This window comes from Trachemys scripta, chromosome 5 (genome assembly GCF_013100865.1).
Source record: "Trachemys scripta elegans isolate TJP31775 chromosome 5, CAS_Tse_1.0, whole genome shotgun sequence".
Lineage (NCBI taxonomy): Eukaryota > Metazoa > Chordata > Testudines > Emydidae > Trachemys > Trachemys scripta.
The window spans coordinates 28,397,633-28,541,811 of record NC_048302.1 but is presented as its reverse complement, the minus strand read 5'-3'; the positions used below and the strand labels follow the sequence as shown (position 1 = coordinate 28,541,811).

The window sequence follows — 144,179 nt, the reverse complement described above, 5'->3', positions numbered from 1 at the left end:
AAACAAATTAGGGCTTTAAATTTGCTGTCAGAGAAACCACTGAATAAAATAGGAGGTGAAGAAATAAGGCCAAGAGGTTGAAAAATCTTGAAACAGTGAGAATAATACATTCAAATATAATTCACTATTAGCTTGGCTAATTAAATGCCTTTAATTTTTCTTTCATTTAATTTTCCAAAAGCTCAAGAGTTGTGAGTAATATGGATATCAGTTCATAAGTTATTTACTATGTAAAAGAATTATACAGGTGCTACTAGGTAGAAGAAATGTGCTATTAACCTTTTACATAGTTTAACTGAAGAAAACATTCCTGAAGCTTCAGTTTATTACCCCGGACATGTAAAATATATTCAGACAGCACCTGTACGTGGGATGCTGACCTAGTCATCTTCTCAACAATACAACAGAGAATACCAGAAAACATTTCATTAAATTATATCAATAATATTGAATTCTAACATGTAATGTTTTTAAATCTTTGAATCTTGCATTGTATATTTCAGGAAAAACTGAGATCCTCCTGCAAAATGCTGAATACCTTTTTAATATGAAGTTAAAATAAATGGAAGTTAAAGGCACTCTCAACAATCAGGCAATGCTCAGCATCTTGCCGGGTCACCATCTAAGGTGCCACCTGAAATGTTGGAGGCTAGAAAAAGAGAGAGCTTTAGAAGTTTCAAAGTTTGATCAGAAATAGTATTTTAAGCATGTGAAGTCAGTCCTGTATATAATCCCTCTGAAATGGGAAGAAAAATCCAAAGTGAAAAAGAACCATGTACCGATGATATTGTATGGTCTTTAATTTATCTAAGAGAAATCATGATCACTAGCATACACTGACTAAGGATAGGTTCAGTAATCAAGCAAAGCCTGAGAGCCTGAATGATTGCTAGTCCCACTGTGCTCAATCTTTGGGTTGCACATGCACACTGACTTTAAAATGAGACCGCTATAGACTTAAATTCCTCCTAGAAGAAAGATAAATTAGAAGCATATTATTTAGTATCACAGAAATGCTGTACATTGGTCTCCAAGGCAAATTCTTGCTATCAGAGCCTACATTTATGTTTCCCTAATTTCAACAGAGAAGTTTCATGAAACAATATAATCATCCTTTCCCTACTACAAGGAGTGCTGGAAGTGGAGGAGTAATTTCTACCCATTAAATCTGATATAGCTTCAATCAATGGTCAAATTCTCTTTCCCCATCCTTTGCACAACTCAAGTGGTGCAAAGGACTTGGAATCTTGTCATAATTGGCCACCTGGGGAGGAAGTGGTGGATATTTCTCAGATGGTTTAAAGTCAGAATATCCAGCTCCTGTTGCAACTGCTGCACCCCCTTGCCCTTTAGGAGTGGGCAGGAACAAAGCACAGCCATGCTTTGCCAATTCTTATCTGGCATCTAATCCTTGAGGGACAATCACCAGTTGATGTAAATTAGAATAGCCTTTAGGCTTCTTTAATTTCTGCCAGACCAAGGGCCAGCACAGAAGGGCCCACAGAACTGAGGAACCCTAACTGTCTCCTGTGTGCTTCCCCCATCCCCTCCCATTAATCTCCATACAGAAAAGAACTCTTTTATATTTACAAATAAATTTATTAATACATTTAGCAAAATCACACTCACTCTAACTCAGTAAGGTAGATAGAGATAATACAGAAAGTACATTTGAACATACATACTCATACCATCCCCTGCAAGACAACCTGAAATGTTAGCCATTATCTTCCTCATCACCATCACCTTCCTCATCTTCACCAGTGGCCATCATTCTTGTCTTTCCCAAGGGCTATGTCTCTCTCTCTTCCTGCCCACAGGCTGGGATGCCACTTTTATAATATGTTATGCTGAAGTTACCATGTCTTATGCATATTCAGTAGGGGTTTCTCCCCTCTCCTTTATTTGTATTTCCTCCCCTTATCAATGTTAAGGTGTCCTTCTTCTATAGGTTAGTGTATTTATGATTTCACCCCATTATCCTATACGTCAGTCCGTTGCCATGGCACTCTTGCAGTTGGATGTTTCATCCAGAACCTTCCAGAAACTGGTTAGTTCATGTTTCTGTGGTTGGCTGATGTCATTATGGACAAAATTCCCAGTTCCTCAAAACTTATGGATTACCTAAATTTATCTAGACCAAAGTTTGTAGGCCTCAAACCTCATGCTAACTGCTAAAGCCAATATCTTACAGGATACAAGCCTGTAGGTTCCTTGCATTACTGCTGAATATAATAAAGCAGAATATAATACAAAGCAGATAATTTAAAAGAGGTAAGCTGGGCTACTGGGCTACAAAGGAACTGCTTCAAGACAAATTGGAATGGAGAAGAAAGAGTGATCCCATATAGGTGGGACTAAGGTTGGAAGAAGGAGGAGGAGGAAGAGACTCCATTCAGTGGTGACCCTGCTCTGCATCTAAAGTGTATTCTCCCTTGGACTATTCATACAATGTACTGTGCCTGTAGTTTCCTCTCATTTCTAACACATAAACAGCAAAAATGGCTTGACTTCCCTCAAGTGTTAATCAGACTCTGTCAGGTTAGCAGATGGCCCAACACCAGTTGACATTTTTGGAACCTTTTCTGCTCATCTCAGAATGTTCTTGTTTCCCCAGTTTGAAATCACAAGAAAAAACAAAGAGGAGTGAGGAAGAGGAAGAAAACAGAATAAAGCCTCACTGCTCTTGGGGAGTGAGTAGTGTGAGGTATAAGATAATGAGCCAGTTTCTCAAATGGCATAAATTTGTACAACTCCATTAATTTTCATGGTGTATGCTGATTTATACTAGCTAAGAATCTGGCCTTATAATTAAAAAGAAGATTGTCTCCATTTGTACAAGGGCAGCATTATGAATTTTCCATGAAATGAAGCTTTTCTCCCCATATAAAACCTGCCAATAGTATCTAAATAATGGGTTTGGATTAAATGTGGATCTCTCAGGTAGCAATCCTATTGCTCAAAGTGGTACTATTTCTGTGACACAAGCAAGGTAGCAACTTCAGTTTCAATTCTGCTTTAATTCAGGTTGAACTAGCAGAAGAATTTCATTGTTAACATTAGAACACAATGTTCAGTGTTTAAACAGTAAAGTTCTGGGGTTTTATTTTTATTACATCATAAACCAAGACAGAAATTGGTTTGTGATCTGACTAGAGTTTCATGTGGCTACCATGCTGAAAAGGTATTTTTTTCAGGAATATAATTCCTGCCTACTGGAGACTCAGATGTTCATTTGAAACAAAAGTTTGTGTAAAATATACTTTACAGTTCATAGATACCAAGAAATGTAACCTTTAGACTACCACTCAGAGAAAATAACGTGCAGACGTCATTAAAGGCAAAAAAAATAATAGCCTAAGGCCAATTCTGTCCTCATGTGTTCTGATGTCACATAAGAAGCATTTCTTGGTATCTGTGAGCTGTGCAATATATTTGAAATGTAAGCCTATGTTTAAAGTGATCATTTGTCTGAACTTTCTCTAAGTGAGAGCCACATTTCAGAAGAGTAAGGTCACTTGTGGTGTCACAGCACTCTGAAAACCCAGTCTGATTTCTTAAATGTCATTTACAAATTTAGATTTGATTCACTAAGACCATATTTAGAAACAGAACCTAAAAAAATAGCACTGAGTAAAGAATTCACAAACTTTTTCTACCAGGATTTTATTTCTAGCATAGAAGGGCTTGGTTCAAATTACAGAAGAAGGAAGTAGGAGGGAGAAAGGGGAAGATCTTTTTAAGCCTAATTCAGACCTCTTCTAAGCAGCCCCAGCTCCACTGAAGTAAGGTATATAAACATCAGTAGAGTTAATGTAGTCCTCTTCAACCAGGAGTCCACACTCCATACTTTCCCCCATCACCTCTGTGCAAGGCATTTCCCGCTCAAGTCACCACTCCCCACTCAAAACCCACCATGACCAGGCCTACCACGGCCTATCTACCTTCGGACAGGTGTCTAACCACTGTTGTGCATGTCCTCATAGGTGACAAAGGATATCCCCACCAGCCATGGCTCCTCACACCCATCAAGAATCCCTCAACCCAGACAGAAGAGCACTGCAACTGTGTATATGCCGCCAAACAATCAGTGATAGAGAGAACCTTTGGAATCTTAAAGATATGGTGCAGGTGTCTCCATGCCGCTGGTGGCACACTACAGTAGAGCCCCAGAAAGGTGTGTAAGATTCCTGATGTGCTGCATTTAGTATAATATTGCTATTCCCATGGGAATCCTTTTCCTTGGCGCTACACACAGAGCGGGGGAGGGGGAGGAGGAAGTAGAGAAGGAAGAGGAGGAGCATCAGCAGGCTGTGGCTGCAGAGGAGGGGTGACACAGGCATCCACAATGGGCATGTGCACGGAGCCAATTGTCCTTTGTCAACATAGGAAGGAGAATCCAGGAGCAACTCCTGCAAGAGGTGGTCTAGACCATCACCCGGTACCTGTACATTTATAACAAATCTTAGCAAAAAGGAGAGACAAACTCCAAGGTGTGTGCCACAATGTGCTTCTGATGAATGCAATGCAATTTTGTTTTTTGTTTTTATGTGTGTGCATGTTACAGAATTACAAAAGGTACATAAAAATCAACAAAGCAGGGTCACAACAATAAACATAATACATACAACAATATAAAAGAGAATTCAAACAATACCAGGTTACAAAAAGCTCTGCATTAGAATGCCAAATGGTCACATAGTCTGAGTAAAAAGCATAATGCTCCCAAATTAAAAAGGTAAAAGTTGTTTGCATGCTGCAGTTGATGCTGTTGGATAAAATGGCATAGATTCTCCACTCAGAGGCTAATTGAAAACGATAAAAAAGGGCTCAGATAAAACAGTAAAACAAGGCTTTAATGGTAACTATAAAATAATTCTCATAAAGTTAAAATAATGCTAAGAATAATGGTGAAAGAAAACTCAGAAAAAGAGTAAAAGTGGAACAATGTTAATGGTGCACGTTTTAAAAATGTTGTACAAATAGATATAGCGGACAAAGCTATCATAGTGTAACGCTGTGGGAAGTGGAGCTATCAGTGAAGGAGGAGTTAAAACCAGAAACCCACCTGTCAGGGTTCCCTCCCCACTCTGAAATCTGGGTACAGATGTGGGGACCCGCATGAAAGACCCCTAAGCTTATTTCTACCAGCTTAGGTTAAAAACTTCCCCAAGGCACAAATCTTTTCCTTGTCCTTAGACAGTATTGCTGCCACCACCAAGTGATTTAGACAAAGATTCAGGAAAAGGACCACTTGGAGTTCCTAATTCCCCAAAATATCCCCCCAAACCCCTTCACCCCCTTTCCTGGGGAGGCTTGAGAAGGAGAGGTGGGATGGATGGTGTAGGAGGAGAGTGGAAAGTAGGTGTGCAGGGGCTAATGGGAAATGGAATGATAATGCTGCTTTGTGGCAGTGGTCCCTCTCTGGACAGTGGGACAAATGACACCATATTGCATCACTTACATAATATGTCACACACATTCTAGATGTTCTGATTAATGTCTCATGGCTCTTACATAATTTTGCTGAATAATGAACCCCATTTTACAAGACATACCTATTTCACAGTTCAGGCCACAACACTGCAGAAGCTTTAACAAGAACTTTCCCAATATCTCTATTAAGCATGACGACTCTTCTTCCATTAATAGTTTTTTCCCATTTTTATCATATTCAATACTAGACATCAAATAGGTGAAGACAGACCCAATGGCGGTCAGTAGATTCATTACTGGCTTTGCCTGTTCAAGGCTAGTGCTTGGATCACAAAATTACTAACTATACTGATAGGGTTAAAATCTGGCTAAATGTACAAAGCAATAGGAATTAAATTCATTCCTGTAGAGAGGGGCAGCACAAGGCCTGTGCACCACCAAAGTCTCTCTTGAGTCCTATATTTTGGGTTTAAGTGGAATTTGAGTGGTGCATAGACCTTGTGCTGGCCCTCTGGACCAGGCTGAATTTCATCCTGTTTGTCTAATGGACACAGGACTTACAAAGTCAGTGGATGCTAATAAAAGTTCCAGGAAGCTTAACATAAAATAGATGTTAACATCACTATAGAAAGATGAATGTTAACAGGATGTTATCTCTTGGGAGTGAGGGGGAAGAAATATGGCTGATCTCCCAAATGGTGTATAAGTTAAACCAGATAATTAGCTGGAGATTCCACAGCCAGGGAAACCTTTTAAATACCAATTACATGAATGAATTAAATCATTACACTAATGTTTTCTCTACTCCTTCCTAAACAGCAGCCATTGCAGCATCACACAGCAATCTTGAGTTGAATGATTTAATATGCTTCCAGTGTCATCCCTCATGATCTATAGAAGCTACTGTTAGTTGCAGGGTTGGGAGATTAGTAATGGTATATAGTTTGGGCATGCTAAGCATGCTGACATCTTTTCCTATTCATGTAGTTAAGTTTCAACCTATAAACATCCTATTTTGGTGGCAATAGATTTTAAGGCATAAGCCCAGATTCTCTATTGCTTTGCATCTTGTGTAATTATTTATACCTGTGCAATTGAGCATTGGCCTGCTAAACCCAGGGTTGTGAGTTCAATCCTTGAGGGAGCCATTTAGGGATCTAGGGCAAAAATCTGTCTGGGGAATTAGTCCTGCTTTGAGCAGGGGGTTGGACTAGATGACCTCCTGAGGTCCCTTCTGACCCTGATATTCTATTCTATTCAAAGTGGATATGAAACTACCATTCTGGTTTTTGATAGTTACACCCATGTATGGTATATAACTAATATGAGATTGTTTCATGCTGACTGATAAGAACTAAGAATTCTGAGCTAAATCCTCAACTACTCTAAGTTATTGATGCATCATTGACTCCTGCAGAACTTCACTGATTAACATCAGATAAGGAAATGTCAATCAGGAGAAGGCTATGTTAACTTGGTGAGGCATAATGCAATATGCAATATCTGATCAACTGAAGATACATTGTTTGGACTGAGATTCTTCAAAGATAAATCTCAAAGACATCATCAAATATTAAGGCATTTTGGCTTTTTCCCTCTTAGTGTGCTTCCAGCAATAATTTTGTGTTACAGGTGAGTGATGGCTTTAACTGATTATCTTCATTAGTGCACTGATGCTTAAGAAAGATTGCTTGCACCAACATTCCAGGATCGTCCATCTTCTCACTTATTATTGCTGAAGCTATATCTGAGAAACTGAATTTTGAAATAGGTGTCTCCTATTAATTTGAAAAAACAAATCATGTCATGGGCTAAGCAGTTTAAGAGGGATAGCATTTAATAGATGAGAACCATTGATATATGATATAGCTCTTATGTATTTGTTTCTGGACAAATCAACTGTACTATTAGAACTATAGTCAATGGGTTCCTACATCTGAGTTGTACCATTGTATTCAGTCTGTTAAAAGATGGGAGAGGGGGTCCAATTCTCCATTACACTGTTTCTATTTTTGATGCAGAAATGGGAGTAGAGAATTGGTCAGGAACACCTGTAAAGCACCTTCTTGACTGACCATATGTTTTTGCTTTTATGGAAAACATAAGAAACTGTTGATAAAGATGGAACTATACAAACACAGAGCTCAGACTAAATTAAGGTATGAACAGGGCTTCTATTTAAAAAAAAATTAAAAGAAAACTTTGGTATAGATTGAAGAAATGTGAGTGCTCTTTTCCAGAAGGAAGTTGCTTATTGGAGGCCTAGTCTATACATAGAATGGCTTTATATCCATTGGAAGTAAAGACATGAGACATTAAGGAGGAAGATTTTTAAAGGCACCTATGGGAGTTGGGAACCTTGCTGACTTTCACAGAAATGTAGGGCTAGAAAGGACCTTGAGAGGTCAACTCCAGCCCCCCGTGCCAAGGCAGGACCAAGTATACCAGACTGTCCCTGACATGTGTTTGTCTAACCTATTCGTCAAAACCTCCACTGATGGGGATTTCATAACCTTCCTCGGAAGCCTGTTCCAGCATTTAACTATCCTTATATTTAGAAACATTTTCCTAATATCTAACCTAGGTCTCCCTTGCTACAAATTAAGTAATTACTTCTTGTCCCACCTTTGGTGGACCTGGCGCATAATTGTTCACCCCCCCCCAATAGCAGCCTTTAACATATTTGAAGACTTAGATGGTCTCCACTCCCCCTCCATATTTTTTTAATCAAGACTACAAGTGCCTACTTTAAAAAAAATCTTTCCCCATAAGTCAGGTTTTCTAAACCTTTTATCATTTGTTACTCTCCTCTGGACTCTTTCTAACTTGTCCATATTTTTCCTAAAGTGTTGCACCCAGAACTGGATATAGTACTCCAGGCCTCACGAGTGCTGAGTAGAGCAGGACAGTTACCTCCAATGACTTACATATGACACTTCTGTTAATATTGCCCAGAATATCAGCCTTTTTTGCAACTGCATCACATTGTCGTCTCTCATTCTATTGTGATCCACTTTAACCCCAGATCCTTTTCAGCAGTACTACGGCCTAGCCACTTTTCCCCCCATTTTGTAATTGTGCATTTCATTTTTCCTTCCTGAGTATAGTACTTTGCACTTATCTTTATTTAATTTCATCTTGTCGATTTCAGACCAAGTCTCCAATTTGTCAGGATCATTTTTGAATTCTAATCCTGTCCATTTGCTGGATCAGGAAGAAAGCCCTGCATCTGTTTAAAATGCAGGCTTTTATCCAAAGTCCTCTCTTTGTCTGTTGGTCTCTAGAGAATCCAGTTTGAACTAGTATTTGCATCTCTCTCCAGGGGCTTCAAAGGCTGATGACAAAGGAAGTATATTAGCATCCCACCTCCCTACTAGAAAATGTACATACAATGTCACAACACCACATACATAATTGCATTTTTAATACAATGTACCCCCAATGTATTAACCCCAATTCAATAAGAGTAAACTTAATTCCATAAGGTTTGCTCAGGATATTATGAATCAGTCACAGCATCCTCCCAGTTTGACAGCAAACTATTGATAACTACTCTGTAAGTATGGTCTTTCAACCAATTGTGCATCCACCTTATAGTAATTTAATCTAGACCACATTTTCCTAATTTGCTTATGAGAATGCCATGTGTGACTGTGTCAAAAGCCTTACTAAAATGAAGATATTCTAAGTCTACATCTTCCCTCTCCCCATCCACTAGCCAATATCCCTGTCAAAGAAGGAAATTAGGTTGGTTGGCATTTGTTCTTGACAAATTCATGTTCGCTATTCCTTATAACCCTATTTGTCAGGCTCTGGGTTCTAGGCAGTCATCCCTGGTGGTTGGAGCAAGCCGTAGAGTCAGGACCAGGCCGAGGGCAGCACTGAATCCAGGGAACAGGCTTTGGGTCAGGACAGAGGTCAGAGTCCATAGACAAGCCAAATCAGGGATCCTAGTTGGAATCTGGATGCAGGCTGAAAGTCTAAGCTGGGTGGGAGTCAGTCCGTGGGTCAGCAGGCAGATGCAGGGCTGGAGCAAAGTCAGAGTAGGACTCGCACAAGGCTGAAGTGGGCTGGAACAAGGCTCAGTCAAGGCTGGGGCAGGAACCAGATCAAGGGCAAGCTGGAAACCTAGGGAGTCTATAACACTGCAAGACATCAGGAGGGTTCCTGGCCCATTAGTGCTGTTGCACAGACTAACTTGCAGCTCTGGTGTGGGCCAGTGAAATACCTGTGCCTGGGGGTCCTCTAACATAGGCCCTGCCCAGGGATAGGTGCTGCAGCACCTCTGAGGGCTGAATAGGGTGACCATGTTCCCATTTTATAGGGACAGTCCCAATATTCAGGGCTTTTTTTTATATAGGCGCCTATTACCCCCCAACCCATGTCCCAATTTTTCACACTTTCTATCTGGTCACCCTACGGCTGAGTCAATACAGGCTGTGTTGGAGGGATGAGTCATGGCAATTGAGTGAGCAGCCACAGTCTGGCTCTGGGTATGCCTTGCACTATTATCCTCTAGCTGCTTACAAATTGTTTATTAATTTGTTCCAGTATCTTTCCAGGTATCAGACTGACTGATTTTATAATTCCATAACTTCTCTCTGTTTCCCATTTTAAAGATAGGTACTATGTTTGTCCTTTTCCAATCCTCTGGGACCTCACCCATCCTCCAGGAGTTCTCAAAGATCATAACTAATGGTTCCAAGATTGCTTGAGGTAGCTTCCTAAGTACCTTAGGATGTATTTCATCAAGCCTTGCTGACATGAATATATCTAACTTATCTAAATATTCTTTAACCTGTTCTTTCCCTATTTTGGCTTGCACTTCTTCCTCCACAATATTGACTGTGTTTAATTATCTGGTCAATATCAACCTTTTTAGTGAAGACTGAAGCAAAATAAGCATTGAACACCTCAGCTTTCTTGACGTCATCAGTTATTAGCTCTCCTTCCCTGCTAAGCAAAAGACCTACACTTTCCTTCATCTTTCTCTTGCTCCTAAGGTATTTAAAGAACCTCTTTTTATTGCCTTTTAGGTCCCTTTCTATATGTAACTCATTTTGTGCCTTAGCCTTTCTGATTTTGTCCCTATGTGTTTGTGCTATCCTTTTGTGCAGATCCTTAGCAATTTGTTCATGTTTCCACTTTTTGTAGGATTCCTTTTTTAATATCAGTGGGAGTTGGATGCCTGCCTTTTGCCTTTGAAAATCTTCCCCTCAGAAAATGGTTGAACCCCCAAATGCTTCATAAACTAATGGAGATAAAGCTAGATTTCTCTTCTATTTATTGTTTCCCACTCACACCGTGAGATTCATAAAATGGCTGCTATTCCCATTATGTCCTTCGGTGATTATCTCATAAACATTGTGCAATTAAATTATAAATTCTGTAGATGACTCTAGACAGAATATAAATGTGCTGCACGCAGAGGCACTTCAAATTCTCACAATAAACAAGGCAACTACTACAAAACAATGATGACATCTTCTTCATATTGTAACATAATGGAAATTATATATGTGCCTGGATTTGCCATTTTGATCTCCTAATTACTTTGACAGTGTCTTTCACAGTTAAGGACACATATCACCATCAGTATCTTGTGTTTCTGTACAAAAATCATTGTACACTCTTTCAACTCTAAATTCCTATACCTAATTTTTTTTTTTTTTTTTTTTTGGAAAAAAGTAAACAATGTTTGAAGTAAATTTTCTCATGTATGTTGTTGGCATGAAGGTGAATGTGTATGGAAAGCAAGAAGAAAATTTTGCCATTTTGGAGATATCTAAGCATGAGAAGCAATACTTTTCAACTGTTCAGAAATGTTTCAAAACTCTGTGCTCAGCAAGTGCTTCATCCAAATCCCACTGAAGTCAACAGAAAGAGTCACATTGACTACAATGGATTTTAGACAAGAGCCATAATGCAAAAACGGTACTTTAAAGAAAAATTTATACTTGACGTGATTTTGGACCTAATCTTTCAACCCCTCCGTGCATAAAAGCCTGGAGTCATCATGGACCTAATTTAATCATGTGAGTAGGCCCAGTGAAGTCAAAGAGACTATTCACTTGCTTTAAATTGGCATGTTCTTATGTACATTGATGAATTAGTGCCAAAACTCCTAATAATTTCAATAGTTCTCAGTGAGAACAAATACAGTCTACACGTCTAAAGGAATTTCATTTTGGAATAAGTTACAACGTCTTGTGCCTGCCCATTAGGATTTTTTCTTGTAATTTTAAATCATAAATATGTTGGGTTTGATTCTTCACTCCTTACATAGATACTTACCACACTGAAAAGTGGGTGTAAAACACTACCCTCTCAAATGGTAGCATTGCACCCCCGTTTTACACAGGTGTAATTGACTACCTGAGATGCATGGGAGTGGAGAATCAGGCTCATTTTGTCTACAGAGAAGTCTTCAAACAATAAAGACATCTTGAGGATAACAAAAATTGATTGAAATTTATAATAATTTCAAATAGTTGAATTTGCTCAATATGTATATATAGTGGGGTTGAGATAATTGCCTGCGCCCTATTATAAAGAATCTATTCAATCAGTGTCAGAACTACTCTCAAAAGACTCATCTTTCTCATCCTTTAATTTTGGAAGCTGAAATGTTTCCCTCCACCTCATTTTTTTTTAAAAAAAAACAACAACTTGTATTAATCTAAGTTTATCTGAAGAGAACAGAAGCAAACAACCAAGAGCAGAAACACTTCTTTACATTAATCATCTGTAATTTTAGATATACAGAAAGACAATAAACATATATTAAGAGATTAAAAGATAACACCACCCAATCAAGGGAGAGGGGAGTTCATGCCTTGGTTCTCTAGCACCACTTTTAGTTGGGATCTAGGGAGTGTTTAATGAGGAAGAGCCCAGAATCCAGCAGCCATTTCTTTTAAATTAACAATGTGTGGAAATCCAATGCTCTGTATATACTTATGTCACAGATATGACTATCTAGAGCATCACACACTGAAATACAAAGTAAACTGGTTCAGTTGGGAAAAGCTATACACAATTAGTCTGTTTCATACAAACACCTCCAGCCATCAATCCTTGATAATCCCTGAGCCTCTTTGTCATGCACATTTCCTTGACATACTTATTTGGACGTTCAGTCATTAGACCACACATGCACTTCAAATTCTCACACTCTAGATCTGTGCACTGCAGAAGGTACTGCTCACTGCACATCATGCAAAATTTGAAAGTGCTCGGATCTAGCAGAAGGACTAGCAGACAATACACTTTCCAATGCTATTAAAAGTAATGGGTAGATGAGATTTTTATAATGACATGGGACAGCCCCAGACTATATGAAATTTGAATTGCATGTGTGTTTTGAATTATGTACAATTGCAGAATCAACTTATGCCATGACCTTTTTTTATTTTTTCATGTTCTCTTTAAAAACAACAAAACACCACCAGCAGCAAAAGGCAAGAAAATTATATAGAAAAACGTGTTAGTGGAAAATTATAGTATTTCATACATACTAAAATTAGAAAACTTTAAGTCATGCTGTCCACAGCAATTATAAGTTAAACACATTATGCACATAATGGCAGAAAACATATAAACTACCTGCAGTAATACAAATGCTGTATACTCAATAACCAAGTTCTGGTTGCTATAGGAATAATGAATGTAATGTCCTTCATTTTGTGTGAAATGTCAACCATAGTATGGTAATACTTTGTTTTAACATACAATTTGAACCAGACCTTTGCACACAATTTAGGTTTTGCCTACATTGTTCTTAAACACAAAAATGATGCAATATTTTTACCAATTAAAATGAAATTGGCCCTGAAGATTTGCCAGTCTATATCAAGTCTCTGTGACAGCACATCTATATTTATTTATCCTGACTGTTTCTCCACGACACGCAATGACTCTTCTCTATCATGATGCAGCTGGATGCAAATTAAGTTTTTATATACACATTTAAACAGAAAGTGATGTTCACCTTAACTATAGCAGAACTGGCACTCCACTTTAATACAGTGCTACATTTGCTTTGTTGCCTAACCTGATATATGGGGGAAACACTGGTGAAATGGTAAAGAGCCTGATACTACTACCACTGAAACATGTGGCAAAACTTCCATTGACTTCAATAAGAACAAAAGCCAGTGTTAGCTCTCTAAAATGTGATTATTAATCTCTTCTCAGCAGCAGATGTGCTTCCTATTAGCCCCCTAAAAAGGGAGAGCTCCTCCCAGCTTTCTAATAACACTACTTCATAGGAATGAGGTTTTTGACTGCTAGCAGCAATCTATCTTCCTAAGGCCACTGGAGGACTACCATTTGCCTCAGTCATTTGAGTTAAGTTCATGTAACCTAAAATAGAGAAGAAAGTCAATCCATTTGAAAAGAAGAAGAAATACTGGAACAGTGACACTGATGAGTTGTTAATACCTTTCTGACTAGCTGTGATTAACAAAACAAAACAAAAAAAGTCATGCCATGTTTTAAACTGCTCTTGCTCCAGTATCTTCTCTTTATATGATGTACATCTAACATTCACAGAGAAATATTTGCTTCTGTATATACAGCTACTGACTTAGACATGTGAAAGGAAAACAATAAGAATTATAATCAGAGAAGAATTTGAGTCACAGGAAAATCATCCCTCAAAATGACAATGAAACACATTTTGATGCACCGGGCAACATTTTTGAAAAGATGTTACTGGTAAAAATCACAGCCGTGCACATAATTGGGCATAGAACTTATATGTACCTGTTAAAGTTTTCATTGGATGACCCTTAATGAAGGCCAGAAGAAAGAAATCTTACCTGTTTCTGGACAAGGAGAAGAAAGTGAAAAACTAGGTTTCTGTGTACAGCATTCACATTGATTTTGGAAGGTTAGAAAGTGGTAAATGAAAAGAGAGCCTGCATTTCTAAAGCAGCTTTCACCCCAAAGTGCTTTACCAACAGATAGATCAATATCTGTGTACAGAGACATGTACTATAAAGGGATTACTTTACCCAGCTCTGAAATACAGCCTTCTCTGGAGTGAAACACAGCAACTATTTTAACAGAGTACAACACCACGACACAGCAGCTTAAAGTTAGACATTAAGAATATTTTTTTTTGGTTGAAACTACAGAATAATATAGCTATGCAGAATATAGTTAACATAGTAGCTGGCCAGAACTTTAGGGTTAACACCCCCACTCTTACAATGTGTGTCATGGATAAGAACAGATTTAAAAATTTTATTAAGATGATGATAAAAAAAATAGTGAACAGAGTTTGAGCATAGAAGTTTCTGGTTATCAGGGAATAACATACAGATTATCAAGGGTGCAAAGTTTGGTTTAAAATCAGGTGGCATGAGGAATACATAATCTGCAATATCCCCGATTGGGGGTAAAAGGTTGATGGGTCAAAGTACAGACATTGAGATATGAGGGTATGAAGTTCATAGAGTGGTTGTGTTCGGGTGTGGAGTATAATGAGTGGATATGATGATGAGGATGGATTGACCCTCATTTGGTGAGATTTAATGTTTAGGGAGTTTATGGTTCCAGTTCATATGATCCAATGGAGAAGATCACTTGGTCCCTTTCTCGTAGTGGGAGAACGATGTCACTGTGGCTCATGCCTCCTGGTACTGTCGGTGGCCGGTGATGTGCTCGATGTAGATGTCCCTGGACCATCGGATGGCGTCTGAGACCATGAGGCGCCGCATGAGACGTGCGTAGCATCGACCGATCCGGCAGGTCCGCAGCACATGCTCGTTGCAGGGGTCCCAGGCGCCCAGGGCTCTGACAATCAGGGCGTTCATCTGCACCTCATAGCCCTTCGCTCTCAGGGTGTCAGCCAGGGGGGTGTACTTTTCCAGCTTACGAGCTCGGGCTTTGCAAAATGCTGGAGTCCTGTTCTCAAAGGAGATCGTGACGTCGACGAGGATGATCTTTTTCTGGGCCTCGTCGGTGACAACGTCAGGTCGTAGCTGGCTGTCGGAACCGGCGATGGTGCAGTTCACGGAGATCTCCCCCAGGCGTGGCACGATGGCTTTCACCAGGCGGTTCTGGATGGCATTGTGGCGCAGCTGCCAGGCTCTGGAGTGGGGTTTGCAGCTGCACAGGACATGGAGCAGGGTCTCGTTGGGGTAGCCAAACTTCCTGCAACGCTTGTCTCGGTTCCCGTGGCGGATGGCTCCGTTGAGCGGGATGCAGTTAAGCCGGGCATGGTGGATGAACTGCCAGTCAGTGAAATGGGTGAAGCCATCCCTGGCGAGGAAGTGGTTGCTGGCGTCCCACTTGCTGGTCAACTCAAAGGCTTTACCCTGGTCCGGTTTACGCTTTAGGGTTTCCACATACAGCGAGCGGATGGCGGCCTTCAGAGTCCTCTCCAGCAAGCCCCTGGCCGTCGGAGTGACGATGGTGTTGTCGTCGGACCTGATCTGCAGCACCCGGATTCCCAGCTCCTGGCGCTCCTCGCACCACTCCCAGCGGCAGCCGATGCGCTTCCCCAGGCGACGCATGGCATTGCGAGTGCGGGACCACAGTGAAGCGATGTCGTGCCCGTCCCGTCCAAATTCCCCATCCAGGGAGCCGCTCAGGAAGGTGGCGATGTCTTGGTTCAAGGGGGCTCTGCCGATCCGCTTCTCTGTCGCATCACGCAGGGCGTTCGCCGCAATGTTCCTCATCGTGGCATCGGGACATGTTATAATGAGAACCGCTTGTCAAGACCTTAGTTTTACATTATCCAAAACATAGAGAGTAAGATTTTCTAAGGCACATAAACGACATAGGAGCCTAAGTTCCATTTTCAAAAGTGACTTAAGATATGTCCACACTGGAGATGGATGTGTAATTTCCAGCTGGTGTAGACATACCCATGCTAGCTCTGATCAAGCTAATACTAAAAATAGAAGTGTAGCTATGGCAGCATGAGTAGCTGGGAGGACCAGCCACCCCATTTGAACCCTAGATACATACCCTGAGCAGCTAGTCTATCCTTCTAGCCCGCAATTCTAGTTCTAGTGCACTAGCTCAACCAGAGCTAGGGCCTATATGTCTACCCAAGCTGGATATTATACCTCCATATCCAGTGTAGATATACCCTTATGCATTTAAACCCACATCCATGCTTTCTGGAATGGCTGACGACTGAGAGTGCCAACCTCAGGGTCAAGAAGCAGGGCAAAAACCCTAAACTGGTTGTATGTCTATAATTAGATTTCACCAACCAGTAAAAAGTGTGAACTCCTAAAGCATTATAACAGTCTTACTGAGTCACAGACAATCCCCTTGGCATTCCAGTCCATCTTGCCACCCAGGCAAGCTGGATTTTGTGAGAGATCACAACAATATTCAGGGTACTCCCAGACCCAAAGGACCAATCACTTAGTGTAGGTCAATTATATTCAGATCTCAACCAAAGATAACACTTGTAGCCAATCCTGTAGCAAACTAACTAAAGGTTTATTAACTAGGAAAAAGGAATTGGGTTATTTACAAGGTTAAAGCAGGTAAATATACACAGACAAATGAGGTACAGTCTTAAGTTTTAAAAGATGACAGGTAGCTGCTATAATATGTATGCTTTATAAGTCCCTCACTTATGCTTAGAAATCCTCACCCCTCAGAGTTCAAGCAGCAGAGGAATAAAGTTTCTTCCGGTCCAGCATTTTTATTCCCTTCCTCCAGAGTGAAAACTGATAGAACAAACGTTGATGCCTGACTCCTCTTCATGTGAGCAGTGACGGCAATCAACCAAGTTTTTGTCCTTTGATGTTACACAATGGCTTCCTTGGTTTCAGTGGACCCTCTTGTCTGCAGGCCCAGCGCTTTACACTAATTAATGGTTCTTTCCTCTTTGTTGAGTTACACAATTATAGAGGTTTACAATAGAAATATTTGTTATCATTCTGTGATATGGGGTACAGATAAGTAAGAGTAAGGGCAAGTCTACACTTAAAAAAATAGTTCCACCAGCATACAGCCACTGCAGTAATTAAATTGTGTTTGCATGTCCACACTATGCTCCTTGTTTGGGAAGTATGCATCCTCACTAGCAGCGCTTGCATTGATGCAGAGAGCAATGTACCATGGGTAGCTATGCCACTATCTAGTGCAGGGTGTTCTGGGGAAGGTTTTGCAATGCCTCATGAGGCCAAAATGAGTCCTGCAGGGGTGACTGGGAACATGATTTCAGTGTCCCATAATGCAGAGTTCTGCATCCCATAATTTAATCAGTATCCCATAATGTTTTGCGCCTCTTCTCAAAATTCCTGTGAACCCACACGTCCCTCCTCACTCTCTGCCATCTGTGTCAGAAGGATGGCTCCTACACAGCTCTGCACTATTGTGATGAGTGTTGAGAGCACAGGGCACCTGATCCTGTAGTATTTTCAGAGCTGCCAAAGGAGCTGTGGGGAACATGCCAGGTCCTTGGAGGCTAGGTTGCAGTGGAACATAGAAACAATTCAAAGTTGTTGGCAACATTCACGGAGCAGCTGCAGATGGTGGAGCACTGGTTCTGGGCCTGAGAAATTAGTACTGACTGGTGGGATTGCATTGTCATACAGGTTTGGGATTGTAAGGGGTCGGACTCACCCCTGCGGCGCCTCCTGCTGGTCGGCTGGGGAATCAGCTCAATCCAGCCCGGAGCACCCTCTGCAGGCCGGTGATCTGCCTTGTCCTCTGCTGGCTCCCGTGTCCCTCCCAGGACCCCGGTGCCCCTTGCTCTGGGTGCTACCCCCTGGCAGTACCCACACACGCTGGGTCTCCCCTCCCAGGGGAACCCCCACCCTCTAACCCCATCTCACCTCAGAATAAGACTACTGCCAGTCACCATCTAGCCCCACTCCCTGGGGCAGACTGTAGTATCAGCCACTCATCACTGGCAGGGTTGGGTTTGGACCTGCTGCCTTGGCCTACACCTGGGTTGCCCTCTGCAACGCCCAGGACCCCTTAGCCTAATGCTAGGCCACAGCCTGGGGCTTTCTAGGCAGGAGCGCCCCAGCCTTTCCCCAGCCCTGCTTCACTCAGGTACCCTGTCTCTGCTTCCCTGCAGCCAGGCCCTTCTCTCTCAGAGTGCAGAGAGAGACTTTGAGCTCCTGGCTCCCAGCCTCTTTATACAGGCCAGCTGGGCTCTGACTGGGGCGTGGCCCAGCTGCAGCTACTTCCCCAATCAGCCCAGTAGCTGCTTCTCCCTGCAACAGCCTTCTCCCAGGGCTGTTCCAAACCCCTCAGGGCAGGAGCCGGTATCCACCCCGCTACAGGGATGATGGGGGGGGGGATCCTTTAGCAGTGGGCGGGCTTACGCCCGCCCACTTCCCAGAACCCAATATGTACAGGGATGATGAGCAGTGGGCTGGGTGCTGAGCTTTCAGATACACAAGGCCACATTCTTGGATCTGCGTGCAGAGCTTGCTCCAGCCCTTCAGTATAGTGAGACCAAAATGAGATCTGCACTAACAGTGGAGAAGTGGGTGGTGATTGCTCCAGGGAAACTTGCAACACCGGATTGCTTACCAATCAATCGGGAATCAATTTGGAGTTGGGAAATCCACCGTAGGGGCTGTTATGATGCAAGTGTCCAGGATTATTAGTCACATCCTGCGACAAAGGACTGTGACTCTGGGCAACATGCAGGAGATCCTGGATGGTTTTGCAGCAATGGGATTCCCTAACTGTGGTGCAGCAAGAGATGTAACGTACATACCTATTTTTGCAACAGACTGCCTTGCCACAGAGTATATCAACAGAAAAGGCTACTTTTTTATACAATACAAACACTGGTGGATCACTGGGGATGCTTTACTGACATCAACGTGGGCTGGTATGGGAAGGTGTAGGATGCGTGCATCTTTAATAACACAGGACTGTTCAAAAAGTTGCAAGAAGGGACTTTCTTTCCACACTGGCGGATTACTATTCGGGATGCTGAAAAGCCAATAGTGATCCTGGGAGACCCAGCTTACCTTTTACTCCCATGGCTCATGAAGCCATATTCAGGTGACCTTGACAGCACCAAGGAGCACTTCAGCTACAGGCTCAGCAGATGCAGAATGATCGTTGAATGTGCCTTTGGTCATTTGAAAGGTCACTGCCTCTGTCCGCTCTTGAGTTTGGACCTCAGTGGAAAAAAAATCCCAATAGTTACAGCTGCCTGCTGTGTCCTGCGTATCTGTGAGGCAAAGGGGGAGAAAGTTTCTGCCAGGCTGTCTGCTGATTTTGAACAGCCAGATACCAAGTCTATAAGAAGAGCTCAATGTGGAGCCCATTTGGCTCAGGGAGACTTTGAAAGACCATTTCAATTGTGAGCCATAGCAATATATGTAGTATGCTCTACCTGGCATAGCTCTAAGTGTAGACACTTACATAGGTTGACGTAAACTGGCTTGCGTTGATCTAACTCTGCAATGCAGAACAGGCCTTAAAAGACGTGGAAACGGGAAAATTGAAATGGAGGTTGTAGGGTACACATCTTAATTGGATTAAGATGTACTGATCAGCAGTAGTAAACATCATGAAGTAAGACTTCTCTCTTTACTGTTCCCTCTGCGCTCTCTCTCATGGACTATTCCATGTATTTCAATAAGATCAGTTACATGTATTATGTTAAGTTTCCATACGCTTGAACATATTCAAATGAGATTACTCACTGGGATATGTTTAGTCACAAATTTTCATGTCATCTCCATGAGACAAAGATTCTAAAACATTCAAAAAACAACACTGAGGTACAGCTCTGGAGGGGTGATGGAAGTGTGAATATCCCACCAACAGAACTGCATCTATGTGACATTGTCATTTTCATGACTGACATGCAAATTTGCATGAGTTTCACAATGAATTGAGAAACTTTGGGTCAAATTCTGACACCAGTTTTACACCAGTATAACCAAGAGCAGAAGTTGGCTTTGAATATGTGCTACCTCGATAATATTTAAAACCATTTCCATCCATAGATTTTACAACCCTTGCTCACATGGAGTAGTGCTCAATTGTGTGAGTGGTCCTAATGAAGCTAGCATGAGATTGGAGTCCATCTTTACATGGTAACTGACTAAATAGGGAAAGAGTCATAGAACTTTGAAATGGGACAAATCTGTTAAAGTGACTAGTTCATGCCCCTGTCAATGCAGACTTGTTCAAAACTCAGTGATAAAACAGTAGGAAGACCCTGTGGACTTCTGGTTCCAGCCTGTAACATTTCATATCATCCACAGCTGTAAACTGGAAAATAGTAATAAACCAGATTTCAGTGAGAGATCAGCTTGGGTCTAGTGCCAAAGATTAGAGATAGTTACAATCTACTAACACAGAAATCATCAAAATAATTTATGGATCTCAACCTAGTGGGTATAGCCAGAAGATGTTTTTTAGAAAGGTGGCTCCTCTGGGATGGGAAATGATAACAAAGATTATATTTACTGATCCACTAACTGACATGTAATATTGTTGAACAGTGTTCATTAGAGCCAGGTCCCTGCAGCAACAACTGTAGAGGTTTCCTCAACTCATCTGTACCAGCAAATGAAGCCACTCTAAGTGACCTACATAATTAAAAAGTCAGAAGTGTGAGAAATTTGTAATAATAATATCATGATGAAAATGTATTAAATGACACTAGTTTTCTCTTGCTTTCTTGAACATGATTGAAAAAGTTAAAACAATTGCCCCTCCTTGAACAGCTGCTTCACAGAAAGTAACAAATGGATACAGATAACTAAATTTCATAATTTTTTATAAGTGAAAATGAATTATAAAACAAAAAATCAAGTTTTTTCCATCATTTAAGAAACATGGGTATCAAGTGAAAACTTAGCCTACAACAACTCAAAAGTATCACAGTGCCCTCTGCCATTGCTGTATAAATCCTGCAAATATGTCTTTTGCAAAGTAATGACTGCACATTACGCTACGCAATGCTTTTTTCCTTGCTATTCACCATATGTGAATGAGATGCAGGTTCAGCGTCAATACTAAAACTCCGTAAGGTGAAACTCAGTTTTAAAAAAACAACTCTGAAGAAAATAGGATTCAAGAAAATATTTATTGAAAATTGAATGAAATGGACCATGAAAGATTCTACGTTCATCAAAGCAGAAAAGTTTTTTTGTGATACAGTAAAATCTGTAGGGATAATGTGAACATGAAGCCAGCATTAAATGTTTAAAATTCTTGTTATAACTGCTTTGGCTAATAAAGGATATGGAAATAGATTATCTTTGTTTCAGTCACAGTGCCTCCCTTCACTCAATGAGTAATTCTCTCATTATAATTTTAAAATATTACAGCACTTTATAATGCCTAACCTGGGAATGATTTTTAAGTATTTTTTGAAGAATATCCATAAAATAATCTACACTCAATAAAAGTTTCATTCATTCATCCATAGATGATTGAAAAGTTTAATTCCTTATTTTAAAATTCTGGGGTGTGGTTTATTTTTTTATTTATTGAATGTAGTAGACTTACCAGGGCATTCTGCAGGCAGACTTCTCCATATATGTACTACGGTTCTTCTCTCCTGAGTGACCTGTGACTTTCATTGATGGTAAGAGTAATGGATCAACTAAAATCCCTAGTGAACCACTTTAAAGAGTTATCGCCAAAGCTTGTTCTAGGGATATTCCAAAACTGCAGTTGCTCCCATGGCACTTTTTTGCCTATGTCACCCTTAGCAGTTAAGGAGATGGGGTTGTTTTCCCTCACCCCGTCCACTTGCTTGTTACACCCACTTACTGTGGCTGTCTTTAGGCCCAAATCCTGCAAATATTAGGCAAACATAACTTTACTTACATGAGTAGTCCTATTGACATTAATAAGACTACTCACATGAGTAAAGTTATGCACATGCTTAAATGTCCACAAGGTCAGGGCCTTGGATCGTAAAATCACTGGAGCAAGGATAATTTCTTCCGTATGTTTTATGGTACCTAGAACAATGGCCTCTGTCTACTTGGGATTTCTGGATACTACTGTAATATTAATAATACATATAAAATAATGAAAAGGCTATAATTAATTTACAGTACTTTCATTATATGCTATGTCACCTGGTCCCTATTCACTAAATCATTTCAATGCATGCTTAAAGTCAAGCACGTGTTTATGTCCCATTGACATTAGTGGGATTTGAAAACGTGTTAAGTTCTTTGTTGAAATGGGCTCATAATCGGTAAGAGTTTGATCCTGCACCTATGGAAGTCTAAACAAAGCTTTTATTGACTTCCATGGTACAGGATCAAACACTACACAGTCCACACAGTCCACAACATATGTAATCACATAAGTCATATGTATCTTACCATCTTTAAGTAAATTTTTCATATTTTATAGTTGTAGGAGGGAAAAGAGCATGGCTAAAAAGAAAGTTGTATATCTTGTCTAGACCCTTTTAGACCATTATCATGACTGACTCTGACTCAGATTCTGTAATGAGGAACTAGCTCATTTTTGCATTATAGTGACATTTACTTGGTACAGAAGAAATTATTTCTGTGACATGAACTCTGCATGCAGTTAGCACTGTATCACACAACACACTAGAGAGCTTCAAAAGCATATTGCACTTATTATTTTCCTATAATAAAAATGATTTTGATTATTAGATTTGCAGAACTAAACAGTCTCTCCCTCTCTATTGTGACAGCATTAGCCTTTTGCCCCTCTGCAGGGAAAGTCTAAAGCTAAGATGCAATTGCTCACACTAAGACATAATAATAACAGCATGTTGGACTCATATAAACAAGTCATTTGCATGGGTACACCCCCAATCTGGTATAATGTAGATCAGTTTTTAATTCAGGATCATATAAAGTTTTTACAGCCAGCTGATTCTCAGAAAACAATCTTTTCCTCCTCCAAAAAGAACACACTCAGTTGATGTCTGATAGCAAGAGTATGATAAATTACCAGTGAAGGATGATTGAATCTGCTTGGAAGATTAAACTGCATTTTCTGCTGTACCTACTGAGAACAATGAGGGAAAATTAATGTCACACATTCCTTATTAAATCAAAGTCAAGCAGTTGATGATTTATTCTTGTGATGTCTTCATCAGAGAGCTAAAATATATTTGTATCATAAACGTTCAAGACACAAAATGTTTTAACATGGTCACCGGCATTATGGATCATGATTGATAGGCGATATATAGTGCTTGAAGACCTCACCAGAAAACCAAACAAGTAAGTGAGAACTCTGTTCCTTGGGCAGCTAAACAAAAACAGGTATTCCAGTTAGGTATGTAGCACAGGGTTTTCATACTATCAAATATGTTAACATTTTCACACATCCAAAAGTGAAAAATATGTGAAGTGCCTATATGTGGCAGATATTACTGTGGACCAATATACACAAATAATAGCCCAATTTTCAACCATAAATAATGTCCAAACTGCACATCTAGATGCTCATAACAGCTCCTAAATCATAAATTCCCCTTCTTACTCAACTAAGTGCCCATTCAGCTTGAAAAGGGACAATTTGGGTGTCTTACTACTTGTCCATGTTTAGAAATTCAGCACAGAGTTTTAGAGATACAGTAGCATTTCTAGACTACAGGCTTTGTCTATGATAGGTTTCTTTGCACTACTATAAATCCCTACTGTAAACACTCTCTATTGGAGTAAAAAATAACTTACACCAGTATATCTTACTCCAGTTTGAGTTACTCCAATGTAAATGTGGAGAGAATCAGGCCTAATGGCATTACTTCCTAATTTAAATCAGTGTGACTGAGAACAGAATTTGGCCACATAAATGGCAGTGATTCCAATATGAAAAATTTTACTTGTACTTAGGTATTTATCACAGAACTTTGAACATTTCATCTGCGTTCTGCCCATTAATCCATATCCAGCTGAACTATTTCTAATGTACCAAATCTCTCAACCCCCTCATATCGCTATCTTTGTAAAAAGCAATAAATAAATGAATAAATAAAATCACCTTGCCAGAAAAAATCACCTTCTTTACCTGCAAAATGTTGAATTCCTCCATCACTAATGTGTAAGTCCCTTTGTTTTCAGTTTAAACCGATTTTTATGGAAAAAATCCTGGGTTTTACAAAAAATATTATTCATTTTTTTCCGATTTTCACCCTATTTTTGTCTCATTCAAATATATAAAAAAAGTACTTACTTTATTAGGAAAATACAATATGTTGCATGAGATATATGTATTATGATAATATATTAGTCTGCATGTATACGCAAAGCTGCCTGTTGAAATAAGGCTATATGTATTAGTCTAGAAAATACACACAACAAACAAACAGGCATGCACACAAACTCTGGGAAGTGCATGCACATCTGAATGTACTGATGAATCTCACACCCACCACATACACATTTCAAGCTGTTAGCAGACAACGCTTTAAAGATCTGACATGCTAAAATGGGAAGAAAATAAACATCTGTATCAAAATGTTTCAGAACACAAAGAAGTATTTGAAAGTTTAAAAAAAACAGGAGAAAAGGATGAAGTTGATTGTATGTGCTGCAAATGGTGTGGCCCAATAATTAAATGTAAAAATTTATAGGCTAATAGTTCTAAGTCTAAACAGTAAACTGTTTATTCAAATGAAAAGTTTTATTTGGTGATTAGCGATATATATTTTAATTAAACTCAGAGATGGCGTGTTTTGAGTTCAGTTTTAGTTTTGCAGCAAACCACATTGAATTCCATTCATCAAAGCATTAATCTACTGAATACTTTTTCCCCATCCTTCCATCCACCAAAATAACCCCCAATATTTACCCAGAAAAATATTAATAGTTTTTCCACCAATTTTCACCCGTTTTTGTTGTAGAAATAAACACTGATAAATTACTTATCTTACTTACTTAAATTAAATAAAATAAAAACCAAAACCAAAGGGCCGCTATCCTGGATCAGTAACAAGTATAAGATCAGATAAATCACAATCCCTTCAGGGCTAAATTATTGGAGTAGATCCCCTTAATAAAACATAACATTTTATAATCTCCTACTAATCAGTTAAATATTGTTATTTATTATCATTATTTTAATTTCAGTAAGCCCAGAGTCTCCATCCCAGGTCAGGCCTCATTATGCTAGACACTGTACAAAGAAGGTCCCTGCCCCCAAAGAGTTTACTTTTGAATATTTGTTTCTAAATGTTTTGAAGTCCATGTTGGCTTTGGATGGATGGGGTAAGAACAAGTGATGGAAGATTACCTGATAGTGGGAAACTAGCTGGATCCCTTAACTACTCATTTCCAAACATTGCAATACTCAGGCTTTTTAAAAAGGTGTATGCTTTTAAAAAGGAAAGTTTCATATTCCTTTTTGGGTATTAGCTGGACTCAACTGAAAAAGAAATGGTGGGTTTTACTGGAGAGGCAGATCTTTCTTTTTGGTATTACAAATTTCCCGGGGATTTCTTTTAAGTGAACACCCAAATTTGAAATTGGGTTTGTATATAAGGTGTGTTGGACAGCTCTGCTCTGCCAGATCTTACAAGGCCCTCCCAAGCAAGGCTCTCCTCCTACAGATAATAACATCTGTATGTGGTATGTGTAGTGGGAATTTTTACCTGAGTGTGCTTTGGGGTAGTAGTGGACAATGAAAGGCAAAGGAAAAGGACACCTGTTCATATATAGCAGGGGTGGGCAAACTATGGCCCACGGGCCACATCCGGCCCACTGGACCGTCCTGCCCGGCCCCCGAGCTCCTGGCCCAGGAGGCTCGCCCCTGGCCCCTCCCCTGCTGTTTTCCCTCCCCCACCACAGCCTCAGCTCGCTTGCTCCGCTGCAAGCACAATGCTCTGGGTGGCGGGGCTGTGAGGTCCTGGGGCAGTGCAGCTGCAGAGCCCGGCCTGACCCAGTGCTCTGTGCTGTGTGGTGGCGGCAGCAGTGTGGCCTGGCTGCAGCCAGGTGCCGCAGCTATAGCGCCGGGCTCTCCTGGCAGTGTGGGTAAGGGGGCACGGAGTAGGGGGAGTTTGGGGTGGTGGTCGGGGGCAGGGGTGTGGTTAGGGGTTGGGGAGGGGATAGGGGCAGGGGTCCTGGGGGGGCAGTCAGGAAGGAAGGGGAGGTTGGATGCGGCGGCAGGGGGCAGTCACCCCGATATATAGTAAACTGGCAAAGTGTTCCTAGTGTGGACACAATACTGGCAAAACTGTATAATTTATTTCCCTCCCACCCCCATTAGCAAAATAAGTTATACCCAGCAAACATGTAGTTTTGCCAGTATAACTACATCTGCACTAGGTGTGTGAGGCAGGGATCAACCCTCTTCACACCTCTTCACAAGTTTGTAATATAGACCTGGTCTGCCTCTTTAACCATTCGGGAGCATTTGCTTGAAACACCCTCCCTGCCACCTCTTTGGGAAATGCTGGTGTAGAGCTTCAAAATATTATTCTTCCCGTCCTTTGTACATACATTGATGAGCAGTGAAATAGTTAACAATGTTGACATTTAATGTATCATATTGGTATCTTCATTAGCACTATTAACATGAATGGTGCAGTTTAAGTCTCTGCTAGATTTTCAGGGCTTTTTACATGAGAATCTTGTACTAGTTTAATTTAAGGTGTGCTTTTAAATCAGTTTACTTACACTGGTGCAGATCCCCTTTGGACACACTTATTTTGGTTTAAACAAGTCTTTTTTCCCTCGGTTTATCTTAAATTCAATTAGGGGTCAATTTAAGATAAACCTAAATAAGCCACTTCAAAAATGAAATATCTACACAGGCATTTGCATCAGTATAAATCAATTTAAAACTCAATTTAAGTAAAACTTGTGCAACTTTGTCATGTAGCCCAGGCCTTTTTTTTTAAATGAAATTTGAGGCTCTGAGGACAAACTGAGAGGTCGTTTCATGTCCTGAGGCTAGTCCTTTGTAACCCTCAGGAGGGCACAACCCACACTTTGGGAACCACTGTGCTAGGCAACTTGACAGGGATCAAGTGTGGAAGGGGTACAGCACAAGAGCAGAGAAGTGGAGTGATCAAAGTGTTGCTTGGCCATAGCTCCACAAACTCAGATTGTATGCACATGTCCCTATATACGCATTATTAGGCTGTAAACTTTTCAGGGCTAGCCATCCCCTTATTTTTGCCTTGTATTATCAAGACCGCCCCTCCCCAAAGATGCTCAGTTCATCTTGAAAAACAAACTAGAAACACAAGATCACACCCCCTAGCGAGCCCAGCGTGGGTGAAACCCGCAAAGAAGCGTGGGGGACTCGATTTAGCGCTGGGATTCCCCGCACCTGTCATTACGCTCTCGCTGACAGCCAGCCTACCAGGCTCGCTCTGGAGCCCGGTCTTGTGCCTAGTAGGGTCACGTGCTGCACGTGCGCCCAATCAAGTCAGCCTGGCAACTGAGTCGAGTTTACCTTGGCAACGCCCCGCCCGCGCCTCCTCTCTGGGGCTGGAAGCTGTTGCTTGGAGACAGGAGAAGCCGGGAGTCTAAGCGGCGGCGGCGGCGGCGGCGGCGGCGGGGCTCGGCGGGACCCTGGTGCTGAGGGACCGATAGCCCCAACCGGCAGCCAGTGCCATGGCGGATCCTTCCGGAGAACCCCCGCCCGAGGCTCAGGCGTCCCCCCTGTCAGGGCAAAGCTCCGAGCAGCTAGACCTGGGGCCCGGCCAGGAGTCCCCACCTGTCCAGGGGCCGTACCAGCCCACTCAGCCCGGCCAGGGGACCCCACCTGCCCAGGGGCCGTACCAGCCCACNTCTGGTTGGGAGGCCACCGATGACCAGGGATAGTGAGGCTGCATTTCCTCATGTGCACGACAGGTGCATTTTGGAAGAACAGAATAATCGTTTTACATACTTAGCTAATTTGGTTGGATTTCAAGAACCTGAAAGAACCAGAGAAATTCCATATATAGCCAGCAATCCCTCCCAAATATTAGTCACTCTTTTGGCTACCTGGATATAGAGATATTCTAAGCATGCATTATTTAAGCTTGACTATATTACATGTGAAAAGCAACAGAGGGTCCTGTGGCACCTTTAAGACTAACAGAAGTATTGGGAGCATAAGCTTTCATGGGTAAGAACCTCACTTCTTGCATCTGAAGAAGTGAGGTTCTTACCCACGAAAGCTTATGCTCCCAATACTTCTGTTAGTCTTAAAGGTGCCACAGGACCCTCTGTTGCTTTTCACATGTAATATAGTCAAGCTTAAATAATGCATGCTTAGAATATCTCTATATCCAGGTAGCCAAAAGAGTGACTAATATTTGGGAGGGATTGCTGGCTATATATGGAATTTCTCTGGTTCTTTCAGGTTCTTGAAATCCAACCAAATTAGCTAAGTATGTAAAACGATTATTCTGTTCTTCCAAAATGCACCTGTCGTGCACATGAGGAAATGCAGCCTCACTATCCCTGGTCATCGGTGGCCTCCCAACCAGATAGTGGCATTGATAGTATATGTGGGCCAGCACTGAGATCCCTTATATAGATTGCTCATACTGTCCACCTGTAACTAGTCTGACCCTGAATGTTTTGAAGTAGTTATGAGAGCACTGGGAGTTTGGAATCTTGGATTCTTTTCCAGACTCTGCTACCTGAAAGCTGCATATTGTTTAAAGCTTTCTGCCTCGATTTCTCCTTCTGTAAAATGGTATATTATTACCTTCCTCAGGGGATGTTGTGAGGCTTAGTTAATTAATGTTTATAAAGCACTTTGAAAGGATAAAAGACAATATATAAATGCTAAGTATTATTTTTAGTGTGTAATATACTTAACCTTTTAAAAATATTTTTTATTTATACCTCAGCTTTAACTTCGGCAATTTCTTCCCTAGACAGATAGCCCTCTACCCAATGTGATGGAGACAGCCTTCTATTTTGAACAGGCTGGAGTCGGCTTGAGCATGGATGAAAACTACCACATATTCCTTGCCCTCAAGCAGCTCGTCAGCATGCAGCCAATTCAGACATGTCGCTTCTGGGGCAAGATCTTGGGCTTGGAGATGAACTATATTGTGGCTGAAGTGGAGTACCGTGAGGGGGAAGAGGAGGAGGAGACAGAGGAGGAAGAAGTAATTGAGGAGGGGGGGAAAGAGGGGAGTGAGGACAAAGATGAAGAAGAAGATGAGGAGAAAGAAGATGAGCCACCAAAGTCCACCTATAAGTCCCCACCAGTGGTCCCAAAAGAAGAAAACCGGACTGGCACCAATAAGTTTATCTATTTTGTCTGTAATGAGCCAGGCAAACCCTGGGTGAAGTTACCTCCAGTGACACCAGTGCAAATTGTGGCTGCCAGGAAAATCAAGAAGTTCTTCACTGGAAGGCTGGATGCTCCTATTGTGAGCTATCCACCTTTCCCAGGGAATGAGGCCAATTACCTGCGTGCTCAGATTGCCCGGATCTCAGCAGGGACCCAGATCAGCCCACTGGGGTTCTACCAGTTTGGAGAGGAGGAAGGAGATGAAGAGGAGGAGGGGGGAGCAGGAAGAGACACATATGAAGAAAATCCTGACTTTGAGACCATTAGTGTGATGGAACTTGTGGATTCCCTTTCCAACTGGGTGCATCATGTACAGAATATTCTAATGCAGGTAATGCTCTATGTAATCAGTATTGATCTTGGATACCAATTACATGGTTACCAATGGTGTCTCAGAAAGTAAATGAAAATCTTCTTCTGCATAGGGTGAACTGTTCACCTCATTTGGGGCTGAGCTAGAATTGTCTGCTATGGCATATTGGCAGCAACTTTCTAGGTTGTTGTTTTTTTTGGCGGGGGGGGGGGGGAAAGCGGGGCGCGGCAGTTGCATGCCTTCCTCAGGATAAATGTGCAGGAATAACCTGTTGGGATAAGGGAGTATGTCCCTCAATAATCAATTTCCTGTAATTGTATGGGGTTGAGCATTGGTGGACTTTGATCCTTTCTGGCTGGTTTTTGTTTCTCCAAAGGCCAGAGACAGTTTCTTTCCTGACTTGGCAATGACTAGGTATGTTTGACTAGCTAGAGTGCTAATACCAATGTAGGCTGTTCATAACTTTACATAAAGGGCACACTTTCCAATATTTTCTCCAGTTGAATTTTTGTTGTTTACACTGTAAGTAATGCCATTACAGAAGCTTGACAATAACACTTAACTCTGTTATTGTGGTCCCTTTGTTTCTTCTGAAGGAAAAGCTGTGTGTGATATGGCATTTATTTCTTTGTTAAAAGTTAGCAGCATTGATGATGTCAACACAGGTCTGGGAAGAGTATTTGTTAACTTGATCTTTCTTTGCTGGGTGACTGACTGCCCTCTAGCAGCACAACAGTAATATTGTAGAGTCACACATTGAGTATTGGGGAATATTTTGTTTTTTTATTTCTTAGCAACAGCATGATGGCTTTAAATATAAAATCAATAGATATTTAGAATCTAAGGACATTTTGAATTGTTCCTTCTAGCTGTTGGCCAGACATAACAAGTAACCTATACAAAATGATGGACAGATTCATATTTTCCAAGGCCAGAAGGGACTGTTCTGATCATCTAGTCAGACCCCCTGTATCACACAGATCATAGAACTTCCCCAAGTAATTCTTAGAGCATACCTTTTAGAAAAACATCCAATCTTGATTTTAAAAAAATTCCCCATGATAGAGAATCCACCATGACCTTTGGTAAATTTTTCCAATGGATAATTACCTTCACTGATAACAATTTACACCTTATTTCCAGTCTGAAGTAGTCTAGCTTCAACTTTCAGCCACTGCATTGTGTGATACCATTGCTATATTGAAGAACCCATTATCAAATATTTGTTGCCCATGTAGTACTTATAGACTGATAAAGTCACCCCTTAACTTTCTATTTGTTCAGCTAAATTGAGCTCCTTAAGTCTACCACTATAAGGCATGTTTTCTAATCCTTAATCATTCTTGTGGTTCTTCTTTGAACCCGCTCCAATTTATCAACATCATTCTTGAACTGTGGACACCAGAACTAGACACAGTGTTTAAGCAGCGGTCACACCAGTGTCAAATACAGAGATAAAACAACCTCTCTACTTTTGCTTGAGATTTCTCTGTTTATGCATCCAAGGTTTACATTATCCCTTTTGGTGACAGTGTCACACTGGGAGCTTTTCTTCATCTGATTATCCACCATGACCCCCAAATCTTTTTCAGAGTCACTGCTTCCAAGGATAGTTTTTTCATCCTGTAAGTATATATTCCTTTTTCCTAGATGTATACATTTACATTTAGTCATATTAAAATGGATATTGTTTGCTTGCTCCAAGCTCACCAAGCAATCTGGATTGCTCTTATCAGTGACCTGTCCTCTTCATTATTTGCCATTCCCCCAATTTTTGTTTCACATGCAAACTTTATCTATGATGATTTTATATTTTCTTCCAGGTCATTGATAAAAATGTTAAATGGTGTAGGGCCAAGAACCAATCCCTGCAGGCCCCTGCTTGGTGATGATTCCCTGTTTACAATTACATTTTGTGACCTGTCAGTAAGCCAAATTTTAATCCATTTAATGTGTGCCATACAACTTTTTTAATCAAAATGGCATGCGGTACCAAGCCAAACTCCTTACATTAATGTATTACATCAACACTATTACCTTTATTAACCAAACTTGTAATCTTTTCAAAAAACATATCTAGTTAGTTTGACAGGATCTATTTTTCATAATCCTATGTTGATTGGCATTAATTACATTACCCTCTTGAATTCTTTATTAATCAAGTTCCACTTTATTAATCAATTCTGCCACTTGTATTCACAGTGGAATAGTACCATCACAGTTGTCAGTATCAGCAACAAGGCCAAGGATTCAATGGACCCAGGACAGAACCATCCTCTCATCCATAGAAAGTGATCCCTTCTGGTCAGGACTGAGGCACTCTGGCAAAACAGTATGGAGATACAGACATCATTGCTGCCTATGCTGTCTCTGCTCTGTGAGGCCTGGATTGTAATTTGGACTATGTGCCTGCACAGGGGAGGATGGAGAAGTAAGACTTCTCTTTACACACTTGTGCAGGCTACCTGGACCTTAGGTCTAGAAATACAGGAGTAAGTGGGTGCTATGTGCCTGCTTATTTCTTGCCCCTATACAGGGAGGGATGGGTAATACAGCACAGAGGTATAGGCCAGCAGCAAATTATTACCCCTTCACTGGCGGAAGAAGCAGGGGGTGAATTGTGCCTCAGAGGTGTGTCTTTGAGGCACGGTGCCTCCTAAAGAAGCCCCTGGGGTGATGAAGCCCTTGCTGGGCTCTGCCTACCAACACCATCTAGCTATGAATTAATATAGGAATTTAGTCTTTTGGTTTAAGTCCAAAATCTTTCACAAACACTAAGTGCATCTTTTTAAAAAATTGAGAACTCTAAAGCAGATTGAAATCTGATAACTGAGGTATAAGGCAATGAATTCTGAAGCAGCTATTTGAATAAGGGATGCCTGGAGAACTCTGCCAAGTATAATTGTATATCATCTATTTATCTATTTTATATGCCACCCATCACCATGGTGTTTAGGCACCTTAGTTCTTCTGAACTGAATGTTTTAACTCACATCACAGTATTTCAAAGATTGCTGCACCTGCTTTATAACTCTTGGTACGTCGGTTGTAGGGCCGCTGTTCCTGGATTAACCCCTCTCAAAAGTCAGAGGAAGAAGAAGAAGAAGGTGAGGAGGAAGAAAAAGCAGAAGAGCCAGATGAACCACAGCCAGAAGTGGGACCCCCTCTTCTGACTCCACTCTCTGAAGATGCAGGTACAGGCCACTCAGACTTCTTTGAATAATTGATCTTTTTTTACAGTGAACATCCATCTGGAGTTTTTAGCAGCTATCGAATAAACATTCTAGAGTTTTGGGTCCCCAAGGCAGCATGGGGGGTAGCTTGGGATTGTGAGATAATCACATTAACTGTATGTTTCTGCTAACATGATCAACAGGGAAATAGTTAACAATGTTGACATTTAAACTGTCATCTTTAGGTTTCAGAGTTAACAACTCCACTAGAGTCATAGAGTTTAAGGCCAGAAGGGATCACTAGCCTTCCCTCCTTTATATCACAGGGCACCAACCCCACATACTAAACCCAACATCTGAAATGCGACCAACGTATTATAACCTACAGGAGACTAGACTATTATGTGCCACAGGCAGACACTAGGAGGGATCAATGGCAGGAAAATGATTAAGTGAGATATATCCAGATAATCCTGACAAGTGACCCACACACACATGCTGGCAAAAAACTCCCAAGGTCATGGTCAATCTGATCTGGTAGAAAATTTGTTCCTGACCCACATATGGCAATCAGCCGGACCCTGAACATGTGAGCAAGAGCCAGCCAGCCCAGCACTTGAGAGAGAGAATGCTCAGTGCCACCCTACCCAATGTCACATCTCCAGCTGTGGCCATCCCTGATAGTTCAAAGAAAGGAGATAAAAAACCCTCTCAAAATACACTGGGCGGGAGAATCCCTTTTGACTAGGTCTGTTGAGCAATTAAAAAATTAATTGGGATTAATTGCACTGTTAAACATAATAGAATACCATTTATTTAAATATTTTTTGATATTTCCTACATTTTCAAATATATTGATTTCAATTACAACACAATGCAAAGTGTACAGTGCTCATATTATTTTATTTTGATTACAAATATTTGCACTGTAAAAATACAAAAGAAATTGTATTTTTCAATTCACCTAATACAAGTACTGCAGTACAATCTCTTTATCATGAAAGTTGAACTTACCAATGTAGAATTATGTAAAAAAATACTGGATTCAAAAATAAAACAATGTAAAATTTTAGAGCCTGCAAGTCCACTTAGTTCTACTTCTTGTTCAGCCAATCGCTCAGACAAACAAGTTTGTTTACATTTCCAGGACATAATGCTGCCCGCTTCATGTTTACAATATCACCTGAAAGTGAGAACAGACTTTTGCATGGCACTGTTGTAGCCGGCGTCACAAGATATTTACATGCCAGATGCGATAAAGATTAATATGTCCCTTCATGCTTCAGCCACCATTCCAGAGGGCATGTGTCCTTGCTGATGATGGGTTCTGCTCGATAACAATCCAAAGCAGTGCAAACTGACGCATATTCATTTTTATTATCTGAGTCAGATGCCACCAGCAAAAGATTGATTTTCTTTTTTGGTAGTTCGGGTTCGTAGTTTCCGCATTGGAGTGTTGCTCTTTTAAGACTTCGGAAAGCATGCTCCACACCTCGTCCCTCTCAGATTTTGGAAGGCACTTTAGATTCTTAAACCTTGGGTTGAGTGCTGTAGCTGTCAAATCTCACATTGGTACCTTCTTTGCATTTTGTGAAATCTGCAGTGAAAGTGTTCATTTTAAGAAATGAACAAGAAATGAAATGTTCATTTTAAGAAATGAATAACATGTGCTCGGATATCATACAAGACTTCTATAACATTAAATATATGGCAGAGTGCAGGTAAAACAGTGCAGGATACATACAATTATCTCCCAAGGAGTTCAGACACAAATTTAATTAATGCATTATTTTTTTAACAAGCATAATCAGCGTGGAAGCATGTCCTCTGGAATGGTGGCCGAAGCATAAAGGGGCATACGAATGTTTAGCATATCTGGCACGTAAATTACCTTGCAATGCCAGCTACAAAAGTGCCATGCAAATGCCTCACTTTCTGGTGACATTGTAAATAAGAGGGCAGCACTATCTCCTGTAACTTGTTTGTCTTAGCGATTGGATGAACAAGAAGTAGGACTGAGTGGACTTGTAGGCTCTGAAATTTTACATGGTTTTGTTTTTGAGTGCAGTTATGTAACAAAAATAATCTACATTTGTAAATTGCACTTCCACGACAAAGAGATTGCACTACAGTACTTGTATGAGGTGAACTGAAAAATACTATTTCTTTTGTTTATCATTTTTACAGTGCAAATATTTGTATTAAAAAACAATATAACTTTGATTTCAACTACAAAAGAGAATACAATATATGAAAATGTAGAAAAACATCCAAAATATTTAATAAATTTTAATTGGTATTCTGTTGTTTAACAGTGTGATTTAAAATTGCAATTAATCGCAATTTTTAAAATTCTGATTAATTTTTTGAGTTAATCATGTGAGTTAACTGCAATTAATTGACAACCCTACTTTTGACCTTTAGCACCACCTCCTAGTGTGCTCTTTTCAGGGGTCTCTTCTGCTTCTGACTGGCCCACCTTAGTTTGCCCCCAGTCAGGGCAGTTCTTGGACCCTCACCTCTAAGTGAGTCTAGCAGTCTGCTTCAGTCTCTTGGCTGTGTTTGTGGAGGCAGCCTGGTGCAGGGGCATTACCCCTCTGGTGTCCCAGGGCCCTTTTCCTCCTCTTCCTTCTCTGTACTCTCCCCTTTATAGCCATCCTTGTTTCTTCTATGGGCTGCAGCTGTGGGTGCCTGCCTCCATGATTGGCAGCCCTGGCAAATGCATGGGGTGTGGTCAAGCTGCTTGCCTGTAAACCTGAGAGGCTCTCCTCCCCCTTCTGTCTATGCTTAGTGTGGGGTTCGTATATCCCATTTCACTCCTGCTTTAGGAACAAAAGACATAAACTGAAAGTGAGTCCCAGGGCTCTGAGCCCTACTCCCTACCATTACATGCAACCCTGTCATACAACTGCATTCATAAATTTGTCCAGCCCTCTCTTAAAGCTAATTAAATTGTTTGCCCCCCACAACTCATATTCGGAAGTTGTTCCAGAATCTCACACCTCTGATGGCTAGAAATCTTATAATTTCCTGCCTGAATTTGTCGATGGCTAGTTTATATCCATTTGTTCTTGTGCCAGCATTGTCCTTTAGCTTAAATGGATCTTGACCCTTCCTGGTATTTACCCCCCCTAATTTATTTGCAGAGAGCAATCATTATCCCCTCTCAGCCTTCTTTAACCTAGACTTAAAATCCAAGCTCTTCCAGTCTCATAAAATAGGCCCTCAATTCCCCTGATCATTCTAGTAGCGCTTCTCTGCAGTTGTTCCAGTTTACATTCAGCTTTCTTGAACATGGGTCATCAGAACTGTAAACAGTTTTCCAAGTGAGGTCTTACCATTGCCTTGTACAATGCCATTAATACTTTTTTATCTCTACAGGAAATATCTTGCCTAGTATATTCTAGGATCGCATTTGTGTTTCTCACAGCCACATTAACTCATAGTCATCCTGTGAATGGCCCCCACACCTAGGTCTCTCTTCTCCTCTGAGCCCTCAGCTTATAGCAGAAATCCTTATTATTAGACCATATGTGCATGATCTTACACTTATATTATTGAATTTCATCCCATTTCTGTTACACTAGTCTTTAAGGTCATCCAGATCTTCCTGTATAATATTCTGATCCTCCTCTGTATTGACAATGCTTCCCAACTCTGTATCATGAGCAAATTTCATTAGCACACTCTTACTTTTTGTGCCAAGATCATTAATAAAAATATTGAATAAGATTGGTCCAAAGACCAATCCTTGAGGAACTCTGCTAGTAACCTCCCTCCAATCCAGTGATTCACTTTGCATCACAATGCGTTGCCTTCTTCCCTTTAGCTAATTCCTTATCCAATTTACAATGCTTTACTGATCCCCCTCTTCCCTAATTTAACCAATAATTTCCTATACGGTACTGTGTCAAATGTTTTACTGAAGTCCAAGTATATTAGATCTACTGCACTTCCCTTATCTAAAAAAATGTTTTTTGTTGTTTTCTGAAAGAAGGAAATCAAGATAGTCTGGAATGATCGACCCTTGGTAAACCCATTGTGACAGGATCCCCGGGGTGCAGCCTGGGACTATAGGACCACTGTACCCCCTTAGCTCTCCAGCCTGTGGTGCCTCTCACAGTGCTTTGCTAGTGACAAACAGCAAACCCCTCCAGGAACTGTTATCACTTAGCACAACCGCATGTGGAGCCCGACACCCAGCTAGATTGCATGAATGCTCCCAGAGCCACCCATGAATCACACAGCGAAAGGCACCAGCCAAATCCCCCCAACTTCCAGCCTTGTACCTCAGGAATATACCAACTTGCACTGCTCAAGATCCTTTCTTGAGCAATGCAAGTTTATTAATTGGCTCACCACTTCATCAATGGAAAATGGATATACGCCAGACTTTGTAAACCTGAGCAAAATTACCAAATACTTCAGGCAAACTCACTGGTAAGGATAAACAGTAAAAAAAAGTTTATTGATTACAAAAGATAGATTTTAAGTTATTATAAGTGATTGGCAAAAAGTCAGAGTTAGTTACCAAAAGAAAAGAAAATATAAGCATGTAGTCTAAACTCTCAACCCTATTAGACTGGGCAACACCCATATTAAGCAGTTTTTCTCACCTCACTGGATATTTCAGTACATCGTACACAGGTTTTACCCTTGAAACCTGGGCCAATCTCCTTTGTTTGAGTTTTCAGTCTTCTGAGCATCCTTGTTGCTTGCAGCACAGGTCGGGGAAGGAGAAAAGGCCAAACATGGAGCCCCTGTGTTCTGTTTTAGACCCTTAATCCATGTGCTTGGAGAAACAAGTCCGGGCATGTCTGGTGGGCATTGCTGAGTCACCAGGCAAGGTTGAGCAATTCCCCTGGTATGGCCTTAAGCAGGAGAGTCTTTGAATTGTAGCTCCCTTGCTGGACAATGGCTGTTGATGGTTGTTTGACACCCGGGCATTGGTTATCCCCCTGGTTATTGCCTTTGGGGAGCTAGTATCTGGACGCTTCCCAACTTACAGCATGTTTTAGTGACAACCTTACAACACAATCTCATAACTTCATATGCACTAATGATATACATATTTACTTAGAACAATGACTTTCGGCAGATCATAGCCTTTCCTCACTTGGCCTGCTTTATATGCAATATCACAATTATATACAAATGATGAATATGGGGTTTATCATGTACATCTGTGAATTTAATTATTCTTTCATTCACAAATTTATACTAAAACCTTGCTTACTATTGAGGTTAGACTAACAAGTCTGTAATTTCACGGATCACTTTTTTTCCCCCTTCTTAAATATAGATATGTTGTTAGCTGTTCTCCAGTCATGTGGTACTGCCCCCGAATATATAGATATTTTAAAAGACCTTCCCTTCCAGAGTAGCAATCTCATGTGTCAGTTCTTTCAGTATTCTAGGATGGACATTTTCCTGTCACTTCAATTTGAGTGCACTTAGAACTTTAAGTTTTTCTTCCACCTCAGATGTGGTAATTTCCATTTCGAGACAGTCCTTTCCATCAGCCTTACTGCCTTCATGCACACATTCTATGTTATTATTGTTACTGAAAGCTGAGGCAAAGTATTCATTTAGTTTTTGGGCCATACCTGGACTGTCTTTAATCTCCTTTCCATCCATACGGCATAGCGGCCAAACCTCATCCTTCCTTATTCTCTTTTTATTTATATAACTAAAAAACCTCTTATTATTTGTTTTAATTTCAGTGGAAAGAGCTAATTCAGCTTGACTTTTAGAAATTCTCACTTTATTCCTACATTTCTAACCTCCATGATGTAGCTTCCATGCATATCAAGCCCTTTTTCCATTCTCTATAGACTCCCTACTTACTCCTAATAACCTTTTTGAGGTGGTTCTTCGTCAAGTTGACTCTGAAGCCTTTCCCTACAAGTTTTTCCCCTTGCTCGGGGTGCAAACTTCAGATAGTTTTTGTAAAGTTAATTTGAAGAAATTCCAAGCTTCCTCCACATTGAGGAAAGAGGGAATTTCACCTCTCAGAGCTACTGTCTCAGGTTCTCTGCAGGTTCAGGAAGACAACACTGTATCAGTTACATTGAGTTGATGTTTTCGTCATTATCTTATGCTCGAAAAAAATTACATAAAAGTTTAGATCCTAGAGCACAATACTGCAGCAAGTCATGGACAATGGTACAATCACTCCATTCTTAGATTAAGGTCATATCTTTGTATTATTGGGATCTGGGTCTCCCAAATTTATCAGTATGTGGTCCAGTGTTCTTTGCCTGGGGAACTGGTATTTAATTAAGTACCACTGAATTTCAGGAGCTGTGTGTGTAACCTTCTTTTCTCCTGTTCTTCTTACTACACCCTTGAATTAATAACTCTGTGACTATCAACCAGTGACTCCACACCAGACTTTAGATTACAAGGCTTACACAATATTTAAAGTTCTTGCTCCTTGTCTATCAACTCCTTTAACATCCATTTTAAAATCCCTTTTTAGGATACATCAATTGCTTGGGTTTTGAGAACAACTGTATAGAGACAAAATCCTGTCCTGTACCTAACTACCAAATATTTCATAGATGTTCATAAGTCAGATCATTCACGTGTGTGTTGTTGGGTTTTTTTGGCAGAAATTCAGAACATCCCTCCTTGGACATCTCAGTTATCCACAAACCTGGTTCCTCAATATGCCATTGCAGTCCTTCAGTCCAACCTGTGGCCTGGAGCATACTCCTATGCTATTGGCAAGTAGGTAGCTCTTACTTATATAGCTAGCCTGGTTAACCTTGGTATCTCAAAGTATTCACTCCTATTCCATCTTAAACTGGTTAATCACAGAAACCTATTTAATTCATTCAATTGAAATGTTTTGTTTTGGTGATTTTTAATCCACTGACTTCACCCACTACTAAAATGTAGTCACCTCGGGAGTTGATCATGGAGGCCATTTAACAGTGCACAGCAATAATAACAATAATTTAGGGCAAGAAGTGAACAATACCATCTTCACTGACACTGTAGTGGAAATCAGATTTACAGAATGTAATTATCCAATTAGTATTTGGCCAAGACTTCAGGCTTAGCACCCCTATTCTTGCAAAAAAGTGCCATGGGATCTTTAATAGCCACATGACACATTCATCATTATTTACACTAGTTAAGTGCAAATGCCATTATTGAATATGCTAGCTATAGAAAATATGTCCCATATTGGGTTTTGTTCAGTGAAGTGGGGAAGCCTAAGAATAGGCAGAACCCTAAGGGTTTTTTTTGCCAGGAAGTTGTGTGATCTTGCTTTTTTCCCTCAGGAAATTTGATAATATCTATCTGGGGTGGGGTCACAAATACAGTCCAGATAACTACACACCCTCGATGCCCCCACCAGTGCAGACAGAGTACCCTAGTGGGCCAGAAATCACTGAAATGAATGACCCTACTGTGGAAGAGGAGCAGGCACTCAAGGCTGCACAGGAAGAAGCTTTGGCTGCAGCTGAGGAAATGGATGAGATGGAGGAAGAAGAAGATGAAGATGAGGATGATTAAAATGCTACAAGAATCAGATTTGTATAAAAGTTTTTCTAAAAAATAATAAATAGTTTTAATACATTTAGTATAGTAACCAAGCCAATCTAAAAATAAATGTTTATTTAAAATAGATGCCTTTGTTTTTTCTGCTCTTGTAGACTCTCCTATTTTGAATAAATATGTTGACGTTAGAAAAATGTCTTCACTAATGATATTAAGGCTGGCAGCATGGACTCTGTGGCAGAGCATATAGTTGAGGATTCAATGGGATTAAATTGCTGCCTTGTTAATAATCTCATGTTTAAAGTGGTAGTGGAAACCTTTGCCATTTTCTGTTAGAAAGCTCTCACCTAGATTAGTATTTTCAATCCACTTCCTAATAGACAATTCTTATCCTCATATTCTACCACCCTGCCAGTCCTGGTAACAGTCCCATCAGAGGGACTATGGACTGAATGGGCATGGGGATGGAACTGCCCTCACAGGAAGGCAAAGTGCCTCCAGGTCAGAATTAAAGTACTCCTTTTCTAGTACACTAAGCAAACTCAGTCTCCTTCATGTGTCTCCAAGCTAGCCTTCCATCACTACCATCTACCCTGCTCTCATGCCTCTCCTTATAGACTTTGATGTAGCCTGCACTTAAATACCAATATAAATTATAATATCAAAGTAAAGAAGGGAACCCCCCCACAAAAAATGGAACTAATAAGGCGGGTGCAAACTCAAAAAGCAATCATCCTGGTTTTGGTGCTACATCTAGTTCTTCTCTTGTACTTTTATCTAAGTTAGTTTGTAAGCCATTTGGGACAAGTATCTTGTGATATTACATGTGTGAAAAGTACCAGGTACACTAATGACATTCTATAAATAACAGCTATTAATATAAAATGGGGGTGGGTTTGGGGGGGAAACCATATAGTTTCCTAGAATAATTAATATAGCAAAGTCTCCGCTTTTTTGAGAAATTTAGAAATGTCATTGTGAGCTTCTTGCATCCCCATAACTCCCAATGAAAAAATCATAGATCTGTCCCTGTAAAAAATGTGTTGAGTGACAAAGGAGCAAAGGACCTCCCGCCGAATTGCCGCTGCAGATCGCGATCGCAGCTTTTTTTTTTTTTTTTTGGCTGCTTGGGGCGGACAAAACCCTGGAGCCGGCCCTGCATTCCTGACAGGTGTTTGTCTAACCTGCTCTTAAAAATCGCCAGTGATGGAGATTCCACAACCTTCCTATGCAATTTACTCCAGTGTTTAATCACTCTGATAGTTAGGAAGTTTTTCCTAATGTCCAACCTAAACCTCTCTTGCTGCAATTTAAGCCGATTGCTTCTTGTCCTATCCTCAGAGGTTAAGAAAAACAATTTTTCTCCCTCCTTGTAACAATCTTTTATATACTTGAAAAATGTTATCATGTTCTCTCTCGGTCTTCTCTTTTCCAGACTAAACAAACCCAATTTTTTCAATCTTCCCTCAGAGGTCATGTTTTCTAGACCTTTAATCATTTTTGACAGGTTTCAGAGGGGTAGCCGTGTTAGGCTGTATCAGCAAAAACAATGAGGAGTCCTTGTGGCACCTTAGAGACTAACACATTTATTTGGGCATAAGCTTTCGTGGGTTTTAGCCCACAAAAGCTTATGCCCAAATAAATGTATTAGTCTCTAAGGTGCCACAAGAACTCCTCATTGTTTTTAATCATTTTTGTCACTCTTTTCTGGACTCTCTCCAATTTGTCCACATCTTTCCTGAAATGTGGCATCCAGAACTGGACACAATAGTCCAGTTGAGGCCTAATCAGCGCGGAGTTGAGCGGAAGAATTACTTCTTGTGTCTTGCTTACAATACTCCTGCTAATACATCCCCGAATGACATTCGCTTTTTTTGCAACAGTGTTACACCGTCGACTCATATTTAGTTTATGATCAACTATGACCCCCAGATACCTTTCCACAGTACTCCTTCCTAGGCAGTCATTTCCCATTTTGTAAGTGTGCAACTGATTGTTCCTTCCTAAGTGGAGTATTTTGCATTTGTCCTTATTGAATTTCATCCTATTTACTTCAGACCATTTCTCCAGTTTGTCCAGATCATTCCAAAGCACTTGCAACTTCTCCCAGCTTGGCATCGTCTGCAAACTTTATAAGTGTACTTTCTATACCATTATCTAAATCACTGATGAAGATATTGAATAGAACTGGACCTAGAACTGATCCCTGCGGATTGGGTGTCAATCGCTACACAAGGTGCAGGCTCACAAAGAGTCCATCTGCTCTTGTTCCTAGAGTGCTGAAAACGAAAAAAAAGGTTGTGAAATACTGACTTTGTAAAAACTTTACATTTACTTGGTATTCCCAGATATGTGGGACAGACGGATTGTTGAAAGTCAGCACTGAGAGAAAGAACTCTTTGTTGTTCTTTTCAGTTGGTGGCTGGCATGGGAATTTTGTCACTGACTTCAGTGGGGAGCAGGATTGGACTTTTGGAGCCAAATATTTCAAGGGGCTGAGCACTCACTGATGGTGTGTTCAGCAACCCAGTGCTTGCTCCACATTTGTAATAGCTATTTATCTTGATCTATGCATATACTTACAACAGTTTCAGAAAAGCTCTAATTATTATTATTAACATGTTTCTTTATGAAAAATGGATCATAGAAGCTGATTAGGGTCTCATGTCAAACTCCGGAGAACACTATTCAGAGACAATTTTGCTGATGTATTATGTTTTCTGTTTTTTCACACCACATTTTCATTAGGGACAATATTCTGAAAAATCTTTGTTGTGTGAGATGTACTGGCATTTTCTTGCAGTTTATTCCTCTGTTAAAGGGAACACTGTCAACCTGAATTTTCAAAAGTGACTATGTTCAAAAAAAGCAGTTTTAGGGCTGCACCTACATTAGGACCAGTAATTCACTAGCAGATCATCTACATCTGTATTGTACATATGCCATTGAAAGGATACACTTAGAGGCCTGTCCTGCATTAGGACCTGTAAACCAGTAGCAGCAAAAGTATTCTGGTGTTTGTATACCAGTATCATCTAGTACTGGAGGTTATAAAAATACCTGAGCTCTGTTGACCTGAATGGCTTTCAGGATCAAATATTAAATCTGTAACATCATAATAACTGGACAGTTAATTACTAAAGGCTTACTGTCTATCACAAAATTACTGCAAAAGAATTTAGGGCTCAATTCTGCTCTTAGTGCAATCAATGGCAAAACTCACATCAAATAAATGTTTAGGGCCCTACCAAATTTGTGGTCCATTTTGGTCAATTTCATGGCCATAGGATTTTTAAAATAGTAAATTTCATGATTTCAGCTATTTAAATCTGAAATTTCATGGTGTTGTAATTGTAGAGGTCCTGACCCAAAAAGGAGTTTGCAGGCGGGGAGGGTTCAGAAGGTTATTGTAGGGTCGGTTACAGTACTGCTACCCTTACTTCTGTGCTGCTGCTGGCAGCAGGCTGCCTTCAGAGCTGGCAGCTGGAGAGTGGTGGCTGCTAACTGGGAGCCCAACTCTAAAGGCAGAGCCACCGCCAGCACCAGCACAGAGTAAGCATGGCATGGTATGGTATGGTATTGCTACCCCTACTTCTGTGCTGCTGCTGGCGAGGTGCTGCCTTCAGAGCTGGGCACCTAGCCAACAGCCACCACTCTTCAGCCATCCAGTTCTGAAGGCGGCACAGAAGTGGCAATACCACAACCCCCCCATGTGGATTCCTCCCTCTCCCCCTCCCCCTGAGCAACTCCCTTTTGGGTCAGGACCCCCAATTTGAGAAACACTGGTCTCCCCCATTAAATCTGTATAGTATAGGGTAAAAGCACACAAAAGACCAAATTTCATAGGGGGAGACCAGATTTCACAGTCAGTAGTGCATTTTTCATGGCCATGAATTTGGTAGGGCCCTATAAATGATGTAGGGTCAGTGCCAGGTTTACAATGGCGCCATGGAGCCGGGCCCATGCTCAGAAGGGGCCCCAGCCTGCTCTGCTTGCACTGCCCCCTGATACCCCACCAGCCTGCTGGCTCCCCCCACCCTGTCCACCACTTGCTCCTCTTGCCCTGCCCGCCAAGGGCTCCTCTTCACCCCCTGGCCCCACCCACTGGCTTCTCTCTGCCCCTGGCCAGACCCCAGTGAACTTCTGGCTCCGGGCAGTCTCTGCTTCCCACTACCTGTGGGGCTCCACCTGTCTCCCTGGAGCTGAGCCATCTGGGACTGGTGCAGAATCCTGGCCAGTCTCAGCCAGTCAGGGGGAACAGTATGGGAGGCTTGGCTGGGCCCCTCCAGGCAAGTGGGTCCTGAGGGAGGCTGGCTGGGGCAGGCCCTGGCCTGGCTGATAGCACTACTCCTGAGGGGCCAGAGGGATTCCCTGCCTCAGGACCTGCACTGGCAGCTCAGCCCAGCAGACACGCCTCCCAGCAGGGCCAGTGAATGCTGCAGGGAGGCAGGGCATGGAGGAGGGTGTGTCTGGAGGGCCTGGGATGGGGGTACTGGGCCTTGGGGGGGGGGATCTGTGTGTGCTGGGGTACTAAGGAGTGGGGGGTTCTGTGTGGGGTGCTGTGCAGTTGTGGTGGGGCTGTGGGGCGCTGGGCAGGGATGTTGTTGTGCAGGGCGCTCTGTATTTGTGGCAGGGTCGGGGGGAAGGGGCGCAGGGTATAGGGGGTCCAGGAGAGCTCTGGCCATAGGGAATCGGAGGGCTGTTCCAGTGTTGGGTGGGGGAGGGAGGGCTCTGTGGCGTGGCATGGGCCCACCCCCGAGGGGAAGGGGCATGCTGGCAGCACAGGACTGGGCAGGCCGCTGTGTGTCTGGCTACTGCCGGTTTGTAAATAGTGCCCTGGCACTGGGCACTATGCTATGCCCCTGGTCAGCCGCTCACTCCAGGGACTGACCCCCCTGCACCATGCTCCACTGCCCCCGGGAAGGGGCCCACACAAGGTTAATCTGGCTCTGGGGAGCAGATCTTCCATAACCTCAGGCGAACCTGTGCTGGTGCCCATGCAGATGGAAGTGCTGCAGGTGTGTGGTGTCCATGAGATAACAAAGTCTAGGCAAGACTATTATTTCACTAACTTGAGCTAACAGTGAAATGCAGAGAAACGTCATAAAACACACGCCGCGAGCAGACCCCTATGCAGGCACCGAGTACAATTCCCAGCGTGCAGTAAGTCCCGGCTGTGGGAGGGTGGGGAGAAAGGATGCGGCTTTGCACGTTGAGAAACTGGAGTTTCTCGAGCTACAGCCGTTTCCTGGGCTGTAAGAACATCGCTGTTTCACCCCCATGGAACGTTCCTGCCCTTTAAACCCCACAAAGGGACTGTCTAAACGGGGCTTGTACCAGCCGCCTCCCCGTGAGCTCACTTGACAGTGGTACAGTCCGGATTCCGGAAGTGCCTGTCAGGGAAGGACCAATAGGAAACTAGCCCGAGAGGAATTCAAATCCTGGCGGCAGTTGGAGACGCAGGAGGTAGCTGGTGGGCACGGTTGGGCTTGTGGGGCCTAGGAGGGCAGCAGTTTGTTCTAACAGCTCTCCACGGCGTGACGCACAGCGGGGCCATGGCGGAGGAGGGAGCCGTGACGGTCTGCGTGCGGATGCGGCCGCTCATCGCCAGGTGACTGCGAGGACCCGGAGCCCTTTCCCCGTCCCCCCGGGCTCAGTCCTGCCCCGGGACCCCGCCTTGCCCCGCTCTGCAGCTGCCCGGCGCCCGCCCCTCTGGGGCCCTTCGATCCCCTGGGAAGGGGTGTCCGGCCCGGCCCAGGACTGCCCCCAGCGGGGCCCTCCCGGCCCCAGCCTCCGCTCGCCGCAGCGGCGGAGAAGCTGCGCTCAGGATCGGGGCAGGGGGGTCGTGCGCCCGTGTCAAGAGCTCAGTGCCGTGGCAGAGCCGGTGTTCGCGCTGTGGCGTTGAGCAAAAGCTCCCGCAAACGAAGGGGGCCGGGGGGAGTGACAGCTGGGGACGGGGTCTGCTGTTCGGGCCTCTCGGCAGATTCAGGCCGCTGCCACTTTGCTGACCTCTGGCTCACATTTTGAAGAGTAGCTTTTGCAACGAGAAGGGGGGAAGACTTGTCAGCTGAGCTGCTACGAGCCAGACCTTTCCTAGCAGTTTGCCTGCTGGTTTAATTGGCACCTCACTTGGGCATTGCCCCGGATAATAGGGAGCCCTCATTTTAGTTTCGCTCACTGAGAGTCTGGTATACTCTTCAAGCCTTCTGTAAAAAGGAGGTGTGAATAGATCTGGGGCCTCTTATGTGTTGGGGGAAGAAAATGATGAGATAAGGCAGGATTTGGAGACTCACTATGATGCTTGGAGGAGAAGTGGGAGAGACAAAACCTAGGTAAAGAGGCAAAGAAAGCAATGTGCCATAAAGCTGGAAAAGGATGCCCGAGTCGGTAGGGAGAGGAGAAAATGAGGAAGCAGACGCTGACCGCAAAGCAGGAAGAAGAGATGAAAAGAGGGTAAAGTAGAATAAAGAAGATGAGACCCAAAGTATGGCAGGCATAATAAAACTTCTAACAAAGGTATGAAATAGAAAGTTGACATGGTGAATTACAGAGCATGGCTGTCTTAGTCCTTAAATGGTTGGAACTATTTTTGGCTAGTGGACTGATTTTTGGGCTAGTAGATATTGGATAAACTTCACTTTGCTTCACCTCTGAGTTTGGTCTTTTGTTTCATTTATTGAGAGAAGAGTCTGAATTGCAGCAACTTATTCATGGTATAAGCTTGGGTGCTGGAAAACAGGCTCATAGATGCACAATGAGTCAAATGTGGAACTTGTGTGTTCTTGATTGGATGAAGTAGGTAGGTGGCAATGATTTATTCCTCTAATCTTCTATTGATGAAAATCTGTTCAGTTAAGCTGAATATTACTTACCTAGCACTAAGGGAATATCTTCTTTACAAGAAAAATATATATGTACAAAATGAAGTTAACATTATTTCTGTTCTGATCTCTAATAAGATTAATAAAACATCTTTTTCCTTTTTAGAGAAAATGAATCATCTGGAGATAAAGTACAGCTTCATTGGAAAAGTGAAAATTGTACAATTTTACAAGTGGATGGTACAAGAACTTTTAACTATGGTAAGACCTTAAGGAACATCTATCTATTTAGGCGCATATATGGCCCCCATCAACTGTAGTATCTGAGCTCCTCACAATCATTAATTTAATTTTGTCCTCAACACTCCTGTGACTGACTGGACAGGATATGCAGTATAGCATGCTTCTCAAGGTTGCTTGAAGATAGCAAACCATAGAGGAAGATTGCTGGCCAATGACTCTCATGTGTTGTATTTACTGTTCATTATGATGTGACTTTTCTTGACGATGCTCTGTTCTATGAGAATAGTAAAACCCCTGTGTTGGAAAGTATAATTGCCATGTTAGAGATGGAGAACTGTGGCATGGGCTAGAGTAATGCCTGGTCTACTCTATAGAGTCTTGCCAGCATATCTGTGTCTGCTAGCAATGTGTGTTAGGAGGAATCGCACCCCTTAGAGCTGACATAGCTGTTCCTGTTGATGCGGCTATACTGACAAGAGTGCTTCTGTCAGCTTAGCTAATGTCATTCAGGCAGGTGGTGTGGCTGTGCCCTAAGATTTGCCCAAGGAAGTCTGGCATAACCAAGAGCTGTATCAGATCTTTAAGTCTGACTTAAATGACTTCCCTTCCTTCCTTGCTTGCTTCAGATCACAGTAGATTGTGACGGGTTGAATCACAGAAACCTCTCTAATGTGCCAAGACTACTTCTATCCCTGTTTTCCTTGCCAGCTCAGGACTCCAGCACCCTGTCTTGCTGAGCCAGACACTCCAGTCTGCTCCAATGAAGACCCAGGGTCTGAATTACTTGCCCCAAAGCTGCAGGTTTGCCTGAAAACAGCTCACAGAAGTGTGCTTGTCTTTAGCACTCAGATGCCCAACTTTCAATGGGGTCTAAACCCAAATAAATCCATTTTACCCTATATAAAGCTTATGCAGGGTAAAGTCATAAATTGTTCGCCCTCTATAACACTGCTAGAGAGATGCACAGTTGTTTGCTCCCCCAGGTATTAATACATACTCTGAGTTAATTAATAAGTAAAAAGTGATTTTATTAAATACAGAAAGTAGGATTTAAGTGGTTCCAAGTAGGAACAGACAGAACAAAGTAAGTCACGAAGCAAAATAAAATAAAATGCACAAATCTATGTCCAATCAAACTAAATACAGATAAGATCCTCACCGGTTCCAGAATGCTTCCTTTTACAGGCTAATCTCTTTTTAGCCTGGGTCCAGCAATCACTCACACCCCCTGTAGTTACTGTCCTTTGTTCCAGTTTCCTTCAAGTATCCCAGGGGGTGGAGAGGCGGCTCCTTTAGCCAGCTGAAGACAAAATGGAGAGGTCTCTCTTGGGTTTAAATAGACTTTCTCTTTGGGTGGAGACCCCTGCTCCTCACTCCTATGCAAATTCAGCTCCCAGATGGAGTTCTGGAGTCACCTGGGCAAGTCACATGTCCATGCATGACTCAGGCCTGGTCTACACTAGGCGTTTATGTCGAAGTTAGCGCCGTTACATCGAATTAACCCTGCACCCGTCCACACCGCGAAGGTATTTAGTTCGACATAGAGGTCTCTTTAATTCGACTTCTGTACTCCTCCCCGACGAGGGGAGTAGCGCTAAATTCGACATGGCCATGTCGAATTAGGCTAGGTGTGGATGGAAATCGACGCTAATAGCTCCAGGAGCTATCCCACAGTGCACCACTCTGTTGACGCTCTGGACAGCAGTAAGAGCTCGGATGTTCTGAACTGCCACACAGGAAAAGCCCCGGGAAAATTTGAATTTGAATTCCTTTTCCTGTCTGGCCAGTTTGAATCTCATTTCCTGTCTGGACATCGTGGCGAGCTCAGCAGCACTGGCAACGATGCAGAGCTCTCCAGCACTGATGGCAGTGCAATCTCAGAATAGAAAGAGGGCCCCAGCATGGACTGATCGGGAAGTCTTGGATCTCATCGCTGTGTGGGGCGATGAGTCCGTGCTTTCCGAGCTGCGATCCAAAAGACGGAATGCAAAGATCTATGAGAAGATCTCTAAAGACATGGCAGAGAGAGGATACAGCCGGGATGTAACGCAGTGCCGCGTGAAAATCAAGGAGCTGAGACAAGGCTACCAGAAGACCAAAGAGGCAAACGGACGCTCCGGATCCCATCCCCAGACATCCCGTTTCTACGAGGCACTGCATTCCATCCTCGGTGCGGCCGCCACCACTACCCCACCACTGACTGTGGACTCTGAGGATGGGATAGTGTCCACGGCCGGATCCTCGGACATGTTAGCGGACGGGGAAGATGAGGAAGGAGATGAGGAGGACGAGGCAGTCGACAGCGCTCACAACGCTGATTTCCCCGACAGCCAGGATCTCTTCATCACCCTTACAGAGATCCCCTACCAACCCTCCCCAGCCGTTACCCCGGACACAGAATCTGGTGAAGGATCATCCAGTAAGTGTTGTAAACATCTAAACATTTATTTGTAACAGAACATGATTATTAACAATTTAAAAAATGGGTTTCTCATGATTAGTTTGATTAACTTAACGGTTCAGTCATGGGCAGTGCAACTATTTGAAAAAAATCTAGCAATGTCCGGTTTTGCATGATTGTCCTGCCCAAGCCGCTCTACTGTTTAGTCCCTGCTACTGCAGCTACAGTAAGATGCGGTCTATATGTCCGGGGATGGAGCAGAAATCCTCCTGGGACATCTCAAGGAAGCTCTCCTGCAGGTAATTTGAAATCCGCTGCATTAGGTTCTTGGGGAGAGCGGCCTTATTGGGTCCTCCGTAGTAGGACACGTTGCCGCGCCACGAGACTAGCAAGTACTCCGGAATCATTGCTTGGCACAGCATGGCGGCATACGGCCCTGGTCTTTGAAGGCTTTCCCGGAGCATTCTCTGTCTGTCGCTCTCAGAGATCCTCATGAGGGTGATGTCGCTCATGATGACCTGCTTTGAATGAGGTAGGGGAATGTTAGTGTTGGGACTGCTTTACCGTTCCTTTACAGAACTGTAACCGCTGGTTTGCAGCCACGCGGTGGAGGCGGGAGAGGGTCAGCCGAAAGGGATCGTTCCCGGGGACAGCCGCGAGGGTGTGGGACAGGAGCAGACTTCCTGCTTGCCGGATTGCTGGCAGCAGGGACCGACATTGATTTCAATGTGAAATGAGGCCATTGCTAATATTAAAGTTTTAAGCTGCCACGAATCTACGGCTTACCATGTCTGCGTGCAAGAGCAATTCCGTTGTCCTGACAGGGTTCTCAAAAGTGCTCTGCAAAACCCCAGACACTGAATGCGAAGGCCGAGAATTCGACCTTGTGCTGAGTGCGCATGTGATAGGTGCTGTGCATGGTCCTGTTCACAGAGAAAGACTATGTTCTTTGTTCACAACTACATTTATCTTTCTGAGGAATTCACTCCCTTTTTCCCATTCCCACAGCCCCATCTGCGACTGTCTCACAACCTAGCCTGTCATCACACTCCCAGAGGCTAGGGAGGATTAGGCATAAGAAGAAGAGGACACGGGAGGACATGTTCTCAGAGCTTATAGCCTGCTCCCGAGCCCAGGCAGCACAGCAGACCCAGTGGCGGGAGAACTTGTCCCAAATGCACCAAGCCAACATGGATCGGGAGGAGAGGTGGCGTCAGGAAGACCAGCAGGCGACTCAAACCCTGCTTGGACTACTGAGGGAGCAAACGGACACGCTCCGGCGCCTTGTGGATGTTCTGCAGGAACGGAGGCAGGAGGACAGAGCCCCGCTGCAGTCCATCTCTAACCGCCCTCCCCCGCCACCAAGTCCCATACTCCCTTCACCCAAAGTGCACAGAAGGAGAGGCGGCAGAGTCCCTGCTAACTCTCACTCCACCCCTGCAGAGAGCTCGAGCAGCAGAAGGCTCTCATTCCCCAAAGTTTGACAAGTTCTTTCCTTCCCGCCTGACACAAGCCCCCGTCCAAGTTTCACTTCCCAGTCCCATGTGTAGTTGATAATAAAAAATATGTTTCTGTTAACTACTGTTTCCATCATGTTCTTTTGGAGGAGGGGGGGGAAAGGGGGTTGGTAATTGGACAGGACAGTCACCTTTGGCAGGGTACATAGTAGGGGGCAGGCACAGCAGCAGGGCACATACATAGTGCAGTGATGCAGTGACTACTTACCCTGGTTAGTCTGGGAGGTTCTTTTCATGTTATGTGGTGGGGGGTGGGTTGCTCTGTGACTTTGTGTCAGGGGAGGGCAGTTAGAGATCTTAAGCGGCGGTCCTTAGGCAGGATCACAGAGCCACACAGCAGGGGATCTGTAACCGTCCCACCCCTGCCACAAACTCACATAGACCCCCCATACACACAGTCCGTATCAGGAGGGGTGACAGGCTCCGTTGAAAGAACCATCCCACCGCAGCGGAGCCTGTCAGTCCTTGAGTTTAGAAGCTGCATTCGCGCGACTACACTACACCCGCTCCGCACCACAGTCTGCGTCCCAGTTTTAAAAAATTCCCGCGAAAACAGTATTAAAGAAAACTGTGTGCTTTAACAAAGTAGAACTATTTTTATTTTGAAACGTGTGTTGGAAGTGGGGTGAAGGCTTCTCTGTACACAAAATTAGAAAGTCACAGGTTACCCTGCTCACTCAGGAACTTTGCTTTCAAAGCCTCCCGGATGCACAGCGCTTCCCGCTGGTCTCTTCTAATCGCCCGGCTGTCTGGCTGTGAGTAATCAGCAGCCAGGCTAATTTCCTCAACCTCCCACCCCGCCATAAAGGTCTCCCCCTTGCTCTCACAGAGATTGTGGAGCACACAGCAAGCTGCTATAACAATGGGGATATTGGTTTCACTGAGATCACAGCGAGTCAGTAAGCTTCTCCATCTCCCCTTGAGATGGCCAAAAGCACACTCCACCACCATTCTGCACCTGCTCAGCCGGTAGTTGAAGAGTTCTTTTTCAGTGTCCAGGGCACCTGTATAGGGCTTCATGAGCCAGGGCATTAGCGGGTAGGCTGGGTCCCCGAGGATGACTATAGGCATCTCCACATCCCCAACAGTTATTTTGTGGTCCGGGAAGTAAATACCTTGCTGCAGCCGTCTAAACAGACCAGAGTTCCTGAAAACACGAGCGTCATGAACCTTGCCCGGCCATCCCACGTAGATGTTGGTAAAACGTCCCCTGTGGTCCACCAGTGCTTGCAGCACCATGGAAAAGTAGCCCTTTCTGTTAATGTACTGGCTGGCCTGGTGGTCCGGTGCCAGGATAGGGATGTGAGTTCCATCTATGGCCCCACCGCAGTTTGGGAATCCCATCGCTGCGAAGCCATCTATGATCGCCTCCAAGTTTCCCAGGGTCACTACCTTTGGCAGCAGTACATCAACGATTGCCTTGGCTACTTGCATCACAACAACCCCCACGGTAGATTTGCCCACCCCAAACTGGCTCGCGACTGACCGGTAGCTGTCAGGCGTTGCAAGCTTCCAGAGGGCTATGGCCACTCGCTTCTGGACAGTCAGGGCTGGTCGCATCCGGGTGTCATTGCGCTTCAGGGCAGGGGACAGCAACTCACAAAGTTCAAGGAAAGTTCCCTTCCGCATGCGGAAGTTTCGCAGCCACTGTGATTCATCCCAGACCTGCAGCACTATGCGGTCCCACCACTCAGTGCTTGTTTCCCGTGCCCAGAATCGCCGTTTCACAGCATCAACATGACCCATTGCCACCGTGATGTCCTCGGCGCTGGGTCCCCTGCTTTCTGAGAGGTCTGTGCTACTCTCAGACTTCAGGCCATCACCGCGTTGACGTAGCCTCCTCGCCTGACTTTTCTGCATCTGCCTCAGGGCAACCTGTATGATAAGCTGCGAGGCGTTGAGAGCGGCCACAACTGCAGCGATGGTTGCAGTGGGCTCCATGCTCACAGTGCTGTGGCGTCCGCGCTGTCAATGACTTGAAAAGTGCGCGAAATGATTTCCCGCCGGCGCTTTCAGGGAGGGAGGGAGGGCGGGAGTGATGGACGGATGACGACAGTTACCCAAAAGCACCCTGGCCCCTTTTTTTTTTACCCAGAAGGCATTTGCGGCTCCACCCAGAATTCCAATGGGCGGCGGGGACTCCGGGAACTGTGGGATAGCTGCCCTCAGTGCACCGCTTCCAATGTCGACGCTTTCCCCGTTAGTGTGGACTCACAAAGTCGAATTACTGTCCTTAGTGTGGACACACACGTTCGACTTTGCAATATCGATTCCAAATATTCGATTTAAGTAAAATCGAACTACTCTCGTAGTGTAGACAAGGCCTTAGTCTTTACAGGCAGAAACCATTGTCCACATGGTATCTTGTATGTCTCCAGGAAGACTTCTTATGTGGATTGGAGCATTCCAAGATGCATTGTTCCCCAAGTGCTTCCTGATTAGGTACTTAACCTTGCAAATTCCTTCCTAAAGAAACTGACCAAATGCCTCACAGAGCTTACTTAGAAATCAAGCAAGTATACAGCCAATATTCTTAACCTCAAGTATATATCATTTTGTATGTACAAATAGGATGAATAGATACGGTAGACCATAACCTTTACAAAGATCTGTTACATGGCACAGGCAGCACAAAACATATTCCAGTTATGCCATATTCTCATAAAACCTTATGAGCGGTACCTCCCATAGATAACCTAGTAATTCTCATGGTTATACTATTTAACTGTTTATAGCATATTTTCAACTCTATATCCAAGTTTCCTGCACTTTACCTATTACATTGTTATATTCTCTTTTGCTTCAGTTTGGTTTTAGGCAATCAGTTAATCTTGCATAAAATATTTTGGCATCATCCTGCAAAAGAGTTGGTTTTGGGGCATCAAGGTCTCAGTCCTATTGGATGAAAAGCTGCCAAAATTGAGTGTGAGGAAAGTTCACTTTTTATCAAGTCATTGTGCAGCTTTTAAAAAGAAATTTCTTTTTAAGATTGCGTCTTTCATTCGAATGACAGCACCCAACAAGTATATGAACGTGTAGCTGTTCCAATTATAAAGTCTGCTGTCCAAGGATATAATGGTAAGTTTCATATTGGTTTTTACACTTATATTTGTAGAATGTTTTGGGTAGTGGTCAGTTAATATTTGTTCCTCTTTTTAGGCACTGTTTTTGCCTATGGGCAGACTGCCTCAGGAAAAACATATACAATGATGGGGAATGACAAGTCTATGGGCATTATACCTAAAGCAGTTCAGGATGTCTTCAAAATTATTTGTGCAGTAAGTAATACAGCTAAATTATTGTCACTTGGATCCTATACAAAAATATTAGGAAGGGGACTTGGTAACAGGGGACTTCAAACGGAAACAAGTTACATGTGATGGCATGTGTGACAGTACTTTGCTGTGATACATATCCTTGCATGAAATTTGGGAAAGCCCTCCCCTGGCACTAGTAGCAGGGATGTGATCCATGCAGATCCCTAAGCCAGCTCTCTATTTCAATATCTATTTCCCATTGAACCTTGATTAAAACCTTAGATAAAATATCAAGTTCAGTATCTGGTTGTTACGAAGACTGGGTCTCATATGCATTGGATTAGTACACTCTAAACACACCTCTCTAAAGAAACTTTTTTCTAAAAGATGAAAAATGAACAGTGGAAGAAATACTTAGCGGAATCACAAACTACGGAGCTTTGCATAAGAAGTTCAGAGACTCATAGATTTGAAGTCATTAGTGTCGTCTGGTCTGACTTGCAGAATACAGGCCACAAGTGTGTTGGAGAGAGGGTTTGTGAGGAGGTGCAATGATTAAATAGTGAAAGCTGGAGGTGTACTTCCTGTGCAGTACAGCAGCAATTAGAATACCTTAGGGTGGGCGTGCATTGGAAAAGCATGCCAAGAAAAAAAAAAAAAACTTACCACACCGCTTAAAAGTGCCATGTATGTTTCATGCCCTCAAGCTCATGAGGGATGGCCATGGTTATCTCTAACTCAGATGTGCAACACTGGCAGCCCTCCTTGCACTCAAGAAGCAGTACTGTTTGCTTCATAGGCATGTGCATCCAGACCTAAAGCCTGCAGGCCGACAACTGCACCTGTGTGGAGCCCCATTGAAGTCAGTAAGCCTGGGCACAACAAGCTGTATGAATTGGGCCTCAGTGTAATGCAAGATATTCCCAGTGCCATTTATGGATTGTGGGAGGGGGCATTAATAAATTTTAGTCTATGAATTTGACAGCATAAGAGCACCCACATTATGAGAAGTTAGAGGAAGATATAAACTAAAAAATTAGTTCCCAAAACATGATGCTTGCTTGTGGTCTGAAAAGCTAGTAGGTTACATGGTACAGGATGCTACTTCCTCTCTCATTGCAAAGAGCCTTAGGGCCTGGAAAAGATAAAACTGGTCATGGGTACCAGAGGCACCAGTGGGACTTAAGCTGTTAGCCATCAGCTGGAGATGAATGTCTGGACGGGAAAAGGGAAGATGGCTGCTGGAAAGTACATTCAGTCAAACAGAGGAAGAAGAGGACCAGATGGCTGGAGAGAAGGCAATCAAATAACAGGGAAGTAGATGTGGAGAAGAGAGCCACTCAACAGGGGATTAGGTTTAGAAGAAAGAGCAGGAGAAGGTAGTCTAGCAGCAGGGAAACATGTGCAGAGGGGAGAACTAATACCCAGCTCTTAAATAGTGTTTTTCATCAGTAGGTCTCTAAGCACTTTACAAAGAAGGCTAGTATCATTATTCCCATCTTACAGATAATGAAAGGCAAAAATAGAGTACCAGATCTTTTTTTCAAAAAGGGGTGAAATACCCATTGCATTAAAGATAGGTAAAACTATACATTTCTCTAACTACTTTTCCTTGCAAGTAATTATGGGACTATGTTCCAGAAGGGAGCTGGTGTGCATTTGCAAAGAGGAAAGTTATGTAAAGATGTAGTCCAAGACTATGGAAAAAGCTGAGCATCCTTTCATTAAAGCACTTTTTTGTTCTCCCCTCCAACTTCTGATCTGATGACACTTCTCTTTAATCTTTAGAATCCAGATAGGGAGTTTCTGTTGAGAGTTTCCTATATGGAAATATACAATGAAACCATAACAGACTTACTCTGCGACAGCAGGAAAAACAAACCTCTAGGAATTCGAGAGGATGTTAATGTAAGTAAATCAAGGTGACATAAGATACTTTATTTGGTCTTACTGTTGAATTTGTTTACAAATTGATGCAACAAACCACTTCTGTGGGCATGGATTCAAATCATGAGATGCTGATCTAAATGGAGTCCATGGCTGAAAGCTTGCCAGATTGTGTAATCTTGACTGAGCTAGATTAGACTAGAAGGATGCTGCAGGGCTGGATTTAGGTGCCCTAGCAGAGGGATAGTTCTTTGAGGTTCCTGTGGATATTCTCATTTGGGTTCCACTGGCCAGTGCAACTCAGATGGTGGAACCTTCTAACAATGCCTGTTAGAGCGCTCACAGGCCACTTATACTCCATCCCTGAGCCTCCCTGAACATTTTATGCGTGAGTGTTAAGGGAGGTGTGACATCATCTGCTGCCTCATTTCCTTCCAACAGTTCCTTCCTTCCTCCTATCACAGCAGATACATGTGAACCTCTCTGGATCTGGAACCCTCTAAATAATCTTAGTGCCTTTTTAAGAGATACTTGAGAAGTTAGTCTTCATTCTGGCTTCCAGTTTAATGGCCAATCCAAAGGTGAAGAGACCTGGTTTTAAATACTCCTGAGGGAATTCTGCACCAAAAAATTAAATTCTGCACACCATTTTAAAATTCTGCAAATTTTATTTGTCAGTAAATAAATGTGGCTCCAGCATGGCAATGGGGAGCACAGGCCACTGGCTTCATTGAGGTTGGAGAGCACCCTGAAGCCCCCACTTCCCTGGTACAGCGACTTGGCAGTGAGGATGCACCTGACTCTGACACAGTGCGAGGGCTGGGCCTGCCCCGGGGCCCTGTCCCTCTGCACCAGGTGTTAGTGAGCAGGATCCAAGTGTGGAGGGACTTAATGTGGGGAGGATCCAGGTGTGGGATGAGAGATTTCTGTACCGGCAATCTGGGTGTGGGTGGCAATGGGACTCTTCAGGGGATTCAGGTGAGGGGAGGGGGGGAGGCTGGAGGAGGACTCAGTGGGTGGGGGTTGGGTGCTGCGGGGGAGTAGGAGTTGGGGGGGGGGGGGGGGGGCCAGGGGGCGGGGGTTGGGGGTCAGGGGGGGGGGGGGGGGGGCACTGGGTGTGGCTACAGTTGTGTGGGGCGTCTTGTGTTTGTTTCTTTTCCCCCAGCATCATTACCCTCATAGCGAAAGTTTGCTGTGCAGATTTGCAGTCAGGTCACGTACAGGAAAAATGATTCTCTAGCTAAAGAGGAAAGCTGCTGCAAATTACCCTTCTCTACTCCCAAGAAGTAGAAAAGCTTGAATGAGCTCTCTCATTTTTGTACAGAGACCTCCTTATGCACCATCAGGTTCAACAGCACTAGATTATAGATGGAATTCAGTTCTAATTTAGCTCATGAAGCCTCCATTTCAACCTATGGCTGACTGTTTACTATTCCATTTATCTATTAAAATTAGGGCTGTCAATTAATTGCAGTTTTAATTACACTGTTAAACAATAATAGAATAACAATTGAAATTTCAATATTTGAAAATGTAGAAAAACATTCAAAAATATATTGACTTCAATTACAACACAGAATACAAAGTGTACAGTGCTCACTTTATATTTTTTATTACAAATATTTGCACTTTAAAAATGATAGACAAAGTATTTTTCAATTCACCACATATAAGTACTGTAGTGCAATCTCTTTATTGTGAAAGTATAATTTACAAATGCAGATTTTTGTTGTTGTTACATAACTGCACTCAAAAACAAAACAAAGTGTAAAACTTTAGAGCCTACAAGTCCACTCAGTCCTACTTATTGTTCAGCCACCCGCTAAGACAAATAAGTTATCTTACGGGAGATAATGCTGCCTGCTTCTTACTTATAATGTCACCTGAAAGTGAGAACAGGCGTTCCCATGGCACTTTTGTAGCCAGCATTGTAAGGTATTTATGTGCCAGATATGCTAAACATTCATATGCTAGGACATGCTTCCATACTTATAATACTCATTAATAAAATAATGCATTAAATACATTTGTGAAAAAAAAATTTCCCCTCCCACCCTCCAAGTTAAATGTCTCCTGCTCTGTGTTTTTTACCCACATTCTGCCATATATTTCATGTTACATCAGTCTCGGATGATGACCTAGCACACATTGTTCATTTTAAGAATACTTTCACTGCAGATTTGACAAAATGCAAAGGTACCAATGTGAGATTTCTAAAGATAGCAACAGCACATGGCCCAAGGTTTAAGAATCTGAAGTACCTTCTAAAATCTGAGAGGGCTGAAATATGAAACATGCTTTCAGAAATCTTAAAAGAGCAACTCCGATCTGGAAACTACAGAATCCGAACCACCAAAAAAAGAAAAACAACCTTCCGCTGGTGGCATCTGACTCATGATGATGAATATGACTCTATCCATACTGTCTGTCCATACTTCTTTGGATTGTTATCGAGTAGAACTCATCATCAGCATGGCCGCATGTCCTCTGGAATGGTAGTTGAAGCATGAAGGAATATATGAATTTTTAGCACACCTGGCACGTAAATATCTTACAACACAGGCTACAACAGTGCCATGTGAACACCTGTTCTCACTTTCAGGTGACATTGTAAACAAACAGGCAGCATTATCTCCTGCAAATGTAAACAAACTTGTTTGTCTGAGTGGTTGGCTGAGCAAGAAATAGGACTTGTAGGCTCTAACGTTTTTATATTTTATTTTTGAGTGCAGTTATTTTTTTGGTACTTAATTCTACAACTAAGTTTTAATTTTCCTGACCAAGAGATTACGCTACAGTACTTGTATTAGGTAAATTGAAATACTATTTCTTTTGTTTTTTACAGTGCAAATATTTGTAATAAATAAATATTAAGTGAGCACTGTACACTTTATATTCTGTGTTGTAATTGAAATCAATATATTTGAAAATGTAGAAAACATCCACAAATATTTAAATAAATGGTATTCTATTATTGCTTAACAGTGCAATTAAGCGCGATTTTTTTTTTTTTTTTTTTTTTTTTTAGTTGCTTGACGGCCCTAATTAAAACTGCTTTCTTAATTGCCATAACATCAACCAGAGGAGGGAGGGAGTGAGCCACATACACTGAACGCAAATCTGCCATTAGGGCATTTCACAAAGACAAAGTGGAGTTTTTCACCCTAACCCTAGAGTCTTACCCAAAGCAGCAGTAGTAGTAGTAGGCAGTGTGTTGTGTGGTGGTTTTTTTTGTTTGTTTGTTTGTTTTTGTTGTTTTTTTTGCACATTATCTTCCCTTGACCACACATCAATAAGGGTCAATGAAAGTTAACGCTCTCAACACTAAGGGTTTGCTTAAATAGAGACTGTCTATGGCAAGCTGGTGCCTAAATTGACAGCACTCTAGCCTGCTGCACGCTAACTGGCCATGAAGACCCTGGTCCTGGACACTAAAAGTCATATGGTGTGCTTTGCTCTGCTGTAACAGCAGTATGTCAACGCACTCTATAGAACTTGTAGTGTACAGAGCAGGGTCTTTATGTCTAGTTAGTGTGCAGCAGGCTAGAGTGTTATAGATTTAAGCACCTGCTAGCTGCACACTAAGGCTCCCTACAGAGAAGCCCTAAGAGGACCCTAGTGTACTATCTAAACAGGGCTAAGGAATTTCACAGGTCTCCCATCTTCTTTTTTAGGATCACCTTTATGATTGTTTAATCCACCTAAGGTAATGGATGTGAAGTGATAGGCAGACAATGTATAGAAGAAAGTTATAAACTAGATGTCATTTTGGTCCTTGCTATGATTAAGTCATCTTCTACTGTGTCTATCTCCATTGCATGCTTTAAACATGTTCCATTCACAGCAACCTGTTGGACTGCCACTTTGAGCTCTGTGTATATACACTTACAAAACACAATGTTTTTGAATCTTGGGTCCAGAACAAATGCCGTTTGATAGGGCAGTACTTCCTACCTTATTCAGGTAGGACCCTGAGTTCTACCCTCAGCTGATGAGGTATTGCTTGCCAATCTGACCCATGAGTGGGGAATATGCAGGAGACTCTGAAAGAAGAAATTAAAGTTACTTACTTATAGCAGAGTCCAAGATGGATTCTGCCTATTCACATGCCTCACCCACCTTCTCCTTTTCCTCAGGTTCTTTTGAACTCATGATTTTGAAGAGGTGGTGGAAGGAACTGAGATGGTATATAGGGCCATGCCCCTTTGATATTTACCCTTGGAAGGCTGAGGGAAAAGTAGGATGGGTATGTGAATGCGGTAAATGGTACTGCTAGAAGAAGGTTCCACCATCTGTACTTGCTGGCACATCCCATGAGTATGAATACACAAAATCCCTTTTGAAGAGGGCAAGTTAGAAGTAAGCAAGCTTCATGTTGTGCCTAGAACTACTGCAAAGCTGTAATCAGTCTTATTTTCTCTTTTCCTAAGCATCAAAATTTATTTAGTCTCTTAAACAAAACATATAATCTTGAGCAGTGTGGGAGCTTTTTTTGAGGGGGAGGGGGCTTTGAGTGTCTAAAACCCTTCTACAAAATCTGACTAACTTCACACCTTAATTTATTGTTAAGGTTGCAAAAATGCATCTGCATTCAGCACAAAAAACCTACATCATTTCCTCAGAGTTGCTTTAACACACTTCACTATGATAATACATTCAAAAGGGATACACCATCCACCAGTTTTACATATACATCGCATAACTATCAAATTAGAGTTGTGGCTAATACAACGTGAGCAGTAATAGCATTAATGTAGACATCCTATTGCTGTCTTCAATTTCACTATGCTAAAGTTTTGCTCATTCTCCTTGTTAATGAGTACCATTTGTTACATTAACTGCTTTAGCAAAGTTGGTGGAATGGGAGTAGTCTGCTAATCTGTGTGGGGCACAAAATGTAGATCCTCCATGAATAGTACCTTTGCAATTTTTATTTCTCAAACCTCTAAAAAGTACCCATTCCCTTGAAAGATCTAAAATCCAGAGGACCTTTCCCTGACAAATCATATACATTTTAAAAATAAATCATATTTTTGGATCTCAAATGTTTGACATTGTCTCCTTAAAATTACAGTTGAAATATATCAGCATAAAAATTTGCACTGGCAGTGTTCTGACTTTATTCCCTGTGTGTTTGGCAGACAAATTTGTCTTTCTTCAGACTGCTGTGTGGCTTTCATTAATAAATTCAACTGAAACCAGTGCATAATACAGTACACACATCTATTTCTCATTTATTTTAGAGTTGGGTGAAATTTGTCTTTAATTCTGTTTCTCTTGCAGAGAAACATCTACGTGGAAGATCTGATCGAAGAGGTGGTTGTTAATCCAGAGCAAGTCATGGAATGGCTCAGGAAAGGAGAAAGTAGGATGATTAGCCTCTCCATTGTTGATGCAATTTTAAAACATATGACCGCTCTCCTAAATTTAATAAAACTAGAATCTCATAAAAGCTATTATTTTAGTTTCTCAGTTAGGCTACTTTTGCTTACAATCTTAATACTGTCTGGAGCATATGGGATTTTGGATAACAAATACTTTATTTTGACAGAAAAACGACACTATGGAGAAACAAAAATGAATGAACACAGCAGCCGTTCTCACACCATTTTCAGAATGGTGGGTGTCTGTATAGTAATTTTTTTGTTATTTATTAACTGAAAAGATGTGCAATAATCTTATGAGGCTTTCTTCTTTTAGATTATAGAAAGTAGGGAAAATGACCCTGCCAACACAAACTGTGATGGAGCAGTAATGGTATCTCATCTGGTAAGTTATGTTTGAAAAAGGTTGTCCGGTACTAGGTAGGCATTAATGTGGAAACTTACAATTTTAAAAAGAGCTAAAATATTGGACACTACTAAAATGAAATCCTAAAATCAGAGATTCTCTCCCATCATATTGAGAATGAAATGCTCTGAATGGAAAAAGTTGTGTGAAGGAGAAATATTGAACTGTTTTAAGACTATATAACAATATATATGTAAAAGTCTACTAGATATTGTGCAGAGGCTGTGATGCAAAGTATCCCCGAAGGTAGTTTACCCACTGCTTGGGATTTCCTTAGGGGGAGGGGAAAAACCCCTAAGGGGCTTAGAACTCCTACATAACCCCTTCTGGCTGCAGGGACAGAAAGGGGTATGACATGGGGGGGGAAAGGGGAAATCTGGTTGAACACCACAGTTGCCATAATTCTTAAGAACCTCTGTCAGTTGGTGCAAGATAGAGCAGCTTTCAGGAGCCAGGTGGCCTCAGGACTAGAGGAACATAATGGTGGCTTGCGGCCATTCTTGCTGACAGATTCAGTAGCTGCTGGCTGTGATCCCTTTTCCTCTTCGTTTGATGGATTGATATTAGCAGTATGGCAGGGATTCAAAGGAGGGAATCAATGTTTGGTCTATAGGTCTGTATTTGGGACTCTGAGAACTAGATTTTGTGCGCAATTCCTATTTGAATCCTCTCTGACATCTTGACAAACTACTGCCTACTCTCTACTTTCTGGTGAACTGGTTAACAGGGAGGTAATCACTAGTCATTTCTAATTTCTCCAGTATCAAACTTCTTTGACTATTTGCATCTTGATCAGACTAATCTTATCAGTAGTGGGCTATCTTCTTTCAAAGCACTGGGTCTGTCAGCATGATTATTGGTGGCTGGGTTGTACTCTCTGGAGTTCGGTCAAGTATATCCTCAGTTTTTGAGCTCTCCTGAAAGCAGAGGCTTATAAAGGTGATGGCTGGTTGCTAGGCATCAACCAAATCACTATCAAATGATACTGCAAGCTCATAATCCCTATTACCTACCAGTTGCACCACATACAGGTATAAGGGATTATGAGAAAATATTGGTATTTTGGTACTTGACTTTTTCCATTGACCTCTTAGATTGGATGGGGGGGAACAGTTGGTGTAGGCTCAATTAGGATGAGGATGATGGTAATCTTTATTTATTAATGGAAACTGAGGACCTGGCAGATTGTTTATGCACTTCTGTTATTCAGGGTGAAGAGAAGGAGATGACTGCTTGTGAGACAAACTTCTGTTTAATGGGAATTTATATGTATATTGAAGAGTACATACTTTAAAAATTGCAATGCAAGTTTACTAATAGTGATTGCAATATTGGTAATGGAGTGTACATTGATATTTTAAAGCCATTTTTGCCATGCAACTTAGAAAAATACTGGCCTCACTGTGTAGTTGGTATATTACTATAGAAATGTCAAAGGCTTAACTGAACTTGGATTGAAATTCTTAGCATAGATTTTGCGTTAACAGCATTTTAAACTGACTTACCTGCAAACTGTGCCTCATGAAATCTTTAATGAATTTGCAGAACTTGGTAGATCTGGCAGGCAGTGAAAGAGCTAGCCAAACAGGATCAGAAGGTAGGTACAGGGGTGGCATGTCTCTATAATTTTTGGTGGTGCCCAGAATGGATCGAAGTCCTCTCCCTCCTCCCTAACCCCTATACACACCTGCCTAAGCCTCTCTGAGAGAGTTTGGGTGTGGGAGGGGATTTGGGGTGCAGGCTCTGGGAGGAAGTTTGGATGCGGGTTCTGGGATGGAGTTTGGGTGCTGAGTGCAGCTCTGGGCTGGAGATGCAGGAGCAGGGTGCAGACTCTGGGAGGGAGTTTGGCCGCCGGGGGGCCGGCCCGCCGATGGCCGCCGGGGGGCCGGGCCGCCAGGGGCCTGTTGTGATGTTTGTGCCATGTGCTTCCTCCCTCCGCATGTGCAGCAACCACCTCAGCCTGTTTGGCGCCACTCCCTTGTAGTTGGCAGCAAGCGGCGAGGGAGCACAGTGCAGAGTTGCAGGGGGCAGCTGCCTGTTGCCCAGGGCAGGCAGGGACACTCCAGCGGAGGTGTGCAGGGGGTGGCAGGCGGGGTCCGGCTTTGTTCCAGGGGAGACGCACGAAGGCGGCAGGTGGGACCAGGGGAGAGACCCGGCCCCGAACATTGGTGCAACTGGGTCCTGAATTCGATTGGGTCCGGGCACTCCGAGCTTATATAACTCACCACCCCTGAGTAGATAACTACTACTAAATCTGTAATGGAGTTTGCTTTTGTGCCCATCTCCCTAGTATTTAGATGCTTGCTAACATTCTAACAATTGAGCGGTATTATACCATAGAAGAAATTATCTGTCTACCAAGTGCTGGGTTCTAAATTTACATAGATCCATTCAGGAAAAAAAAGCCAAGCGCGTTCTAGACTATTCAGTGTGAAACTCTGCTCACTATGAAGTTGCAATTAAACTAAAATCTTTATAAAGCTTAAGAATGGTATAAAGACTATTCTAATTGTTACAGTGCTATAATTAACATAATAGTACTCCTTTCCCTGGAATGTTTGATGCAATCCTAGTTGGACAGTTGAATGTAAGGCCTGGTCCACACTAACCCCCCACTTCGAACTAAGGTACACAACTTCAGCTACGTTATTAACGTAGCTGAAGTCAAAGTACCTTAGTTCGAACTTACCACGGGTCCAGATGCGGCTGGCAGGCTCCCCCATCGATGCCGCGTACTCCTCTCGCCGAGCTGGAGTACCGGCGTCGATGGCGAATACTTCCGGGATCAATTTATCGCGTCTAGACAAGACACAATAAATCGATCCCAGATCGATTGCTTACCTCTGGGTCCAGCGGTAAAGTATAGACCTACCCTCAGAGAAATAGAAGGATTCAGAGGAGCAAATAGATTGGGTTTAATTAGTTTAGAGTGGAGATGTGATAAAGGCTTACAAAATAATGAATGGTATAGACAAGGTAAACAGTGCCCCTCTCACAATTCAAGAACAAGGGGTTATTCAAAGAAATTAAAAGGCAAACCAATTTAAAATGTAATACTTCTTTTGTTTTTACGTAACATATAACTAACCTGTGGGATTTATCACTACAACCAAAAGCTCACTGAGATTATGCATAATGAGAGTATTCACAGTTTGATTAGGCAGGATTCAAATTTTAGCATGGATACAAACCTTAAGGGCATCAGCCAACCACTGACTAGGGTCACAAAGAAATGTTTCCTCCTATGAGAAGCTCATTCCTTAATTGTCCACTCAGGCAGTAGGGTGGGGTGTGGTAGGTTAGTTGGCTGCTTGTGGGTATTTTTGTTGTTTAATTGCGGGGGGGGGGGGGGGTGTATATACACTGCTGTCAGAGAGAATACTGAACTAAATGGACAACTAGTCTGATCTGTTGTTGCAATTCCTAGGTACCTAAGACTGCTTAACCTTCTCTGAACAGTTACTTTGACTATTATATAGGATAAAAGTGGACTTTTGTGAATAAAAGCAAAGTGTTTCTATGTAATATCTAGGTGTTCGACTCAAAGAAGGATGTAACATAAACCGGAGTCTGTTCATCTTGGGTCAAGTAATCAAGAAACTCTGTGATGACCCATCTGGGTAAGCATTTGTAGTATCTCTTCTGGAAATGAGTAGATGTAACTCTCTACACAGTTGATTAGTTAGCAAGCCTTGAAATCCATTCGCATTCTTAATGTTGATTTGTCCTTATTTCCTTGCATCAGACATGTATAACTTGAAGAGAACTGCCATTTCATACAAGATGTTGTTAGGTCAATCTGTTACCTTTTGCAACTAATATCATTATATTCACCAGTACAAGAACACTAATCTTTGCTTCATGGTTTGTTTGGTGTTTTCTCTTCCCCTCCACAACAGTTTCATAAATTATAGAGACAGCAAGTTGACACGAATTCTCCAAAACTCCTTGGGAGGAAATGCGAAGACAGTTATAATTTGCACAATTACACCAGTTTCGTTTGATGAAACTCTTAGCACCCTTCAGGTAAAATTATTCTGTTCCTTTATTTTTTCCAAGTGTTAATATGTTTTAGTTAACTAGGTCAGAAACACAAGTTTCTCAGCTTCCATACTTTAACAAAATTGATTGCTTGATCTTTCTTGAGGCCTCCTGTGGACTTGAGAGCCATTGAAGTGCATTGTTTGATACTTTGAGCCTTTACCCAGGCACCTTCTGACATATGTTGTATGGACTTTGCTTCTTTTGACAGGCATATTTTTCATTTCTCCTTGTTTCCTCCATCTGCATAATCTATACAGTCTCCACTTTCTCATAAATTCCCCTTTTCAGAGACTTCATTGGTACTGGCATGCAGTTATAATTTTATGTGTATAATCACACATTATACACACAAACTATGCTACCAAACATTATTAAGATTGCAAAGCCAAACAGTCAAGAGTTAGGAAATGCCAGTTTTAAGGTTGCCTGTAATTTCCCCCCACTCCCCCACCCCCATTTGTATAGATCTATCGTATGGTGACAGATCCCATTCCTAGAAAGGTCATGTGACGTAAAGCCGCAGGCAGACAAGGGATCAGGCCCAATATATGAAATCTAATCAACAATTAAAAAAGAAAAAGAAAAAAGCTGACAACTTCAAATTGTTGGTGTCCCTTTGAACATTGCTATTGAAATAATTTCCACTTCTGGTTTTTTGGGGGGGTTAAGTTTAGTCTTCCCCCCTTTCATGCCTTCTGATTTTTTCCAAAATTAAGATACACTTGAAAGTTGGGACTACAGAGCAGCAGAAAATAAGTACATAGTTCTGTAGTGAGATAGGAAAACCCAAACTCAACCAAATGTGAACTTCTTGCTGTGCATGTACAGTAACTCCTCACTTAACGTTGTAGTTATGTTCCTGAAAAATGCGACTTTAAGTGAAACGATGTTAAGCGAATTCAATTTCACCATAAGAATTAATGTAAATGGGGGTGGGAGGGTTAGGTTCCAGGGAATATTTTTTTTTTTTTTTTTTTTTTTTTTGGCCATACAGTACAATACTATAGTTGGGAGGTGCCCCCACCTTACCCCACACAGGCACAGCCAACTGGCACTGGAGACAATGAGACAGGCAAGGAGGCTGAAGGTGCTGTAGGCTAGGAGAAGCACATTGCGCAACAGCTTCCCCTACTCTGCAAGCACCAGGGGCAGGGGGCTCAACCCTCGGCCCTCCCACTCCACCCCTTCCCCCAAGCCCCTACCCTTAACCTGCCTCCTTCTTCCCCCCCATTTCCCCCTTTACTCCGCATGCCGTGTCCTCGCTCCTCCTCCCTCCCTCCCTCCCCTATCTCCTGCCCGCGGCATTCAGGAAGCAGGAGGGAGGGGGGTGTAGGGAAGCTGATATCTGGGCTACCAGCTGTGGACAAAGCAGGCAGCCAAATGACATTATAGCGAAGCATTGCACAACTTTAAATGAAGCATGTTCTGTAATTGAGCAGGGACATAAGATCAAAACACTGTTAAGTGACAGGACATTAAGTGGGGAGTTATTGTACAAAAGATAATCTAAGATAGCTGAATTTAACGAGCAACTGCTTCAGGATTCATGATATGTGAAGTTCAAACTTAAGGTCAGGCACTCTGAACTATGTGCAAAATGTTTTGGCTTTTTTTTTTTTAATTTATTTTTAATTGGAAAAGTGCTTTAGGTCTGAACCTACACCCTTACTTGAATGAGTTGTCCCAGTGAAGTTAATAGAACTACTCCATTTTTACTAATCTGTAGGGTTGGGTTTGTTGTATTTCTTATGCTCTCCAACATCAAATTTGGCTGGATAACCTCTTTGTTTCATCTTTGAGCTGATACCAGCAATGGAAGCTTTCAGCCCCGCTCCTTCCTTCCCACACATCCATCTCCCCCGCCCCCCCCCCTCCGGAAAAAAAAAAAAGAACAACTTATGAGTAAGTGAAAATAACAAGGTGTAATGTTCAATTGCAGCCTTAACTAATTTGGTGCTTGTTACTCAAATAGTAAATATTCATTTTACCTTCTAGTCATCCTGTTATGACTTTTCACTCTGATAGAGAACTATAAAGATTTATTTACTTATTCTGTAACTTCTGCTAATGGGAAGCTTCACTGTCTTGTATGGTCATTTTTCCAGTTTGCCAATACAGCCAAAAGAATGAGGAATACTCCAAAAGTCAACGAAGTCCTGGATGATGATGCCCTCCTGAAACGATATCGCAAGGAAATAGTGGACTTGAAAAGGCAGTTGGAAGAAGTATGTCAGAACATATTAAGCTAATCATATAGCATTTAATATAGGAAGGCCAAAAAATGCCAAATAAAAGGCAACTAAACTTGAAGATAAACTGCACTTGCTTTTAAAATACTTTGGACCATATCTCACTTCTCAACTTCACACACTTCAGCTTGTTGTGCAAAGTGGTATAACAAAACAGCTCATGGTAGCTATGGGTATGTCATTACTTCCATAGATCCATATGTGAAACTTCACAGATTCAGTGCAATTAACCTAACTATATCCCATGTGCCCATAGGTGTAGGGATAGATGCATGCAGACCCCACTTCTAGGTTCTGTGTTTTTCTCATTTAGCTACCACACTTCTAGAGGCAATCAAAGGATTTTCATCCTTTTGCAACATTTGAAGAATCACTAACCTAGAATTTCGTAACCTATTATAAAAACTCCCAAGATTACTGTAACTGAGATTAGAAATTTTCCTGTGTTTTCAGTGTATGTCATGTATAGTCAGGAGACATGGAAGCAAGTGTGCCGGGGGTTGGGGTGCGGCAGCAGCAGCATGAATGCCTGAAAATTTTCAAATAATAATGACAGGTTTCAGAGTAACAACAAACCCCGAGGCCAACTCTGTCCACATATCTATTCAAGTGACATCATCATAGGACCTAATCACATCAGCCATACCATCAGGGGCTCGTTCACCTGCACATCTACCAATGTGATATATGCCATCATGTGCCAGCAATGCCCCTCTGCCATGTACATTGGCCAAACCGGACAGTCTCTACGCAAAAGAATTAATGGACACAAATCTGACATCAGGAATCAAAATACTCAAAAACCAGTGGGAGAACACTTTAACCTGTCTGGTCATTCAGTGACAGACCTGCGGGTGGCTATATTACAACAGAAAAACTTCAAAAACAGACTCCAACGAGAGACTGCAGAGCTAGAATTGATATGCAAACTAGACACAATCAACTCCGGTTTGAATAAGGACTGGGAATGGCTGAGCCATTACAAACATTGACTCTATCTCCCCTTGTAAGTACTCTCCCACCTATTATCAAACTGTCTGTACTGGCCTAGCTTGATTATCACTTCAAATGTTTTTTTCTCTTAATTAATTGGCCTCAAATAATATCACTTTTCATACTCAGCAAATCCACTAATGCAATCCCATAATCTCTGGCTGATGGATTTCCTGATATGAGAAGGCAGAATAGACATTCCCTTGACAAATTGAGATTACAGCAAACTTTCTTCAAGCGGCTTTGCTGTACAGCAGAAACACTAAGGGTACATCTACACTACAGGAGGGAGTCTATTTAAGATACGCAAATTCAGCTACGTGAATAGCGTAGCTGAATTGGACATATCGCAGCCGATTTACCCCGTTGTGAGGACGGTGGCAAAATCGACTTCTGCGGCTTTCTGTCGGCGGCGCTTACTACCACCTCCGCTGGTGGAGTAAGAGCGCCGATTCAGGGATCGATTGTCGTGTCCCAATGGGACGCGATAAATCGATCCCCGAGAGGTCGATTTCTACCCGCCGATTCAGGCGGGTAGTATAGACCTAGCCTAAGAGTAATCAGACAATTCCCATTCTGTTTTGTACACATAATACAAGACATGAGGACTGTAAGACCACACTTTTATAGGAAAACTCAGATATAATTGTAGTACCTAAAACTGTTTATAATGACTATATTTCAAGTTGATAGTGTCACTCTTAAGGATTCAGATCTTATCAGAAGGCCTTGTTCCAGTCTTCTACCCTGAAAAGCCATATAGAATGGAAGTTTACTCTCAGATCCTGAACATGCCTTGAGAGGTTGAGAAAGAGCACAATAATTAACTCCACCCTGGTACTTCCTTTTTAAAATAAAGACTCTACTTCTTTGCATAGCTATCTTAAAGAAAATCATTAGTTATTTTAAGATCCAAAATGTAAATCAAAGCATTAAAAACTATACATGGAATAACAACAACATGCTATGTCTCAAAGCCTATAAAATCTATGCAGAATTTTTAGGGGAAAACAGAAGCTTGTGGTCATGCAGGAAACTTCCTACCTAGATCTACCTAAGTCATCTGTTTTAAGAGACCCAAATTTTAAATCTCTACCCATAGACCTGTAAAAGCGTACAAACGTCTTGCCCTCTCTCTGCTGAGATGGTCAATTACTTTTTATTCTAAAGTTTGAGGAAACAGTCCTATTTTTCTGCATGGCTGTGGTATTTAGAGCAGTCATGGTATTGCCATGACACTAGTTCTCGGAGAAGAATTCTCCTGAAATGCCACTTGAAACTGTACACGCTTATTTTTATCGAGCTGGAGTGATCTGGAACGTCTCTCTGGATATCTGATGTTTTAATCATGAGTATGTCTTTTGGAAACATCTAGTTTAAAGTCTTGTATTTAGTGTAGTGTCATGTCTAGAATTTGGGGGAATTTGTTTCTTCTTCGAGTGCTGTCCCTGTGGGTGCTCCACTTTAATCGCGATTAATCGTGCAATTAAAAAAATTAATCTCACTGTTTAATACTAGAATACCATTTCTTTAAATATTTTTGGATGTGTTCTACATTTTCAAATATATTGATTTCAATTACAACACAGAATATAAAGTGTTCAATGCTCACTTTATATTTGTTTGATTACAAGTATTTGCATTGTAAAAAAAAAAAAAAGAAAGTCTTTCACCTAATACAAGTACTGTACTGCAATCTCTTTATCATGAAAGTTTAATTTACAAATGTAGAATTAAGTACAAAAAACCTGCATTCAAAAATAAAACAATGTAAAATTTTAGAGCCTACAAGTCCACTCTGTCCTACTTCTTGTTCAGGCAAATGCTCAGACAAAAAATTTGTTTACATTTGCAGGAGATAATGTTGCCTGCTTCTTGTTTACAATGTCACCTGAAAGTGAGAACAGGCATTCTCATGGCACTGTTGTAGCCAGCGTTGCAAGATATTTATGTGCCAGATGTGTTAAAGCATTAAAGCATACAAATGTTTAGCATATCTGGCCCTTAAATACCTTGCAATGCCAGCTACAAAAGTCCATGCAAATGCTTGTCACCAAAACGTGAGAACATTGTAAACAAGAAGCAGTCAGCATTATCTCCTGCAAATGTAAACGAAGTTGTTTATCTGAGTGATTGGCTGAAGAAGAAGTAGGACTGTGTGGACTTGTGGGCACTGAAGTTTTACATAGTTTTGCTTTTGAGTGCAGTTATGTAACAAACAAAATCTACATTTGTAAGTTGCACTTTAATGACAGAGATTCCACTACAATACTTTTATGAGGTGAACTGAAAAATACTACTTATTTTGTTTATCATTTTTACAGTGCAAATATTTGTAATAAAAAATACACATTGATTTCAATTACAACACAGAATACAGTATATATGAAATGTAGAAAAACATCCAAAATATTTAAATTTCAATTAGTATTGTTAAACAGTGTGATTAAAACTGCGATTAATAGCTATTAATTTTTCTGAGTTAATCGCATGAGTTAACTGCGATTAATCAACAGCCCTAGTTTAAATAGCTAGTTATAGTTAGCATTACTGTTAATTTTATTTAAAAAAATAATAATAATTTCTTTAGTTACCCTCCATCCTGGGGACGTTAACCGTTAAGATGCCTGGCTCCTCAAGCTTCACGCACTGCGGTTCCTGCCGCAAAGCAATGCCTGTTTTGGTGGGGCACTCATGCGTACAATGTCTGGGTGAGCTGCATATCCCCCAAAAATGCACCCACTGCAGCAATTTGAAAGCCAGAGCCCGATGTGATCAGGATCTCAGGCTAAAAATGATTTTGATGGAGAAATCCCTCCAACCTGAATCGGACACGCAGACTGCCTCTCCGGGTGCTCCTCCAACAGAAGAAGGAGATGTACCCTCCAAAAGACAGAGGAAGAGGGCTCAGACGTCTCTGCAGAGAGCACCACAAAAACAGCGGTGGTCTCCTGCTAGGTCACAACCCCCATTGCCAACATATGCTCAGGTGAGCACCTATAGCTCTCTGGGTACCTCCAGCACCGCCGAGGCCCAAGCGAAGGAGACCGTCAAGGCACAGACAAAGACATGCCTCCTCCACAGCACTGAGTTCACCCATAAGGGACTCTGCACCAAGTTTCTCCTCAGGCACCAGGCCTCCGCCCCCAGCACCGACAGCACAGGCAGCTCCGGTGGAGAAAACCAAGTCGGCACTGACCAAACATGCAACACAGTTGGCACCAGTGCTGGCATGGATGAGAGTGGACCCTGCAGCACCGAAGGTTCCGACATCAGCACCGACACAGTCTCTGCTGCACCAGAGAGACCTGATGATATTGTCGGCACCAACCTCCCCAATACTCGGTACCAAGGCTCCCCCGGGGCAATGGAGGAGATTTCAGCAGCTCTCATGAAATGACACTTGTCTAGTGAAGATGATGATGAGGTGCAGGAACAAGGCACTTTCTCACCAGACCATTCCTCACCAAAAGAATGCCAACCACCTTGGAGCCATACGGGGCCAAGATACCATTACAACCAGATGGCTCAACCATGGTGCACACCGCTGTGGATGTACGTACCAGTGGCCTTCCCCATGCAATGAGCACATTGGGAACCCTGGGCAACTTACCGGGGTCCACGCTCCAAGCCACCCATAGTTCATAGAGGCGAACTACGGTTCAACCCGGCATCTCCCACCCCACAGCCCATGGAGGCTCAGGAAGTTGGGGATGATATGGAAACAGGCACAGAACAGGAGACTACATCTCTTGCACACAATTCTTCCTCCTCCCTAGGTGAGGCAATTATGCCACCACTGCCTGCTTCGGTAGGCAATTTCAAACAGTTCCAGGAACTGTTTAAATGGGTTGCCCAAAGCCAGGACATCCCATTGGAGGAAGTGCAGACAAACCAGCACAAGCTGGTAAAATATTACAGCCGTCATCTGCCTCCAAGATCGCTCTCCCCATCAATGATGCCATCTTGGAATCAGTAGAGACAGTCTGGGAGACACTGGTCTCAATTCCGCCAACATGCAAAAGGTTGGATAAAAAGAATTGTGTCCCCGCAAAAGGTACAGACTTCCTCATTGCCCATCCGCCTCCCAACTTCTTGGTAGTTGATGCCACTAACCAATGCGGCAAGCAAACCCGGTTTAGATTGACACCACAGGCTCGACCTGTTCGGGTGCAAAGTTTATTCTAAAGGCACATTACAATTTAGAGTCGCCAACTATTCCGCCTTGTTGGCAAAATACGATTATGATAACTATGGGAAATGTAGCTTGTTCACAGCAGAGTTCCCCGAGGAGAAACAGTCACAATTTCAGGCCATTGTAAACGAGGGTCAACTAACTCATAGCCAAAACAGCCCTCCAAGCATCCCTAGACATTGTGGACACGGCAGCCAGTGCCACAGCCTTAGTGATCATGGTTGCAGGCCTCTGGCATCCCTAGAGAACTACAAACGAAAGTAGAAGACCTACCTTTTGATCGAGAAAAGCTGTTCTTGAATAAAATTGATGAGGTGCTCCACTCAGTGAAGAACTCTCAGGCCACTCTATGCACTCTGGGGATTTATACCCCACCTGCAAAGAGAAGAAGGTACCAACCTTATCAGAGACCCAGAGACTCCTCCAATAATCGACAGCAACAATGGCCTTACAATAATCAACGGCAGTGCTCACGGGGTCGGAGAGCACCTCAATCCCAAGCGCTAACTTCCCATTCGGCTCTTCCAAAACCACAATTGAAGTTTTGGTTGAGGGTTTGAACGACCTCCCTCACCAGGCAGCACCTATGCGCAATCCATTCCCATATTTTGGTCATCACCTTTGCTCATTCTGTCACATCTGGGCCTCAATAACATCGGGCCAATGGGTTTTAGAAATAATCCGTTCGGGATATACCATCCCGACCACCTACCCTACCCCCTTCTCCATTCCTCTTCCGGGACCCATCTCATGGCACCTGTTACGACAAGAAGTTGATCATCTTCTACAACGAGATGTCCTGGAACGAGTGCCTTCACAATACAAAGGGAAGGGATTTTACTCCCATTATTTCTTGACCCAGAAGAAGAATGGGGGAGGGAGACCTATCTTGGACCACAGAAAAATCAACAACTCAACACGTTCATATGCTCCCAAAAGTTCAAAATGGTCATACTCGCCACGATACTTCTAGCACTGCAACAGGGGGACTAGTTTTCAGCCCTCGACCTCAGCGATGCTTATTTCCATGTCACCATTCATCCTGCTCACAGAAAATACCAGTGATTCACAGTAGGACATGAACACTTCCAGTAGAGTACTACCGTTCGGCTTATCTACTGCTCTAAGAGTTTTTTTTCTCCAAAACCCTACCGGTAGTTGCGGCATATTTACACAAACAGGGAATAGTGATCTTCCCTTACCTGGATGATTGCCTTCTCAAAGGACCAACTCAACATGAAACAATGTACACAGTCAAAACCACTATCTCACTATTCAGGGATCTAGGGCTCCAAATAAATGAATGAAAATCCACTCTAATCCCAGTCCAACAACTGGACTTCATTGGGGCACACCTCGACGCCATAGAAACCAAAGCATCCCTGCTCCAGACCAGATTCACAACTCTGACAAACTTTATCTCAGAGGTCTGAGTCAGCCCTCAAATACCTGCTCATACTGTCCTGCAACTGCTGGAACACATGGCAGCCACAACATTTGTGGTCTGACGTGCAAGCCTACATATGCGCTACCTACAGGGCTGGTTAAGAACAATATACATACCCAGCAAGCACAGCCTACACAAACAACTTGCAGTACCACTCAGTGTCCTTGACTCTCTACACTGGTGGACAAGACCAGAAAATATTTGTATGGGCATCCTGTTCCAACAGGAACCTCCATCAATTGTGATCACCAGAAATGCCTAACTGATAGGATGGGGTGCCCATATGCATCAACACACGGTTCAAGGCAAATGGTCTCCTGTGGAGACTCAGTTACACATCAATCTACTAGAGCTACATGCAGTCCGCAATGCCTGCAGGCATTTCCAACCTCGTATAAAGAACTAATCCATTCACATTGACAGACAACGTTGCATGCATGTTTTACATCAACTGCCAAGGAGGCGCTTGTTGACACTCGCTATGCACCGAAGATATGGAACTGATGCATAGAACACAACATAATCATTTCGGCTTCCTACCTTCCTGGCTATTAGAATGTGACGGTGGACACGCTCAGCATGTACTTCTCCCGAGACAACGAATGAGAGATGAATGGGGGAATTTTTAAATCCATTTTCTGCTGGTGGGGCACTCCGCTCATTGACTTGTTTGCATCCTCAATGGACTGCAAATGTGCAATGTTCTGCTCGAGAGCAGGACTTGGATCCCGATCACTGGGGGACACTTTTCTCATCAAATTGGATGCACAACTAACGTATGCGTTCCCACCAATTCCACTGATATCACGTGTGATACACAAGATATGAACAGAGAGGGCCATGGTTATCCTCACAGTCTCGACGTGGCCCAGACAAGATTGGTACGCTTACCTGATGTGCATGGTGATATGTGCCCCTTGAACTCTCCCTTGTTGTCCGGAACTGCTGTCTCAGCACCACGCTCGCACTCTTCACCCAAATCCAGAGATAGTCCACCTACAAGTGTGGCTCCTACATGGTTCCATCATGATGAACTAGCCTGCTCAGAACAAGTTAAACAGTAATACCGAGCGCTCAAAAGGAGATGCAATATCCTCTCAGAGGTTGTCTAAATGGATCTCCACATGCCTTAAATTGCTGTCATATTCGGAACACAGACCCTCCTGTGCACATCAGAGGGCATTCTACTATCCATTTCAACCTCAGTAGTGTTCCCACATAATGTTCCAATACTAGAGATTTGTAAGGTGGGCACTTGGGCCTCCGTCCACACATTTACTGAGCGCTATGCAATCACTCATGACTCCAGGGCTGATGCCATAGTGGGCCTAACCGTATTCACCTCAATGACTCAAACGAACCAGAAGTCCCTCCTGCCTTCTGAGGGGCACTGCTCTAGAGTCACCTAAAGTGGAGCACCCACAGGGACAGCACTTGAAGAAGAGAAGGTTACTCACCTTGTGCAGTAATTGAAGTTCTTCAAAATGAGTGTCCCTGTGGGTGCTCCACTACCCACCCTCCTCCCCTCTACTTTGGAGTTTGCAGTTGGGACTCTGCAGTAGGGAAGGAACTGGAGGGCTCGGGTCATGTGTGCACTAGGCGCAGCACCAACAGCACCGTGAGACACCTACTGTGCACGCGTGACCTTCATGGACACTATCGTAAATCTCTGATCAGTGCTGGAATGCACTGACACCTAAAGTGGAGCATCCACAGGGACACACATCTCAAAGAACCTCAGTTACTGCACAAGGTGAGTAACCTTCTCTTCTTTGCTAGGAAACACTGGGTTTCCCTGTTCAACTCTCATAAATATTAGATTTTAAAAAGTAAACTACAAGCTAGATTATTCCATCAAGAAAACTGACAACATATATGGAAAGCTGCTCCAAGTTAGAGTTTAAAAAAAAAAAGGGCTTGTATGTTATGTATCTATATAAAAGTAGTTGTTACTTGAAGGAACAACAAAGCTGACGCTTTTTTTTTTTTTTTTTTATAATGGTAGGTTTCTTCAAAGACTCATCTTCACGCGATGGAGAAAGACCAACTAGCCCAGCTGTTAGAAGAAAAAAACTCTCTTCAGAAAATACAAGAAAATAGGATACTCAATCTAACTGAAATGCTTGTCACCTCCTCCTCGTTTACATCCCAGAAAGATCTTAAAGTAAGACTGAGTAATTATTCAGGGTCACAGGACACCTGGGAAATCTTGACCTATAACTGGAGAAGGTGTTTTGTGCGTTTTTCCTTAGATCTGTGAAATATAATGAAAAGTGGTCCTTTCTGTAAAGCTTATGAAATGACTAATCTTTAGACTTTTGGTTGACACTTCAGTACAGTGTCAGGCTATTTAGCTGGTGTTGCAGTAAACTAGCTATAATAAGATGCACAAGATGGCCTACTGAGTAAAGCATAGGACTGGGATTCTGAAGAATTGAGTTCTAGTCTTGGCTTGGCGGCGTCTATCATAAGAATTTATCTGAATCTAGGTGAATTACACAATCTCTTCCTAAGTTACCCAGTCTGAAATGAGGATAATTTTTTAAGTAACAGGATTGTTGTGAGGTTCAATCCATTGTCTGTAAAGTTCTTTGATAACTGGTATAAGAAGTAGTTTTGTGGAAAACAAACTGCTTAGCTGAACCTTAATTTTGGAAAAAACTAAAGGGGGTGATTTTGTTTGTATTGCAGTTATCTGCTTATACTGTTAGGGGAACAACAAGGGGTAAAATGAAGGAAAAGTTACCTTTATTATTAATGCTTCACTTGACTGTTATTGTTCTAATATGACTTCATTTGTGTATTCTCCCCTTTTTCAGGCCAAAAGAAAAAGAAGAGTTACTTGGGCCCCTGGGAAAATAAATCAAGGGGACATCAGCTATTTTGCAAATTTTGAAAAGCTAAAGCCAACTGATGCCAAAAAAATGAAAACATTGGCAGAGAAGCTTCCAGAGATGGAGGATTGTGAGTACATGTTTGGGGAGAAGACACTAACAAGGAAACTTGATTTAGAAGGTGCTCACTGGTTATCCAAATGAAGACGTTGAGATGGGGAGAGAGCTCCCCAATATAAATGGAGCTTGGAGTAAAAGAATTTACTCTTAACATAGCAGCTGTACTGGATGATACAAAGCAAATGAGTTAAAATAGAGATACTGCACATGAATAATAACGAACTAGAAGACTTGCTTCTAGGTTTCCTGACAAAGGGGTAAAAACAGCACTCCAGTGGGGCAAATAAAAGGTAAAAGTAACCGGTGATGTTCACATACTTGGCTCAAGGAAATTCCTTAGCCGTCTCAGACTTTCAGTTGCTGTCTATTTCAGAAAAAGGGCAAAAGCCTAGACCCAGGGTGTCTCCCCAAGAAAAAGCACCCAAAAATGGTCCATTTTAAGATTAGCTATGTTTCGGGTACTGATAAATCATTCTTTACAACAAAGGGTCCCTGTCAAAATTGCTGAGCTTTTTTTTTTTCTTTTTTTCTCAAAAATCTAAACCTCTCAGCAGGAATAGGTGAATCCTTTGTCAACATAATCAGAACCACAGTGGTCAAATACTCACAAGCCTCATTAGAAGGGCAGAGGTTCACCCCTTTCTTCCAGAAGGCCCGAGCTGGGGATAAGGGGTACACAGGAGAACTTGGACCAAGTTGTTGTTCACTGGAACTTGTTCCCTCCTGCTTCCCCACTCCCCCAAAAACCCCTTCTAGGATGAGCACACCATTTTAAAATGATATAATTCTTTTCCCCCTTGGGTTTCCTCTAAAGGCAATATTTTTCCTTACCTATAATTCTTATCACTTCATAACAGAGAATCCATTGGATTTTCCTCTCCTTTTGTTAATATTTGTTAGCTTACAGGATGTTGGGTATTGAAGACTGAACTGTGTGGCATAGTTCCAGGCCATTTATAGAAGGACCGCATAGGAGCAAAAATTTCTATCCAGTTAGCAGTATTTGCAGATATGGCTACACCATATTTGATTATGAACTGATAGAATCCTTTTTGTGAGAAAACAAAATTTTACCATCATGGACAAGTTGCTGTGTTTTGTTTTTGTTTTTTAAATGCACATATCTTTCTTTTTTTAGCTATGTTTTCAGAGTATTCTGAATATGATTATCTGTGTCTACCTACCCCTGATGCAGTCTCAGAAAGCGAATGGAATTCTGGAGCTAATATGAACTGGGTAACTTTCAAGATTGATAATTTAATACAAGATCATACACAACTGAGGGAATTTATTTTTATAATTTTTTCAGTCTGTAGTCTGATCTGGCCAAGCTGACCTCTTTTACAAGATCAATTATGCTTCCTATATCTCTAAACATTATACTAACCAATGTTGTTGTCGTCATCTTAGCAGCCTTCATAATGTGGTGGTTAAAAATAAATACATCTTAATTTGAGGGTTTATTTTATTTATTTCAACTCCAGCTACTCATACAGTACTAATTTTTTTAAACTAAGTCACTCAATCTTGTAAAATGGCTAACAGAAAGCATTTCTCTTTCTAGAGTCAAAAAGACTTTGCAGATTCTGTCCAACTCTGTGAAACACTAGCACTAGAAAAGGTAGGTCAGCTCAGTGTCCTAATAGAAATCAGCTTAAAATGCAAGTAAACCGTCTTATAACACATCACTCCTCCTTTTTTTTAGGATATTGCTAGAAATGAGGTGAATGTCCTGCAAGCTAACTTTGACAACCTAGTATTAGAAAATGAACAGCTGAAATTGGAGATGCGTGAATTGAAGGAGAAACTGAAGGAAAAGATAGAAACAGATGAATTTGAGGAACTGGAAAAACAAACCCAAAAAGACCATGAGGTAAGATGGTAAAATCAAAGTTACAGCCTGGTAAGACTTCTCTGAAAAATGAGGTGAAGTCTGTTTTCAGAAGTGTGTAATATAAGACCTTATTCCAAATGACATATTGATTACCAAGGATCATGAACACAAAATTACAAAGTATGTTCAGACTAGTTGAGGGATTGTGGAATTTCGACGCTAGGTCATGGAGAAAAATTTGCTCCAGTTTTCTGACATCATTATGCAGGCAAGTTCAGGGTTGCACTCCTAAACTGAATTTCAGCTAAATAAGCTGTTTGTAATTTGGATAATGTCCACAGTTAAAATTGAATTTACTAATCTGCACTTCACATTATTTTGGATTTTTGTCAAGAGTGCTTTCTAAACGATAATTTAATAAAGTTAAATATTTAACTCAAACATCTTGAACAAAAGATCTTGCTTTAGTGCATTTCTAAATGCACGACTTGTATAGGTCTGACTTATAACTATTCAAGTCTTGTTTTGTGAATTAAATATCACTGAGAGACTCAGTAGTAATATCTGTAGGACATTGAAATGCTTGCTTTTGCTGAATGATACTATGTCAGCAAAGAAACCTAAGACAAATACTTCTATGTACTGGGAAATTATGTAGTATAAAGCAGTGCTTCTCAAAGTCGGGCCACTTGTTCAGGGAAAGCCCCTGGCAGTCCGGGCCGGTTTGTTTACCTGCCCCGTCTGCAGGTTCGACCGATTGCAGCTCCCACTGGCCGCAGTTCGCCGCTTCAGGCCAATGGGGGCTGTGGGAAGGGCGGCCAGCACGTCCCTCGGCCCGCGCCGCTTCCCGCAGCCCCCGTTGGCCTGGAGTGGCAAACCGCGGCCAGTGGGAGCCGCAATCAGCCGAACCTGCAGATGGGGCAGGTAAACAAACCGGCCTGGACCGCCAGGGGCTTTCCCTGAACAAGCGGCGGACCAGCTTTGAGAAACACTGGTATAGAAGATGCTGACTTCTAATTCACGGCAAATATGAAAATATAAAATCACTTATGTTAAAGGTCAAAAGTAAATCTTGCTTGATTCTTGCCAGCTGACTACGGCTGACTGCTAATAAAAGCATCTTTTGACAGTTGTAAAACATGCTCTGAGGATTTTATTTCTTGATTTATTGAGGTGCACAATTTGTGGTTGGAAGGAGGGAGTGAAGATTGAGCTGCTCGTTGACAGTAAACTGAGGTTGCTATAAAAACTGCATTTTCCCTAAAAGTTGCTAAAATAGCTTTTACTAAAAGTGTGAACCAATGTTGTAACGATGGGTTTTATTGAGGAGATAGTCTCCATATCTAAACTTTTCCCTGCAGTCTTGGGAACCCAAACTCAATAGCAACTGATCTTATAAAAAAAATTACTTAATCTTAAGGATTGAATTTCACTTTTTAAGTTTTTCCTGCATGAATCACTTATATTGCATCACACTGCATCCTGTGTTTGGGCTATGGCAGGTTGAGGTATGCTGAAATCCTTGTTAAACGATTGGGAAGCTGAAGTAAAGGGCTGTGACTTCATGCAACTTTTTTCTTTCTGCCTTAAAGTGGATGTAATGACTTGTTTCTTAACTATAGTAAACAACATATTGTCTTGCCAAACCCTGGGGAAAATTTAAGGTAGATCTTGCTTATTTTCATGGTGATGGCAACTAAAATTAATGGATGGGTGCTTTCTAATATCCTCTGCAATTTTGCTTCAATTGCTCCACAGATACAACTAATACATGAAATTACCAACTTACAGAATATAGTTAAAAATGCTGAAGTGTACAATGAAGATCTGGAGGTGAGCTTGGCTGATGGTCTTGCATGTAACACAACTGGATGACTGTATAGAATGAAATACATAATTTTGTATATATCAGATCTTAACCTTCTAACTTTTTTAGTAGATAAAATAATTGGGTTCTGAGCAGTTCTGCTTGTGTGTTTATAATTGTTTTTTGTTAGTGAAGTTACCTGTAAAATCAAATTGTATACTTAAATTGTTCACCTGCTTATGCTGCTTTTCTCTAATTCTTTTTTTCAGGCTGAATTAAAATCAAAATTGGAACAGCTTAAAGAAAAAGAAAATCAAGTAAAGGATTTGCAGAAATATGTGGAAGAACTACAGAAGGCAGGCATGGGGAAGAAAGATGTGTCTTTTTCAGTGGTAAACTTGAGTTCTCCTCTGATTTTTTAGAGCTAATTTGGTTATAATAGGAGAGACTGAACTCCTTCCCAGAGGGGAAAAATGACAAAAGCTTAGAAATCTACTATACAAGAGCTGATTATTATGCTGGCTACTTATTACTCATCAACACATATGAATTTTTGCTGGGCAAATACAGTAACTCCTCACTTAACGTTGTAGTTATGTTCCTGAAAAATGCGACTTTAAGTGAAACGATGTTAAGCAAATCCAATTTCCCCATAAGAATTAATGTAAATGAGGGGGTTATGTTGCAGGGAAATTTTTTTTCTCCAGACAAAAGACTACATTTTTTACACACACACACACTAAGTTTTAAACAAACAATTTAATATTGGTACACAGTGATGATGATTGTGAAGCTTGGTTGAGATGGAGTCAGAGGGTGGGATATTTCCCTTACTGCTAGATGATGAACTAGCAATTGGCTGAGCACTCAAGGGTTAACTCTCTCACTCAATAAGGCAGCAGGAATGGCGGGAGATATGCACATTTCACCTTTAAGTACACTGCCTTGTTAATTAGATCAGCTTGCTGAGACCACAGCTGCGGCAAGCTCCCTCCCTCCTGAGCCCTGGTGTGTGCCCCCTGCTCTATGGAAGATGGGGTAAGTGGGGTGCAGGAGCAGGGGGGAGGGGGACACCCTGACATTAGCCCCCCTCTTCCTTCCCTCCCCCTTGTACAGAAAGCAGGAGTCTCGGGGAGCAGCTCCAAGGCAGAGGGCAGGAGCAGCACATGGCAGTGGGGGGAGGGACAGCTGCAATTGATAGCCTGCTGGGCAGCTGCTGCACAGGGAACTTAGGGGAGTGGGGAGCTGATAGGGGGGCTGCCGGTCCACCCTGGTTCCAAGCCCCCACCAGCTAGCTGCAATGGGCTGCTCTTTCTGCAAGCAATAGACAAAGCAGGCGGCTGCCAAACGACGTTAGAAGGAAGCATTGCACAACTTTAAACGAGCATGTTCCCTAATTGATCAGCAACGTAACAATGTTAACTGGGACGACTTTTAAGTGAGGAGTTACTGTACAATTCATACTGCATATATCAGTAAATGTATCTAAGAAAGATTACTAGATAAACTGCTATGTGTTCTATTTTTCGCAGGAAAAATTTCCTGCTACTATGGCACTTAAACACAACAAGTTCTCTAGGACTCTTAAAACCAGTATGATACTTATTTGGCTACATGGGAATCCTAACAAGATGATACTTGCTTTATCATAGTTTCTGGTTATTTGTGTTTAATATCTGTCTCATTCTTACAGGGAGACTCTGATAAACTACTTGATGAAATTCAACAAATGAGTAAGTCTCTCGTTGATACTGAAACTGTAGCCCTGGATGCCAAGAAAGAATCTGCATTTCTCAGGAGTGAAAATCTTGAGCTAAAAGAGAAAATGGCAAGTAACTTATTATTTCAGCTTAAGTGATATGCTTCTGGCTGTATAAGAAACTGTTATAGAGGCTCTCCTTGTTTCAGAGAGACTAGTCAAGGAACAAATCTGGAAAGACAAGACTCAGGGGAAGTTACTAATTAATCTCCCTTGTACTTGTTTTTTATAATTGTGGGGCTCCTGGATAGTAGGACTTCAGGAAGAATTTGACTAAGGAGAGTAGAGGCCTGGCACACTGCGGCTGGATGGGTGTTCCATGCTTGGAAGCAGCATGAAAGAAAGCAAAAGAACAGGAATGGGAGATGGAAGCAAGGGGGGCATTGAGGCTGGTGTTATTGGTGGAGCAAAAGGGGGGGAAATATAAGAAGGTGAAGGCAGAGGTGTGAGATTTGAAAGTGAGAATAAGGACAAGATACTATAAAGGGGCAGGATAAACAAATGGAGTGACTTTATAGGGGAGTGAGGTGGTCTGGGCCTGAAAGATCAATTTGTTCAGAATGGTACAGACAAATTTGTGGGGACTGACACAGGTATCAAGCTGGAGAGGAGGCTACAGTAATCCAGATGGAAGGCAAGCATTAGTAGCTAGTACATAAAGAAAGACCTGATATTTGTTAAGAGTTGATGAAGAAGCAACAAAACTTTAATGACCAGCTAGATATGTGGGGAGAAGTTAAAGATAATACTGGGCAATTCTGAGAGATCAGGAAGATTGTAGTATTGTCAACAGCAGTGGCGAAAGGAGCTTTGCTTACTATTAAATGCCTAGTTTAATTTGTCACAGTACTTCTGTGACTAGAATAATCTTTCTCTTTTCATACAGAATGAGCTCTTAAATGGTTACAAGCAAATGGAAAAGGATGTTCAATTGTATCAAAGTCAATTAGAAGCAGGAAAAGTGAGCTACAAAAAAATGCAAGTTGACTTACAGAGAGAGCTACAATCTGCCTTTCAAGAAAACACAAAGCTAACCTCGCTCTTGGAGGGTAAAGTTCCAAAAGGTACTGTTACAAAAAGTCTATTCTGAATGACTTAGTAGATCTCCCCACTTCGTAGTGTTTTGACATAGTAACCTATACAAGTGTACATTAATAGTTTGTGGGGGGTTTGAGAGGGGAGGGGAAGGTATAGAGCAATAGCTATTGAGCTTTACTTCATTCAAGTATTTAGAAGCTTCATTGTTCACCAGCTTGGGATCGCTGTTTTTTTGATACACATCAACTGCTTAAAACATTCCTATGTTCAGTTTTTCCCACACACTTCATGTGACAGGATTTTTGTGTTACATACTGCAATAAACAGTGAAGTTAAAGTTGTTTTTTTTTATATTTGGAAGAAGTTGTCTTACAATAATCTGGAATTGATCCAAACAACTAGTGATAAAATAACTAATTGGCAGCCTGACCTCCTCCTTCATTGTCAACAAGTTTGATTTTAATCAGTCCAAAAAGTAAATCTGTTTAAAACCTAGTAATGTTCTCTCAACCAATGTGTGCATCTTCTGCCTATTAAACAATCAAAGTGGATCTCTTCTTCCCCCTTCTTTGGAGCTTTTTATTAATGTAAATCTTTCAAACTCTAGATTTGTTGTCTCTTGTGGAATTGGAAAGAAAGATAGCCGATTTAAAAAATGAATTGGATAAAGTGTTAGAAGAGAACACAGTATTACGAAAGGAAGTAGATACATCATCAGAATTCAGATCTTTACCCGATAAAGTTGAGATGCTACAGAAACAGGTAAAAATTCAAAACCTCTTGCTCTAATAATATGCTGAGATTATGAAAGCCTTACACTAACTCGACAGTAACTGTCTGTATGTAATCCCCGAGACAGAAAAATGGGGTTGGGGGAATGGGGACATGCATATAGTCCATGACACGAAGGGAGAATGGGGGGCCCAGGTATGGGGGAAAACCAGGACATACAGACCCACCTGTGGGAGGGGAGCTTTGGGGAAGGAGGGGACATATAGAGCCCATGGTGAGGAGTGGGAGAATGGGAAGAAGTAGAAAAAAGTGTGCACAGACCTGCTGACATCGGGGGGACTCTGGGTATGGGAAGAAGGGAGAATGGGAGGGGGGGTAACAAAACCCCTGGAAGGAGGAGATTGTGGGGAGTTGCAGAGAGTTCCTGAAATGGAGGGAGATAGAAGGCAGCACACGGGCTTGTGGGGTGGAATTGAGGGATGCAAGGAGGTTCTGTGGTGTGCAACAAGCTCATCCTATGGAAGCTATGAAATGTGTGACACCACACACACACACACACACACACACGCTCAGAAACACACACACCCACACACACACACACACACACACACTTCCATGTATTTTTCTCTTAAGAACTTAAAGTAACAGGTCATCTGTGCATGCATGCTGCTGCTTAAGTGATCTGCATATATTTTAAAAATATTAAGGATGCTCTGACTGCCTTAGTATATGCATTGGTGACGAGTATATGAAACTTTCTAGGGAGGCTCTTAAGCTTAAGACAAGCCTGCCTTTTTTTTAGATGTGTTCTTACTATTTTATACTGAATTTTAGAGGCTTGGTATATTGGTGGAAGGTTACTGGATAGCCATTCATACTGTCAAAAATATCCCAAACCTTGATTAGAACAAAGGTAGATCAACCAAATTGATAACTTTGGGGGGGAAGATTGGGGGGGAAAGGGGATGTTACATTTATTTAATATTTATATTTCAAAACTTAAATGTGAAGTCATCCAGTTTTTTCCAAGTTCTAAAACACATTTTAATGACTTGTCAGTAATCCATAAAACCATTGGACTGCCCAATCCGACTTAGAGGTGACCACTCCAGGTCAGGGTTGAGGTGGGATTTGGAGCTTTGGCTTAACACCCTAAACTTAGACATGCCATTCATGACCCTGAACAGGATTCCACTGTCTTAGATAGGAATGAAATATTGAATTTTAAAGCAACGACTTCTTTATCTTCAAACACTTACAAGTCTTTAGAAAAGCTATGTAAAGATAAATTCCTTGAGCTATATTTAAGGGAAGGTTAGGCAATTGAAACCTGCCCAGCGACTTTCATGCCAGGAACTGGATTTATTTTCTCCTGCATGATGTCTTAGAAATGGTTGCACCAAAGACACCACTAACAAGGTTAGACATAGTTATGATAAGTAGTATTTGGTTTGGTATTGGTTGAATCATCTAGTTAGTGAGAAGGTTTTAATCTTTGATGTCAGGCATCTTTTTATCACCTTTTGAATTTTGTGTGCATTTGCATTTCTTTCAGTTTATAAGTAGACTATACATGCAGCAGCCAAACATGCATGAAAACTGACTACCTATATAATTAATTTTGTTTTAAGGTTTTGATATAATATACAACAAATGCCTTGTTTAAGTTTGCATGCCAAAATATGCACTTAAAAATATCCAAGGCACATTTCCTCCATAGAATCCTGATCACAAACACCCACCCCATTAAGTCTTTAAACTTCAATAGCGCAGTGATTACCAAAAAGTCCTCCAAATTAGAGAATAACAATAGGCTATTGTGCCTATAAAATCTTTTTAACAGAATATTTATAGAGGACTCCCTAATTAGGAATATCCACCTAAATTTCTGAGACAGACATGTCTTATATATTTTAAATATCTTTATCTGGGGGCAGCCCAAGGAATTTTTAAGCGGTTAAAGAAGGGAGTTGAAAGAAGCAGGTTTTAGACCCCATTCTTGTATGCATTCTTTCTTTTTTTAGTTTTGACTGTTGCCTGGGCAAAATGTAGTTTCATAACCATTTACTGATCTGATACAGCTTTCATCAGCCTATTTTCATTTCTTGCCTTTGCATATAGGGATGTAGCTATTGTAGTACATGCACTAATATTCCAGTTTCCTTGGCAGATATTTGAAAAATCAGAGGAACTGTGTTTATTAACATCAGAAAGAGAGAAACTGCTCTCTGAAGTGTCTGATAAGGAGGCTAGACTTCAAGGCATGACTGAAGAAATCAGAATATCAAAAGAAGACCTAGCCAGTACCCAACTGAAGTATGTAAAGGCTGATCAGGAGTACCTAGAGCTCAAAGGCCACCATGAAGAACTTGAGCAAAAATGGTTGGCTACATCTGAAGAAAGTGAGCAAATGAAACACCAAATAGAACATCTATCTGACGAAGCCCAAAAGCTTAAAACAATTGTGGACAATGTGAGACTAGAGGTTAGTGCCTTCCATCTTTGTATAGAATAGTCACAGAACAACTCACTCATAGTAAAGTCCTCCTTGAGAAACTCTTAAACTGAAGTTGCACAAATATACCTGTAATAGCTTCCATAATCAGTGATGGAAGATTCTATAATAATTGAGTATTTCACAAAGGCCTTTACTGCACCTTACCTGCTGGTACTGGCTATTTTTGAAGGCTAAAATTGGATAAAACAGATGTATTAATCTGAAAAGTATTTTCTTACTAGCTGAAGGCCTACCATATAGTATATTGTAATCAATAGACGGGGTGTTTTGGTTTGAAATATATGGAGTTTTTTCTTTTGTTTACCTAAGAACAACTTAGATTTTTCTCCTAAACACTCTATACAGTTTGGGTTTGTTTTTGTTTTCTAAATGGATCACCAGGCTTGTATACCTTTTCTCCCTTCCCCAAACAAATCCTGCAGATATCAGGGGACTAGGGTAAAACTTTTTGCCTTTCCTCTCCCTCACATTTGGATTTGTGCACAGCATGAGAGGCAGCAAATGAACTTGGTAAAGCTTTACTGCTACAGCCTATTACTTTGCTAAACTCCTCACCTCTTTATACAAACAGTTTTGCAAGGGTTTGATCCACACAGGATTAGCCATTGGAGCCACCTGACTGATAAACCAGCCTATCTAAATAAGGTCATGAAAAGATAAGTGTGCAATAGTGCAGCTTACCAATGCCAGTGCATGGGTGCTCACATGAATGTGTAGTAGCACCATGATTTTAGCACTATGGCAGTATTTCATGAAGAATGGATTTTTTTTTAACTACATATTAAACACTCTGTAAGCCCTCACTACAAAGCAGTCTGTTAGTCAATATCCCGTTGAAGTTAATGGGAAGAGCTGTGCCGTAGAACTATGATGTCACACAGATTCTTGAGCGGCAGAGACGAAACATCTGTTTCCTCTTTCATATATCATACTCTTCTTCCCATCCCATCCCACAGTCCTTCCTTTAAAATATTTTCATCTTTAACCTGGTTGTGTGGACAGGCCATCTTGCAATATGCTGAGTAGTTATCCCCCATCCTCCCTGCCTCCGCCCTGATTCCCACTGAAGTTGATAAGAGTGGAGCCAGCTTAGCGCCTCTAACTGCTACACGGTTGATTTTTTTGTTCAGTTAAAAAAAATAGAAACTAAGGTCTCAAACTTGAGAATTAGTACATGCTTTAGTGTCCTCTATGGCTAAAATCCATAATCCTATTATACTGCTAAAAGTATGCAATGATAGAAAGGGGGAATTTGGCCAAAAGAATGGTCGGTGGCATATATATATATATATATTAAAAAAAAAAAATACAATTTCTATGTAGCCTTAAAAAGCTCAACAGATTAATGTATCCATACATCATGCTCTAAATCTTGGACTTCTGGCACTGAAACTGATGCATGAGGTCATATATAGGAATGCACTTTTTTATTTAGATTGGGCAAGAATGTAATCCAGGAACTAGGATGGACAGGATGCAATTGTCAGTTAATGAAAACTGTGCTTTCTATTAAAAGGCAAATACATACAGGGTTGGGGAAGAATGTTTGAACACAGTATTTGACTCTCCATTATAACCTTTAATATGCTTGGACTTTCTTACAAACTAAAGCTCTCCAGCAAGATCCAAGAATTGCAAGAAAAGACTGCTGAGCAGGAACAACTTTTTGGTGTGAAAGAAGAGCTCAGTCAAGCTCAGCAGAAGTTGAGTGAAATGGAGCAACTAAAAGAGAAATCAAAAACTAATGAATCTAGAATGGAGGCCGAGAGGATGGAGAAACTGACAATTGCTCAGAAACTCCATGAAAGTCAAGAAGAGATCAAAATTCTAATCCAGGAAAGAGATGACCTAAAGCAAAAACAAGAAACCCTTCAAAGTGAGACAGACCAGCTCAAGGAGGATATACAGGAGACAATTGCAACGGTAAGAAACTCATGTTAATCAAAATGAATAATTGTGAAGCGGTGGGGAATGCTATAGAAATGCCTAGAAATAGTAGTGAAAGATAAGGAATGGTGGAGGATAAGATGGAAAAGGAACCTGTAATAAAACCTCTTCCAACAGAATAGTTACTGATGTGACATGAGTTCATTTTGACATGTATAATTCTCCTCCTGTACTAAAGAACATCCTGGCACAGGAAGAACTGAGAAATGCGCAAAGCTCTCTCAAGCAGTACCAGAAGACTGTTGAGGAGTTGGAGAAAGATATTTCAGAGAAAAGATCTGAGATTCTAAATGTTCAAGATACTCTAGGAGAAACTGTTGGTGAGCTAGAGCTCAAGGTAAGATGTCAATTCAAATTTGAAAATAACACTGTCAAGTCACATCTTGGTTTAAAATTTTAGATTTGTGAAAATAGGTCGCCAATGCCTATCTTGCACAATCTCCTCATCTTAATCATTGTCCTTGAAACCTTCTAGTCAGTAACTGGGATCAAGAAGGGAACTCCCTCTAGGAGCTGTACCTTTACCATTTACTCCTCTGGCTCTTCCCATATTCTTCAGATCATCAGGTCTTCAAACAAGATGTTGTAGTAGTAGGACATCTGTTAGCTAAATTGTGGTAAGGCTGTGGAAGGTGACTGAGCAAGTGAGGTGTAAAAGAAGGGTGGTCCAGGTCTTTTTATCATTCGTTGGGGTCAAATTCCTGCCTTGGTATTAAATAGCGGAGTGAATAAATGTCATTCATGTTTAATTTTTTTCTCTAAGTCTTTGAATGAATGCTATCCTGTTGGATACCTTGTCTTTTTAGATATTGCAGCTGACTGAGGAGCTAAAACAAGTCACTTTACAGAGAGACCAATTCCTTGAAGAAAAAGTTAATATTAAACACCCGGAAGAAAGTGATCAACTTCCTTTGCTACAAGAACAAATCTTGTCTCTTACCCAAGAAAAGACTGTATTGCTGAAAAAGTTGGAGAGGCTGCAAGTGGAAAAGAAACAGTGTGAGGAATGCACTTCACCGGTAACTATTGAGAAGTCTGATTTCCTAATAACTATTTTCCAAATTTCGCCAGCATTTGATAGTATTTAATCACTTATTTGAAGAGTAATAACAGCATTCAAAACACAAGACCTTTTTCTCCTTCTAAAGGAGTTAACTGTTCTCTAAGGAATTGTGCACATATACATTCCAGTATAAGTGTACATGTGTCCAATTCCATCAATTTTGCCAGCAGTTCCACTAGGCAACAGATGTGCCTCTTCTCTGCTCATGTGCTGAGGCAAGGGCATATAAGGGACATGTCTGCTACCTCCTTCTGTTTTTTTTCCTCACTGCTCATGGTGAGAGTTGGTGCGCCCAGTAACTATTGGCTTTGGTTCACCAGCTTTCAATTAATCTTGGTTTTTGTGTATAGTTAGTTCAATAGTAAAAATTAGTTTAGGTAGTCTTGTGAGTTTGGTATGGAAAAAATCCCCAGTCTTTAAGCAGCATGCCCATGCGTGTGGCCTTTGTCACAGATAGGCACAGAAGCTGCTTAATTTGTCTGGGTGAGGAGCATGTGAGGGAGATGGACCTTATTTGTACCTCCTTCCCTATCAGAATGTAAAAACAGAGGGATTTCCACCTCAAAGTTCCTCTTACGAAGTGGGCAACTCATCCCTCTTCAGAACTGGACCCTGATCATGAGAAGACGAACTCAAGAATGCCCCTGCAGCTGCTCTGGATTCAAAGCACAAATCTGGAGACGAGTGCTGCTTTTTGTCCTCTTCAGTGACCTCGTCAAAGTGTCCTAAGCATCCTTCCAGCTCTGACAGGCAATTGAAATCCCAGTCTTCACTTCATAAGGCGGCTTCCAGCAAGTCCCTTGGTGCAGTATCAAAGCCTCTCTCTCATAGGCATAGGCACTCACTAGTTCCTCCTGGGGCAATATCATACTTTGCCTCCTTCGGGGGCTGTTGAGACTGGTGTCTTCACCTTTTACAAGTCCTTCTTAAGCACCCCTGATTGAGATGCGGTCAGCACAGCTGGCAATGTCATTTAACACCTACTTAGCTCAGTGCCTCTGACTCCACAGTCCTTACTGAATGCCATGGATCTTCTGTGCCTTACCTTACTGGACTCTCCACTGTTACACCTGCAATGGCAGCTGCAATGCGTTTGGCACTGGCAGCACGGTCAGTGCCCTCAACATTTGTAGGAACAAAGTGCTCCGATCTCCTCTCTGACATTCCAGCCACCTTGTTTATTGGTTTTGTTGGAAGCTTCTAAAGTACACCCACCTTTGTAGGCTTCAATGCTCGAGCTACAATTTCAAAGCACTTTTGGCAATATACAACTGAAGATTTTCCCTTTGAAGGGTCTTAGCTCAGAAAACAGAAGACACTGTGCGCACCTTAAAATCTCCCAAGTGACTCCATCCACTGGGGTTCTGCACTCCAGCAACAAAGAGGAAACAGTTTGGACCTCAACCTTAGGCCTTGTCTACACTACGAGAGTAGTTCGATTTTACTTAAATCGAATTTTTGGAATCGATATTGCAAAGTCGAACGTGTGTGTCCACACTAAGGACAGTAATTCGACTTTGTGAGTCCACACTAACGGGGAAAGCGTCGACATTGGAAGCGGTGCACTGAGGGCAGCTATCCCACAGTTCCCGGAGTCCCCGCCGCCCATTGGAATTCTGGGTGGAGCCGCAAATGCCTTCTGGGTAAAAAAAAAAGGGGCCAGGGTGCTTTTGGGTAACTGTCGTCATCCGTCCATCACTCCCGCCCTCCCTCCCTCCCTGAAAGCGCCGGCGGGAAATCATTTCACGCACTTTTCCAGTCATTGACAGCGCGGACGCCACAGCACTGTGAGCATGGAGCCCGCTGCAACCATCGCTGCAGTTGTGGCCGCTCTCAACGCCTCGCAGCTTATCATACAGGTTGCCCTGAGGCAGATGCAGAAAAGTCAGGCGAGGAGGCTACGTCAACGCGGTGATGGCCTGAAGTCTGAGAGTAGCACAGACCTCTCAGAAAGCAGGGGACCCAGCGCCGAGGACATCACGGTGGCAATGGGTCATGTTGATGCTGTGAAACGGCGATTCTGGGCACGGGAAACAAGCACTGAGTGGTGGGACCGCATAGTGCTGCAGGTCTGGGATGAATCACAGTGGCTGCGAAACTTCCGCATGCGGAAGGGAACTTTCCTTGAACTTTGTGAGTTGCTGTCCCCTGCCCTGAAGCGCAATGACACCCGGATGCGAGCAGCCCTGACTGTCCAGAAGCGAGTGGCCATAGCCCTCTGGAAGCTTGCAACGCCAGACAGCTACCGGTCAGTCGCGAACCAGTTTGGGGTGGGCAAATCTACCGTGGGGGTTGTTGTGATGCAAGTAGCCAAGGCAATCGTTGATGTACTGCTACCAAAGGTAGTGACCCTGGGAAACTTGGAGGCGATCATAGATGGCTTCGCAGCGATGGGATTCCCAAACTGCGGTGGGGCCATAGATGGAACTCACATCCCTATCCTGGCACCGGAACACCAGGCCAGCCAGTACATTAACAGAAAGGGCTACTTTTCCATGGTGCTGCAAGCACTGGTGGACCACAGGGGACGTTTTACCAACATCTACGTGGGATGGCCGGGCAAGGTTCATGACGCTCGTGTTTTCAGGAACTCTGGTCTGTTTAGACGGCTGCAGCAAGGTATTTACTTCCCGGACCACAAAATAACTGTTGGGGATGTGGAGATGCCTATAGTCATCCTCGGGGACCCAGCCTACCCGCTAATGCCCTGGCTCATGAAGCCCTATACAGGTGCCCTGGACACTGAAAAAGAACTCTTCAACTACCGGCTGAGCAGGTGCAGAATGGTGGTGGAGTGTGCTTTTGGCCATCTCAAGGGGAGATGGAGAAGCTTACTGACTCGCTGTGATCTCAGTGAAACCAATATCCCCATTGTTATAGCAGCTTGCTGTGTGCTCCACAATCTCTGTGAGAGCAAGGGGGAGACCTTTATGGCGGGGTGGGAGGTTGAGGAAAATAGCCTGGCTGCTGATTACTCACAGCCAGACAGCCGGGCGATTAGAAGAGACCAGCGGGAAGCGCTGTGCATCCGGGAGGCTTTGAAAGCAAAGTTCCTGAGTGAGCAGGGTAACCTGTGACTTTAAAGTTTGTGTACAGAGAAGCCGAACCTGCCCCCGTTTCTTTACCCAGTTCATGTTGACTATCCTATCCAGTTACATACCCCCTTCACCCCACTTCCAACACACGTTTCAAAATAAAAATAGTTCTACTTTGTTAAAGCACACCGTTTTCTTTAATACTGTTTTCGCGGGAATTTTTTAAAACGGACGCAGACTGTGGTGCGGAGCGGGTGTAGTGTAGTCGCGCGAATGCAGCTTCTAAACTCAAGGACTGACAGGCTCCGCTGCGGTGGGATGGTTGTTTCAACGGAGCCTGTCACCCCTCCTGATAGGGACTGTGTGTATGGGGGGTCTATGTGACTTTGTGGCAGGGGGAGGACGGTTACAGATCCCCTGCTGTGTGGCTCTGTGATCCTGCCTAAGGACCGCCGCTTAAGATCTCTAACTGCCCTCCCCTGCCACAAAGTCACAGAGCAACCCACCCTCCACCACATAACATGAAAACAACCTCCCAGACTAACCAGGGTAAGTAGTCACTGCATCACTGCACTATGTATGTGCCCTGCTGCTGTGCCTGCCCCCGACTATGTACCCTGCCAAAGGTGACTGTCCTGTCCAATTACCAACCCCCTTTCCCCCCCTCCTCCAAAAGAACATGATGGAAACAGTAGTTAACAGAAACATATTTTTTATTATCAACTACACATGGAACTGGGAAGTGAAACTTGGACGGGGGCTTGTGTCAGGCGGGAAGGAAAGAACTTGTCAAACTTTGGGGAATGAGAGCCTTCTGCTGCTCGAGCTCTCTGCAGGGGTGGAGTGAGAGTTAGCAGGGACTCTGCCGCCTCTCCTTCTGTGCACTTTGGGTGAAGGGAGTATGGGACTTGGTGGCGGGGGAGGGCGGTTAGAGATGGACTGCAGCGGGGCTCTGTCCTCCTGCCTCCGTTCCTGCAGAACATCCACAAGGCGCCGGAGCGTGTCCGTTTGCTCCCTCAGTAGTCCAAGCAGGGTTTGAGTCGCCTGCTGGTCTTCCTGACGCCACCTCTCCTCCCGATCCATGTTGGCTTGGTGCATTTGGGACAAGTTCTCCCGCCACTGGGTCTGCTGTGCTGCCTGGGCTCGGGAGCAGGCTATAAGCTCTGAGAACATGTCCTCCCGTGTCCTCTTCTTCTTATGCCTAATCCTCCCTAGCCTCTGGGAGTGTGATGACAGGCTAGGTTGTGAGACAGTCGCAGATGGGGCTGTGGGAATGGGAAAAAGGGAGTGAATTCCTCAGAAAGATAAATGTAGTTGTGAACAAAGAACATAGTCTTTCTCTGTGAACAGGACCATGCACAGCACCTATCACATGCGCACTCAGCACAAGGTCGAATTCTCGGCCTTCGCATTCAGTGCCTGGGGTTTTGCAGAGCACATTTGAGAACCGTGTCAGGACAACGGAATTGCTCTTGCACGCAGACATGGTAAGCCGTAGATTCGTGGCAGCTTAAAACTTTAATATTAGCAATGGCCTCATTTCACATTGAAATCAATGTCGGTCCCTGCTGCCAGCAATCCGGCAAGCAGGAAGTCTGCTCCTGTCCCACACCCTCGCGGCTGTCCCCGGGAACGATCCCTTTCGGCTGACCCTCTCCCGCCTCCACCGCGTGGCTGCAAACCAGCGGTTACAGTTCTGTAAAGGAACGGTAAAGCAGTCCCAACACTAACATTCCCCTACCTCATTCAAAGCAGGTCATCATGAGCGACATCACCCTCATGAGGATCTCTGAGAGCGACAGACAGAGAATGCTCCGGGAAAGCCTCCAAAGACCAGGGCCGTATGCCGCCATGCTGTGCCAAGCAATGATTCCAGAGTACTTGCTAGTCTCGTGGCGCGGCAACGTGTCCTACTACGGAGGACCCAATAAGGCCGCTCTCCCCAAGAACCTAATGCAGCGGATTTCAAATTACCTGCAGGAGAGCTTCCTTGAGATGTCCCAGGAGGATTTCTGCTCCATCCCCGGACATATAGACTGCATCTTACTGTAGCTGCAGTAGCAGGGACTAAACAGTAGAGCGGCTTGGGCAGGACAATCATGCAAAACCGGACATTGCTAGATTTTTTTTTCAATAGTTGCACTGCCCATGACTGAACCGTAAAGTTAATCAAACTAATCATGAGAAACCCATTTTTTAAATTGTTAATATTCATGTTCTGTTACAAATAAATGTTTAGATGTTTACAACACTTACTGGATGATCCTTCACCAGATTCTGTGTCCGGGGTAACGGCTGGGGAGGGTTGGTAGGGGATCTCTGTAAGGGTGATGAAGAGATCCTGGCTGTCGGGGAAATCAGCGTTGTGAGCGCTGTCGACTGCCTCGTCCTCCTCATCTCCTTCCTCATCTTCCCCGTCCGCTAACATGTCCGAGGATCCGGCCGTGGACACTATCCCATCCTCAGAGTCCACAGTCAGTGGTGGGGTAGTGGTGGCGGCCGCACCGAGGATGGAATGCAGTGCCTCGTAGAAACGGGATGTCTGGGGATGGGATCCGGAGCGTCCGTTTGCCTCTTTGGTCTTCTGGTAGCCTTGCCTCAGCTCCTTGATTTTCACGCGGCACTGCGTTACATCCCGGCTGTATCCTCTCTCTGCCATGTCTTTAGAGATCTTCTCATAGATCTTTGCATTCCGTCTTTTGGATCGCAGCTCGGAAAGCACGGACTCATCGCCCCACACAGCGATGAGATCCAAGACTTCCCGATCAGTCCATGCTGGGGCCCTCTTTCTATTCTGAGATTGCACTGCCATCAGTGCTGGAGAGCTCTGCATCGTTGCCAGTGCTGCTGAGCTCGCCACGATGTCCAGACAGGAAATGAGATTCAAACTGGCCAGACAGGAAAAGGAATTCAAATTCAAATTTTCCCGGGGCTTTTCCTGTGTGGCAGTTCAGAACATCCGAGCTCTTACTGCTGTCCAGAGCGTCAACAGAGTGGTGCACTGTGGGATAGCTCCTGGAGCTATTAGCGTCGATTTCCATCCACACCTAGCCTAATTCGACATGGCCATGTCGAATTTAGCGCTACTCCCCTCGTCGGGGAGGAGTACAGAAGTCGAATTAAAGAGACCTCTATGTCGAACTAAATACCTTCGCGGTGTGGACGGGTGCAGGGTTAATTCGATGTAACGGCGCTAACTTCGACATAAACGCCTAGTGTAGACCAGGCCTTACTTCAGATCTTCCTTTCAGCAGAGGTCACAGGATGCTTCCAAGAGACATCTAGGCCTCCTTGATGTCACCAGTCAGTATCTTCTTCAGCAGGCAATTCTCACTAGACATTTTTTGACTATGAAGCAATAATTTTGACCTGGTCCCCACTAAGCCCCGACTTCGGACTAAGGTACGCAAATTCAGCTACGTTAATAACGTAGCTGAATTCGAAGTACCTTAGTCCGAACTTACCGCGGGTCCAGACGCAGAAGGGAGGCTCCCCCGTCGATGCCGCGTACTCCTCTCGCCGAGCTGGAGTACCGGCGTCGACAGCGAGCACTTCCAGGATCGATCTCAGAACATCGATTGCCTGCCACCGGACCCTCCGGTAAGTGAAGACGTACCCTTTGACTGCTCAGTTGAGGACAGTACCCTGACCATATCTCTTTTCTCCCTTTAGGGAGCCCCTATCCCTCTTTGAAAGTTCTTGGAAAGATAGTCAGACAGGTGGCTGCTCAGCACAGTAATGGAGGGGTATGTTATCCAATTCACCTCCCTCCACTTTCCCAACCCACCTCTGTGACCCAACTCATAAGAACATATTGCTTCACAAAGTTTGGTCTCTGAAACCGAGAGCAACAGAGGAGGTCCCCAGCCAGCTCATGGGGAAAAGATTGTATTCTGGGTACTTCTTGGATCCCAAAAGACTGGTGGGTTTTTTGCCCTGTTCTAGACCTTAGAAAACTAAACTGTTTCATCAATAAATCGATTCTTGTCACTCATCTTCTCTACAGTAAAGTATAAGTGGATGTCAATGAGATGCCATCTATATCATAGCCATCTCTGGGAGATATAAATGTGGGTACAGTATTACCAGAAATGCAAACCGGCCAACCTGTTTTTAAAAATTTTAATTTTAGATTCTTCCGTTACGAAACAGTTGTCATAATAGAAAAACTTACCTGGTTTATGAATAAATGTCTTTTTTTCCATTAAGAAAAATAAATGGCAATAAAGATTTAATATCTTTAAGAGATTCAAAATATTGACTCTGGCATTGTCACATTCAGTGCCATAAATGAAAGTTAAATAGTTCATCCAATATGCAAATATTGTAGTCTTCGACCTCTTCAAATAAGCTGTTTAAAGAATTGCTTTGACTTTTCTCTTCGAATTAAAAAAAAAAATAAAACAAATCCAACAGCTACAACAAAAGTCTACACAGCAAGAACAAATAATTGGCTTGAAGGAAGAGCAGAGGCTGCATGAAATGGAGGAATTGAAAACCAATGAATCTAGAAAAGAGTTTTCAGAGCACTCAAACTTCATGATTGTCAGGAAACAAAAACTGTAGCACAGGAAAGAGATGATCTGAAAACACAAGAGACTCTCCAAATAGAGAGGGACCAGCTCAGAGAGACTATCCAGGAACCAATTACAATAGTAAGAAATGTAGTCCAATTTTAAAATTGTATTAAAAGAATTAAAGTATCTTTATGAACATTGGCATAGTACTTTTTTTTTTTTTAAGAGAACACTTAATGTTCACTTTCAACGAATCTTTTTTTCATGTCTTTTGCTTAAAGAATGCAGAGATTCAGGAAGAACTGAAAAATGCTTATACCTCTCTCAAACAGCATCAGGAAACTATTGAGGAGTTGAAAGGAAATATTTCAGAGAAGGAAACTCAGCTCTCCAAAGTTCAAGAGACGCTAGGGAAAACAATTAATGAGCTTAACCAGAAGGTAAGATGTAACATATCATATTAAAAATTTGTTTAACACTGCCTTCTGTGTTCTCTGCCGACTTGTATTTAGCAAATTTATGATCTGTGGAATCCTAATTTCAGTTTGTAACTTCACTAAAATATGTCTTTGCCCAACATGGTACTTTGGGTACTTCTGAAAAATGTAAAGGGCAGTGAAAACCTAATATAGCTAACTTCACAGCTACAAATTGAATATGAATTGTAGTAAATAAGTGTAACTAACAATTTTGGGGTGAAATTGTGGCTCCATATGAGTAATTGTTAAAACTCCCATGGACTTCGCTTAGGGCCTGGATTTCACCCTTTAATATGTATGACAAGGCTTAGATTTTTTTTTTTTTTTCTTAAACTATATGGAGGAAATCTTTTGATGTAGTTCTGGATCAAATGCCTACATATTAGTAAACATTCTTTAAACTATTTTAAAAAGTCCTTTTTGAGCCTCAAACGCTTAGGCTATCATAGAAAACCTCAAGTTTCTAGGAGCTTTTTTAATTCTGATGCATACATCTATTGTGGTAATATGCCTGACAGTAACGTGTAAAACTATAAACAGGCTTGGATGGATTAGATATTTATCAGTAAATGTCAGTAAACGTCTATTTCACACACAAACCAACAAAAAAAGTCAATCAAAATTTACAGCTAAGCAAAGTAAGACGAATGCTGCTTGAGAACTTATTACTTTGATTTAAGGATATTTACTTTGTATATTTTGACGTGATGTTGGCAACTTGTTTTTAATGGTTATAGAGATTTAGCTTTTTGAATCTTGATGTCTGTCATTAAATAACTGTCTGATCCTCCGCACTACTGTCTGATGCATACCCCACAATTTCCTAAAACTATGAACATTTAAATCAGTAAAAATTGAAAAAATGCTTATAATAAACTTCTGTCAATATAAAAAATAAAAATTGAATTTTTCTAAGCCTAACTATAAACCACTTTCATGTGGCCATAAAATTGGACTGTTGATTTTTCACCCATAAACTACTCAGATAAATCCTATTGAAAACTTTTATTAGGCTGTGATGAAATCTGTCAAATGTTGCTTTGTTTTACTATCAAAGTTTAATAATAAAGGAAATATCTCATTTAATATGGTATAAAAAACACTATTGGTAACAAACCAATGAACTTATCGGTAAATCATTCCTATGAAGTGTGCACCAAACATGGATTTTTCGTAACAAAATCGGTATATTAGGTCGAAAAAAAGCTTTTCTCACTTAAAGTAATCACAGAATTTAATGAAGCTTTTTTGTGTGCTATACCCTTGATGATCATTCCAATTCTTGTTTTCCTTTTAGGTCATTCAGCTATCTGAAAACCTGACTCTTGTTTCCTGTGAACATGACAAACTACTAGCGGAAAAAGAACGTATTGAACAAACAATGAATGAACGTATATGTCCACAGCTGCAGGAGATCTCTTCAGTTACTCAAGAGAGAGATGAGTTTCAGCAAAGTCTAGCATGTGTTAGAGCAGAAAGAGACCAGTTAAAGATGGACATAGAGGAAAACAAAGAGAGGGTACGTATCAAACCTCTCTTTGGGACTTAAATTTACTTGCAAATGTTCAGAGTGGTTTAAACTGCTTTACAGTTGAATTCCTGAAATTGACTCTTGGCCAGGATAACTCCCCCAATTACCATAGGCTGTGTTTTTTGCAGTCACCAGAGGGCAATCCAGATTTGACTCTGGCACCAGTGTTTAGGCACGTTCTTCTACCTGTTAACAAATGTTCTTACAACTGTAGAAGTACACATTTAGTTTCTATAACAGCATATAACAACAGTGATTCTGCATTTAACTTTGAATACAACTGTGTAGAATAATCCATGTTTAATGGTAACCGGAGATTTGAGCTCCTGGATAATTCAGTCCAGGTTGAGTTGGATTAGGGGAGAGGTTAGTCCCAGGAAGGAAACCAATTGGCAACACATTTTCCCCCCTGTAATATTAGAAGTAAAACAATGCCATGATCTCTCAAAGCATAGCATATGTACGCAGCAGATACTGAAGTTGATGCTTTGTTTTATCTGTGATTGTGTTGTACCTGGCTTCATCAATCCTACCTTGTCTGGAAGCAGGTATTAGTGAAAGGCTTCACCTTTCAAGTGATGAAAATCAGATTCTGAAGTTAATGGAAGCAAAATAACAAGCTATTTTCTATAAGTTCACTAAACTCTGGTAAGAAATAATAAGTTTTAGGGAAACTTACCAAAGACTGAACTGGAATCACTGATTTTAACAGGAATGGGGAATTGGAGTAGCCCGAATATTTCAGTAGGGTAGCAGAGTAGAACTCCTGATGGATATTAATGGCTTCAAGCTTTAAAGTGCTGAGATACTTTTGTACACACAACAGGTGCAAGTGCACAGATCCGAGTAATCAAATTATTCTTCCATTCAGATGTTGATCTTAATAGAACAGCACTGTAAGTACATACGTACCTGTTCCATGAAGTGTACTGGTGCGAGACTCTTTGCTACTTACCCAGCGTTAGAACATTGAGCTTGAGAAAATTCTTGCTGTGGTCACGGAGCATGCACTCAGTGATCTCTTCTGATTATATTCAGAAAACCATCTGAAAGACAACCTCCTAGTACCCAAATTTACTAGTTTGTCTTAACTGTACATCCATATTCTTATTTGCCTTTTGAAGTTGGCAATGATTACATTTCCAGAAAGAGAGCCACCGTGTCCTTCTGGAATCCTTAGAGGTGGGAGGTATTGATAGAGGATAAACTGAATTTTCATGGCTTTCAGATAGCAGACTTAATGAGTATGTTCTCTTTTAGAACCCTTGAGTAGTTGTGCTTACACCTTTTTTATAGTTCCAATTTGATAGAATACAGTGAAGTCTAAGTATCATGTAGTGCAGGGATCAGCAACCTTTCAGAAGTGGTGTGCCAAGTCTTCGTTTATTCACTCTAATTTAAGGTTTTGCATGCCAGTAATACATTTTAACATTTTTAGAAGGTCTCTTTCTATAAGTCTATAATATATAACTAAACTATTTTATGTAAAATAAATAAGGTTTTTAAAATGTTTAAGAAGCTTCATTTACAATTAAATTAAAATGCAGAGCCCTCCAGACTGGTGGCCAGGACCAGGCAGTGTGAGTGCCACTGAAAATCAGCTTGCATGCCATCTTTGGCACGCGTGCCATAGGTTGCCTACCCCTGATGTAATGTCTTGTGTTTCAGTCTTTGAAAATTCAGGCAGAAATGGAAAATCTACAGGAGGAGCTGAAATGTCAGAAAGAGCATGCTGATGCCCAGAAGAATGTGATGATAGAGAGAGAAAAGGAGTTGTTGAAGACAGAAGAAAAACTAACAGAAGAAACAACACAACTTAAAGAGAAGGCAAGTACTGTAGCAAGACAGCAAGGATTACTGCCTACCTTTCCTTTCCAGGATAAAGAACACTTACACAACGTACTGGACAAATAGCTTTTTGGTTATCTTTGCTAGTACTAATAACTTCTTATGGGTGAAGTTCAAAAGTCTTTGGCATGTTTTCAGGACAATGGGAGCTGGCTGGATGCTGAGCACTCCTGAATATCTGCCTCACAACGGTCTTCATCCTGATACCTTGGATCCTCTTCCTGCTTGCTCCTATAGGAAGATCCAAATCCTGAGCTTGCTGTCAGTCTGTCATGAAAGTGATTGAGATGTCACCCACAGATGACATGAACTATCGGAACTTGGTTAAGAAGCATAAAAATGAAAATTTTCATTTCTATGCTTCTTAGCCCTATATAAAAATATAAATAACTCTGTTGCTTACAAGAAGTTCCAGAGAGAGTCCAAAATTATGTATAACATTAAACCAGACAAAAGAATGGCCCTAATCCCAGGGAAAATATCTTCCTGGTGTTTAAGGACTCCCATCCTGTGTCATCTAGTAGTTTCTATACTGACTGCATCCTCAAAGATAACACTAAGGTTGAAGAAAAGCATAACAAAACTGTAAATTATAGTGCAGGCAATCAGATGCTGGTGCATCAGTGGTCATGCTCACAAAGATGCATCCATTCCTTCAAATGGGAACTTTTTTTCCAAAGGACCTTGTAGAACAAGAGATAGGAAGTACTTAGTACTCATTCTTTTTAAAGGTAAAAATGTCATGGTGCTGTGAGTTAAAAGTGACTGCCTTTTCTCTAGGTAAGGACATTCTGTCAGTAGTGAAGTAAACCTACTTGGCAGCTTCCTACGTGGAGTCTGTATCCTTCAGCAAGGGTGATATCTTCTGGTTAGCTCATCAGTGGCCAGCTGTTGTTAGGACAATGGACAGGAGAGAAACACTCCAAAAGAGATCAGTTCAGTACAAGACAGTTGAACATGAACTTGGATATCTGACTCTTTTTTTCTCCTTCCTTTCGATTCTGAAACTTCATTCCTTCAAAATATGCAGTGGTGTTATATCCTGGAACCAACATGGTTACTAGAGAGAAAAGGTGGGTGAGGTGGTTACCTGAACAATTTTGGGACCCTCCCCTTTCCCCAGGTCCAATGGCCCTCTGAGTTAGTGGGACCTTTTTTCCAGTGAAAGCGCCTTCACACAGTAATACTATTAATCTATATTTATTAGCAATTAATCAACAGAATACACATGCCAAGCATTCCAATGATCACCATTCCATAAAGCAGATTGAGTTCTCCTGATGGCCAGTCAGGATCGAATTGTCTGGGCCTCCGGCTTCTGCACAGTATGGTGTCATGCAGTGTATCCAAGTTCTAGCAGCTTGTTCTTGAACTGTCTGAGTTAAATTCCAACTAGCTTTTCTTCTGATTCGTGTATATAGTTAAAATGAGTGTTTCTTTTATTTGTACCTTAACCAATTATTTTACTCAAAACGTAGCTATGGAAAAAAAATGAATCAATCATTTTACATAATATGACTATACAGAGGGTCACATGCCTAGGACCTGCCTACTCATATATCTTTTGCATTTTTCAAAGTTTGTTAAAACATCTCAAGGTCTGCTTATTTTTATGACTTGGTGGTGGGATGCACTCTCAGGGTAGGAATGCTTAATCAGCAGTAGATCATGACTCCCTGCTCTTTCAAAATATTCTGTCTAATTTCTCAAAATAACCCCTAGTGGGCTATTTCTCTAGCAACAGCAAAACCTCATAATTTGTACTTATCCTCAAAAGCAACTTCTACCAAGAAACTCTCTCAGACACCAGTAAAATCAGACACCAGTAAAAAATTTTGCTGAAACTCAAGATTTTTTTTTTTAACTGTATCTATCCCTGTTAGTAATGCTGCAGCTGACATTTTGTTTTATCTGTCTAAGCCAAGGCCAAATTTTCCTGACTATAGATTTTTTTTTTTTTTTCTAGTTTATGGTGGCTGAGCATACAAGATGACTCGGGGGTCATGTCAAGTCCAAGTCTGTCCCAACAAAGAAATATCTTTTATTGGACTGACTTCTGAACCTGAAGGACCTGAAGAATAGTTCTGTATAAGCTCAAAAGCTTTCTCTCTCCCCAACAGAAGTCAGTCCAATAAAAGATTACCTCACCAACCTTGTGTCTCCCTCAGAATATGGCAAAGACATTAAGTCAAAGAGAAATTTCTTGCCCACTGTGTGTAAATGTTTTTGTTGGGCTATCAATTTTAGTTACATTTCAAAAGGTAATCTGGTGTGGCAACTCAGTTATGTGTTTATAAATAAAGAGAGGTAAAATTTTATTTTTAGACTTATTGACTGAATGCTTACATCTGTTCACCATGCTGTTTCCTGTAACTTTTACTGGAATGGTAAACTTTGGGGGGTACTATTTATATGAACATTTGAAAAACCAAACAAAATTATAATATGTATTCCTTGTATGTTTTTAATAGATAGAAAGGTTGAATGAAGAATTAAACCTAGTCTCTGGTGAAAGGAATCAATTGCTGAGTGAACTGAAAGAAAAGACAGAGGGAGAGAATGAACGTATTCAGCAACTGGAGGAACAGAGTTCCTCATTAACAGAGGAAAGAGACAAACTCCAGCACATGCTGGAGACTGTTAGAGCAGAGAAGAACAAACTCGAGGTGGACCTTCATGGAAGCATTGAGAAGGTACAGCAAGTGTCAAGTAAAGTGTAAAAATATTTAAAAATGTTGTTTCATTCTTGCAGCCCTCCCGATAGGCCCAAAGGCATCTGACACCAATACCCATGTTAATAGTAATTGTGCTTTTAAGAACTCAATAGTTAGAGATGCTTTCATCTTTATCTAGGACTCTGCCTGGGTGAAAGGATTGGTGGTAACTTAAATGTGTGGTAGGCTTAAGGTATGTAAAATAGTGGAAAATCCATTATAGTGAGACATAGACTGGAAAATACAATGATACGCTAAGGTTTGTGTTGAAATGATGTTTATGAACACTTCTGTGGCTGCACGGCTTCTCTCCTTATTCATGACCAACAGGTAATGCTTCTTATCTATGCAATTCACCCGGGGTAAAAACAGGAATGATTCTGCAAATCTTTAACATGATAGTAAAATGTTGACCAAAAAGATACAAGAGTTCCTTACATCAGTTATTTCCTGGTAGTAGACATCCCTAGCCAATTGTCTCTAGCAATTGGGATTGCTGGTACTGTGCATCAGTGTCCTATGAATGAGACTCATCAGGATGTGTCTCAAGAATCTTCTTTTGAGGACATGCACTCACTTGCCAGATGCAATGCAAAACTAGGTGACACAGCCGAATTTTGCATCTAAAAGTGTCTTTGTGTGCAGGTATAAATAACTAACATACTGACAGCCAATCCAATTGTCACTCCATTCCCTTCCAACTTACTATCGAAGCAAGTCTCACAGGATGGGGATCATGCCTGGAAGACTAACTTACGAAAACTCAAGTACACATCCTTTTAGATCGCTTTAACTGCTCTCATATGTGTGTATGAACACAAACATATACATGACCATAATTGGATAAGTAACCTCTTACCTACCATCCTTCCTAGTCTACGCATACTCTTTTCCAGTCACTATCCTTGTCCTCACTTGCCTTGCAAAATTGGCTAGGATTGACTCATCTTGCAAATACAATGTCCTTTTGGAATTCCTAGAGGAATTTTAGCATGGGAAGTGTCAGCTGAGAATAAACTGAATTTTCAGGGTTTCCAAACAGCAGACTTAATGAGTACGCTGACTTTTCTCTTTCAGAACCCCTAAAATAACCAACATTGTTTCTTTGTGGTTTGATATTGATAGACTACAAGGAAGTCTCTTAAAGATCATCATGTAATTCTTGTTTCAGTCTGTAAAAATTCAGGCAGAAAGAGAAAATCTACATGAGGAGCTGAAAAAGCAGGTTGATACCCAGAAGAACTTGATGGTAGAGAGAGAAAAGGAGTTGTTGAAGACTGAAGAAAAACTAACAGAAGAAACAACACAACTAAAAGAGAAGGCAAGTGTGATACCAAGAAAGCAAGGACTGCTGCCTAGCTTTCCTTTCCAGGATAAAGAACGCTTATCCAATAAGTTACTTCTTATAATTTTACTAGAGATAAAACTCCTGTTCACTCTACCTATTGTTAGATGGTATGACTGAATGCTTGCCTGAATTTGTTCACAGTGCCACTTCCTGTAGCTTATTAGAGTGGTAAATTTGGGGGATACTGTAACTTCGTTTGGTTTTTACAAACTTTCATACAAAGAGTATGTATTCTTTTTTATGTTTTTATAGATAAAAATGTTGAATGAAGAATTAAACCTAGTCTCTGGTGAAAGGAATCAATTGCTGAGTGAACTGAGAGAAAAGACAGAGGGCGAGAATGAACGTATTCAGCAACTGGAGGAACAGAGTTCCTCATTAAAAGCGGAAAGAGACAAACTCCAGCACATGCTGGAGACTGTTAGAGCAGAGAAGAACAAACTCGAGGTGGACCTTCACGGAAGCATTGAGAAGGTACAGCAAGTGTTGAGTAAATTGTAAAAATATTTGTAAATGTGTATTGTTTGATTCTTGTAGCCCTCCTGATAGGCCTAGAGGCATCTGACACCAATACCCATGTTAATAGTAATTGTGCTTTTAAGAACACAATAGTTAGAGATGCTTTCATCTTAATCTAGGGCTCAATGCCTGAGTGAAAGGATTGGCGGTAACTTAAATGTGTGGTAGGCTTACGGTATGTGGAAATGTCGAGAGTCCATTACAATGAGACATAAACTTGAAGTTTATACACTGATACAGTAAGCTGTGTTGAAATGTGCTTATAAATAATCTTTCGGAAATACTTTGAGGCTGTATTTTCGGGTAGTCACTTAAGTTGCAGAATAGGGCACTATACAGAAGTTAAATTGATTTTAAAACATCCAGTGGGTTTTATATTCACTTCATTTCTTTTCATTTAGTGAATTTAGTGTTTATAAGTGACAGATGTGTAGCACTAGGGGCTAAAGCACTCTCTTTCATCTACAAAACGCATACTGACCAGGCAGAAGTTTCCCATCACTGTTGTGGAGAGACCATCCTTTAAGATGAGGCTATTTCAGTTTTCATGGCCAAACATTCATTGCAGGCCCTCTGCTGAGATGGCCAATTAGAATAGTTATAGACTCAGGGAGCCCATCTATTAAGCTTAACAAAGGAGATTAAAGGGTGAATCAATTAGTTTATAAGTATCTACATATGGAAAAATATTTAATAATGGCCTCTTCAGTCTAGCAGTGAAAGGTGTGACATGATCTAATGGCTGGAAGCTGAAGGTAGACAAAATTTAGATTGGAAATAATGCATTACTTTTTTGACAGAGATTGATTGATTGATTTATTGGAACAACTTATCATGGGTCATGGTGGATTCTCTATCACTCTCAAATTTTAAATCAGGATATTTTTCTAAAATATATACTTGGACTTATTTTGGAAGTTTTGTTATGGGCTGTGCTAGACAGGAGGTCAGACGAAATTATCACAATGGTCCCTTCTGGCCTTAATCTATGAATACAAATTGTGTGGATACTATCTGTTCTGGATTAGGGTCAGACCATGGGATAAGTGTTCAGTAATAACTTCAGCTCATTAGTGACATCACCTTGATTTCTGTCAATAATAGCAGGCATGCTGGAATCCTGTTTAGTCTTCTGAGGTGTCCAGTCCACCTAATGCAGTCAGTTGTGCTGTGTTAATGACCCATTATGTAGATACTTATTTGCAATGTGTCGGGGGTTTAATTATAATACTGCATTTATAAATGTCTTTATTTTTATCAAAATAAAGATATTTTGAAGACCACTTGGAGAGAACACATGATCAATAGGATTAATATGTGACTCAAATCCAGGAACTTCAGGGTGGTACTGATTTATTGTAGGGCCTTGGACAACTTGCCTTGTCCCACTGCCATACATTACCCATCTGTAAAATGGTGATTAGTACTTCACGATATCCCTGGGATACAAGTCAGTCTTGTTTGTAGAACATTTAGCACTTGTATAATTCTTTACATTGTCAAAATATTACTTACAACTGTTTTCCATTGGCATTTTGTTAGTTGAAGATTAAATTAAATCAAAACTAGATTCTTCTTCCACTCTAAAATGGCAGACCAGCCTAGGAAAGCATGCCTGCAGAGAGTCACTGCAGACCCTCAAATCTTATTTGCCAGACTGCTTAGAATCCCATATTCCAGCACTTCACTGCAAGTAACCTACCTTTCTTTCTTGGTCCAAAATCCCCTCAAAAGTCTGACACACTTTATATACTTTTCACACACTTATATTTAACTCAGTCATACCACGCAGTACAAGAAATCAGTATTTGTTTATCATCTACAGTGCAAAAGGTAAAGCCATTGGTAAGCTTTGATTGGCAGATGGATTGGGTTTGTATAGCATAAGCCTACAAAGCATCAGGAAACAATGGGCAGCAAAGGCTACTGTACAAAGGAAATGTAATTCAGACTTAGTGGAAATGATGCAAGGCCACAGTTTGGTTGTCAGGTGCTACAAGGACAACCTTCAAACATCTGAGGTGCCTCCTCAGGTGTAAGGTTCTCTAATCAGTAAATCCCTCATGGCTCTTGAGGGATCACTTCCTAGGTCTTCTTTACACCTCCTTCCCTTCTCTCCCCCCCCCCCCCCAATCACTACACCCCATGCTGGAAGACTAGTGGAGTTAATATGAGTGAAAAATTCTTACTGGCTAACTTCTTGTAAAATGTCTCTACCAATCTGTCCTGTCCAATGCCAGTTAACTGTCTCGATACAGGCTTCAAGTTAATCTAATTCCTTTTTTCTCTGCATGGTGTTGATACGTTGGGGGATGGGGAAGCACATTTTGAGACCTGACCTCATAATAGGAACAGACTGAAGTTTCCAACTTTTTTCCTCTGGTTTAAGAATCTTATACAGCTTTGGTATATAAGGTTGGTAGGATTAATGTCCCCAGTGTCAACTTTCAAACATTTGAGCTGCACTCAGTAGGTGAGGAGAGGACAATCTATCAAGGAGGAGTAGGGGAGACATTATTAGAAATAAGGATGCTTGCAGGTAAGAACTGTTGTATTCCAAAGCACAAGTATACAGTAACTCCTCGCTTAACGTTGTAGTTATGTTCCTGAAAAATGCTACTTTAAGCGAAATAATGTTAAGTGAATCAAATTTCCCCATAAAAGTAATGTAAATACGGGGGGGGGTTAGGTTCCGCGGGGGGGGGGGGGGGGGGGAGGGGGTGGGGGGGGAGAGGGAGGAGAAATTTCGCCAGACAAAAGACCTTTCTTTCTTTCTTTCTACACACGCACACACATACACAGTATAAGTTTTAAACAAACAATTTAGTACTGTACACAGCAATGATGATTGTGAAGCTTGGTTGAGGTGGTGGAGTCAGAGAGTGGGATATTTCCCAGGGAATGCCTTACTGCTAAATGATGAACTAGCATTCACCTGAGCTCTCAAGGGTTAACATGTTGTTAATGTAGCCTCACACTCTACAAGACCGCACAAATTGAGGGAGGGGAGACAGCATGGCAGAGAGACAGAGACACACTGTGTGTGTGTGTGTGTGTGTGAGAAAGAGAGAGATGCGCATTGCCCCTTTAAGTACGCTGACCCCACTCTAAGTACACTGCCTTTTTAAGTAGATCAGCAAGTTGAGACAGCATCTGCTGCCAGCAAGCTTCCTCCATTCTGAGCCCTGTCGTGTCCCTCCCCTGCTCTGTAGAGAGATGGTGTTTCCGCCCTTGTCCCCCCGTTCCTTTACCCCAACGTTAGCACCCCTCCTTTCCCCATTTGCACAGCAAGCAGGAGGCTCCCGTGAGCAGTTCCAAGGCAAAGGGCAGGAGCAGCACGTGGCAGTGGGAGGAGGGACAGCTGAACTTCCCAGCAGTTGATAGCCTGCTGGGTGGCTGCTGCAGCCACTTAGGGGAGCTGAGAGCTGATAAGGGGGCTGCTGGTCCACCCTGGTTCCAAGCCCCCACCAGCTACCTCCAACGGGCTGCTCTTTCTGCAAGCAGTGGACAAAGCAGGCAGCTTCAAACAACGTTATAAGGGAGCATTGTGCAACTTTAAACGAGCATGTTCTCTAATTGATCAGCAACATAACAAAACAACTTTAACGGGGATAACTTTAAGTGAGGAGTTACTGTACTTCCTTGTGAAGGCAAAAATATACCAATGTTAATGGCAGGTCAATACATTTTTGTATAGCTCTGTTTTTACCCATTCAAATTTTAGAAGGCAGTGTGAAGAAAATGTGATTTTTGTCTTTCCTGCTTCAGGCATTTCAAAAATCTATTAATCACGTTGTCACAGTGCCACAGTGGGTCACAGCTGAGAGTGCCAGATTCAGGACAAACTGCTGAGAAATAGGGCAGACTCACCCGAAACTGATCGTTATTTTATCATAAGTTTTTTTTTTTTTTTCAAGCCTGTAACAAAAGTAAACTTCTGTCTCATCACACTGGTTAAAAAGAAGTCAGAAAGGCAGTCTCCTTAGGCATCTCAGCCCTTGTCTTGTTACGCTAACCACTGGATTTTATGATAAGTGGTTACTGAAAGCCAGTTTTATCTAATATAATCTCAAGAGATGAATCATTTGGCTAGGTCAGTATACAACTCAGTTTTGCCCAATAATCATGCTGCCGCCAATCCTTTAGTAACTAAAATCTAAAGGTTTATTAATAAAAGAAAATGAGAGTTTAAATAATAGATCATATTAAATAATTATTCAATAATTGCAATATTCTTATATCAGATTTGTAGCAGTGATGTTAGACTGCTGACTTGTAAAGTTTCTCTGGCAACTTCCAAAAGATTGGAAGGTCCTCAGTCCAATGTTGTAAATCCACAGTCCGGAGAATCAGGGCAGGAAAGAGGCAAAATGGAGTTATTCCAGGGGTCATTTATACCCTTTGCCATGTGCCTGGAAACTTTCCGTTTCAAACAAAGCTCACAGCCCAGTCTGTAGAAAGTTACTGGCACAAGGTGGAGTCCAGGGTCACATGAGTATATCACATGTCCTTGCAAAGCTTGATGACTCAGGTGGTAGCCATTGGCCCTTTGGAGGCTGAGCAAAAGTTTCTTCTATGGGCAGAATGAGTTTCTTCTATGGCCCATTGAGAGCAAAGTGTCTTTGATGGGCCATGAAACTCGACTAGTCCATTCACAATGTGCTGACTAGACTGGATATAAACCTTGTGGGGGTTACCTCCAGGAAAAAAAAGACAGTTGTGATACAGGTACATGGCCAATATTCATACTTCAGATACAGTGATAACTGGATTTAAACAGGATCATATTTAGCAAGTCGTAACTTTTCCATTAACACCTTATATGACACACTTGTTACAAGATTCATTGCAATTGTCTAACAGTGGTAGCATCAATGATATACATGGTCTCATTTCAATCATATAGCATCACACAGGTACTCTATTGCCTGGTCCACACTAACCCCCCACTTCGGACTAAGGTACGCAAATTCAGCTACGTTAATAACGTAGCTGAATTCGAAGTACCTTAGTCCGAACTTACCGCGGGTCCAGACGCGGCAGGCAGGCTCCCCCGTCGATGCCGTGTACTCCTCTCGCTGAGCTGGAGTACCGGCATCAACGGCAAGCACTTCCGGGATCGATCCCAGAAGATCGATCGCTTACATCCGGACCAGGAAGTAAGTATAGACGTACCCTAGGGGAGGACTAAAGAGCCAGGAGTCAAAGCAACACTTGTATAGCTTATCCATTCACTTTTTTGCCTCTTCACTTCCATTTTGGCCTGTAACATTCAAGCTATTCAACTTGTGCTGTCTCCTCAGGTGACACAAAACTCACAGAATAGTTTTAAATTTGTAGTGGCTTCTTTCAATGGAATATCTGGGGTAGATAGGCCAATAAAACCAACTATAAACATCAATACCATCACCTACCTCTCCTTCTCCTTTCTTATTTCCTTTCATTATTTGTTCTGAGTTTGCAGTAGATGAAGATCCACTACACTGCAGGTTAGTTGGTTTTTTTGGTTGGTTTTTTAACCTCCTCTTCCCTGGTGACCCAAGTCAAGATTTAAGTCTAGGCCTTAAAAGGTGGTGTTGGATGGGTGTTTGTATGAAGTAGTTGACAAAATTGAGTGAATACTCTAATACTGAAAGTATACATAATTGGACCAATTCATAGTAATGTTGTTTAACTGTTTCTGTAGGTCAACCAGTTAACTGAGGAATTAAACAGTGTTTCGCATGAAAGACACCAGTTAGTGGCTGAAAGAACTAATCACTATCTCCAACTTCAAGAACAGATTTCATCAATTAATCAAGAGAAAGATGAGCTCCAACAAATACTTGAGGGTGTAAAGTCTGAGAGAGACCTGCTCAAGACTGAACTGCAAAAAAATATTGACATGGTTTGTGTCCCAAATACTATTAGATACTAATAGAAGTCATATTACTGTAAAATTAGTTTTACTTAATACTTGTGCATGTATTTTTCAGTGCACTGAAACAAATGCAAAACTTAAATGTGCTCTAGATGAATTGAAACAGAAGAATCTGAATGATGTGGCAGTTCAGGCAAACCAACCAGATGACACAAAACTGAGACATGCAGATAACATGAAAGCAAAAGCCTTGGAAGTAAAGGTAAATATCAGCTACATAGGTAACTGATGTGTGAAACTATAGAACTGTTCATTCCCTGGTACAATTCTAGAGCAGTATCTTTGTCTATCTACTACATAATTAAGGTTAAGATTTTGTCACTTTTATTTTTAGTGAAAGTCACAGACAGGTCATGGACAATAAACAAAAATTCACGGGAGCCCATGACCTGTCTGACTTTACTAAAAATAACCAGAGGGTAGGGATCGGAGGGGCAATATGGCCACAGAGGGGGAAAAGGGGTACGTGGCCCTGACTGCAGGCAGGGACAGTTGAAGCCAGAAGTCACAGAGGTCCAGTAAATTTACTGAATCTGTGACTAAATTGTGTCCTTAAACATAATGTATAATTCTTCAAGTGTTTGCACATGTCCATACCAATGTAAGTATGTGCATGCCTGAGTACAGTTTCTGGAATTATTTCCCCTAGTGATATCTGTCGGGTCAGCGCCAGTGCCATCTAGTGCTGCATGCTCATAGCGCCGAAATAAAGGACCCTGCCGATCTACTCCCATCCGTTCCTTCTTACTGCCAGTGATAGTTGCTGGAACTCCTCATTGCTCAGGAAATTTTCTCCTAGTGACTCTTCTGTTTCTTTAGTGTAAATAGTTATCGTAGTTTAGTTTTGGATGCCCCCATGCTTAGTGGCATCATCCACATCCCGGTGCCGGGGCATGCTTTGGTCACCGGGTTTCAAGTTCTGTGCTTCCTGTGGTAAGTCTGTGCCTTTTAGTGACCCGCACTCGAGTTGTCTCAAGTGCTTGGGGGAATCTCAGAGGAAAGACTGTTGCCAAATCTGCAGGAACTTCAAACTCCGCACCTAAAGGACCAAGAAACAAAACTGAAGGTCCTCCTCATGGGGGCAACCTTACGACCTTCCTCAGAGCCATACTCGCACTTGGCATGGGTCAAGAATCACTGCACAGATCTTCTTCGGTGCCTAAGAAGCAGCACTGTAAACGCCAACAGAAGAGCCGATTGCTGGTTCCGAAGGTGAGCAGATAAGGATCAGGAGAGAGCCAGACTTCCTCCATGGCACTGCAACATCAGATGCCTTCAGCTCCAGTGCCACTGCAAGCCCCACTAACACCAGCACAGGAGCCACCTCCTCCAGGCAGACAGCATTCTGGCCAGTTTGCTGTACCTTTGACCCAGAGGCATTTGCAACAGCCAGGGACCTACTTTCCCTACTGGTACCGGCATCCCCAGATTGTCAGAATTTGGCACCACTGGTGACACTGAGTGGCAAAGAGTTGTCGCCAGGATTTCACCCAGTACTGCGACTGCCATCTAGAGGAAAACCCCTGTTGGCAGCCTCATCAAGATCTTCCCTTCAACATTAACTGCCAGCACTAAAGGGAATGGCACTGCCTTGGTCTCTACACCGCAGTTCATCCTCTTCATCAGACTCTGAAGTGGGATCTTACCTCCCTCCCCCCGTCACCACAGCTGCCCGTAATGCTCGCCAGGCCATTCCTATGGGACCTCAGCCCCAAGTACAGGGGTGGCTCCAAACATTTGGCCACCGGGTCATGGGGACCAGCACCTACGTAATGGCTGTTTTGGAACCATTGGTGGTTCACCTGCCACAGGGCACCAACCCCGGCCTCATCCTACGTTCTCTTATTAGACCTCCATTTGAACCAATGGCAACATGCTCCTATGTTCACTTAGCTATAAAATAGCACTTCTTGTTGCACCTCTGCCCAACAGCTCAGAGAAATTGGAGCCCTTATGGCATACCCTACATACACAATTTTTCATAAAGACAAGTTACGCCATGCCCACATCCCAAAGTACCATTCTCTTTCCATCTTAATCAACCCGTTCACCTTCCTTGCTTCTTTCCAAAGCCTCACAGCAACCAACAGGAGGCAGCATTGCACACCTGGACCTCAGATGAGCATTAGCTTTATACCTGAACAGAACACATGCCATCACCCAGCAGGCTAGAGAAGAAGCCGGCTCTGGCCGTGCAGTCTTGCAGTCAGCTTGTCCTTGAACTCCGAACTCACCTTCTGTACAATTGCTTGGGAGTTACCTACATTGGAATGGATATGTGCAAGCACTTGGAAAAAAATAACCCTTTTAATAACCTTTCTGTAACTGATTGTTCGAGATGTGTTGCACGCATCCATTCCAAAATGACCCTCCATCCCCTCTTATCGGAGGCGGTCAATAAGAAGAAATGGAAGGGGAGCAGGTTGGCAGGGCCTTTTATACCAGCACTGTGTGTGCACGGCACCAGAAGGTGCTGGAGCCAACGGATACCACTAAGGGAAAATATTTCGGCAACTGTGATCGGGGTGCGCACACAGCTATGTTGGAGTGGACATATGCAACACATTTTGAACCATTACAGAAAGGTTAGTAACCAGTTTATCCTAAGTGATTTTAAATTGTCCTTTTTAGCAGGGTTTTTAGCCTTATAAAAATATTGAGGTGGGGTACATGTGTCCTAAAATTAAGTGGTTAAAAGCTCACAAATCACACGGTGATAACAGCTTGTCTGCGGTTAATGTGAGAGACTCTTGAATTGAACTTTGCTATTAAAATGTCTGATCTTAATTATGGGAACAAAACTGTTTCATAATGTTTTTTACTGAAAAGTTGATATACAAGCACTCTTACTTTGATATTTTGTAAAACTCATAACTTTATATAAAAAGCTGTATTTAATGAAGCCTTTCTCCTTTCAAAACAGAATAATCTTCTAATCTCTGTAAAACTTTGCTAGTGAAAGGAGCATTTGTACAAACCCTTGGACAGATTCTGGGGTGTTGCTGATCTGCATAGCTCAGGGGTGCGAAGATGCATGGCTATGTGGCTTACAGCATACCTTTGTACTTCCCTGATTCTGCTGCAACTGTGCGCAGGGTTAATCTGAACTACGTTAGAGAGACGTAAAGGGCTTCTCCAATTTACACCATGTTTCAAACACCCACATGCTATTGGTACCTGACCTTGCTTGAAACAGTTGAGTTCTAGTGAAGATGCTGTCATGTTGCTGATTGCTGTTCTTTCCAGTACCATTCTTAATGCAGCTCAACAATCCCACCTGCTGGCCAACCATGTGTCAGATGGTTTGGTTTTAGCAGTAGCACTCGTATGGTTCCTTAAACTACCATAGAACTGGCTTATGTAAAACATGTATCTGACATAGATAATGTTCAAAAACTTGAATGTGTACATGCAAGATAGTGCACATTGGAAGGAATAATTTGAACTACTCATGCACTCATGATATTTTTCCTCAGATGTCAGTTAATTTACACCTGGGCAAAATTGTTGACAGCTCAATGAAGACCTCTCCTTTTTTGGCTGTTGCTGCACGTTAACATAATTTTAGGTTCTGTAAGGAACAGAATGATATATACTGAAAATTTTAGAACACATCACATAAATCAGTGGTACGAACTCTCATTGGAATACTTCATGTTCATTCTTCTTCGAGTGATTGCTCCTCTGTATTCCCAGTAGGTGTGCACGCTCATCACGTGCACTGGTGCCGGAAGTTTTTCCCTTAGCAGTACCCGTACTGGGGGAGCACTGCGGCGACCCCTGGAGTGGCTCCTGTATATCGCACTAGAAGGGGAGCTACGGGCTCCCCCTACCCTCAGTTCCTTCTTGCTGCCAGTAAAGGTAGTTGGAATTTTTGTGCTCCAGCTCTGCTGCAGCCCTTCTTCTCGACCTTAGTGGTACTGTTGTAGATTGTTCTTCGGTGACTAGAGCGGGCTCGGGGCATGCCCTGTGCCCGAGGCTTCAAGTCGTGCGACTCCTGTTGCTGTTCTATGCCCAGGAGCGACCCTCACACTGAGTGTCTTCGCTACCTGGGTGAGACTCACATCAGCGACTGTTGCAAGATCTGCAGGTCGTTCAAGCCAAGAACCAAAAAGGAGAGAGACTTCGAGCTCTCCTGATGGAATCGGCATTGACGCCGGTGCGCAGATCGGACTCGGCGCTGGCCGCCGTGTCGTCAGTACGTAGCGAGGCCCCTTCGACCAGTCGGCGCTGCTCTCCCGCCAAAAAGCAAGGGAAGAGCTCGGCCTCGCAACGCCACTGCGATAAGGACAAGGGGGAGGCTGGGCAGCCCTCGATTCCCCCCCGGGCTCTAAGGCTCCAACTCGTGTGGAGCGGAGCAGCCCGGTACCGTCGACCCAGGCATCCCCACCAGTACGGATGCCAGAGGCGGTGCAGGCTGCAAAGGACATTCTGTCCCGAGCTCGCAATCGGGCACGGGCCCTAGGTCACGAGGCAAGCCCCCTTTGGGTGCCCACCAGACCTCTCCGAGCAGCCGTAGTTCCCGCTCCGAAGATCGCTCCCCGCACCGCTCGGCACGCAGCAGCCGCTCTTCCTACAGTTCCCGCCCGCCTTCGATGCCGGCCAGACCGTCCGGACCACTGGTGGGACGGGAGTCGCGGGGACTCTCCACGCCACCTGCCACTGAGAGAGGCACCAGGAATGGTCACCTGCTAGACATGGGTACCGGAGTCGCTCTCGACGGACAGACATCGCCGCTCCCATTCCAGCTCCCGCTCGTCTAGGCGCCACGCCAGAGGCGCCCCTCTGGTACCTCGCCGTCAGGGCACCGAGCGTTGCGTCGCCGTCACGCGTACCGAAGCAGTTCGTCGTGTGGGTACCGTTCATTGTCGTCGAGATCCCGGGCCCGAGGGAGATACTGCCACAGACTCCGCTCCTGCCGCTCCCGTGGCACCGAGCATTCTTCGGTGGCCTTGGCACACATCCACCTACTCTCAGCACGCGCCGTTCCGTCGGGGCACATATTGCCATCCCGTGCTCAGGCAAGGGACTCCGTGGCAAGGACAGTGGTGCCATTGGTGACCATCGGTGCCAGCCCAAGCGGAGGCCCGTTCGGTCGCCGGAGCATCCTGGGCTCCATCGGCCTCCTCTGGCCGCCCACAAGACAAGTCGGCAGGTCACGAGTTGGCGGACCTGCGCCAGGACTCTGACCTCGGTATCGACACCCCGGCACCGACAGAGGCGCCTGGCTCCTTACGGACGCTCTCTCTGGTACCGGATGACATCATAGCAGCGCCTCCGCCATCGGTCCCGCAGGAGGACTTCAAGGCACACCAGGACCTGCTAAAAGTGGGTGGCTTCCAACCTCCAGCTGCAGGCCGAGGAGATGGAGGGTCTGTCCGATTCCTTCTTTAACATCCTGTCTCCCTCGGCACCGGGCCGCATGGCCCTGCCTCTGCACCAGGGTATTGCCAACATTTCAAACTCCTTGTAGCAAACTCCCGCCTCCTTGACCCCAATCTCTAAAAAGGCTGAGAGGAAATACTTTGTGTCGGCAAAGGACCCTGAATACCTGTATTCAAACCCGGCACCGAACTCGCTCGTTGTGGAATCGGTAAACTACAGAGAGTGTCATGGCCAGCCTGCGCCCACCCCAAAAAACAAAGACGCCAGGAGACTGGACTCCTTTGGCAGAAAATTTTATTCGTCGGCTAGCTTCCAGTTTCGCGTAGCCAACCACCAGGCCTTACTGAACAGGTACAACTTCAACCTGTGGGAGTCCTTGCCTAAATTTGAGCCCCTCCTCTTGGACCGGGGCAGGAAGGACTTCAAGGCCCTGGTGGAAGAGGGGTCGGTGGTGGCAAAAGCGGCCCTGCAAGCAGCGTCCGATGCGGCGGACATGGTGGCCCACTCAATGGCTTCCGCAATCACCATCCGTAGGTCGTCGTGGCTCTTGTTGTCCAGGCTGTCAACTGAGGCACAATCACTGATGCAGAACCTCCCGTTCGATGGCAAGGCACTCTTCGCGGACCAGACGGACGTCAGGCTGCCTGGGATGAAAGATTCTCGCACCACCTTGCAGACCTTGGTCCTCTAATGTCCCTCCGGCTAAGGATAAGGCCAAATCACTTCCGGCGGCTCAGCCTGCGAGGAGCAGATATGAGCCCCTGTACTAAAGGCCCAGAGACCAGAAGCGTCGGTCTCGGAGGCAGTCCTGCTCTGCCCCGCAGCCTGGTCCCTCTAAGGGGCAAGAGGCAGGGGAAGAGGCAGTTTTGACTATCTGCAGGGGGGCACCGGGCCTGTTGCCAGTGAGACCCACTGATTAATAAAGTGTGTGTTCTGCAACCGATTGTTTGCCTTCCTCAGGGCGTGGTCCCGCATAACTTCGGACCAATGTGTCCTCAGTACTATCTCCAAGGGCTACGTGTTGCAGTTCACCTCACCCCCGTCAAATCACCTGCCATCCACAATGGCCCCCGGGGGACTCCTGCGTCAGGAGGTGGACCAGTTGCTCCATCTAGGGGCGGTGGAAAGGGTACCCGGTTCCGTTCCAGAGCAAAGGGTTCTACTCCCAGTACTTCCTGATCCCAAAGGCGAAAGGGGGTCTCAGGCCTATACTGGACCTGCGCAACCTGAACAGGTTTCTAACCCGTTCCAAGTTCCACATGGTGTCCCTGGCCTCTATTATCCCCTCCCTGGACCCGGGGGACTGGTACGTGGCCCTGGATCTCCAGGATGCGTACTTTCATGTCCATATTTTCGAGGGACACAGACACTTCCTCCGATTCCTGGTGGGGATGGACCACTACCAATTCACGGTCCTCCCCTTTGGCCTATCCACGGCTCCTAGGATTTTCACAAAATGTATGTCTGTGATGGCAACCTACCTCAGGCGGGAGGGCGTACAAATCTTCCGTTACCTGTACGACTGGCTCCTCAAGGGGGAGTCCCGTTTCGAAGTGGAGTCCCACGTAGAGCTGCTCCTCTCGACAAGCGCCGATCTAGGCCTGGTCGTCAACAAGACCAAATCGACATTAGTGCCCGTTCAGCGCATAGAGTTCATTGGGGCTCTGCTGGACTCCTCCAGGGCCACAGCCTCTCTCCCCCTGGACAGGTTCAAGACCCTAAGGGATCTCATTGCCTCGGTCACAGCCTTCCCGGTGACCACGGCAAGGGTGTGTCTTCGGATTCTGGGACACATGGTCTGCCATGCCAGGCTCAGTATGAGGCCCCTCCAATTATGGCTGGCCTCCCAGTTCTCCCAAGCTCGGGATGGTCTGGACAAGGTTCTTACGGTCCCGTCCCCGATACTCACTTCCCTCCTATGGTGGTCCTGCCTGAGCAATATGTTGCAAGGGGCTCCCTTCACGGAGGCCAACCTGTCCATAGACCTGATGTCCGATGCCTCGGACCTGGGCTGGGGAGCCCGCATGGGGGACGTGCAAACCCAGGGAACATGGTCGGCCCCAGACTGCCGCTTCGCCCGGACCTCCTCTCCCAGGACGGGGGGCGCCTCCTCTATCCCAATCTGGCAGCGCTTCACCTGACAGCTTGGCTGCTTCGTGGCTGAATGAGGAGGAGAATCAGTGTTGGGAGCAGGTAAGGCGAGTCCTCCTGGAAAGCAGGAAGCCGTCCATGCGTCGGACGTACGTGGGGAAGTGGTCCAGGTTCACCAGGTGGGCGAGTGAGTGGGGAGTGTCCCCTTCCGCTGCACTTCTCCAGTTTATCCTGGACTACCTCTTATCCCTTAGGGCCCAGGGACTGGCACCTGCCTCAGTCAGGATGCACCTGGCGGCCATATCAGCCTTTCACCCGCTGGTGCAAGGCCACTCAGTCTTCTCCCACTCGAGGACCTCCCGTTTCCTGAAGGGCCTTGACCGTTCATTCCTGTATGCTAGGCCCCCCGTGCCACAATGGGACCTCAACCTGGTCTTGTCCCGTCTCATGGGACCCCCCTTTGAACCCCTGGCCATGTGTTCCTGGTCGCACCTCTTGTGGATGGTGGCCTTCCTAGTGGCGATCATGTCGGCTCGACGTGTCTTGGAGCTTAGGGCCTTAACCTCAGAACCCCCCCTATACAGTTTTCCATAGGGATAAAGTCCAGCTCCACCCACACCCAACGTTCCTCCCGAAGGTGGTCTCCGCCTTCCATATGGAGCAGAGCATCTTCCTCCCCATGCTCTGTCCTAAGCCCCACTCCTCTAACGAGGAAGCCACCTCCACACGCTCAATGTACGTAGGGCGTTGTCTTTTTATCTGGATCGGACTAAGCCGTTCCGGAAATCCTCTCAACTCTTCATTGCCTCAGCTGAGAGGGCTAAGGGGCAACCCATCTCCACCCAGCGGCTTTCCCGCTGGATCACCTCGTGCATACGCACGTGTTATGATTTGGCAGGGATTCCCCCGCCACCGATTGTAAGGGCACACTCTATGAGGGCTCAGGCCTCATCAGCTGCCTACGTCGCCCATGTCCCCATCTAGGACGTTTGTAGGGTGGCCACGTGGGCCTCAGTTCACACATTTACTTCGTATTATGCGATCGTCTCCCAGTCTAGGGATGATGCCGGGTTCAGCAGGGTGGTACTTCGTCCCGAACCATCGTGAACTCCTACCCATCTCCAACAGATACTGCTTGGAATCATCTACTGTGGAATACACAGGAGCAATCACTCGAAGACGAAAGGACAGTTACCTGTTCCGTAACTGGCATTCTTTGAGATGTGTTGCTCCTGTCTATTCCACACCCCGCCCTCCTCCTCTGTTGGAGTTGTCCGGCAAGAAGGAATGGAGGGTGGGGGAAGCCCGTAGCTCCCCTTATAGCGCGATATACAGGTGCCACTCTAGGGGTCGCCGTGGTGCTCCCCCGATATGGGTACTGCTAAGGGAAAAACTTCCGGCACCGGTGCACGTGGCGAGCACTCACACCTACTGTGGAATAGACAGGAGCAACACATCTCGAAGAACGCCCATTACGGAACAGATAACTGTCCTTTTTTGGTCACCCCATCTCTCAAAAAGATACAATAGAAACAAGAACAGGTGATGAGAATGAGGAATGGAAAAGGTTCCATATGATTTAGCTGGGGATTGGTCCTGGTTTGAGCAGGGGGTTGGATTAGATGATCTCCTGAGGTCCCTTCCAACCCTGATATTCTATGATTCCAAGAGAGTGAGAATGAAAGACTGATGAATAAGATGGTCCAGAGAGAGAGAATAACAAATTATATAAATAAAGTAAACTTGGGTACTTCTATTCATCCTTTTTCATAATACAAGAACAAGGGAACATTCAATGAAACTGAAATACAATTAATTTATAACTGATGAGGAAAATAGTAACTGCCATACTGGGTTAGACCATTGGTCTAGCTCAGGGGTTGCAAGGTTATTACATGGGAGTCGTGAGCTATCAGCCTCCACTCCAAATCCCGCTTTGACTTCTTCAGCATTTATAATAGTGTTAAATATATAAAAAGTGTTTTTAATTTGTAAGGGGGTCGCACTCAGAGGCTTGCTATGTTAAAGGGGTCACCAGTACAAAAGTTTGAGAACCACTGATCTAGCTAGTCCAGGACCCTGACTGACAGTCTCCAACTGTTTTGAGGAAAGGATAAGAAAGCTTGCGGTAGGTAGTTATTGAATAACCTGACCAATGGGAGAAGCTTCTTCCTAGCATCCATGTCCTGAAGACTTTTTTGTTCACTTTCTTGAATGTTGGTAATTTTTCAACTATTATAACACTGGATATCTGATATCAGTATTGGTATACATACAATCCCTTTTTTGGTAAAATTAACACTACACATAATTAGCCTGTGCAATTCATTTCCACAAAATGTCATTGGGGCCAGGAGTTCATTAGTAGTCAAAGGTTGGATGTTCGTATGGTTAGTGCAAACATCCAGTGTTAAGATTTTTGTTTTAAAGATTTGAAAGGGAAATATCCTTCATGCTTTGACATAACACAACATCTAACTAATAGGGGTTAGGAAGAAACTTCCCTATGGGCAAGTTATTTCATAAGTGCCTGTTTAGGGTTTCTTGCACATACCTCTGGAGTGTCTGGCACTAGCCATGTTAGACACAGGGTAATGGTCTAATATGGCAATTCCTGTGTTTTCTCTGGGGGATTGAAGTATTGGGGAATCTAGCCTCTTGTTTAAATGTAACTTATTGTAACCAGAGACAAGGAAGGAGACAATACCAGTTAGCAAACTTTGATTCAGTGCACTTTCTTGAAATGTTCACTGTGTCCTGAAAAATACATTGAACATATTTGATAGTTCAGCGTGTGGGGAGGAGTGGGCGTGAGCAGAGGTATGAAGTTCCTTGAGTCTAAGTCATGGAAACAACTTGAGCTCATTTGAAAGCATATAATTGAGTCTGGGGCTCTGGCTCTTTTGAAGAGTTACCAAACTCTCTGCCTTTGTACTGTCTGACCTAATTTGCATCCCATTTCCTTCTGTGGTGAGTAGTGATTGGAATCTTACTCCATAGTTATTTCTCTTAACATTATAAGACCAATAAATTCCTAGACCTGGAGTCTGATGGGCTGTTAAAGCTTTATCCAATCATTGATCACTTTGTAAAATATTCTTCAAGGATGCTTTATTCTTTATTGTGGCTGATTCCATTTCTCCTTATCTCAGGGGCTTCTGGAGAAATTCCTAATGATGGAAAAGAAGTATGAGTGTCTCACTACAGTGTCTCTAAATCTGAAAAGTGAACTCAGCAGTCAGCAAGCACTAATAGCTGGGATGCTGACACACCTTTCACCTGAACAGGCTAAAGAAGTCAAAAGGCTTCAAACGGAAAATGAGAAAATAAGCAATCATCTCCAGAGCTTGTTGAACAAACTTAAGGTACAAGTTTCAAATAGTGGTTGTGTGGAGGGCTTCATGTAGCTCTGCTTTTACATTATAGCCAACATACTAACACAAGTGCTCATGGAGCACTCTGGTTGTGAAGAAATCCCTAACTAATATGCAGTGTTGCTGTTGAGCTTCATTCCTGAACCTGTCCTGCTGTATGCAGTTATTGCAGAACATATATAGGGGGTGCAATGTAAACTGATATGTAATTGCTGCATAAGCCCTATATAATGGGGCCAATTAAGGACTATAGAATTGGCCTTAAACTCTGAATATAGTTCAGCTACTTTGAATAGTCTAATACCCTTAACATTTCTTTAAAAAGTTGTAACTGGTCAAAGAAAACTTGATCTGTATGCTAGATGCTCCAGAAGTAGAATTGTGGATCGTTATGTAAACCTCTTCAAAATACAGGTTGCTTTCATAGCATAGCCTTGTCCCATGGCAGGTGTTGATTTGAGACCTTTATTGGATAGCTTTAACGTTTCTGGATACTTGCAACCCTCACCCATCTTGCATTTGAGTGATTTGACTGCATTCATTCTTAATCACTTAAAATGAAAAGGAATGGGGGAAGGAGAGGAGGTCTACCATCTGAGTAGATTAGGTTCTATCATGTAGATAGGTACAGTAAATGTAGTTTAACATGTTAATTCTCTTCTGGGTCTTTGGAATCACGACTATAGGCAATTTTCTGTTACTGGTGACAGTAATTCAAAGAAAACAAAACCTTCACTGGGCCTGAGACTGTACAGCTGTCACTTTTTGTAAATGTTTGTTAGCTAAGAAATTAAACAAATGTTCCATACAGTTTGATCTCATAACTTCACATCAGCATTTGCATTTTTGGAGTCATATGTTTATGTTCTTGTTAATTGTTCATAATAATTGTTGGTCCTTTTTTCCTTTTATAGTCTTCCTTCGTTTATTTGCTTTGGGGGCACTTTTGTGTGTATGTAATAGTTTCAGCCGTTTAAAAAATAAACTTTAAACCTGGCAGATCAGATTATGGCCATACTAGATGTCATAAAATGAATACATCAGATTTTCACTTGATTACATTGGTGTGAATCTAGAGTAACTCCTCTGAAATCAAGGTATTTTAATTTGTCTGGGTCCAAATTCTGCTCTTGGTTTGATTGCAAGCTATGTAGTATATGTTCCCACCACTAGTTTAGTATCTTAGTCAGTCTAGTCCAAATGCCCTTAACCCTTTGAGCTTTTTGAGAGCTATGAAAAATATATTCTTTACAAACATAATGTGGAAATAATTGAGATGAGGGTTTTTTACTAGGCCTTTTATTATACATTGCTTTTAAAATTTTTGCATATGCATGAAGTGCTACACAGCTGTCTAGAATCTTATCTAGATGCAAGGTATCCTTTAATGATGACCTTTTCATATTCAACAGTTTCTGTTCAGCCGTGTTTGCCAGAAGAAGGCAGAACACTATACTACCATTAACAACCATGAAATGGATTTGCTTGATGAGAAGAGAAAACAGAATGAGCTACTGTCTCAGATTCGGTGTCTCAAGAAAACTTGTTTGAAACAGGATGAAACAGCTTACCAAGAGTTAAACATCCATGAATTGCAGCAGAAGTTGGACCTCCACATCGAGGTAGCACTCAGTATATTGTTTGACTGAAATAAATGTCAATATTTATATTTTGGGAAATATCACAACATGGATGTGCTACTTCACTGTGGAGTTGCTTTTATTTGCAGGTGACTCGTACTTTCGTAAGCTATAGGAAAATAATTGACACTAACCTTCACTTTTAAATATAATTCATCTCTTTTATCTTAATTTTCTGATCTGATCAGAATTAAATTTGCAATTTATTTATGAAGTGCCACACTAAGTGAGCTTATATGCAAGATATTCAGCCTGGGGATCTCTATATATTGGTCTTGTAAAGCACCTACAACTCCATTTGTAAAAATCTCTTGCTTGATTATTTTATATATATATATATATATATATATACCGTTTAACTGCACAAGTGTGCCATTAAGTTAAGGATTTTTTTTTTTATGCTATTAACAAAGGGGGTCGAATGTAAAATAAACTTTGAATCTATACTTCAAATATAGGGTAACTAGAAGCTAAGAAATATCCCATATACAACATTATAGTGTAAGATATAGCAAATACAGTGTTTACTAACAATTTAAAAAAAAATTACTATAACAATATTGCAAGTAAAGTTATTTGAACCATTCAGTTGCTGAAAACTAATGTAGTGCAATCAAATTGGTAAATCGCTTGTTTTCGTTTTTTTTTAATGCAGCACATTCTCAGAGACATGTCAGAAATAGAAACTGAGCTTCTCAGTATAGAGGCTGAGTTACAAAAGGAAGAGAGTGCTAGAAAAGAAGCAATGCAGTTTTTGGAAACATGTTCAGGAAATTATTGTGATGTAGAAAAAATTAAAGATGGAATAAAGCAAGACAATGAGAGGCTTTTACGAATGATTAAATTCTGGACACCTAAAGTCAAGGTAAAAGTTCCTGCTATAACAGTACATCATTCAACTTGTCTTTTAACATAGCTCTGAAATCTATAAACCCACCAGATATTTTTTTTCTGTGAGTATTCTTGTGTTAACAAGTATTTGTATATTGTGTATAGGCAAAGCATCTAATTTCCGGTAGTATCTTCATATTGTACTAAGCTGTAAAGTGAAGCTCTACTTAGAAGTTTTGCAGGGTTTTTTTTGTTTGTTTCTTCCTTTTGGCTTTTCTCACACATCCAAGCGTGGTGCCCTCTGCAATTTCTTGGTCCATATTGACCTTCAGGCCAGATGGAGCCCTAAAGATTTTTCATTCAGAAAATTGTTTTCTCCCCTGCCTCCCATGAACTTTCTTCTCTCAGTTTCTGTGCTTTTTACTCTGTAATTGGAGTGGAGAAGGGTATTTTTTAAAAAAAAGTCTGTAATAGTGCTCAGAGCATGTGTTGTTCCTTAAGTTCAGGCACCTCTACGTACCAGAGATGTTTCCATAGCTACACGCTATAGCTCCTAAATGGGGCTTACGGCAGCGAAACTACCAATTCTCTGTTGGAGCTAGTCTGCTGAAGATTTTTGTCAGACCATGATGACTTCTATCTGAAACTGTAACTGACTTTGTGTCTTAAACTTAAACAGCATGAAAAGATGTTCTATGACGGGGTGGCCAACCTGTGGCTCCGGAGCCACGTGCGGCTATACAGAAGTTAATATGCGGCTCCCTGTATAGGCACCAACTCTGGGGCTGAAGCTACGGGTGCCAACTTTCCAATGTGCCGGGGGTGCTCACTGCTCAACCTCTGGCTCTGTCAAGGCCCTCCCCTACTCCACCCCTTCCTGCCCCTTTTCCTGAGCCTGCCGTGCCCTTGCTCCTCCCCCGAGCCTCCTGCATGCCACGAAACAGCTGATCAGGAGGTGCAGGGCAGGAGGGGGAGGCGCAGATCAGCGGGACTGCCGGTGCAGGGGGGAGCTGATGGGGGAGGCTGCTGATGTATTACTGTGGCTCTTTGGCAATGTACATTGGTAAATTCTGGCTCCTTCTCAGGTTCAGGTTGGCCACCCCTGTTCTATAAGTTGTGGTCCAGTGTAACACTACACTCTATATAGGAGCCAAACGAAAATGAACTTACACGTAAAGCTATTCCATCTAAATGACAGTTTCATTTAGAAATATGCATTCTGTATTAAATATCATGGTTTAATATGGCTGAGACGTAAAATCTCCAGAGATTTAAGACAGTTTAGGTACATGTAATAATTCATATGCATTTTACAGGAATAAGTATAGTTTACAGGTCATATGATTAGGGGGAGGCAAAATCTTGGCTCATTTAAGGGCCTGACTCAAAGCCCATTGGAAATTCAGGGAAAAGTCACCTATTGAAGTCGTGCATGACCAGTGTGCATAGATGTGACTTTGCACAGATTTAGGGCTTGATCCAGTCACTTCTGTTTCTTCAAACTCTTCACCTAGGATACTATTTTCTTGTTTCTCCAACACTACTTCAAGACTTGATACAATAATTTGGTAAAACTTTGTTCATTTTTTTCTCTTTTCCATACCTTTCCTACCCTAAAAAACTCAAACTACGTTAGTGGGAGTAAAAGTTTAAGGACAGGAAGTTCTGGGTTCTTCCCTGCCACCCCAAATTTTTAAGGTTCTTGAAGAGAATCATCCGAATCTGGAAGTCCAATTTGTACCTCAGGAAGTCTTCAGGACTGGCTCCCATCTTGTATATTAGAAATTAATATATTCTAAATGCATACATTTAACTGCTTTTCAAAGAGTCTGTTTCCTGCATAATTATTTTGCTATTTCCATACAAGTGGATGTACGTACTCTGACAAGTTAAATATTTGTGTCGGTTTCTTAGCATATATCTTTACGGTATTTTATTTGTGGCTGGGTTCTAAAAGCTAATAGTTTTACAGTTACATGCATGGCCTATTTAATTTTGCAGACACTCCTTCAAACTTCATCAGAGATGGATACCAGAACTGCCAACTATTGCAAGGACTCAGAAATTGAACTGAAACAAAGAAAAGGGAAAACTGAGGAGTTACTTGAGCAACTGAAGACAATTAAGGAACAGCTGGCACCTTGTGGTGTTGCTAATCTTGCACTAGAAGAAGAAAACTATAGACTTTGTAACCAATTAAAAGCCACAGAACAAGATATAAAGGTATATAATCTGATATGTTAATCAACTTAAATCAGCAGACATGCAAAACCACCTGTAAACGAAGCAGAGAAATTTCACAGGATACTTTAAACTGAACTAAGAAAATAAGAGACTAGATAATTAATATAAAACTGTGCTATACACACCACTAGCCCAGACTACACTTAACTTTTTTGTAGCTGTTTTATTATCCAAAAATAAATTAAAGCAGTCTTATTTAGAATGTGAAGAGTTAACGCTGTGGCTACAAGTTAGATTTACAATAGTGCACATGAATATGAACCAACTGAGAGCATTTCAAATGTGTTTAAATATATTTAAAATATTGTGCCTAACAGTGCGAAGGCTGTAAGGCTACATGTGGTCATACAGTCTTTCTGTGTTAGACTAGGGATTGGCACAGAACTCAGAACCAAAATTAAAGAATTAAATGTCCTTTATTTCAAAGAATAATTCAGAAAGGTCCTGTTGGATCAGGACTGAACTGGGAAACTAGATAATCACATGGGTGATCCATCAGTTCATCAACTTTTTTAGTAGAAATGACTAGGTATTTGACTATAGTGAAGAAATGAAGATATCTGGTACATCTGCAAGAATCTTAAATGAGTGTGGGACAATTGGGTAGCTGATAGCTTATAATCAGTTGTCAGATGCACTTGTTTTCTAAAGTTTTGAGCACGCCGGACTATTTGGGAAAATGTCATGCTGACAGCCCTGGAGACTGCAGAATGAGATGACATTTTATTTCCTTGGCCTCTAATACAGCTGACAAGCCTGTCAAATGTAGTTGTAATTGCTAGGATAACTTCTAATAACTGGATATTTTTCTCAAGATTATGAAAACAACAATCCAAAAGCTGAAAAATGCAGTAAATGAAGCAGGAAAAAATGTCAAGGAGAAGGAAGAAAGAATAGCCATGTTACAAACGGAGATTAAAATGAAAGCTGCTGCAAGTGAACTTAACCAACTTCAGGCTAAATTAAATGAGACAGAGAAGTGTCTTAGAAATGCATTAACAGAGAAACAGACTTTCAAGGTATGTTTCATTGTAAAACTTCAGTTGTTTAAGCGAAATGTCACTCCTATTTTCCACTTGAGAGCTGGGAGGAAACCTGAGAAGGTTCTTGAAGGCCAACATGTGGAAGCCAATCTATTGTACTATATGGTATTGAAGTGATGCATTCTTTTCCTATGGTTTAGCCTGTCTCTTCAGACATTCTTGGTGCAGCAACGAGTGACCAAGCTTGGAACCCAAGTTATACTCCATGGGGAATTTTGCGCCTCTGTGCATGTGCAGTATTTATGTCTCCCACAGATTTATTTGCTTCCCCACAGAAAATGACTTTCTGATGGGAAGCAAATGGAGGCCACAAGAGCAGTCATGAAACCCTCCCCAGCAGTATGTTTCAGATGTCCAGGTCAGCTGGCAAAGAGGTAAATCACTGTGGGGCAGGAGGCGGACTGGGGAAGACCCAGCTGGTGGCTCCTACCCTGCGCCAGGCTCAGCAGCTAGGCTGGGCTGGGGAGGATGGGACTTCCCCTGCACGGCACCCCCAGATTTCTTCCCTGGCTGCAGGAAGCTCTGCAAACTTTCTCCACCCCCGCTTCCTGCACTCATTCCTGTACAGGGAGCTGCTCCCTCATCCGCCCATCCCCTGTCCAGACCCCCTCATACCTAGACCCTCCCGCGGAGCCTTCCCCTCCCCCTCACACTCAAAACCTCTCCTGAGGAGCCCCACTCTCCCTGCACCTGGACCACCCCGACAAGCCACCCACACTCAGATCCCCTTGCTGAGCTCTATCCGCTCACACCCAGACACTCCCCCCCCCCCCCCCCCGCCGGAGCCCTAACCACCTTCACCTGGACCCCCTTGAAAAGTCCCATTACCATTGCACTCAGAACCCCCCAACAAGCCCCTGTGCATCCAGATCCTTTCCCACACCCAAACCCCACTGAGCCACCTGCACCCAGATTGCCCTACACAGAACCCTCTTAACCCATATCTGGATCCCCCCCACACTAAGCCCCTCCACACTTAGATCCTGTCTTGCTGAGCCTGCCTGCCCACACCTGATGTACCTGGCACGGAGGGGCAGAGCCCCGGGATGTTTCTGGGGCAGACCCAGTCCTTGCACTGTGTCAGGGTTGGGTACCGTCTCACCGCTGAGTCCATGTCCCTGGGGAGGGGAGGGAGCTGCACAGTGATCTCCCACCTCTGTGCAGCCAGTGGCCTGTGCTCCCCAATGCCATGCTGGAGCTCCATGTTTATTTGACAAAATGTGCAGAATTTTAAAATATTGTGCGCTGAATTTTAATTTTTTGGCACAGAATGCCCTCGGGAGTAAAGTTATATCATTAGAATAAGAATATTGCCTCTGCAAGATGGTATTCAAATATCCCTAATTAACTTTAAGAGATCTAACTTTCTTATCACTAGATCTCCTCTTTTCTCCCACCCAACATATTAGGCAAAATTAGATAAAGGTGCCACGTTATATAAAGAAGAAATTGATCATCTCAAAACTCAGTTGGTGAAAGCTGACATGGAAAGAATGAAGCAATCCAGAATTTTTGAACAGGAGTAAGTTTAAGTTTTTTACTGTACTATGCATCCTGTAATTTCCCAGTTATTTTTTTGGAAAGCATAAGATTTGATGTTTAAAAGTAGTTTTTTATACAGGTTGTTTCAAACATCCTACCTAGACACTTCAGATATCTCCCAAGAATAAGTAGAAACTGCACTGAAAATACAAACCTTATTGAATATTTGGTGCTCAAGCATGGTTTTGAAGAGAGCTCTGAGTGTCTTTAATCTACCCAGAAACTATAGAGCCATTTTGTCATAAGGGGTGGGGGGTGAGGGGCTGTATAAATTAAATATTTTGTGTTTCCTTGGTGAAGAGTTCGAGTTTCTTAGCTCTGATATGTTTTGATATTTTATCAGTATATTTGGATCCTATTGCTGTTTGATTTCTCATTTGGAGAAGAACAGACAAATTAAAACTGCAAAATGTTGCAGAATTTCACAATGGCAAACTGCTAAAATAGTGGCTTCCTCTTTTTCCTTATGCAGAATTGCTTCTACAAAAGCTCTTGCAGAACACAAAGAGGAACAGTTAAGAAAATTAAAAGAAGAACTGAGAAGAGCACAGCAAGAACAAGATGTAACTGGTAAATAAAAAATACATACAAGGGATTTTTTTTTTCACAATATCTATATAAACGAAACATAGAATTGAGGCTGTGGGTTGTACATAAAGCACTAGATAGAAAAATGTTAGTCTTTGGTCCACAGTTGGTTAAAGGAGGGACAGGACTTTCTTTGGGACATATGGTAGGTGAGGTGTAATGAGAGAGCTCTTCACACCCCACTCATTAACTCTGGAAATCACAGTAATTTAGTGCTTAGAGTTCTTCCGTATGTGACTACAGCAGCGACAAGGTATGAAAGTGCAGACCTTTGATTTTTTTTTTTTTTTTTTATTTTTTTTTTTGCTTGTCATATCTGAAGGACGTGTCTGAATATTTCTATAATTGGCCCTACACTTTCATCAAACACTCCTGGACAGAGTGGTACACAGTTCGTGGCAAGTTTGTATAGCTTTTGCAAAACTAGAGGCAATCCTCACTATATCAAGATGTGAGACAGTGGGGCCTAGTAGATAGAGCATTGGGCTGTGACTTGAAGGACCTGGGTTCTGTTTCTGGCTTTGTTCACTGGATTACTTTGAGCAAATCACTTCCTCTCTCTAGGCCTCAACTTACCCACCTGTAAAAGGGGAATAACAATTCTATCCTCTTTTTGTAAAGTGCTTTAAGATCTATTACTGAATAATTCTATGAACTAGATATTATGGTTATCTCTTCTAATCATAACTGATATAAAATAACTGTATTTTGGATTTGTCAGTTAAATTTATTAGATCATCTGATTTACTAGAGAACCATTTGAATTTTATACTAGGTAACTGGCAGTCTGTGAATTCCTGTATAGAAAGGTTGAAACTGTTGTAACTGTATTTGTAATCTGTACAGTGAACACCTAATCCCAAAAGGGAATTTTAATATAATTTTCTAATCATAGAACACTACTTTATTTACTTTATGAAGGTCAACTTTACTTGATTTTTGTATTGTCCAAGATATAGCAAATAATAGCTTCTAATATATATTCAAATAATTTTTTCCCCAGTAATATCAGGAAAAGATGTTCCTCAGGAATCACATACACCCCTGACTTGTGGTGGTGGCAGTGGGATTGTGCAGAGCACACAAATGCTCATTTTAAAATCTGAACAAGCTAAATTACAGAAAGAAAACCTGCAGTTGAAGAAAAACAATGACCTTCTAGTAAGGTAAGTTTAAAAAGCTGATCATCAGAGTCTAGAATGTTGTTTCTGATTTAACTGCATACATTACTATACTTGCTGTTTGATTTATAACCAAATGCGGTAAGAGTTCATATTTCTGGGGAGAATCCTAGAAATGAGAAATTTTGAAAGATCCATTTGTTTGATGAACTTTCTTCTCTTGGTGGCCAGGGACTTGTGCCTTTCACACATCAGCGGTTTGAATACCACCAGTGGTGACATTTTCATTGTCTCTTCCTTACAACTTAGGAAAGGATCTGGCTTCCCTTCTTAATATAAACTTGCTCACATGAGTTGGCAGTAATTGGTTATCTGTTCAGCAGTTTTGCAGCAGAAAGTTGAATGGGTATGGAGCCTTAACTGCTTTGATTCTAGAGATTGTCCCTTGAAGTCAGGATCAGGACACATTGATATGGCAGTGTGAGGGAACTTGCATTGTCATGCTTCTAGTAGTTTACACTTTTATCATTTTCTCCTTTTAAGCAATGAGCTTCAGCTAAAAGAAGAACTAACCAAATGGAAAGAGAGAGCACTAAAAATGAGAGCAGAATCCTGTAGAGACACCACTCGGGAAAAGATACAGAGGTCTCCAAGGAAGACCACAACTCATTCAGTTAAAGAGCAAATGCCTTCTCCCTCCAAAGAAGTTTCTTCACGAGAAATCCTGCCTCTGGATTCACCAAACACACTGCCTCTGACTTGTCCAAATTTCTTTGATAATTCGAGCTTAGGCACACTTACAGGTGCGTAATGCAATACTGTTTCTGTTAGGAACACCTATTCAGTAGAATGTTAAAGGGTTGGCTAGTCAGACCTGTGAAAGGTCTAGTGTAGGTGCATGCTACAGTTAATTCATATGTACTGGGGGACTTGAATACCTCAACTGGGTGAGTATTGGAAAGATTAGGCTAGCTTTTATTGCAGTATAAACTGAATTTAGTGATTAGCCGTAAGTCTGGACAAATAAAATATTGTGCAATTGTACAGTGGATATATTGGGTTCTGAATGGGTGGGGGGTTGTATTTTTTATTTACATTATTTCATTTATGTAGTTTTAGTTCAGAAAGGTTTGGAAGGAGTGAATTCTAGACCTGGTTGGGATTTTTTTTGGATTAAACAGTTTTGTTGTAAACTGCTAGTTTGTTGAAATAGAAGAACCTCAATTTCCCATATCATAAGTAGTTCCCTAACAACTGGAATATTGGATACTCTTGGGTAGGTGGCTCTCTTGTTTTTAGCCAGATGTTTCAAAAGGTCTGTATTTCATCCCAATATAGAACAAAACCAGATGCCAAAACCTCAAAACTTTGCACAAAATGGCATTCTTGTCTTCTGGCCAGCCCAAGTGAATTCTCCAGCATTGGCCCTCCACCAATGCAGAGAGCTATGAGCTAGTTTCACCCACGTGACTCTAGAGACAGCATTTAAGCAAATTTCTGTCTCCAAGGCCTAACCTTTAGTTTCAAGAGCAAGTTTTGCACCCAAGCCACTAGTCTCTCCATCTCCAGTTGCAAAGATGGCAGCCTGGGCAATGTCTCCTTTCCCATTCCCCCTACCCTGCTTTGCTCTGCTCCTTTTCTTTCCTGCCTGTCTCCACAAACCTTGGCCTGCAAATAATGGCTTCTCTGCTCTTCTCCACCCAGCCACCTTTTGTGGGGGAAGCTTTTACTGGTGGCCTGCATTACATCTTAACAGCACCATTAGCTGTTTGAAAAACCATCAATACTCCCTAGCAGTGTGGTGAAGTACTAGGTCGCTGGAGCAACTTTTGACATTGTCACCACTGTTCAGTGAGTGTGATCTAACTTATTGCTGCCGCTTCTGCCAGCAAATCTCCCAATGTCTGAGGTCCCCACACAATTCCATGTTCCAGCCCAACTGCTAAGATCAAAGAAGCGCCTTGTCTAGACTAGGATTTAAAGGTAGTGGTTGGATTATGTAGTCTAGCTCAATCTTTTGAACACCTTCTAAAAGTCTAGACAAGACAAAGCAATTGTACTCTAGCATGTGCTAAACTGGGAAAGTTACAAGTCTTTCTATTTTCTCTCTTACTTAGATATGCGACCTGCAGGAACAGAGCGTATAGAAGATCGCTTTAAGCACTTGTTTGGAGCGTCAGAAAAAGATAAAGCACCTGACTGCACAACCCAGTAAAGGTGCCCGTTATTGTTCACTGAACTTGCTAGTGGATAAAGTCAGAGATTGCATATAGAGAAGATGTGCTACAGAAGTAGCTGGTATGTTTTAACTGTAGCCAGTGGGAAGAAGCTTTCTTGGAGCAGGAACTGAGCAAGTAACTGGAAAAGCTGGAATACAAAAATGTGACAATAGTGTTGCTTGCATCCAGCTGATGGTCTCACCGTAGCAGTTCTGCATTGCTCCTCTTGTGATGGCAAAGATAACAAAGCCAGCCAGCTGAAGAGGAAATGAAAACTGGAATGGATCACAAATCAGAGAATCTCTACTGTGAAACTTATCAATGTTAAACTTTCCCCTCTCACTCCTAAGACAACCCTCCCAAGGGCAATCAGTTTAATCTTGGAAGTCCATAAAGAAAGTGGAGAGAACTCTTTCTGCTACTCTTTTTCTAGTGTTCAGTGTTATTTCAAGTTTTATATGTTGACTTTTCTAGGATGGGGAATAGCATTCTCATTCAACTTCATTTAACCAGTTTATATATAATATTCTATTTATGAGCTCACAATCAAGGCTGTGTTTTTAAAAAGTCTCTAATTCATATCTGCAGTGCACAGTTGATTCTGGTCTGAGTAATTTTACTTTTGTCAATAAAGATTGTTATATGCATATAGGCAGTTAAACTAGAATTGGGCATTGTACTATTGCCATTTCTTGTTGTGTCATTGGGGGACGTGGCAGGAGGCTCCTGCCTACTGGTCATAGCTGAGTGATTCGGGGGGGTCTCGCCTAGCAGCAAGTAAGGGGATCATATACTCTATCACACACCCTCCCCCTCAGGTTCTGCTGTGGGGCTTTATCAGGCAAATCCTCCCTCTCCCTCCCCGAAAAGAAATTGGTCTTATTAATGTTTTTCCCAGCCCCGTGAAGGATTTCAAAGCTATAGGGCTGTAGCAAGACATACCATCTCATTAGCCTAGAGTTGGTGTCTTTCATGATGTTCAGCCAACGTACTAGGGCATGGTCACCAGTTTGAAGGAGTTCCCCCACAGATAATAGCTCAGCGCATCCACAGCCCATTTCACCGGGAGGACTTCCTTTTTTATGACTGAGTAGGATGTCTCTCGTGGAAACAATTTCTTGCTGAGGTATACTGTGGGGTGCTCCTCCCTGTCAATGTTCTGGGACAACACTGCACTCAGGACCACTTCTGAGGCATCCATCTGAAGAGTGAACTCAGGGGTGAAGTCCAGATGGGTGAGTACGGGTTCCTGGCTCAGCCTCTCCTTCACTTCCCAGAAGACCATTTCACAGTCTGCTGACCACGGGACCTTCTAGGGCTGTTCTTCACCAGGTCAGTTAGGGGCATTGCGATCATGGCAAACGCCGGGAAGAATCATCAATAGTACTCTGTGAGGCCAAACCTGGTGCACTTGCTGCTTGGTCGTAGAAACAACGCACTTTGCGTGGGCTTGTCCTTTGTCGACCAGGGGTCTTTGTTTTCCTCCTCCCATGCAGTAGCCCAGAGATGTCACCTCCTGCTGCCCTGGATGGCATTTGGCTGGGTTCGCCATCAACCCTGCCACCTTCAACGTCTACAATACGGACATGACAAGTTTAAGATGGTCTTCCCAGTCCTGGCTGTAAATGATGTAGTCTATGTATGTTGCAGCGTACACCCCATGTGGCTGTAGTACCCAGTCCTTTAGACGCTGGAAAGTCGCACCGCTCCATGTAGGCTAAAGGGCATCATTATACATTGGTACAGCCTCCAGGGTGTGAAGAAGGCAGTTCTCTTCGGTGCTTTGTTGGGGGGACCTGCCAGTAGCCCTTGGTTTGCTCTAGGATGGAGAGGTAATTGGCAGACCCCCGCCGGTCATGCAGCTCATTGACCCATGTTTTTGCCCATTTAAAAAAAAAACAGGCAACCTTTTATTTTGAGAAACTCCAGCATCCCCATGCTTTGGAGCAAGGAGTTGAAATTTGGTAGGGGTGGCCTATGTATCAGGGATGTGCCTTTTTCCATCCATATGATGATCTGCCCAAATTTGGCCAAGTTAAGAGTCTGAAAAACTGCAATTTGCATGTGTTCCGTAGAGACTTGCTAGGGCTTCACAACTTAAAAATTTTCCCAAAGATTTCATGTATTGTTTATGTTGTAGTCTGGGGCTGAGCAGGACTCCCCCTGCATTTGGAGTTCTGGGCCATGCTGGGTCCAGAACTGAGCAGGGAGCCTCTCTCTCCTGTCCTTTCAGTACTCCCACTTCTGGGCTCAGGCAGAATGGAGGAGAAAGCCACCTGAATCGAATGCAGAGGGGGCAAGGGTGGAATTTGCATGGGCAGGGTGAGTAGTGTGACGAGCCTGGAGAGGAACAGACTGAGATAGGCAGTGGGTGACTGGGACAGGCTGGGCAAGTTGACTGGGGATTAGGGGGCCAGGAGATAGGGAAAACATCTGATCAGGAGCCAGAGTGCAGGAGGAAGAGAACTGGAATTGGAGTGGGACATGGAGTTAGGCTGGGGAGGCATATTGAAATTGGACATGGACCCCAAAAGAGATCCAGGAGTTAGTGGGGATGTGAGTTGAGGGAATCAAGTGGGCAGGGAGAAAAGAAACAAGCTTGGCTCAGGAGCAGGGAATAGTTGGGCAAGGATACTGTCAGGGAGTACAGGGGATGAGATTTGGATTGGCTGACAAGGACGCTAGGGACAAGGAGCTGGAGAGTAAGGTTGGAAACAACAGAGTGAGATGAAGGGGGGAAGACAATGCAAGGAGTCTGGGACTGAGATGAGAAGTCTGAAGAATGGAGACTTGGACTGGATAAGTGAGGAGAATGAGACTGGGACAAGGAGCCAGGACAGGGAAGAGAAGGACAGGGCAAAAGAATCTGTACACACTATTACTCCCTTCCAGAGTCTGGAATGGAACCTACATGCTTGAGTCTTGCTGTTCCTCTGCTTCCATAAATGGCTGTGAAACCCTCTGGTAAAGTGTCTCATCCCCTCTAGTGCTGGTCCACGTAGAGGATGGCAACTTACTACTGTTATCAGTTACTCCATTAGCTCCTGTAGCAGGTTCCAATCCTGCAGATGAATCACAGCTCAATGTGATGCCACATGCTGGAATTTGTTTTTTCAATTTGCTTTTTTTAAAAAAAAAAAAAAAAACCTAGGACATTACACATACAAAGCTACATTAAAAGGCCATTATTGAGGTTGCAGACTGAAGTATTAACTTAGGAAATGCCAGTATGAGCACCCATGTGAGGGCTCAACCAGGAGCATGATGCCCAAGGAGGAGAGAACCCCTCATAATCTGCTATGGGATATGTTTTTTGCAAACTTGGGAGGCTTTGCATTTCCCCCCGACACACACCCCCAAAAAAAACCTGGCTGCTGAATCAATAACCCCCATCTCTGGTCTTCAGCTCACCCTTCCAGGAATTGTTTTTCTCCCTTAGTGCTCCCCATCACCCCAGTCCAACCACAATATTCCCTCAGTCCACATTAGATATACGGGCAACCCTGCTTCCTGTGGCCTTTCCCCGATGCTGATAGTAGGTTGTATCCCTGCCAGCCAAAGTAGCCTTCCTCTTCTGCTTCACACTCCTGGGTCTTACTGCTGGAGGATCTCAACTTTTCTTCGAGTGATTGCTCCTGTGTATTCCACAGTATGTGCGTGCTCGCCATGTGCACCAGTGCTGGAAGTTTTTCCCTTAGCAGCATCCATAGTGGGGGAGCACCGCTGCGACCCCTGGAGTGGCGCCGACATATCATGCTATAAAGGGGGCTGCGTGCTCCCCCCACCCTCAGTTCCTTCTTGCCGCCAGTGAAGGTAGTCGGAACTTGTTCTCCAGCTTTGCTGCAGCATTTCTAGCCTTAGTGGTATCCAGCTTTCCCTGAAGTTACTTGTTGAACATTTCTCTGTTAGTGCTGGGCTCGGGGCATGCCCCGTGGCCCAGGCTTCAAGTCGTGCGACTCTTGTCTCAATCCTATGCCCAGAAGCGATCTACATACTCAGTGTCTTCGCTGTCTGGACGAGGCTCACATTAGTGAGAAGTGTAAAATTTGCCGCTTCTTCAAGCCCCGAACAAAGAGGGAACGTGAGATCTGACTCCGAGCTCTCCTAATGGAGTCGGCGTTGACCCCGGCACCGGCGTGTCGAGCCGACCCCGCGCAGAGCACCTAGTCCTCGGCGCACAGCGAAGCGCCCCAAGCGCACCGTCCTGATTCCGCGCCCGGTACCACGTCGTCGGTGCGCAGCGAGGCCCCATCGACGAGCCGGCACCACTCCCCTTCTAAGAAGCGAGGAAGACTCAGCGGTGCCGGGAGAAAGATCGGGGTGAGGCTAGACCCGTGTTGGGCTGCCCACGATCCCCATCGGGACCAAGACCTCCAACTCGGGCAGAGCGGAGTAGTCCGGTGCCGTCCACGCGCGCCTCGCCAGAGGTGAGAGTGCCTTCGACGCCGGAGGCAGCTCAGGCCGTGTGCAACATCATGACACTTCCGGTACCGGGGGCACCGCTCCAGTCGGGCCCCCGATCCCATGGGAAGCCTTCGCTCAGTGCCCATCGACCCTCTCCAGACGTCTCCGAGGTCGAGATACTGTCCCGAGTTGAAGGGCTGAGCCGCAGACCTCGGCGTGCCTCCACGCCGCGAGCAGGATTGTCTGCGAGCGAGCTTTCCACCTCCACTCCGGGAGACTGAAGGGGAGGCACTAAGAGACGGCGCCGCTCCTCTTCGAGCCTTGACCGCAGGGACAGGTCTCGTCATCATCGGCACCGCCGTTCCTGCTCCGGCACCTGCCGTGGAAGGCACTACGCCCGGAGCTCGTCACCGGAATCCCAGGCACTGAGGCGTCGTAGTCTTGGGCGCCGGAGGCACTACGGAGACAACACCCCCGACTTCTACCTGTCCTCCTCCAAGGGCCGGAGCCATCATGTACTCCAGCCGTTCGTATGGCACCGTCCGCTCATCCCGGACTTCAACTTCGGCATTCAGCTGCCTCTCGTTGAGCCGCTCGGTGCCGCAAGACCAGCCGGCCCTTCCGGGCCACCTCGCATCCCAAGGCCAGGCTATTCCCTGGCAGGGACAGCGGTGCCAGTGGGCACCGTGGCCCCAGGCATTGGCACTGCCGGGACCCCGCTCTGTGGCGGGAGCGTCCCAGGCCCAGCCGACGTCGCCACCTCGGCACCGCGATGAAGCAGTGGGCACCGACCCTCCGGCACCAACTCGGGCCCCGGGTCAGGACGTCAAGCTTGCGGTACAGCCGGGTGCAGACGACACCGTGGCGCCGGACAACTCCGTGGCGCCACCACCTCCGGTCTCTCAGAAGGATGTCAAGGCCCACCAGGAGCTACTCAGGAGGGTGGCATCAAACTTCTAGCTCCATCAGGGGGTGGCCAATATTACTACTGGTCTCTGGTAAACCCTGGCATCTCTCTGTCCGATCTCCAAAAAGGCCGAACGGAAGTACTTTGTACCCACAAAGGGGCACGAGTACTTATACTCCCACCCAACTCCGAACTCTCTAGTGGTGGAGTCGGTGAACTACCGAGAGAGGCACGGCCAACCCACTCCTACCCCTAAGGACAAAGACGCTCGCAGGCTGGATTCCTTTGGGAGAAAAGTTTATTCGTCTGCGAGCTTTCAGCTCGGAGTGGCCAACCACCAGGCACTCTTGAGCAGATACGATTTTTAACCTGTGGGGGTCCCTTGCCAAGTTTGAGCCCTCCATCCTCGAGAAGGACAGGAAGGAGTTCTGGGCCCTTGTGGATGAGGGTGTGGCGGCAGCTAAAGCGGCGCTCCAGGCGGCCTCTGACGCGGTGGACACGGCCGCCCGTTCGATGGCCGCGGCGATCTCCATGAGAAGGGCATCCTGGCTTTCGCTCTCTGGACTATCGGCTGAGTCCCAGTCGATCATGCAGGACCTGCCATTCGATGGTCAGGCCCTGTTTGCAGATCAAACAGATACGCGTCTGCATGGGATGAAAGACTCCCGTACTACCCTACAGACGCTGGGCCTGTATGTCCTGCTGGCCAAGGACAAACCCAGGCCTCACACCTCCGCTCTGCAGGCTCGGGGTAGATATGAGCCCCCGCCTAAGAAGCAGCGTGAGCAGAGGCGCTGGTGACCATGCCAATCCCGCTCGGCCCCTCATCCGGGGCCCTCTAAGACCAGGAGGCCAGGGAAGCAGCGTTTTTGACTGCTTGCGGGGGGGTCACCAGGCCTGTTGCCAGGTTAACCCCCCCACCCCCAGTTAATAAAGTTCAGGTTTGCAAATCGTTTACTTGCCTTCCGTTGGCAATGGTCCCGTATTACTATGGACCGCTGGGTCCTCAACACTGTATCCCTGGGATACAGGTTGCAGTTTGTTTTGCCCCCTCACAATTGCCCTCCGGCCAGGGAGTCAGCGGAGGACCCGGAACATGCGCTCCTCCTGGGTCAGGAGGTATAGCGCCTCCTCTCCCTGGGATCTGTAGAGAGGGTACCTTGGGAATTCCGGGGCAAGAGAATTTATTCCAGGTATTACCTCATCTCAAAGGCGAAGGGCGGGCTTCGGCCCATCCTCGATCTGCGGAAGCTCAACCAGTTCTTGGTATGCTGCAAATTCCGCATGGTGGCCCTAGCCTCTATTATTCCTTCCCTAGACCTGGGGGATTGGTTTGCAGCGCTGGACCTTTAGGATGCCTACTTCCACATCCACATTTTCGAGGGTCACAGGAGCGTCCTCTGTTTCCTGATAGGTCAGGACCACTACCAGTTTACAGTCCTCCCCTTTGGCCTCTCGACAGCCCCCAGGTTTTCATCAAATGTATGGTGGTGGTAGCAGCCCACCTCAGGAGGAGAGAGCTGCAGGTCTTTCCCTCCTTGGACGATTGGCTGCTCAAGGGCAAGTCCCGGTTCCAGGTGCAGTGGCAAGTATCCCTCTTGCTACGCACCTGTTCCGCTCTGGGCCTAGTGGTAAATGAGGAGAAATCCACGTTAGTTCCAGTCCAGCGCATAGAATTCATAGGAGCACTGCTGGACTCCCAGGCAGCCACGGCCTCCCTTCCGAGGGACAGGTTCGAGGCGCTCAGAGGCCTCGTCGCCTCGGTCACGGCCTTCCCGGTAACCACGGCTCAGATATGCCTTCAAATCCTCGGCCACATGGCAGCATGTACCACAGTGGTGTGACGTGCCAGGCTCCGGATGAGGCCCCTCCAACTCTGGTTAGCATCCCGCTATTCCCAGGCCAGTGACGGCCTGGACAAGGTTGTCAGGGTGCCACCCACAGTGGTTGCAGACCTCCAATGGTGGTCCCTCCCGAGCAACATGCTCCGGGGAATCCCATTCCGAGACCCCTCTCCCTCACTAGATCTAGTGTCGGATGCCTCGGACCTGGGCTGGGGAGCCCACGTGGGGGACATCAGGACCAAGGGTATGTGGTCACCCGAGGAACTGACCCTGCATATAAGTGTCAGGGAACTCAGGGCTGTGCACCTGGCATGCCTGGCCTTTTGCCAGCACTTACAAGGGAAGGTGGTCAGAGTCCTCACAGACACCACCACCGCAACAACAGGCAAGGGGGCACGCGCTCCAGGGCCTTATGCCAGGAAGCCTAACTCCTGTGGGAGTTCTGTATAGCCCACAACATCCTCCTCCGAGCGTTCCACCTACCAGGTGAGAGCAACACGCTCGCAGATCGCCTGAGCAGGGTGTTCTCACATCAACATGAGTGGTCCCTGCACAGGGAGGTGGCAGAATGGATTTTCCTTCAGTGGGGCACTCCCCAGGTGGACCTATTCACCACCACCCAGAACTGCCTGTGTCCCAGGTTCTGCTCCAGGGTGATAGAAGGTGATGGGGCCATGACGGACGCGTTCCTGCTCGATTGGTCAGGGCCCTTGATGTACGCCTTCCCCCTCATAGGCAGGGTCCTACAGAAGGTGAAGTCAGACGGGGTGAGAATTATCCTGATAGCCCCGGATTGGGCCCATCAACATTGGTACGGGACCCTACTGCAACTCTTGGTGGGGCCCCCCCCCTCAGGCTCCGCTCCGCCCAGACTTCCTCTCCCAGGAGGGAGGTCGTCTCCTCCATCCCAACCTGGCCCTGCTCCACCTGACGGCGTGGCTGCTCCGTGGCTAGATGCGGAGGAGGGGAGGTGAACCGAGGCTGTTAGACAGGTCCTGCTTGAAAGCAGGATGCCCTCCACATGGAGGACCTACCTGGCTAAGTGGTATCGGTTCTCCTCATGGGCGAGGGAGAGAGGTTCCTCCCCTGCGTCCGCTCTGCTCCAGCTGGTCCTGGACTACCTCCTGTCCCTTAGGACCCAAGGGCTAGCCCCCTCCTCGATCAGGATGCACCTGGCAGCTATTTCCGGTGGCGGGACAGTCAGTGTTCTCCCACCACATGACTTCCAGGTTTTTAAAGGGTTTGGACAGAGCGTTCCCTTATGCTAGACCCCCCCCGGTTTTCCCTTGGGACCTGAACCTGGTACTGTCACACCTCACGGGACCTCCCTTTGAGCCCTTGGCCACTTGTTCCTGGTCCCACTTATCTGAGAAAGTGGCGTTTTTGGTGGCTATCACCTCAGCCCGCAGGGTTTTGGAGCTTAGGGTGCTCACCTCGGATCCCCCGTACACTGTCTTCCATAAGGGAAAGGTACAGCTTCGCCCACACCCGGCCTTCCTGCCGAAGGAAGTCTCGGCGTTTCATATGGACCAGGACATTTTCCTGACAATCCTGTGTCCTAAGCCCCATTCCTCCAATGAGGAACGACGCCTACACATGCTAGATGTGCGTAGGGCGCTGGCGTTTTACTTAGATCGAACAAGGCCATTTCGGGCATCCCCTCAGCTTTTCATTGCTACGGCCAAGTGCATGAGAGGGCAACTGGTTTCCACCCAGCGGATCTCCCGCTGGATCACCTCATGCATACGCACCTGTTACGACCTGGCAGGGATTCCCCTGCCTCTTATTGTTAAGGCGCATTCGACAAGAACCCAGGCCTCATCTGCGGCCTATGTGGCTCATGTCCCTATTCAGGACATATGTAGGGCTGCTACATGGTCCTCTGTCCATAC

General features: G+C 43.2%; 2 protein-coding genes across 2 annotated transcripts; both read left to right on the top strand.

Annotated features, from left to right (window-relative positions):
* Positions 1-27,965: 27,965 nt before the first annotated feature.
* On the top strand, positions 27,966-40,739 carry LOC117877854 (radial spoke head protein 6 homolog A-like). The gene is made up of 5 exons (XM_034771422.1): positions 27,966-28,146; positions 29,229-29,980; positions 33,015-33,156; positions 39,750-39,867; positions 40,428-40,739. The coding sequence occupies exons 1-5, from the start codon at positions 27,966-27,968 to the stop codon at positions 40,660-40,662; spliced, it is 1,428 nt and encodes a 475-aa protein (XP_034627313.1). The 3' UTR covers positions 40,663-40,739.
* A 5,362-nt stretch (positions 40,740-46,101) lies between these two features.
* CENPE (centromere protein E) lies at positions 46,102-135,789 on the top strand. The gene is made up of 44 exons (XM_034772563.1): positions 46,102-46,258; positions 47,635-47,729; positions 54,618-54,707; positions 54,789-54,907; positions 56,675-56,794; positions 62,057-62,138; positions 62,325-62,392; positions 62,474-62,542; positions 64,109-64,160; positions 66,096-66,183; positions 66,463-66,589; positions 68,713-68,832; positions 77,497-77,655; positions 78,311-78,455; positions 79,584-79,681; positions 80,010-80,066; positions 80,151-80,318; positions 82,038-82,112; positions 82,356-82,478; positions 83,780-83,914; positions 84,732-84,909; positions 85,491-85,645; positions 87,786-88,100; positions 89,745-90,056; positions 90,259-90,417; positions 90,887-91,099; positions 98,977-99,135; positions 100,472-100,693; positions 102,374-102,532; positions 105,025-105,246; positions 106,439-106,588; positions 106,868-107,089; positions 112,821-113,021; positions 113,110-113,256; positions 123,683-123,895; positions 125,317-125,526; positions 126,200-126,409; positions 128,377-128,598; positions 129,435-129,638; positions 131,072-131,184; positions 131,677-131,774; positions 132,796-132,958; positions 133,457-133,716; positions 135,031-135,789. The coding sequence occupies exons 1-44, from the start codon at positions 46,203-46,205 to the stop codon at positions 135,126-135,128; spliced, it is 6,651 nt and encodes a 2,216-aa protein (XP_034628454.1). The 5' UTR covers positions 46,102-46,202; the 3' UTR covers positions 135,129-135,789.
* Positions 135,790-144,179: the final 8,390 nt, after the last annotated feature.

Coding starts and splice junctions, on each gene's coding strand:
- CENPE (XM_034772563.1), top strand. CDS start 46,203: ATGGCGGAGGAGGGAGCCGTGACGGTCTGCGTGCGGATGCGGCCGCTC. Junction 46,259..47,634: donor ATGCGGCCGCTCATCGCCAG/GTGACTGCGAGG, acceptor TTTCCTTTTTAG/AGAAAATGAATCATCTGGAG. Junction 68,833..77,496: donor TGAAAAGGCAGTTGGAAGAA/GTATGTCAGAAC, acceptor TTATAATGGTAG/GTTTCTTCAAAGACTCATCT.